Source organism: Crinia signifera, chromosome 3 (genome assembly GCF_055691185.1).
Source record: "Crinia signifera chromosome 3, ASM5569118v1, whole genome shotgun sequence".
Taxonomy (NCBI): domain Eukaryota; kingdom Metazoa; phylum Chordata; class Amphibia; order Anura; family Myobatrachidae; genus Crinia; species Crinia signifera.
Window position 1 is genome coordinate 174,172,978 of NC_139219.1, and position 144,179 is coordinate 174,317,156.

Here is a 144,179-nt window from a genome sequence, read left to right on the forward strand (position 1 = left end):
TAGTCTTTATGGTTCACCACGTGAAAATGACAGTATAGTAAATCGTACAGTACATGTATGCTTACATGCAACCAATATATGTCATGCACATCAAGGTTTCTTTAAGGGTAAATAAGGGAAACCACATATCCCCAAACTCCCTATGTTATCTCACTGCCGATTCAAATGCTTACTTTTATGCTAACATTCATAAGCTTATGACTCCTCATATCAAGGTATCTTTTACAGCGGACCGACTCTCAGGGGTTAATATCTGAAAATTTATTTATTTTTATTCCTAAAAAAACACGACCCAAATGGTCCACATAAAAAAAACTGTTTATGTATATACACCTCATATCAGTAAATACAGACGACGATCACTGGGAGAAAAATATAAAAACCCAAGAATGCTCACCAGCGAATACAGTTAAATGTTAGTATAGAATCTGGGTACATAGAAATGACACTGCACCAATGCATTTTGACCAGAGAGTCTTTTTCAAGGTGGTGCCATCTCCTTCCCAGGTTGAGTATTAATACCTTCATAATGCTCCTCCCTCCCTAGATTGCATAAGGGGTATAGCTGGTCATGCAGCATAATAATACCATCCATATGTCATTAATACTTTAAGAGGTTCTTATATATTTCATAAGCAAAAATAGATTATATAACCAGTAGCACTATCTCCTATTTCATACACCAAGATATCAGGCAATTAGGATGGAAATAAAGGTACATGACCTAATATATGAACATCCAATGAGTCACATATCCATACATGTGGATTTGATGTAGAGTAAGGCGCAATGCGCTGCAAGGTATAATGTCACTCCGTATAGCTCTGCTGAAACAAAATGAAATCGGACTCACTGTTAAGCAAGATATTACATTTATATTTTTAAAATCAGGAATATTTACATAACAATAACACACTAATTAAACAAATGTGGTTGCTGTTCTTCCTGTGGTTACTGTTGTGCAAAAAAAATATACTATACTATATTTTTCTGTTTTTTTATATTTTATTGCATGTACTCTGTGGAGTGGAAAGTTTGGAAAAAGATCTCTTTCTGAACAAAGGATACACACACAAACAGGACGTAAGAGTGTGTCATTGATTGATCCTAACTGTGGGGCTCTGTACCTTTTATATTTATATTTTATGTGTAAACTCTCCTTTGTGGAGTACATTTAATTAATTATTTTTAAAAAATTTAATTAGTTTGGTTAAAACCCCCATTTTCTATTTTTTAATTTACCACATTTTTTAATGCACTAAAGCCTGCAACACGGGGAACCACTGCGAAGGGTATCACCAGAAAAGGCGGCGATACCATAAATAAGCTTATGGGCTTCTCTCCATAGTGCTGTTCTAGGGATCAGCATTCCACATGTCCGGCACTGTCTCAGACCCGGAAGACCAGAGCCACATATTAGTGCATATGCATTATTAAAAATGCAGTAGCCAGCCATGTGGAGTGGCAGATGTTAGTGCATCCCCCCTAAGTATGTGTATAGATCCTATGTCAAGTGACTTTAGGGTAATGCATATTTTTTTGGTCAATTACACAGCAATGACCAAGGCACAGCATGATAATGTGGTCAAACACCTGAATTTGATTCATGGGATATTTGTTGGGTAAATACATGTGACTCAACATGTGATAAATATGTATTTTTTTTCTTTCTTTTTTTTATTGATTTCAGCATATAAAAAACAAAACATACATAAAACAATATACAATAACAAACATCAACAATGACAAAACCCATCCATCCCTTAATTCATAATTAGATTACTGACCCACTTAGCGCCCCCTTCTTTACCATTGCTATATTCCCGGACTAGACAGCTACTGATCACATTTCGGAAAGCACCCAACCTATATTTCCCACCCACTGGACAAAATTCCCTCTCTAAATCCTCTCTATCACCGACCAAGTTCAAATACCGGAATACTTGGTCCAATCTTACATACTTTGCTCGCTTTTACGTTATACACATTAAGGACCTGTCTGGCAGACACTCATGACATATCAACCCCAATTTACAAACGTGAAGGAAGAGAAAAAAAAAAGTGCAAACTTACAAACTTTATCTAATTTTTTCTACGTGTTTATAATATTTATTTCCTTTAGTTTAGTGCAGTCTGTGTTTCTTGTGTCTAAACATCTATTCCAAATCTTCTTAAATTTCTCAAGTGTATTTCTACAAGTATGCACGAATTTTTCGTGTTTAACCGTGAACTCTACTAGTGTTAACCATTCTACAAACTTAGGTCCGGTGTTGGCCAGCCAGGTCCTCGCGATTACAACTTTAGCAAGTGAGCACATATTATTTATAAATAGTTTATCTTCTGCAGGAATGTTCCTGCCATTAACAATATTTAATAAACAACCCCCATTAGTGAGGAGTTCCCTTTTAATACCCCAGATCACTAGGGTCTTAATGATTTTCCCCCAGAACTCCTGTACAATAGGGCATTCCCAAATTAGATGGAAAAAAGATCCAACCATGAAGTGACATTTCGGGCACCGATCCGATGCTCTACCTCCAAACTTAAGCAACTTTGGCATCGTCATATATGCACGATGTAAAATGTACAGTTGTACTTGTTGTACTTTGACGGAATTAGTAGCTTTAGGTATGGCCGAGAGAGCTTTGCTCCAATCCTCTAGTCCAATTTGTCCCACATCTCCCTCCCATTTCTCCCTTAAATTACCCAGATCATCACCATCTCCCTGTAATAATAGACTATAAAGCTTGGATGTTATCTTATATGTGTTATCCAGATTGAGAAGTACTCTAAAAGGGGTAACTGCAAACCCGGGATGACAATTCTTAAAATGAGCACCAAGCGCTTCCCTCAACTGTAAATACCTAAAGAAGTAACCTTTGGGTATCGCAAACTCCTCCTGTAATTGTTTGAACGATTTTAGAGCATTCTGTACATAAAGTTGCCCTAGAGTGAAGATCCCATAAGGCTCCCATACCTCCGACACTTGGAGCTGTGTAATTTCCTTGATCCGCAAGGGATCATTTAGAGGATATTCATAATCTATGTCGTAAAACTTTATTAACCTAGTTGCCTCTCTCCACACCCTAACCGCTTGTACTACAATTGGTGTATCAGATTTTAAGATATGTCCCGCCAACAGTTTTTGCAGAGGCCGCCCCCCCTTTTGATTATGAGACACAGCTTCTTTAATTGCTTCATTCTTACATATAGGCCCTACCCAATCCCTTAATGAGACCAACTGACTGGCCATATAGTAGAACTTGAAATTGGGCAGGGCAAGGCCCCCATTGTCTTTTTTCCGCATTAAGGTTTTTAGTCTAATTTTTGCGCGGCCCTTATTCCAGACAAAGGAGACCAGTATACTATTAATCTTTCTAAAGAAGGTATCAGGTACATATTTAGGCGAGTGTCGCAATAAATAGAGAAATTTTGGGAGGGCAATCATTTTTATCAAGTTAACTCTTCCAATGGTGGTCAAGGGTAATTTGCCCCAACTTTTGACTTTGTTAACTAGGTATTCCACAAGTGGATCCAAATTTAACTTCTTAAAGTCGCCTGCATCGCGTGATATCGTAACCCCTAGATATTTGAAGGAGTTGACCCATTTCAGCGGGGTGTTAATTAGGGGGGAGTTCGAATCCTTACTTCTAACAGCAAATATACTAGACTTAGCCCAGTTGACCCTGAATCCGGAGTGATCACCAAATTCTTTAATAGAGTTCATTACTAATGGCGCTGCTTTGCTTCCATCAGCAAGGAACACCAGAAGATCGTCTGCGTAAAGGGCCACAATATCCTCTTTCATTCCCGACACAAAGCCTTGTATGTCCGGATGTTTCCGCAAGATACACGCCAGAGGCTCGATCGCCAACGCAAACAATGCTGGGGATAAGGACACCCCTGGCGTGTTCCTCTGGATAGGGGAAAAGACGACGACATATCACCGTTCACGCTGATTCTAGCACATGGATAAATATGTATTTTTAACAGTTATTCTAAAGGTACTAGGAAACTTAATTTGGTCAAGTATGTGCCAATGCCACTGATGGAGCACATTTAAAGAAAGCAGACCCAAGGTTCCAATTTGTTGAATGTGGGGGCCATATTGAAAGATTGTATTTTACTTCACATGTGATGTTGCTATAGGAAACCAATCAGATCCTGTCTACTATCTTCTAGGGGGTGCAAAATAAATAAGAAGTAGATTCTGATTGCTTGCCCATAGCAACATCACATGTGAAGTAGAATACACATCTTAGTAAATTTCCCCCTTTATGTTTTTTTTTTAGTAAGGGTTTTTAGTTGCTAATTTGCAGAAGGTTCGTGTGATTAACCTAAGGAATTTGCATATTTTCCCTTTGAAGCACCTAGTTGTTTAGATTGATACTAGGGATTGCTCTTTTGACCTAAATCAAGATTTAGGTTAAAGGAGCTCTCTGCTATTGCCTTCTGTATAGCATTTTCTGTAGCAGCTGGGAAATAGATACAGTCTATAATGAGCCTGCTTAATTGTACACGAAGGGTGAGGGATTTTTTTCTGTAGGAAATGTGAGAGAGCTACTTCCAGTGTTACCATGTTCAGGTGTTCATTACATTATTAAATTAAGAGGGATCTGATTACTTCACCTTTGCTTAGTAGTTCCCAGTTGCAGCTTTTTCTCAATAACATTTGGCACTAAGGGATTTTACTTTTGTGCCTGGTCTACTTTTGTCCACTCATAATACATTGAGTGGATAAAGGAATATTTAAACAGGTAACCAATGAAAAACGCAGAAAAGAACCATGGAAGGGAGGAAACATCTGAGCAGGCATCCAAAATCCTATATACTAGGGGATACTGGAGTTAATGTTTACAGTGGGGACATCCCAGAGTTCCTGGTATATGGACACTAGGTCTACAACAACTAGGTCAACAAGCACTAGGTCGACACCACTAGGTCAACATGCACGAAGGTCGACATGACTGAAGGTAGGCATAGGTTAGGTCAACACGGTCATTAGGTCGACATGGGGAAGATCGTCAGTCAAAAGAGGTCAACATAGGGTTTTTCGCTCATTTTTTTGAGCCGACATGTGCCGACAGGCAGTATTTCATGCCCTACCCTACTAAATCACTCTCCTGGCCTTGAACATGGTCAAAGTGCTCTCTATCAATTCTAAAGATCTTAATTCCGCCTCAAAGACAAAGTTAGCACTTAATCACTTCCACAGACTTAATGCCCATATTGTTGTGGTCCAGGAGACTCGTTTTCAGCAAGATGCCCCACCTCGGTTTTACAATACAAGATTCCCCCACTTTTATACAGTCAATGTTCCCTCTAAAAAAGCCGGTGTTGGTATCCTTATCTCTCAACACTGTCCCTTTATTCTATTGGCACAGTGATCAGACCAAATGGGAAATATTTAATACCAATGGACCGTTTGAATAACATAGAAGTTACTCTTGTGTCATGTTAAGTCTCTAACAGCAATTAACATTTTGTAAAAAATTTTGTAAGGTTCTGGAATCAAAGGGTGCTATTTTGGTACTCGGTGACTTTAGCATGGTTCTGGACCCTTGCATAGATAGATCTAGGCCCAACACTATGACCTCAAATAAACCACATGATCCCGCTAAAGACTTCTGTGGTTTCCTGGCAGAATATGAGCTTTTTGATGTCTGGCACACTATTCACCCCACAGTTAGGGACTATTCAATTTATTACCACATGCATCAGTCATATTCCAGAATTTATTTGATTCTAGCAGATAGATGGACATTGGCATCTATCTTTAAAGCCAATATACTGCCTATGTCCTGGTTGGATCACTCCCCCTTGCTATTGTATGGGATGTTGGGGAACGGAAACTCCCCCCAGGTTCCTGGAGATTGGGCACACATATCCATAATCAGCCAGAGGCTTTAAACACCATACAGCAATCTCTAGCATCCTATTTGTCCACCAATACCCCGAGGAGACGTCACTTTTTACTCACTGGTTTTCACTCAAGGCTGTAGTGCATGGCTCAGCAATTAAGGCAGCAGCCAGACTTAAAAGAGATTTAAAAAAGTGCATTGAGCTAGCCGAGCTTAAGGCTGCCAGACTTGAGAGTGCGCACAAAGCGGATCCTAAGAACAAACCTTTATTTAAGCTTTTGCTTAGGGCTAGAGAAGAGGTCAACCTTTTCTCTTTGAGTGAGGTACAACATAACCTGTCCTGCCTTAATCAAAAGGCAATTGGTAATAGGGCCGGTTGCCTCTTAGCCCAGAAGTTGAGTGGCCACAGGACAAAATATATAATCCATGCCATTTATAGTTCTAGAGGTGCTAAGGTTTCTGATCCAGCAGACATAGCCAATGCTTTTTTGAGTATTACTCAAACCTGTACAACCTTAAAAATGATCCCTATACTCCCCAACCATCACCTATTGATATTAATGAGTTTTTGAAGGGTATCTCTTTACCCACTTTACAGTCAGAAATGCTGGCTTCCCTCTGCTCACCATGGACGTCCGTTGAAGTGGAGGCAGCGATAGATTCACTGCCCTTAAACAAAGCACCTGGTCCAGACGGCTACCCTGTCTAATTTTTATAAGAAGTTTAAGTCCGATCTGTCTTCAATGAAGCATCCGAGACCAGCTGTTTCCCGAAAGAAATGTTAGAGGCCCGAATAGTCACCATTTCCAAACCAGGCAAAATGTCTACTTCTGTTCAAAATTGCCGCCCCATTGCGCTGCTTAACAGTGATGTTAAGATATATTCTAAAATGCTTGCTTCACATTTGAACTCCTTATTACCCTCCTTGGTCATACCTGATCAAGTGGGGTTCATGCCTGGTCAGTATGCCCCAGAAAATACCTGAAGGGTTCTAGGTGTTATGGAATTCTGTGCTTCCCTATGAAACCCATTGCTGGTAATGTCTCTGGATGTCGAGAAGGCATTTGACAGACTTCATCAGGGTTACCTGCAGGTGGTTCTTAACCCCTTTGTCATAAGTGGTAGGATTTTTGCTTCTATTGCGGCCATCTATTCTGCCCCATCTGCCAAGTTTCTAATGGCACTCGTCAGGGGTGCCCTCTATCTTCTTGATTTTTCCCTAGCTCTTGAACCTCTGGCTTAAAAAATCAGGAGCACAGATACAATACATGGCCCAACAATTGGTGATATTCCCCATAAGATTAGTATGTTTACTGATGATATTCTTCCATGTTTATCAAAACCTGAGATTTCCCTCACATCCCTTCACACGATACTTGATATGTACTCCAGAGTTTCTTATTATAAACTTAACACTTCTAAAACAGAGGCACTCCTCCTAAATATTCCTGAAAATGTAGTGAAATCCTTGAAACAAACTTAGAAATATGCATGGCAGGCCTTAGATATTTAGGCATTAATTTAGCGAGGGACAATCTCTTATTGGACTGTAACTATGACCCCCTGTTGAAGGCCTTTGAACAACTGACTAAAGATTAGCTACTACACGAGGTATCATGGCTTGGTCGCATAGCTGTGGCTAAAATGGTATTATTGCCGAAGCTGATGTACCTCTTCCATACGATCCCGAGATTATTGCTAAAACCTATATATAATAGCATTATTTGGATTTCCTCCATCTACATATGGAAACACTCTAAACCTAGAATAGCTTAAAGCGCTCTCACTCTCCCAAAACAGTTTGGGGGGTAGCCTTCCCAGATATTGAAAAATACCACACTGCTAGTATCTTCACTCTGCAGATTAGTTTGAGCGGACTTATCCCAAACCCTGGGTTGTGCTAGAACAGGCCCTCATTCACCCCCTCCACCTACGAGACTTGTTGTTGCCCCCAGATGATGTTCCTCCCCTGCAGAAAGTAGGCAAAGGTGTCCACGCTACAGTCTCCACATGGCATAAACTAGGTTCCTCTTCCATAACTGTTTAAATGAGATACCTTATCAGAGGGTCCTTATATATCTAAATCCTCTGGGTCGTAAAGTCTTTCTCCATCGATTTGTTCAGGAATATACGTATATACAGTAAATAAGAACAAATAACAAGTGGTCGGGGCGTGGCTTTGGCGGCCGTGTGAGCAGACTTTCCTTCCTAGTGCTCCCTGCTCCAATTATCCTGTTCAGCTATCCTGTGATTATTCACCTGCACCTGGCCGCATGTAGAGTGAAGGGGAACCATCCAGGCACACCCCTGAACACTTAAGATTTGATTGCGCGCACCCGATTCAGAGTTTTCCAGCTTATTTCTACACAACCCCTGGGCGGAGGTCATCTGCCAGCGCCATATTGCTGCTGCTTCCAACTCACGTGGACGCCGAACACCGGAGCTCCCAGTGCTCAAACCCCCACTCTGCCTTGCCAGCCTTTCGCTGCCCGTGGCCTCCGCATACTCCAGATTTTTATTCCTTACATCTCGGCGCACTCTGGCACCGGAGACAGCACAGCCAAGACATACTCCGCTGGGGTACGGAAGAACCCGCGGCCATCTTGGCCTGTAAGGTACTGTTCTGACTAGTGCCATTATCTGCCTCCAGCCTGCACGGGCTTACAGCTCATCCGGGCTGCGCAGTGCTGGAGAAGGGGAGAGACTGCAATTATACTGTAACTGGTGGTGTGCTAGCCATCACTGGTTCTTTCTGGGATCCTTAATGATAGTTGGTCAGCTCTCCTCCACATTCTGAACCATGGATACCAACACAACTTCCATAACTATGGAAGCCTCTATTAATCAAATCCTGCAGGCCATACATGCCTCTACTGGAAGGCTCATTGCTTTGTTTGCTGATTTGCAGGGGTATGTCCGCCCCGCTTCCTCTGCTCCGGACAAATATGCTCTTGGAGAGAAGTCTTTGCCTACACACAGTGATCCTGTGAACTCTACGGTGCTTATGCATGGTAAAATCCTGGATGAGCTCTTCACGATGGATCTACCTCCCTTTGAGTATACGAGGAACCCTGTATCTATATGCCTGGAAGCGTCTACAATTCGGCAAAAACCTCCTAGCTTTATCCTTTCTGCAGCTGTAAAACCCCTTACTTCATCCTCTTATTCTTCTGGCTATACTTCTAATTGTCTCCGAGAAAATGGGCATATAGTGGGATGCCCTCATTTTGGACTTACTGCATACTGGGGAAACCTGACTCCTGAGACTTTGTACTTTCAATATGTGGAATACTGGCCGGACTAATGCACTATATTTCATTATACCACTTCATTGAGAATGCCATACTCACGATTTTTCTTTTTTACTTTGTATCGAGTCATTCCCCCCTTTTTTTTTTTTTCTCCTAAATCATATCCTGCTTCTACACTCTTATGCTGACTATAATTCCTGAGCTAACCCTGCTCTACAATAGGATCGACAGCTGGTTTACATAATGCCGTGCAATCATATCTCCTTCTCTAAATGTGTTGTATTTGCTACATGTGTTATCCTGCTGTTTACAAATGTATTATACAATGACCCAGGTGACTCCTGGGTATGCTTACACAGGCCACTGCCCTGTCTGTCCATATGCTACTTATCCGTTTCGATTATAGATAGGGGGGGGAGGGGGGTGAATTAGGTTTTTAGGCCAGTTCAGCTTATATAAGCTGTAGGCCACTAATTTATTCCCTCTTAGAATAGTTGACATAGGTAGTTGAGGGGGGACGTTGTTAGGGATCCAGGTATACCTAGGTTGGGGTTAGGTCATACAGGGTGGGGGAGTTTTTTGGGGAGGTTTGTTTTGGGTCCTTGTGGGGAGTTTTGTTTTGTGTAGTATAGACAATATATCATAGATAGTAGGTTTTTCTAGTCTGAGCAGTGGTGTCCCTGATAAATGTTTGTTTAATACGGAGGGTGCGTAATGATTGTGGGAGAGATAAGATGTCAGTTGTATACCTCTTCTCAAATTGCTGATCGCAGAAGCCCGGATGGCGCCTCCGGGTGTTAGCGCATTTCTCCTTGTTCTGGAAGGGTGATACCTGATATTTATCCGTATAAATGTTTACTTACCTATACATGAGTATATCAAGGATTTCGCTCAATGCATTTGCTGTCAGATTTGACATATGTGATATATGCACCATATGCAACCCTGCTCTTGTAAGGATTGTTTGTTCTCATTGTAAAACCAATAAAAATTACTTAATTAAAAAAAAAAAAATAACAAGTGGTCAGTTAAGTTAAAAATGGAAAGCCACTATATCAAAAGAAAAGGGGGATGGACACTCACATTTATCTTACATAGACAAGATGTGTATAAAGCCCATCAAGGTATATTTTCTATCCCTCTATGTGCTTAGACTGCACCACTATGAAATAAGATGTGCTTACACAAAGCTTGTGACTCTGTGTATGCAAACATATAACAATATCTTTTTGGCCGTGTACCAGTGGACATAAAATCCTTCACCGCTAGGAATTTGTTAGGACATACAGATGATGCTCAGAATTCGGCTTACATCAAAGTGGATGGGATCAAACACATCAAGGTATCTTTCAAATCACATGGACAGACTGCAGCCAAGCATTTCTGTCTCACTGGATTCATCACTGAGTTCTGCAATGATAACCATCTTGGTGCACTGGAAAACAGCAAAGTACAGAGAGCATAAGGTACCAGACCCTGGACCATGGAGCCCCGGACCCTGGACCCCCCGGACCCAGGAGCACAGAACCCCGGACCCAGGGACCTACCGACGGGATCAAGATAGGTAAGTATCAGTATGTGTGGGCTTTGGATGTAATAAAGCTTTATTACTCATGTGTGTCTGTGTGTTTATTTGACTATTTTTCATACTGTGGAACTACAAATCCCAGCGGGCCCTTTAATGCCCCACATGCTGGGACTTGTGGTTCTCCAAGTCCCAGCTTGAGAGGGAGGCTTGCTGGGACTCATGGTTCCACAGTATTAAACAATAGTTTATTCTTTTTGTTTACACTGAATCAGCCCGGTGGCCACCACTCCAGGGCCACCGGGGACAGCACCAGGCTTCAGCCTGGTCAGGTAAGTCCTGGAAGGGGTGGACCCCTTTATTGGGGGGGGTCCCCACTCCTCCAGGGCCCCTGGCCAGGCTGACTGGTCAGTAGGGATGAATGCTTTGGCCGGGGGGACTTGTATAAAAAGTCTCCCCCCGGCTGTGGCATTACCCTGCTGGCTTGTTTGGCCTGGGGCTGGTTCTTAAAATTTTGGGAACCAGCCCCGGACCTGGAGCCTAGGGCTGGTTTTAAAAAACCGGGGAACCCCTATTTGGTTGGTTTCCTGACTTTTTATTACCAGCCCCTACTCTTTCAGCCTGGTGCTGGTTGTGGCTGTGGGATAGACCCCACCCCGTTTTTGTTATTTATTTATTTATTTTTCTGTTTTTTACACACTGAAGCCTGCACGGATCTGACTGATCTGTACAGGCTTCTGCCAAATACGACAGGTAAATAAAGTGTATTTTCCTGCCGTATTTGGCACGCCACTCGCGGGTGTTTTACACTAATTAGCGCTGGTATTTTCAATTTGGCCGCTTAGTAAATCAGGAACCACCATTCTTTTGAAGGGTGATTTCTGTCGTATTGTATTGATGGTGTAATCATTCGTATTTGTAAATACAAATACGAATGATTACACCATCGATACAATACGACAGAAATACGAATGTCCCATCAATACGAATACAAAAATTTGTCAAAAAAAATGCCAAAAATACGTATACGCCCAAAAAAATCGTATTTTCTTATGAAAATACTATTTCTTTTCACTAATTTTTCTTAGTAAATTTACTTTCTATTATAACGCTTTTTGATTATTTATCATATTAAGGGTGACATTTAATAGAATGAGAGTTTTTCGAACTTTTTAAAATCGTACCATATCGCTTTTTTTCAGTTTTCATGTGTAAATCGCATATTTAATGGAATGCGCGTAAGCGGGTAAAAAGTGCGATTTGGTGTGATTTGGTGCGAGATTATGAAACAGAAAAGTGCGATTTAATGCGCCGGCCATGTGTGAGTTTTGGACCAACCGGAATGAGATTTACAACACTGCCTCCGCATGCCAAAGAACCCCCTAACCTATTGGCCCACCTGGCGCCATTTTAATCTTTGATAGGGAGTAAGGAGCATGGAGATGAGCTATTACAGTGAGAGGACAGAGCGGAGTTGGAAGAGGCAGCAGGGGACCAGTCACAGCCAGCACTACCAGAGGAGCCAGGGGGAGAGGCAGCAGAGGTATGCTGAGAGGCAGCAGTGGCAGCAGTGGCAGAGGGAGAGGCAGCAGTGTGGCAGGCAGCATGGCCACAGCAAGGCCAGCACAGGCTCTGGAGGAGCAGTCCCAGATGGAGGAGGTGGAGGACCCTCTGGCATCCCCATCACAGTGTCTCACCCAGGATGTGTTCATCACCCACACAGATGAGGAGGCCCCCGTCTCAGAGGGGTGAAGTGAGGGAAGATGGAGGGGAGGAGGAGGAGGAGGAGGAGGAGGAGGAGGAGAGGGAGACTGGCCTTGAGGAGGAGGCGGACATGGCCATGGAGGAGCTGGAGGAGGAGGGAGATACTGGCCGTACCCAAAGTGGCCGCAAGGTCAGATTCGCCTATGAAGAGAATGTCGCATTAGTGAGGGCCATGCTATCCGTATATGACCGGCTGTTGGGGAAACACCATCATAAGAGCACTGCACAGCGTAAGAGGGCCATGTGGCTGGCCATTACTCAGGCCGTCAATGCAGTGAGCAACCACAAGCACACTTTCGAAAATGTCAAGAAGCGCTTCAATGACAGAGGCACCTGAAGGCCAAAATGGGCGCTGAGATTAAAGAAGCTTCCCGCACTTGGGGAGGACCTGCAAAACAAGTAACATTGGTACTCTTTACCTAGAACGGCGCCCGTCGCGGGCATCGCGGGTACATTTATGTGTGGCCGCGACGCGACCGACGCGATGCCCGCGATTTCCCATTGAAACCCATGTTAAACATGGAAATCGTGTCGGTCGCGTCGCGGCCGGCCATAAATGTACCCGCGATGCCCGCGACGCGATGCTCCCGATTTCCCATAGGAATCAATGTTAAAAGGCGCGATGGACCCGATTTTACTGTTAAATGGCTCAATGGACCCGATTTGGCCATAGAAATCAATGTTAAATGGGCCACAGAGCCCATTAACCCTTAAATGTCCCCCCCATTTTTTAACGCCACCCCACGATCCACGCAAACCCGAAGCGTGGCGAGCGCAGCGAGCCCGCGAGGGGCGGCGGTACGCGTCCTCCGACCTTTTCATGCCCTACTATCCACTAGGGCGTGGAGTGAGAATATAATAGTGTGGCGAGCGCAGCGAGCCACCGAGCCCGAAGCGTGGCGAGCGGACGCGGATACCTTCACAGGTAGACGCGTCCCCTCGCGGGCTTCGCAGGTGTCGGCGTCGCCACGGACACCTGTGAAGCCCGCGAGGGGACGCGTATAACTGTGAAGGTATCCGCGTCCCCTCGCGGGGCTCGCTGCGCTCGCCACGCTTCGGGCTCGGTGGCTCGCTGCGCTCGCCACACTATTATATTCTCACTCCACGCCCTAGTGGATAGTAGGGCATGAAAAGGTCGGAGGACGCGTACCGCCGCCCCTCGCGGGCTCGCTGCGCTCGCCACGCTTCGGGTTCGCGTGGATCGTGGGGTGCCGTTAAAAATTGGGGGGGACATTTAAGGGTTAATTGTGCTTATTTGGGCTCTATGGCCCATTTAACATTGATTCCTAGGGCCAAATCGGGTCCATTGAGGCATTTAACAGTCAAATCGCGGTCAATCTGCCTTTTTAACATTGTTCCCTATGGGAAAATCGCGGTCATCGCGGGCATCGCGGCCATCCCGATTTACCCGCGATGCCCGCGATGACCGCGATTTTTACCCCCGACGACCGCGATTTCAATCGCTGGCGCCGTTCTAGGTAAAGAGTACCGTAACATTTACCAGTTATGAGAAGAAACTGAGGAGAATCATACCTCCCAAGGTGCTTCCTGGCCTCCATGTGGCGGATACTGATAGGCCACCAATGCCACCCTGCTCTGGTAAGTTGAACAAATGTACAACTGACCCATACATTGCAATGTTTTTTACATCTAATGCTGTCTTATAATGTTAGCATAACAATAGTGCTGGTGTGGAACTACATATCCCAGCAAGTTCATTATAGATACATGTAATGCTCATACATACAATCTGTTCATTATGCTGGGCCATGTAGTTCCACACCTGCTGCTTTTACACAAATGTATACCAGTTTCTGTAGCTGCTTAACATGGATGTGAGCCCACACTTTTAGGTCTCCTGGTGGTATACAATAATCGCCTATATACCAAACATATCATGCCAGTCCACAGTCCAATGTAAGATTTTTAATGGCACTCAATAAGTGTAAATCATTTTCATAAAGGCTGCCCATGCATGGTCCATAAAGTCTGTCCATCTTTTCCTTTGCAGATCATCCATCCCGAAGTGCTCACGCACCACAGCGCCCCAGAAAAGATCCCACAGAAGCAAAGGCTGCAGGTAAGGGGAAGCAAAAAAGCACCATTACACATACAGTACACAAAGGGGCTGGCTGGCAACTTTTAGCCCGGGGGGCAAGTCCAGAGCACTGGCCCATAAGTAACAGCGCATCATTAAAATGGAGGTTTTTCATTAAAAAATATATGTATTAATAATAAAAAGATAATAACGACACCACAGGCTGCTCCCTCTGTATAATAATAATTCAGTGACACCACAGGCCGCTCTCCCTGTATAATAATATAATGCCATGACACCACAGGCTGCTCCCCCTGTATAATAATAATAATAATAATAATAATAATGCCATGACACCACATGGTGCTCCCCCTGTATAATAATTTATGTGTCATGACATAACTTTTATTATATTATACAGGGGGAGCAGCCTGTGGTGTCATGGCATTATTATTATACAGGGGAGCAGCCTGTGGTGTTGTGGCATTACTTTTATATTATACAGGTGGAGCAGCCTGTGGTGTCATGGCATTATTATTATACAGGGGGAGCAGTCTGTGGTGTCATGGCATTGTTATTATACAGGGGGAGCAGCTTGTGGTGTCATGGTGCCATGACACCACAGGCTGCTCCCCCTGTATAATATAATAAAAGTAATGTCATGACACATAAATTATTGTACAGGGGGAGCAGCCTGTGGTGTCATGGCATTACTTTTATATTATACAGGAGGAGCAGCTTGTGGTGTCATGGCATTATTATTTTACAGGGGGAGCAGCCTGTGGTGTCATGGCATTACTTTTATATTATACAGGAGGAGCAGCCTGTGGTGTCATGACATTATTATTATTATACAGGGGGAGCAGCCTGTGGTGTCATGACATTACTTTTATATTATACAGGGGGAGCAGCTTGTGGTGTCATGGCATTATTATTATACAGGGGGAGCAGCCTGTGGTGTCATGGCATTACTTTTATATTATACAGGGGGAGCAGCTTGTGGTGTCATGGTGCCTACTTTCTCTACAGACGCGTGGGTGGGCGGCGTCATCGTCATGACGTCCACACCCAGCGTCTATCACTGCGGGGATCAGAGGGAACAGACGGCCGGGCCCTCCTCTATGTAGCTGTGGAGGCCGGCAGCCATGTTCCTGTAGACGCAGACAGTGCAGGACTACAGGAACATGGCCGCCGACAGTGCAGGGCTAGGTAAGACGGCTGAGGCTGCGGACACGGCCCGCAGCACTCCTGTCAGAGCGGCCTGGGGGTCACTTGGCACCCTGCCCCCCGGCCCAGCCCGCCCCTGAGTACACACACCCATTTCACATACACAATTGCCAACATTACATTCATATCCGGGTGCCACATGGCTACGGAAATGAATGTAATGACAACCAGCCATCACTCTTATTACCAATGCTACCATGACATGAAGTCAGAGGGTACATGTGTACGTACATAATACCCATTGGCATGTGACATAACCCTCAGTATAGCTTAGTCACATCTAACTACACATAAACTGCACTATTATGCTATAATACTTACCATTTTTTATGTATCCACAGGACAATCACAACTAGGGCAACACCCCACAACATCATCACAAGTGGTTGAGGAAGATATGGAAATCATTCTACAGCCGGTGGACTCCTGGGCACCGGAGGAAGAAAGCATGCCGACATCAGAAACTCAGAATGCTGCAAGTGTGGTGACCCCAAACCAACCCACACCAACCACATCGAACCACACACCAATTACACCCGCAGAAATTGCAAACTCATTGCATACTTTTAAAACTAGACAGCTTGAGTTTATGGAGTTGCAAAGTCACCACATAGGTAACATCCAAGGGTACATTCGTAACTTGTTCCAATAAGTTATAAGATTTGGCAGCAGTGTCCGTGTTGCTGTGGGCACACAAGTGCGGATGGCTAGTACCCTAGACACCTGTTTGTCCGAAATGTAATGGCATACGGGAGCATAATACTCATATTGCCACCCTTACTGAAACCATTATTGGGCAAAATCAAGCTCTAACTGCGCAAGCAAATGCATTAATTGGTATGCAGGCGCAAATTACCCATATGGACCTCCATTTTGCAGGTGCACCTACCTCTACTGTTAGTAGTGTGTCTAGCACACCAGTGAGTGGCTCACCCACTTCTCCCCTACGTCGGAGTGTTAGGACCAGGGGCGGCCTGGGCTCAGGTGCCAAGGGAGGGTGTGCGCGTGCTCAGCCATCTCAAAAATAAAGCATTTTAAAATGCATTTATTATCACATTTTTGGGATAGTTTATACATGTATATTTTTGATAATTTTTCTTCTTTACCTTTGAACATATTTGTAAACATTGTTCATGTTTGGCCACAAAAAAGTGGCTTTTGTTGAAATTTTTCAAGTAAAAATGACATGCACCCAACTGAAGTTTCTGTGGTCAATTTAAAATAAATATTTTTTGCCTATGCCAGAAAAGGTTTCATGCTATAGAAATGTTCAAAATGTGTAGCTACAGTATATTAGAAAATGTCACCACTCCCTTACCTTGTAAGTGTAGTAGGTATACAACTCAGGGGCAAACGCAGGATTTTCAGAAGGGGGTTTCCAGAGGGGTGGAGCAAAGCACGGAGATGGACACTTAGGTGACCCAGTATATGCCGGTTCAGTTAAAGTATTATAGATAGACCAAATTTTAATAAGTAATAATATATATATATATATATATATATATATATATACACACACACATATATATACATACAGGGGCATCAACAGCAGTGTAGACCCTTGGGAATAGAAATGTATTCGGGCCCCTACCTATCCTCCAGTGGTAGGGGTGGGGGAAGCTTTTATGTCCCGCGGGTGGTAGGGGATATTATATCACCCGCTCAGCATGTAGGGCCTGGATCAGTAATTTCCACTAATTACCCCTTTACTGCACAGATGGTGGGAGATGGGGTGGGAGAAGGGGGCATTGGGCTGAATGAAGGGGCCCTGATACATAACTTCCAGGGTGGTAGATGATGTTTAATATGCAGAGGAGGGGTGTAAAGTGGAGTGGGCTTATTATTCATAATTTTCTGGTGGGAGGACAGCTTGTTTGACTGCAGATATCTCCAGTTCCCGGAAATGGAATGAAAAACTAGAGAATGCCACCTACCAAATAGTATTGGGGACTAGGGGATCAGAATTCAGGAGGCAGAGGAATCTGCCAACGAGTATATAAAACTACATACCAGGTGTGTGGAGCTGGAGCAGTAACCAGCTGCTGGAAGGCTAAGTCAGAAAGAACCTGAAATATCTGACTGGGAAGAGCAATTAACAGGCTTGGATGGGGACCACTGCTTTGAAGTCAGATATCTCCGGTTTCCAAGGGCCGATTTTTAAAATTCTTGTATCCATGGAAAGAGGGGACACTCAGCTTTCAGTCCAGGGCCCTAAGACACCTGGGGGGTTTCTGGGTACTCAGAAACCCCCCCTGCATGCGCTACTGCAACTATGGAGCTGAAGTCAAGGGCCTCCAGTTTATGTGGAAGTACACATTCCAGCATGATCTGGCACACCTTTCATACAATGGATTGCTTAAACTGTGCCACGGCATGCTGGGATGTGTAGTTGATCAGCAGCTGCAGATCCATGAGTGTGATGTCACTGTTATTTCCAAATGCAATAATGTACTTACCAGCATGCTGTCACCAAGGGAAGCGTCAGGATGAATGATTGTCATCAACAGGCCTCAAACTACTCCCCTATATATTTATGATAAAGTATGGTATTTGGGTCAGTTTATGCGTGCACACTTACAGGCAAGGTACAGGGTAGGTAAAAAGACACATTTACTTACCTAAAAAGTAGCGCCTGATGATCTCCCTGTGCATCAGATCCCCACTCTGTATACCCCGTACTACTGTTGCCAAGGTAGTTTGAGCTTCGTGCATGACTGCTGCATCGGCATCCTCAACATAGGAAGGTTGGGCCAGGGCAATGTTGTGTAACATGCAGCAAGCCTGGGCGATAATCACTACTTTTGCTGGGTGGTAAAGCAGTATTCCTGATGACCTGTCCAAACACCTGAAATTTCTTTTCAGCACCCCAAAGGTGCATTTCACAACATTGCAGGTGGCAACATGTGAATCGTTATAGCGGTGCTGTGCAGGGCCTTTTGGGGATCGCAGAGGTGTCATGAGCCACGGAAGACACCCATATCCTGAGTCACCTTCACAGAAAAGATGCAGTCAGTGCAGTATATGGTAAGGTATGTGCATTGGCCTAACATAAGTAAGTGGGACAACAGCTATCAGCATATTTGACACACAATTAATGGGCATTGTAATGTTAATGAGGATTTAATGGAGGTGTGGGTAAATTTCACAGACTATAGGGACACTCCACAGGAGAAGATATTTTAAATAATTAAAAATGTCCTTACCAAGTAGCCAGCCCTCAGGCATTTGTTGTTCGTAGAATTGGTCTTAGAGTGCTGAGTGCCTCAGAATATAGGCGTCATGGCAGTTCCCCCCGGGTAGCCTGCAACTACACTTAGGATTTTGAGGCTGGCATCACATATCACCTTGAGGGAGTGGCGACTATTGACATACACGTGTCTCCTCACGTGCGGTGCCCGAAGCCCAATGTGTGTGCAATCTATAGCTCCCAGCACGCTAGGAAATGCTGAGAGCCTATAGAAAGCCACCTTAAGGTCCTGCCACTCTGACTCAGAACATGGGAATCTGATGTATGTGCGCCACAACTTCTTTAAAGCAAGTAACACTTGATTGAAATGCTTTGAGAAAGTGGCTTGTGAAACCCCCAAGGACCATGAGGTCACAGACTGAGTGGAGCCTGTGGCCAAGTAGTAGAGGGCACACATTAATTTCTGCAGCCCAGACACTGCATAGTTGGACCCCCGTAAGGGTCCAAATCATCTTTCACTTGCTCATATAAGTCCAACAGGTTACTGCGGTTCAGCCGAAACATCCCCACAACCTGTTGATCTGAGAGGGAGTCCAGGTACAGCCTAGCACGATACATACGTGAAGCAGCAAGTAGTCGGGGTACCTGGATTGGGCGCTCAGCTTCCTCCCTCCTCCTGCGAAGCTCCTCCAACTGGCCATTATCACATAGAGCCAACTCCAAACTACGCTGCAAAATCTCCATCTCTCAAACCCTCACAGGTGTCCTTAATGATGTTGGGGTATATGTGGGGGAGTTTCTGATTAAAAATGAGTACACCTGTGATCAAATTAACCATTAATGCACTTGACCAAAGTTAGTTGTGGGCCAAATCGCCAATCAGAACCTGGTCTGAAAAAAGTGCGATTTATATCGACCAAATTTCCGTTTGCGCATGCCACTAAATAAGCGATTTGTATACTTTTCTGATTGAAACCATCTGGATGTGAATTAAGTGCGATTTTTTTGCGCACTTTTAGAAAGTGCGATTTATTGCCAAAAAATGCGAAAAACAGGCCGTTGCGCACCCTATTAAATGTGCGATTTGGCCAAAAAATGCGATAAAATGAGAAATCGACGTTTTTATGCGAAAATATCGCAAAAAAACACAAATCGACTTTAAATGTCACCCGTAATTTCTATGTTATGTCTGGCTCCCCCTTACCCTATCCCCATTTTATTTGTATTTCACCCCCCCCCCAATATTTTTTTCTGTGTATCTTAAAACTTTAATAAAAATTATTATTAAAAAACAAACAAAGACATGCCCCGAAATAGATAAGGCTTCCACAGCTTTTTTGATTCTGCATCAGCTTCACTGATGCAACCAGATGAGCCAACACTGCTAAAGCAGAGGACATTGAATACAGCTACATACCTCCTTAGATACACATCAGACCATTTAAAATGTTCAACCATAGAAGCATGGTCTTCCTCTAGATTAACTGCTTACTTATTGACCCAGCAGCTACTTCTGCCTCCATGTTAAATAACTTTTGGTGCCTTCTAATTTTGTATTTAAGGCCTCCTTTAATGACAGTATTTTTGGAAAGATGTGATACCAATGAATCCATGGTTCAAGGAATCTTACAGAATTGTCTTCTATAAAGTGATGAAAGAAAGTTGACATAAGGTGAATATATATCCGGGTGCACCCAGGCAGAGGTCAATATTGAAACTAATTCCTCTGACATCAGAAAAGATGGACTGATATGGCAGACATAGCAGTGCCCCATGAATTATACAGTACACTTGGCTCACCCCTGGAATTATACATGACACATGAAAGCACAAATACCACTGGACTTTAACGGCAGTATCACTGGACTTTAACAGTAGTACCAATGGACTTTAATGGCAGTACCACTGGACTGGACTTATGCAGCTAGATCACTGGACTAGAATTATACAGCCTTATCACTGCACTGGACTTTGACTGCTGTATGGCAGTACTCTGGACATTTAAAGGCAGTATTTCTGGAGTGGATTTATATACAGCAGGATTACTGTACTAGACTGATATTAAGGCAACAGTATCACTGGATTGGACTTTAACTGCAGTATCACTGGACTTTAATGGCAGTATCACTGGACTTTAATGGCAGTACAACGGGACTTTAATGGCAGTACCACTGTACTGGACTTATATATAGCACTATCACTGGACTGGAACTGCAGCAGTATCACTTCACTGGACTCAGGGGCGGATCGAGATTGAAATCCGGCCCGGGAAGGGGGGACGCTGCAGCCCGGGAGTGAGGGGGGGGGGTTGTTAGTGCTGCAGCCCTGGGGGAAATACATGAACGTGGGGTACAGAAGGTTAGAGGGCTGTTTTCTCTAGAAATCCATAACCATGGTTATAAAATGTTCCCATAACTCTGTTTTATACTTTATTTAGACCTGTTAACTTGATTTTTTTCCCTTGATTTTCTCTAGTGAGATTGTTGGAAATATCACAACAAGACCAGGATCAAGAACAGCAGAGTAAGAAGCCTGCATGCTGCAAAAATATTACATTGATAGGGAAACAAACATTCAATTAGTGCATTTGATGTAATACAGCACTAGCATGTTCTACCTGTCATTCTCCGGCTGGCTGCGGGGGTTGCTATAGCGCTTGGGGGGGTTGCTGTCGCTGCAGCCAGGGTGGGGGGTGCTGGCACTACAGCCCGGGGGCAGCGGGAGTTGCTGAAGAGCCTGGGGGGGGGTGTGTGTTAGTGCGGACATTTCTCACCACGCGCTTCCGTCCACATCCAGCAGCCGCAGCTGCTCACACAGTGCAGCTTCGCCCAAAACAAATATGGCCGCCGCATATGTATGCATATATGCGGTGGCCATATTTGTTTTGGGCAAATGTTTGTGACCAGGCTGGGCTGCGGCCACTTGGAAACAAGGTAAGCGGCCCAGCCAGAGTGAAATCTGGTCCGGCCCACCGGGAAAAGGCCCGGTTTCCCGATGGGCCAATCCGCCTCTGACTGGACTGGACAGCACAGCATATTTCCTCTCCTAAACTGAAGTGAGGAAATAGCGCCGCCCTCCCACATACAGTAGGAGCCCATCTCATCTATCTTCCTTAGGCCATGGCTCAGCATGGCTAGCCATGGCTATCCTTTTGTTCTCAGATGCAATAGAATACATAGAACAATAGAGTAGGGGATTAGCAGAATAATCCAATTACTCACTTAATCCTATTATAGGGATAGATGACAGTGGTTCAATCTGTATATATAGGGTCCAAATCTCGCTAGATCCAATGGTGGGATCTCGTGAGGTCCCGAAACTCGGGCTCCGAGCCTGTGTGTGAAATTCCAGACAGGCTCTGAAAGGGTTCGGATTGGGTGGTGTTCGGGGGTGTCCGGATTCCCCCAATCCAAATTCACTCATCCCTACATTCAAGAATCTTCCCACTGGCAATCATATTGTAATAAGCATTAAAAATGACTCAGCATATTTAAGGCTGTCAAAACCTGGCCAGGACAGAGAGTGGCCACATTTCTGTATAGCTCCAGCTCCTTCCTCCTTAAACCAAGTCGCAGCATTCTCCCTCTTCCTCTCACCTGTCATCAGAGTCTTGCCTCTTCCCTTGGGATAGTCGGGTGTGTGCTCCTGCAGCCTGCCTGCTCTCCTCCAGCTGAGACCTCAAACTGCCACCCACGCCGACCGGAAGTGCCCGGAGCACACCAAGCTGCACGAGCCACCCTCTGCTCTCTCCCAGTACCCGCGGTAAATACTCAGTGCCTAAGTCACCAAGCTGACTGCCGATCCCAGTGGGGACCCCGGTCGGTGCGCCAGAGAAGCCCGGCAGCAGTTACAAAAGGAGCAGAGAGACTCCCACGGCCATCTTGCCACAGCGCTGCATGGCTCTCCCTGTTGGCTGCAGGGCTACCCCTCTGACCAAAGCTGAGGCCCTCTTCACGGGCTGGTGGGTCTCTGAGGGGCCTTTCAATCCACCCCCACCCCTCCTGTGTGAATGCTGCTGCACCAAGCAGGCTTCAGTGGGATCCTGGAGTGCAGGGACTACAAGGGTACTCCTACAGGTCCACAACAGCCCCTGCAACCACTTGGGTCTCTTCTACCTGCTGTTATTATTGGAGCACTGGGAATGAGGAACTTCCTAACCTCTGGTCCCCCATAACCTTCTAGCCACTGCTAGCTCTGTGTGCCTATAAGCAAATTTGTTTGTGTTTTGTTTCTTTTTCTCTCTCTGCTCTGAAAGGATATTATTATCCTCAATACAGATGCAGGCAGAACCTATCTGCCTATTCAACCCTTCCTGTTAGAAATGCATATTTCAAAATGTTCTGCATGTTACTCTATCAAAAAAAATTGATATTTGTGCCAACTCTTATTAACCTAACCTCCCTTCCCTCGAGCTGGCCTTAGTTTATAATGATTTAATCATTATTTTATTATTGTCTCATTGTGGTTTACCCTAGTTACCCTCGACCCCCCTCCCCCTGCTCTGCTGTATATTTGTAGACCATGGGCCTCCTTCGGTTCCCCATGTCTATTGATGCAGAGGATTACTGTTCCTTTAACAGTGGTTACTTTTTATTTTTTACAATATGTGTTCCCCCTCCCTTTCCTTATGTGTCTCCCTGCTTTTTCCTCTCCCCTACTTTCTTACCATTTCGTGTGGTATCGTGGGAAGCTGCTCACACAACAAGATAAAATGATGTTTGAAGACCATGAAAATTTTAAGATAATATATGCAAATGGTTAAAAATTGATTTCTCTTAATTTGTGAGGTCTTAATGTCCCTGAGAAAAGAACCAGACTCCTTTATACAATGCACACTAAAAGGTCAGACGTAATGTGTATTCAAGAGACCCACTTTAAAAAGGGGGATTCCCCAAAACTACATTCTGGTCATTTCCCAATGGAAACCAATAACTGATGTGTCGGAGGTTTCTATAGGTGATGGGAGGGGTCTACTGGTGAAGGTCACCATAGCCAGCCAAGTTTGTATATTTGTCAATCTCTATCTTCCCAATTAGGGTCAACTGTGTTTCATGAGGAAGGCTCTCGAATTGATAGAACACAATTTGTAGGGTGTGCTGGTGGTGTGTGGAGATTTCAATTGGGCCTTGGAGCCATCTGTAGACACTTCTGACGCCACACCTAGATCCTCCGTAAAAGATATCAAATGCTTGAAATCCATACTATACAACTTTCAGCTGATAGACACCTGGCGTTTATTACATCCCAAGGACAGAGATTTTACATTCTATTCACACCTTCATAACTCTTATACCCAGAAAAAGAAGAGCACCGCCTCTTTGCTACAATGAAGTACACACAACCAAACGGTTTAAATATTTATATTATAAAATAATTCATTTGCACATTAATACAATTATACACACAATAAATTACTGATTGCTATGCTCACTCCTGGGGAAATAAAACAATGGAGAAATGGCTCAGTAGTTGAACAAGGGGTGCATACACTTTACCAATTGGCTGGATGGTGGGTCACTGTCCATGAAATGGGGAAAGTGGAACAAAGTGTCACAGATCCTCTCTGATATTACAGTCTTCAGATATTGAGCAGCTGGAGGTGTCTGTGAATTGACCCGGATATTGAATCACAAACTGTCCAAGGGTCCTCTCTGGTGATGTGGTGCCCCTGAAACCACTGGAGGAAACACAATGGGATGGCAGGTAAAGTTGTAATGTCCTTCATTTTGATTGGTGCCCAGTTGCACCTAAGGGTTCAGGTATGTCCGGATAGCAGATGTATGATCAGGGGTCACCTGTGGAGTGGATGGTGGAATTTCCACAGTGAGGGAAGTGACCAAATATGTCCCAGTGGTAAGGTGGTATGGTGGCAGGCCAAAAAGTGGATCCAGGAGTGAGGAACCACTGACACATTTCACTACTGGCTGTAGCTTTATCAAAGGTCAAAAAGTGGATCCAGGAGTGAGAAAACAACTGACGCATTTCACTACTGGCTGTAGCTTTATACCCGTATAGATTATCTATGCTTAGATCACAAATCTTTAGACCTTCTTGTAGATGCCTCAATAGGGCAAATAGTAGGATCCGATCATGCCCCTATTACTTTAGTTCTGTCACCACGCCACCCTCTTCCACGCCAATGGGGCTGGAGCTTCAATGAACAATTCCTGAGAGATGTCTGCCGGGCCAAAATAGAAAAAACCATTGCAGACTACACTACTTTTAATTTGACTGACGAAGTGTGTAGTTCGAGGTAAATGTATTCAAATGGGAAAAAAATGGAATGTCGAGAGGCCTTAATCACTAAGATTAAAAAGCTGGAACTAATACATAACTCATCATTAACCCCTGGCATCCTAGTAGAACTCACGGAAAACAAGTACAAAGTCAGTAAAGCGCTCCCCAAACACACCATGTGAAGAATACAATTAAAAATACTGTCCCTTTTAGGAGATTTTCAGCTCTCAAAATGATGTATAGGTACTGTAAAGAAAGCCTTGGCTTTATGCAGCCCATCCAGCAAGCATATTGCCAAGGGGAGATACGCCACAATTTAGTGCAGATGGTTTTGGCAATTGGAGTATTTTATAGATTTTAAAAGCACTCACAAGCCAGCTGTATATATAGTAGCATTCAGAGATATCCCACTGGCAAATCAGCAATTTCCTCAATGCAGGATGTCATCACATGTAAAAATCAAGAGAGAGTGACGGTGCAGATCAGTTAGACAAAACACCTTTTAATTTCACAATTACACTCACATATAGAAGACAAGATAAAAAGCATATATGGTATCCCATAGGCAAACACTGGAATTGGGTGTCACCGATCCGTCCCTGGAGGAAAAGATGTTAATTTCACTGACCCTCCAGAAAGGTCAGACTCCGGAAACAGGGGGAACGTCCAGTCAGTCAGGCTTAGGGTCCACAAGTCCTGGTAAGTGCCCAACGCGTTTCGGATAAACCTTTCTCAATGGCGTATCCCAGGATGTCTCCAGGCCTCTATTTATGTGCCTGTTGATTTCTGTCCATAAGCGGCACCTGCCACTGTTTGATTGTGCACCTTACGTTTCCAAAATGGTGGTGCGTTCCAAATACCCGGAAGTTCCGGGTTTTTGCGTTCCACCGCTTTGAATGTGCTTTATTGTAACGCACAAAACAATCTAGGTAGGAAATACAAAGGTAAGTATCCATTCTCCATAAATACATACATCATAAGGTGCTGGGTGCAGGTTATGGTTCTTTTTGGCAATATGCTTGCTGGATGGGCTGCATAAAGCCAAGGCTTTCTTTACAGTACCTATACGTCGTTTTGAGAGCTGATAATCTCCTAAAAGGGACCATATTTTTTATTGTATTCTTCACATGGTGTGTTTGGGCAGCGCTTTACTGACTTTGTACTTGTTTTCCTTGAGTTCTACTAGGATGCCAGGGGTTAATGATGAGTTATGTATTAGTTCCAGCTTTTTAATCTTAGTGATTAAGGCCTCTCGACATTCCATTTTTTCCCATTTGAATACATTTACCTCGAACTACACACTTCGTCAGTCAAATTAAAAGTAGTGTAGTCTGCAATGGTTTTTTCTATTTTGGCCCGGCAGTCATCTCTCAGGAATTGTATTTTTGAAGTGGTTGGATGTCACTTTATGTACTGAGTCTTAAGCTGCACTCCAATCACCTGTGCGCACTCAATACTATTCTCTTGAATTCTACCATTATCCTAGTAGAACTGCAGGAAGCACGATCATCAAAGGTCTTTGATTTGTTGTTCCTCATATTTTCCTCTACTGGCACTGCGTGCATTGTTTTGTAGTTGTTATTTGGTCATGTTATGAAGCTTTGATTAAATAAAAAGTTTAGCAAAAAAAAGATTGAAATTGTATTGAAGAAGACAAAAAACTAAAACTAATATGGAGAAGTAGGTTTGATATAGATCAAATGCCTCAACTGACAGAAAATTGAATCAGTTATTCAGATAAAAAAAAACCACTTCAAAACAAATAACCTACAAAATTTATTGGACAAACAAAAGTTATCACCAAAGCAATTTAAACCAGACTTTGACATTGTTCTGACTGCTTAGGGCAAGGGTAAAACCATATGTAAACATAGAACAAGATTCTTAGAAATAAATACAACAAATATATCATAAATAGAAACAACCTTGTATAAGTAAAGTATTCATAAAGTCAACTGGGTGCAATCAACATTTGTAACTAAAATAATGCAAACATTAAAAAATACATTTTAGAGGGGAAAAAAACTAAATTATATATTTGTAATCTGCCAATTAAGATGTGATATAGTATGATAGAAAATAGTGAGTTGATAACTGTAAGGGATTGACATATACAATTCCAATTAGAACTATCGCAGTACCAATCATTCCATTGTATTCCCTTAAAGTCCAGTGATACAGCCATTAAGGTCCAGTGATACTGCAGTTAAAGTTAAGTCGAGTGATACTGCTGCATAAATTCAGTCCAGTGGAACTGTCATGAAAGTTCAGTGGTACTGCAATTAAAGTCCAGTGGTACTGCCATTAAAGTCCAGTGGTACTGCCATTAAAGTCCAGTGGTACTGCCATTAAAGTCCAGTAGTACTGCAGTTAAAGTCCAGTCCAGTGATACTGCTGCACAAATCCATTCCAGTGGTACTTCCATTAAAGTCCATTGGTACTGCTATTAAAATCCAGTGATACTGCCTTTAGAATCCATTGGTACTGCCGTTAGAGTCCAGTGGTTCTGAAATTAAAGTTCTGTGGTACTGCTATTAAAGTCCAGTGATACAGCCAATATAGTCCATTGGTACTGCCGTTAAAGTCCAGTGATACTGCCATTAAAGTCAATTGATACTATTGTTAAAGTCCAGTGGTACTGCCATTAAAGTCCAGCGATACTGTCGTAAAAGTCTGTTGGTATTGCTGTTAAAGTCCTGTGATACTGCCATTAAAATCCATTGATACTGCCATTAAAGTCCAGTGTTAGTGCCATTAATGTCCAGTGATACTGCTGTTAAAGTCTAGTCCAGTGATACTGCTAGATAAGTCCAGTCCAGTGGTACTGCCATTAAAGTCCAGTGGTACTGCCATTAAAGTCCATTGGTACTGCAGTTAAAGTCCATTGGTACTGCCATTAAAGTCCAGTGGTACTGCTCCAGTCCAGTGGTACTGCCATTAAAGTCCAGTCCAGTGATACTGCTGTATAATCCCAGTCCAGTGGTACTGCCATCCACTGGTACTGCTGTTAAAGTCCAGTCTAGTGATACTGCTGTTTAATTCCAGTCCAGAGATACTGCTGTATAATTCCAGTCTAGTGATAATGCTGCATATGTCCAGTCCAGTGATATTGTCATTAACGTCCATTGGTTCCGATGTTAAAGTCCAGTGATACTGCCATTAAGGTCCAGTCCAGTGTTGCTGCTCTGCATAAATGCAACATGAATTATCAATTCTATAATGAAGACCAGCAATTGCCTCCAGAGACTACAGAGGGATCTGTGATTGTGGAGTCTAGCAGAGACAAATACATAATCTGTGAGGATGTACACACTGAAGGGGGTGAGGAATAGGAGGATAAGGAATAGGATACTGATGGTCTGTGGCGAGCAGTATTTATTGGTTTGTGGGCTGGGCGGTAATTGATGATAATTGAAGCATGATTTCTTGATTGACATCGGTGAGGAAGCTTTGTGCCAAAGCAGTGGATGGATATATTCTTAGAGCTGTTCATGTTGTGCGCATGATTAGTTAATTAGGAAAGTGATATGTGTGAACTTGATGTTTATGAATAATCATCAGTTATAATACATGATGTTTTTGTATTAATGATCCAATTAAGGTGTGTTTTATATTATGTGTGTGGCCAGTGCACCACTATAATAATCAGTTGTTGCAACATGGTAGTTGGGAATAAGTAGAATAAGTAGATAGATTAGATAAATTAATCTATGGGGAAAAAAATTAAATAAAAATAAATAAATAAATACATAACAAATTATATAATAAAAAAAATCATTAATATAAAAACATCATGTGTTAGAACTGATGATTATTCATAACCATCAAGTTCACACATATCACTTTCCTAATTAACTAATCAAGCACACAACATGAACAGCTCTAAGAATATATCCATCCACTGCTTTGGCACAAAGATTCCCCACTGATGTCAATCAAGCAATCATGCTTCAATTATCATCAATTACCGCCACTCACCTTTTTACCTCACCCTATTGTGGTTATTAACTATATAACATTGTAGAAGTCCATTCACGACCCCTTTGCCCACTACAGACTGCTGCGGTCACCCACGCAGTGACATAGGTTCCTATAAGGGACCTACTGTAGGTCAGACTTATACCTCAACAATAGGCCTCGTGGAGTGATACCCCGCTGGCCTATTCCTGATTAATCAGGACCATACATTCTCCCACTGCTACATTACTTTACTTTATTGTGACAAATAATAAATTCCCTTGTACCTTTACACCATCTCTCTATCTTCATTTATTCATTCATTAACTTGTCTCTAGACTGCTAGTCTCACACACACCACAAGTGCCTCACAGGTGAGTGCAGTATATTCCATCTTTTTTCTATACTGTACTACATAGGGTGGTCAGGACCCACCCGATATACTGCAGCTCCCTACACATTCCAATTAAACCTCCATATAGTCATATCAGTAGGACGCACACATACTGTAACTTGAGCGCTTCCTACCTACCATCTATAACTATAAGTGGAACAAAGAGCAAATATATAACACAAATCTCACCTGTGTGCAATGTAGTAACAGTCAACTGGGAGTTAACCAGCTGCATTCCATCTACCGCTTGCATAGACATATTGTGCCGGCATCCTGAAAGTGTCAACGGGCGGCGGAACCAATGTGTCTGCATAATATTGCAGGGGGAAGCTGCAAACATTCCCAAGTCCTGGAAGTGTACTTAGTAGCCATGGCAATGCAGTACTAGCATTATTTAAAGACAGAAATAGACAATCAATCATAGTAACCGGTGTATAATCAATACACAGGCATATCGCCTACCTAGTACCATCTAATAGGAGCATATAATGATTTATAAAGAGCTAATAATACTTAAACTAGTCTATTCGGGACAAATACAGCATCAGCACCATTGTCATGACTACTAACCACCACAACATAAATACAAAAAAAGAAAAAATAGCGCATATACAGTAACTACACATGAACACAAACAGTCATACATAAATTGAACAAATACAAATGTCTAGTATATTGTTGACAATTAAACTCAGCTGGTACAAGTCATCTGACTCATCATCTCTTGTCTCTAACAGGTAAAACACTGAACATCTCCTCTGTACTGCAGAGCATTACAACTATTGTGTGGGATTGATTTGTATATCTAGGTAAAACACTGAACATCTCCTCTGTACTGCAGTGCATTACAACTATTGTGTGGGATTGATTTGTATATCTAGGTAAAACACTGAACATCTCCTCTGTACTGCAGAGCATTACAACTATTGTGTGGGATTGATTTGTATATCTAGGTAAAACACTGAACATCTCCTCTGTACTGCAGAGCATTACAACTATTGTGTGGGATTGATTTGTATATCTAGGTAAAACACTGAACATCTCCTCTGTACTGCAGAGCATTACAACTATTGTGTGGGATTGATTTGTATATCTAGGTAAAACACTGAACATCTCCTCTGTACTGCAGAGCATTACAACTATTGTGTGGGATTGATTTGTATATCTAGGTAAAACACTGAACATCTCCTCTGTACTGCAGAGCATTACAACTATTGTGTGGGATTGATTTGTATATCTAGGTAAAACACTGAACATCTCCTCTGTACTGCAGAGCATTACAACTATTGTGTGGGATTGATTTGTATATCTAGGTAAAACACTGAACATCTCCTCTGTACTGCAGAGCATTACAACTATTGTGTGGGATTGATTTGTATATCTAGGTAACACACTGAACATCTCCTCTGTGTACTTTACAACAGTACCTAGCCTGTGTGTAGGGGGGAATTTATTTTTATTCTAGATGACATATAGTATCCTGGAATGCTAGTTTTGTTTTTCTAAGCCACTTTTATTGCTATGTGTTGTAGGGGGTGGGGACTGAGCGAGTGGATTCCAATTATTGGGAATTGGGAACTCATGCATTGTTAGAGTACTTAAGTAGTCATTGCATACGGCTGTGGCTGGATAGGCTGTGGGCCGATTTTATCTGTGGGCCTAGATTGAAGTGGGAAAACTGATTCATAACTACAGCGTTATACCAGCGTTAAACCAAAGTGAAACTGAAGGACAAAACAACAACGGAGAAAACCAAAGTCTGCTTTGAGTGTGTTAAATTCATTCACACAACATACTACTCCTGGCTGCTTAATCTGGCAATTCAACCATAACATCAGCATTTTACATCTGCAAACAACTTTTACTATCACTGTTAAAGCTTGTACTTGCACTGTCAGTTTTGAAAATGACCAGCTGTACCTCTAATGACCTCACCTCTCCTGCTCTTACATTGATAGTAGGTGTCCTCTTTCTCTATATATCCTCTCTGGGTGAGCTTATGTGCTCACTCGACTTCCACTATCACATCTATGCTGATAACACTGAAATCTACCTCTCCTTTCCTGATCTCTCTCCCTCTATCCTCACTCATATCTCCAACTGTCTCTCTGCTGTCTACTCTTGGATGACTCAGCGCTTCTTTAGACTTAAAATATCAAAGACTAAGCTGTCATCTTCCCACCCTCCTGCATAAAACCTGACCATCTCTCATCCTAACCTACTGTTTATGCCCACTTCTTCCCCTTCTGTGTCACCCCTGTCTGTCTAACCCTCCCCTTTTAGAATGTAAGCTCTCACGGGCAGGGCCCTCTCTCCTTATGTGCCTTTCTTAGAATATATAAACCACTGCCACCCTGATGATTGCTTCAGTGTCCTGTCCCCTGATGCAACTATCCATATTAACCATGTACTTGTCCTAAACTGTCTTGTAATGTAATTTGTTATGTGTTTTTGATTATAACTATGCTCTGTAAAGCGCTGCGGAATCTGTGTGCACTATATAAGAAACTGTTAATAAATAAATAAATAAATAAGTGGCGTATCCACCAAGGGACGACTAGGGGCGGTCGCCATGGGGCTCCCATACATCAGGGGCCCCCACACTCCAGGTGGTTGGTGGGTGGATGACAGGCAGTGTGGTCCGGGCAGCGTGTCCCTGTGGTCCAGGCAGCGCAGGGTGGCCAGGGGGTCCCTGCAGTGCCTGGACACTCAGCTGCCTACTCTCTTGTCACACTGTCTCCGGGGGGACCTACCCCGCTATCCCAGCCTGATCACCCCGTGTGCCAGGTGCCATGAAGCGGCAGCAGCTCCGACTGGGCATCAAGAATAACTACTCGGGTGAGTGTTGTGGGGTGGGGGGTGAGAGGAGAGGAGGGTGGGTGAGAAGAGGGGGCCCACACAAATGTTGTTGTCCAGGGCCCCCACACAGAGTTCGTCTAAGTCAGGCATGGCCAATCTATGGCCCTCCAGCTATTGTGAAAGTACACATCCCAGCATGCCTTGCCATAGTTTTAGCACTCTACAACAGCAAAACTGTGGCAAGGCATGATGGGACTTGTAGTTTCACAACAGCTAGAGGACAATAGTTTGTTATGCTTGGTCTAAGTAATGTTCAAGGGTGTAATTACAGTATAGTGGCTGCTGCTGTTCCTGCACATGACAAGATAGATGATAGCTATGTTAAGGTGTTTAAAATGTATTTGTTCCACTGCACACATTAATAAAATAGTTGTCTCAATTGCATGGAGATAAAAAAAACAGTACCCAGGCCTTATTAAACCAATAGTTTAAAGCTAATATAAACCATTAGTTAACTTTTTATATACACAATATAATGTACACCAGACACACCAGATTACACTTTTCACTTGCACTGTGTAGTCCCATTGTGGTGGCTGCTAAAATGAAAAGTGGCGGGTGGTGCTGACAAAATGTTGAGGGTTAGCTGAGTGGGGGAAGGTTTCCTTTCTAAAGTGCCCTGAGCCATTCCAAAATGTAATCTGACCCTGCTGGTGACTAGGGAATAGATCTCTTTTAGGGGTATATTTACTAAGATGTGTAATCTACTTCACATGTGATGTTGCTATGGGCAACCAATCAGAATCTAATTCTTATTTATTTAGCACCCTCTATAAGATAGGATCTGATTGGTTGCCCATAGAAACATCACATGTGAAGTAGAATACACATCTTAGTAAATTTCTCCCTAAAGGTGCCCATACACATTATGATAATTGTGTGCAATGCGACATGTTATCCGGCGGATTGCATCGCATGCGTTTTGCATGCGATTTGCGTGCAGTACAAAAAGTATGCGCATCCTATCGCATCGCATTGCAGCTTCTCATCTCAAAGTGTATGGGGGCTTTAAGTCAGTGACAGGGCCATGAACATTTTACTGTGTATGGGTTGCTGCTCTGTTGTCATGCTGATGAAATAAAGACATAGTGGAGTGTGTGCTGACCTCAAGTTATTTTTATTTTGCCTAGGGACCCATTGCTCATGGGCTAACAGGGCATTATGTATATTATTCACCCACTATGTGATCAGCTGGTCAAATATTGATTCATATCATCTTCAGATGGGGCTGGCTTCATCTTTGCAGGGCTGGCGTTTCTAACGCCATCCCCACCATCACGCCAGCCCCATCAGGTGGCAAGCGCATGAGATGCTCGCGTGCCCCCTGGTCAATGGAGCCTTCCTCCAGTCCCCGCCGCCTCCCACGCAGTCACCGACCGTCGCCCACGCCGCCCCGAGCACCCCCCTAACCCTGCCCATCTCCCTGAAGCGGAGACTGGCAGGGACATGCAGTGTCCCTGCCGAGAGACTGGGACGCACGTGCGTGTGAGACGCACACCTGGCCCAGTTCAGTGAAGCCAGTTCAGGCCGGCGCTCGCCAGCGGGGAGGGTTTCAAAGCTTTTGCTTCAAGCAGGCTTAGCTAGTATTTAGTATATATACCCTGATACGCTCTGGTTCACAATGTAATACAGATTTATTAAAATAGCAAATCTATTAACACTTATTCTAAAAATTACATGAATTGAATGTCAACAATTCTCTTTGACATCAATATATAATGCAAGAATGTAAAATATCAGGGCCTTATTCTAGTTTAATCGCTACCCTGCGAGTGCTCGCAGGGGAGCAAGTTGTAGTGACTTTGCATGCTAGTTATGTATGTGCATGTGCAGCCGCTGTGTGCGAGCGCCCGGGTGCTTGCACACAACAGTGTGCCGGGGCAGCTGCCCGCCCGCTTCCTGGACAGGGCGCCCGCAGATCAGACACACCAAAGAGGTATCTCATATCTGTGAGCGCTGGAGAAATCATTCAATGGTCAGTGACCATCAAATGATTGCTCCCCTGCACCCAAGGCTGTGAAAGGATGTTTATGCAAAACATCCATTCGCATGCCTGCGGGGGATCAACCAGAATAATCTTCTTAGTCCTTTCAGGGAAACCATATTCAAATACAAAATCTATGTGGTTTTCAAGTGAAGTAGCTTCTTGGCTCAGGCTACTCTTCTAACTCAAAACAGCTCATGGTCAATCATTTTATAAGTGCAGAGCAACTGTTTTTTCTGAATTATTTCTTTTTAACCCCTTCCCGACATATGACGTACATTTACGTCATATGTCGGTTGGGGGTGAATCAAGCCAGCTCACGGAGTGAGCTGGCTTGATAGAGAGCAGGTAATGGCTGTATATTACAGCCATGTCCCTGCTCTCACGGCCACGAGCGGCGAGTTCGCCGATCGCGGCCGTTTAACCCTTTAAGCACCGCGGGCAAAGCGCCCGCAGTGCTTAAATAGCTGATCGGAGGGGGGGGCGCCCCCCTCCGGCGCCGATCGGGGCCCCCCGCAGCGCGATCGGAGGGTGCCGATCGGTTGCCATGGTAGCCAGGGGTCTAATGTAGACCCCTGTGCTGTCCGTGTATTCATACCTATTACATCCTGCCTCAGGCAGGATGTAATAGGAAGTGCAAAAAATCACTACGTTCAGCCATAGAGCTCTATGGCTGAACCTAGTACAGGCGATCGCGCCCCCTAGTGGTCAAGTACACTAGGGGGCCTTGTAGTAAAAGTAAAAAAAAAAAAAAATAAAGTTTAAAAATAAAAAAAAAATAATAAAATATTAAAAGTTCAAATCACCCCCCTTTCCCCATTTCCCAAATAAAAATAAATAAATAATAAAAAAAATAAACATATTTGGTATCGCCGCGTTCCTAAAAGTCCGATCTATTAAAATATAACATTAGTTATCCCGCACGGTTAAAGGCGTAAACGGAAAATAATCCCCAACGCCAAAACTACGCTTTTTGGTCGCATCGCCTACCCAAAAAAAAATAGCTAAAAGAGATCAGAAAGTCGCCCATATCCCATAATGGTATTAATTAAAAAGTACACTTCAGCCCGCAAAAAATGAGCCCTCACCCAGGTCCGTAGGTGGAAAAATAAAAAAGTTATAAGCCGCAGAACATGGCGACGCGACGCAAATTCGAAAAACCGTAACATTTTCTATTTTTTTTTTTAGTGGTAAAATGTAACGAAAACTATATAAGTTTGTTATTACCGGAATCGTAATGACCCATAGAATAAAGATAACCCATCATTTTAAACGAACTATGAACTCCAAAAAAACCGTAACCAGCGCAAAATTGTGGAATTGCGTTTTTTTTTTTTTTTTACCCCACATTGAATTATTTCCTGATTCCCCAGAATATTATACGGTATAGTAAATGGTACCATTAGAAAGTACAACTTGTCCCGCAAAAAAAAGCCCTCATGTGTCTATATAGCCGGAAAATTAAAAAAGTTACGCTTATTTGAACACAAGGAGGAAAAAAAAAAAAAAAATTACCTTAAAAGGCAATGTCGGGAAGGGGTTAAAGCTGATTGTATGGCTGAACCATGTATTTATTAAATGTGGTTGGTCCACCTAATATAAGTGGTGCTCTATACAAATATTTCCAGAATCCATTTAAAGGCAGGACCAATACAAAGTTATTCACAATATGTAAATTTAAGCAACTAAAGCAGCCATTTATGATAAGAATAATATACTTCTGATTACACATGAATCAATGTTTATGGCAGAATCAGCCTTCAATTACCACATTTGTGACGCCTCTGTGCCGAAATCCATTCTATGCTGGTGGTAAAATGGATGTTTTTTTTTTTTTTACTTTAGAATGTACAGTATAAGTAGAGCTGGTCTGACAAAACCAATTAATTCTAGCATGGCGAGAGGGTTTGGGATTGGAAATGAGAAAGGCAAAAGTTTTCTAGACATACATTCAACATTTCCCAACCAAATTCAGAAGGTTTAGTAAAACTGGTATAATAAACTTTACAATTCAGCATGTTGAGTATTTAAATCACGTATTTAAATCACTTAGCAACACTAATGATCAGGTTATCACTTAGACATGGAACTACCGTAGTTAATTAATTTAGGCAACATACAATGTAAGTTTCCATTTACTAAAATTATAAACTGGCAAAATCATATTACGATGTTGCAGATAAATGATCTACTTATCTAACAATTATTTTACCTTTATTATATTTTTTTCTTTTGACTTGATTTGCAAACCTTTGAAATGCAATTACTTTGAGTAGAGGATAGTTTATTGTCAGTTCTTCTCAAGATCATCTAATTTGTATTTTTTTTTTTAGTATTTGTTAATATTGATATATGTTATGCTCTTTTGCAGTTTTTTTTATAATGAACATATCACAAATAAAACGTTTGGAAGTATCATTGGGCTGGCTGAATATGTCACACACCCAATATTAAATATAGTGGGCGAAATGTAATAGGGTGCGATTTTTTAGACATGTGCGATTTTTGGTCAAAAACGGCCGAAATCGCACATTTTCCGAAAATCGCACATTTAATAGGTTGAAAATCGCAGTAAAAATCGCACTTTACCGCGAAATCGCACTTTTGAAAGTGGCGATATTTAGTCACATTTCAAATCACATCCAGATGTTTTCCCATTATAAAGTATACAACTCGCAAATGTAATAGGGTGCGATTTTTGGTAAATGTTACCAAAAATCGCAAAAAAAATAGACCAGGTTCTGACAGGCGAATTTGACAGAACCATGCACAGATCATTGAGATCTGTGCATGGTCCTGTTAATAAAAATGTGTAAAAGTGTTTTTATAAAAAAAACAACGGCGTGGGGTCCCCCATCCTAAGCATAACCAGCCCCGGGCTCATTGAGCCGGACCTGGTTCCAAAAATACGGGGGACAAAAAGCATAGGGGTCCCCCGTATTTCTGAAACCAGCCCCGGACTCTTGGACCGGTCCTGGTTCCAAAAATACGGGGGACAAAAAATCTGGGGGTCCCCCGTATTTTGAAACCAGCACCCGGCTCCAACAGCCCGCGGTGTCATGCCACAGCCGGGGGACACTTTTTATACAAGGTCCCCCGGCCAAAACATGAGCACCGTGGCTGGTCAGCCTTGGACGGGGTACCTGGAGGAGTGGGGACCCCCCCAATAAAGGGGTCCCCTCCCAGGCTTCACCCATCCAGGGCTGAAGCCCGGGGCTGTCACCGGCGTCCGTGGCCAGTGGACGCCGGCCTGATAGGGTTAAATCGATCATACGTTACATTGCTTTATACCGGAGAACTACAAGTGCCAGCAGACCTCCCCCGCATGCTGGGACTTGGAGAACCACAAGTCCCAGCATGCGGGGCATTAATGGGCCCGCTGGGACTTGTAGTCCACCTGTAAAAAGAATGTTTATAAAAAACACACACAGAGAAGTAAAAGTTTATTACACACACACCTCACTTTTACACCAGCGTTACTTACCATTCCTGGATCCAGCGCTGGTCTGGCTGCTTCACAGCCGGCTCCCCCCGCACTGACAGGCAGCGGGGAGAACCGGCTTTCTCCGTTGCCTCTAACAGCTTCTGTAGCGCTGTTCCAGCGCTACAGAGGTTGAGAGCGCGATTGGCCGATACGTCTCCATGGAGACGCATAGCTCAGTCCTGATTGGCTGAGCTATGCGTCTCCATGGAGACGCAAAGCTCAGCCAATCGCGCTCTCAGCCTCTGTAGCACTGGGACAGCGCTACAGAAGCTGTTAAAGGCAACGGAGAAAGCCGGTTCTCCCCGCTGCTTGTCAGTGCGGGGGGAGCCGGCTGTGATGCTGACTTAGCCCCGCCTACCAGCCAATGATGGTCCAGCATGGGGGTTTTCCCGGCCCATCATTGGCTGGTAGGCGGGGCTAAGTCCCGGTCTGGGGGCGGAGCCCCAGATGTAAACAGAACACCGGACCGTGGGAAGAATGCTGCTGGGCACCCGGAGAAGCGCTGAAGATGTCCAGTGAGTATGAATTCTCTCCACAGGCACCCCAGTGTATTCTACTGGACAAGGGGACCGATCCTTCGTGGCAACATAGGTGAGTATTGGATGTATGGTCTCCGAATGTAATAAAGTTTTACTGTCAGTGTGTTTGTGTACTTTTTTAACTATTTGTACTACTGTGGGACTACAAGTCCCAGCGGGCCCTTTATTTCCCCACATGCTGGGACTTGTGGTTCTCCAAGTCCCTGCATGTGGTGCAGGCTTGCTGGGACTCATAGTTCCACAGCAATATACAATAGGATTTCAGCTATTTTTTACACCAATCATCAGCTCGATGCCCACAGCCCAGGGGCATCGAGGACAGCCCCGGGCTTCAGCATGGGCTGGTAAGTTCTGGAGGGGGGGGGACCCCTTCTTTGGGGGGTCCCCACTCCCCCAGGACCCCTGCCCATGCTGACCGGTCAGAGGGCTGAATGCTTTGGCCGGGGGGACTTGTATAAAAAGTCTCCCCCTGGCTGTGGCATTACCCTGCTGGCGGGTTGGGCCCGGTGCTGGTTCTTGAAATACGGGGGACCCCAGTCATTTTGTCCCCCGTATTTTGGGAACCAGGACCGGCCCTTGAGCCTGGTGCTGGTTTTATAAAATGCACGAAACCCCGACTTGTTTGTTCCTGTGATTTTATGAAACCAGGACCGGCTCTTTCAGCCCGGGGCTGGTTATGCTCTGGAGGGGGGACCCCACGCCGTTTTTTTTTTTATTTATTTATTTTACCCAAAATCGCATATATGAAAATGCGCACATTTTCATGACTGAAAATGCGCACATTTTCATGACTAAAAATCGCCCGAAATCGCGGCAAATCGCATTTTTTGCCGCAAATTCGCATCTAATTACATATGCGAATTCGCAGCAAAAAATGCGATTTTTAAAGGTGCGATTTCTGGCGAGTTTGGAACTCGTCCAAAAATCGCAACCTATTACATTTCGCCCATTATTTTAAAAAGTTGAACTTATTGACCTGCTATTTATTTATTCTTGACTGATGACAAAAACTCAATACAGTGTTATTTATTTCTGATACTAGATTATGGTTATTATTATTTTTTATTATTCATTTTTTGATATGCCAACATATTACATCGCATTGAAGAGATCATAATACAAATACAGTAAATATCATACAATAACAAGAAATAGAAGATGGCCCAGTTTAAATCAGTATACTGTACATTTTATAAGTATCTGTGACAATTGGCACAGTAATTAGCACGATTGTTTAACAACTGTAACAATTTATGAGAAGTTGTGCTACAGTAAACAGAATTATTTTTACAAGCAAACAGTAATGCTTCTGATGGCAACTGTCATGGCTGTGAAGCTGTTTAAGTTTAACATTGAAAAACTGAGAAACAGGGGAAATATCAGCACTCACCTGTTCAGTTCTGCCATTATTGACAGCATTAAAATATTTGTTTTGTTGAAAATGGCCACGGATTTTCAAATTCATGGCCGTTTTCCAACAAACCATGGCCATTTCCGAACAATTTGCGGACAGTCGATACACTGAATACCGACTGTCGATATGCTGTTGGATGAGATGAAAACCAGCCAGTATTTCAACTGTCAGGATGTTGCGACAGTCGGAATCCCATATTGAATCCCATATTGAATACCCCATGGCCTAGTCTATGTCTCTACCTTTTACTGTTTCTCATTATTCCAACAGTCTGCCTATAAAACAATTTATGTTAGTATTAAAAAATAAATCCTCCATTGAAGCTGCTAAATTCCAATTATTGTAAAGGTGCTACTTTGCAACCATTATCCAAAGATGCTTGACTAAGATCTAAAAAAGATATGAACCCAAGAGATATGCACCCAGTGGATCATATTTAGATGATCTTCATGTCTACATTTGATAGTTCCTCATATTGTGCACAGACAATTATTAAAAGACATACTGTATGTCATATATGTCCTATAGACCCTATGCTATATGGCATTCGTAAAGTGCCCCTATTATTTGAATATCTCCATGGACCAATCTTGCTGCAACTGCTACATAAAAGCCAAAAATTGACTGTAAATTTTGGCTACCATTCTATAAACTTAGTTGTTCTTGGTTTATGGATTACACCACGTACAGGTTGGACCAACAGTCACATATCCTCATACTGTAAAAAAAAATTCCATAGGTTATGTTGTATTGTACCATGTTGTCACAAGTCGGGGATGGGTAATAAATTCCTTGCCCATATTTGGGATTGGAAAAGAACCAGAACAAAGGTGCTATGTCTCAAATGACAGACCCCGACAAGGGTGTATGAACTTAGATGCACTCAACACATACTGTAGGTCATCACTGTATCAGGTTCCCATGTACAGGTGCTGACATGCTCAGGAGTGTAGCTAGCAGTACATAGTCGGGTATACAAGGCATATTCAACAAGTCAGGTCAGAACCAAAAGTATCTCAAAGTACCAGGGAGAAGGCAGAATCAATTAACAAGGAAAACCAATGAACCAGGAATCTCTAAATTCAGCACCAAAAGATCCGAGACTGGTCACCACCAATAGGCACTTCCCACCCACTGCCAATTGCTCACTGGGACCCCAGTGCTGCCAGCCGCTATGTGATGTTAGTCTCAAACTAGGGGAGGGGACCAAATAACCCAAAAATGGTTTGCCAGGGAACTTATGATGAAACATCAAGAGGGGGGTGCATAAATATCCTTTGCCTTGACCCAATGGCGTTCTTCTGGAACATATCCTTTTCATTCCACTAAGACTTGGACTGTGCCTTGCAAAATTATGGAGTTTACAATCTGTTTAACCTCATATTCCTTTTATCAATCCACTGGAATAGCCAAAGGAGGGTTGGAAATACATATTGGATACATGAAACATGTGGGTCCATAGATGATCAGATAATGTGTGGATAATGGGTACAGGGATGGGGGTTTACCAAAATTGGAGTTCTTTTTCAAATAGTAAATTTCCCCCCACAGAATCTGAGGGAGAATGCTATGAAACTTTGAGTTAAGCAAAAGTAGGGCATTGCCATCTCTCTGTACTGTTACCCACCAAGAATGACAATGACCCACAACAGAGGTGTGGAGGCTAATGTGTCGTTAGTATTTTCCTAGGACACCTGTAAGTATCAACATGTAGGCATCACTTTGCCCTTTGAAAAACTACTTACCGAAATGGCCCGTCAGGGCACTGCTCACATGAGTTCCCTTGTACAGGAGCTGGTATGCTCATAAGTGTTAGTGTAGCTAGAAGTATATAATCAGGCATGAGTGTAGGGCATGAGTACATGAGTGTATGCTGCTGTCTTCAGCCTGTGGCCAGTCACTGCTAAGTATGAAATTTATTTATCTGGCTATATTGATGTTGGACATGACGCTTCATTAAAGACATTTTTGCATCAGATATCAAGGGTGTACTGGTCCTGTCGATCCGGGTGACTAAGAGTCTCTCTGGCTGACGTGTTGTATCAAATTATCTGACCTTGAACCCCGATTATAGAAACAGAGGAAGTGTGCGTTTCCCATATATATATATATATATATATATATATATATATATATATATATATATATATATATATAGGCAGGTAAACGGACCAGCACTCTCCTTAAGTTCCTTAAATGTGGCTGCGTGCCTTTGCCAGGATACATACACAGCAGGGTTTCTCCTCCTCAAAGAAAAGTTGAAACGACACGTCACTGCAGCAGATGAACAAATCTTTATTGGAGCCTCAACGGCTCGTTTCGGGGCATCAGCCCCTTTCTCAAGAGGCAAACAGAATAGTTTACAAGCAGCAAGATGCTGCAGTGACGTGTCGTTTCAACTTTTCTTTGAGGAGGAGAAACCCTGCTGTGTATATATATATATATATATATATATCTCATGCGATGTCTCTGCACCCGCTTTCTGGTATCAGCTGCCGCGGTGCTGGTATGAGGTTTAAATGTAGTGGTTCAAAAGATACCGCACCCGCCGGACTTCTTGGCTGCAATAACATCACACAACAACTGCCCCTGTTGTTGTGTGATGTTATTGCAGCCAAGAAGTCCGGCGGGTGCGGTATCTTTTGAACCACTATATATATATATATATATATATATATATATATATACATACACACACTGTAGTAGTGCTGTTGGGGCACATTTTGTGGGCTCTAATCATTGGTTTCACACTACATTTGTTACTACTATATATATAGTTGCACAAGAGCCAGGTAATTAAATTAATGTCTGCCCATTCCTAACACTGTAAACCTCTTTATACCCCTTAAAAATATTTCCAACATGGACTGTACAATGCCTAGCATTATTGACTCACAGACCATGGGTAATAAATCAATAAATATCTTGCCAAAAATAGTAAAGAAAGCAATCTAAATGTAAAAGGCATGGGTCATTAATACTGTATGTGTTACAATATTACTTTAAATAACCAGCCAGAAAATTTAAGCACTGGAAAACATACAGAAAGACTGTTGGTTTCTTCTAATTATAAGAAATATGTACCTGAGATGCCCTATAATCCAAAAATTACAAGGCCAAACTTTTGACTTAAATAAATTAAGTTGAAATGTAAAGCAATTTAAGTAATGTTACAGTTATTGCATTAATAAATAGCCTTATAATGTTACCTTACCATTCCTGAAAATGTATAATTTAAATAAAATTATAGCTTAGACGTGAGTAGGTATTATATTAGTATTACCAGATACATGTGCTACTGTATTTGTGCTGCATGTTGAGATTTTTTGCTGGTACACCATATAATTTGTATATGATTGGACTAGTTTTACAGCTAATAGATATAGGTAGATATACACTTGCTATAACTCTTATTTATTTGGCATTGTAGTTGGTTGTAGATCTCTGTAAATAGAAGTACTTTACTGGCATGATAAAATTGTGACTCAATGGTCACTGACTCAACATATGATTTATATGTATGTCCATATTTTGTTTTCTTAATTTGTTTTACATTTTTTTATCTTTTCGTACAAAAAGGAGACTATCAAGAGGTTAATATTGTACTGTAAAAATAATGTAATATTAACTACAGATATAGTTATTTTAGTTATATTATTCACATATTTTTCCCTTTATCTATCGTACTATGTGTCTGATTTAGACCTGACTGCTGCTGTGTGAATTTGTACAGTGGCCAATTATACACTACGCATATGTCTGGGTCGCAATGTGCATTTGGGATGCCTGCCAGCAATGAAATCCTCCTACTTTCTTCGGTACTTGTGTAGTTTCATGGTGGCAGGGAAATCGCATGCGATCCCATTTGTTCATACCCCCACTATCCTTGTGGAGTTGATTTTATAAAGTGTGGCGAGCCCAAAGCGTAGCATGGGGATGAAAATGAGCCAGAAGCGTGGCGAGCGCAGCAAGCCTAGCATGGGGATGCGGAATACACATCAAGTAATCTGCATCCCCTCGCGGTGTTCGCTGCCCAAGCCACGCTTTGGGCTCGTTTTGATCATCCCCTCGCGTAGCGAGCCCCTCGAGCGGATACTGAAAATGACCCCAAAGCTGGGTGAGCGGACATGGAATACATGTTAAATAATCTGCATCCCCTCGCGGGGCTCACTGCATTTGCCACACTTCGGGCTTGTTTTCATTATCCCCACGTGGGGCTCGCTACGGTCGCCACGCTTCTGGTTCACCACACTTTATAAAATCAACTCCACGCCGACGTGGATAGTGGAGGTATGAACAAGTCGGGAGGACGCATACCGTTTCGTGGTGGCGTGGATAGTGGGGGTGTGCTAAATGTGCTAAATTGCATCGCATGTGATGCAATCCAATCAAATGCGATGCAATGCGATCCGCGGGCAGGGGAAACTTAAAACTACAAAAGTATCCTGCGATTTCCCTGCTGCCGTGAAACTACACAAGTACCATTTTTTCCTTCACTAGCCATTCGCAAAGTGTTTGACAGGAAACTGGCGCCTGGGGTGTTAACCAAATGTTTAGTGGGAGTGTCAATAAAAATGCAGACGTACCAGACAAAACACTAGACATGCAAGATGAAATGCTAGGCATGCCTATGGGAATAGGTTGCTTTCATTGCAGCCACTGAGTAAATCCAATCTTGAGACCAGTGGTGACCAGTGGAAAAATCATTCGATGGTGAGCATCTAAGGAATGGTTTTGGACATTTATGCTTAGCTGAGAATTCTTCACTAATTATACACATCTATTCACACAGCATTAACATTAATTCACAAGGTGGGTTTTTAATATTGCTGGTGGGCATCTACCTCATCGCTGGCAGCTGGCAATTCACTCAGCAGCGATTAGGTCTGAATCGAACCCCATGTTATGCTGAATTTTTTTTTTACCAGATATAACTAAAAAAACAGGTTGATTTTGCCATGTAATTGGTTACCTTTACTTTTGGCTTGAGATATTCAAAGTTAATCACAGCGGCTATTCGGGTGCTGTCTCTCAACTGAGGTTAGCAAATATTCTCAGGGCCAGATTAATCAGGGAGTCCAGGGCATTAAAGACAGAGGGTCCTTCATCTCTTGTCTGCACCACCCTCCAGCTGTACCCACTGTTACAGTTTCAGGTGTGAACCCACAGCCGTGACCGCTGTTTAGAATGGCCATGGCAAATCCTACTCTGACTCTGTTAATTTGCCCCAAGGAATGTCCAATAGCTGCATATTCTAGGCTTCTCATAAAATTGCCACATTTGAAGAGGCAAATTAAGTCTGCCCCATCTTCAGTGCAACCAGGTTTTATGGTGGACAAGGTACAGGTGATTCTTCAGGGCAGACCAGAAGGAGAAACTGGATGACACTAGCTAATAGCTCCTGAACCAATACCGGGGAAAGAGAAGTGGGCAAGGCTATATAAAATAACACCACACAATGCACAGCAAACCATACTAAGACAGAACAAGGACAAACCACAAGAAAGAAGCCCGATGGGGTAAATAGACACAGAAGTAGGGCCTGTGCCACCTTCTTGGTGCCCCAGGGGAAACCAGAAAGGTACCACAGCAATAGGACACAGAAATGGGCAAGGAAAGAAAATTAACCCAAAGGCTCCAGGTGGAGCACTTACGGTACCTGAACTGGACCGGGAAGGACACACGTGAACCCAGGAGATGGGACACTGGGCAGACCCAAAAGGAACCAGAACCACAGGAACCTGGACAAGGACCACAGGAAACAGGAGCACAGGACCAGGAGCAAGCAAGGCAGGTGACTTACCCAAAATGGATGCTAACAAAATTAGGATAGATAAAGGTAAGCCGCAGGAGTCCTCTGGAACAAATAACTGGTAATCCAGGATTATGATTATGAGGATAATGTAGTAAACTGACAGGTGACCTACAGGAAACAGGAAACTATCACCGGTGGAGCAGTGCTTGGGAGAATGCCTTAAAAAGGGCTCAGGTGGTCAATTACCTGGGAAAGATCCAGCCCAGCTCACCAGTCCTAATGCTGCCACCTGAGACTAAGATAACAAGGTCATTAAACCCCAGCCTTGGGCACAGACTCACCACCAGAAACCACCAAAGAGTCCATTACCAGAAACAGACTGGAAAGACCACAGAACTGACATAAAACTAATGAGCCACAACAATGGCTCATGACACCCACAGTGTGTTTCTCCTTATACTCCTACATGAGGCAGCAGCACAAGTCCTGCAGCAGGGGAAGACTCCAGAGCATCCTCTTGGGCAGAGTGGGGGCCAGGGTCAGTGCAAGGTTTCTAGTCAGACCTGCTTTTTCTAACAATCTAGATTCACACACTTAACTTTAAAATATTATTATGTTTATTTACCATAAAAATACATATATGCATGCTTTAAATGTTTTTCTCACATGCACATGTAATACAAAAATAAAATGTAATATAGACACACATACAGTACATATACACTACATATTTACTGTATACTACATGCTCCTATACACTGCACTACATATCATATACAGTATGCTGCACTACATACCCCTATATGGGGCTATTTTAGCACCATGCACATAAATCTTGTTTTTGCAAATTTGGGGGGGGGGGGGGTCGTAGGTGCTGTGATCCAAAAATGTGCTGACAGGCCCCTGACAACCTACCACCAGAAGTTGTCATTTGGCTAAATTTCACTCAATTACAATTACACCTCATCATGAATTAGGATGCATTAGTTGGCATTTTGTATACTCTTTTGGCCATTTGGCAGCTGATACCTGATTAGTTCCTATAGGCTACACCAAATCTCAGTGTATTATTTTATTTTCAATACCATGGCTTACTGTATGTAAAATAAAATTGACCATAGCATATAGTGATAATGGCAATCATCTCATAGGCAATAATTATTACTGTTATCAAACTTAATTGAATCCACCAGCATTCATGATGTGGTATTAAAAAATGTGGAGTTTTCAAATGTAGATAGGTCTATCAAGGTTATCAATAAATAATAAATAAAAATAAAAAATTTCTGGAAACATTTTTGTGCTCCTGTGTTTGTCAAGTCTTGCATATTTCCTTTCAAAGTATAATATGCATAAATGTTTTTGCTTAACTGTAAGTACATGTGGAGCCGTCTCTGTGTCCAGTGAATTAAAATACACTTGAGAGCTAACGTAAGCATAGTAATGAGAAGAGGAAGCAAATTACTCCTAATGTTGTTCATTGGCCAGGATTTAAAGTTAAGCCCCAATAAGAGCTGTCAGTTGAAATGAGAGGATAATATTAAACATCTTAGCATGCTGCCGACAGCGTTGTAGAAGTTGGAGCCAAGGCGGGCAGTGTAGCGGTGGGGAGAGGCTGTTCACTCCTCCATCCTGGAAGTGGAAGTCCCTTAAGTATTATTTAATAAGTCCCGATGTCTTGCTGTAATAAAGATCATTTTGTTCTTATTTTCATCTTTAATACAGTATGTTTGCTGTGTCAATCTAGACATTAAACTTTCCATGTTAAGCAGTCATTCAGCCCTTGCATCATTATTTAATCAGATTTACTGCTGTAAGAAATAGCAATACAGCTCAGTTATACAGTAGGTGCTAGATAAAGCATAGTGTTCATTTGTTACCAGCTTCTTGCAACTGCATCTTGTTCCTAAGAGTTGTAAGCTCTCAGTCAAGTGCTACCTCACTTGTCCCTTGTCTGTTCTGCCACCCAGAAGAGGCTAAGCAGAAGAGGCTAAGCTGTAGCAAAAGGTATGACAGTATGGACAGATGGCAGTCATCCACATCAGTCCTTGCAGTGGCACGGTGCATTCTTGAAGCTGGCATTGAACAGAGACAGTGGTCAGCAGTTATCAGAAAGTGCTGCCCAAGATGCAGTGATGGATCCAGGGGGGAGCACTCGTGCCCGTGCTCCCTGTCGTTTCTGACATTTTGTTTCATGGAGATCAGCAGCACTGCTGATGTTTCTTTAAGATTTAGTAGAGGCCAGCTGTCATGATTGAACACCATTTTGATGCCAGAATTGACATAACTGTGACTGACATTGTATTATAACCTGTATTTGCCTTGTGTGTTGGTATGTAAAAATCCTTTGAAGTCGAGCAAAGGAATCTTCATGAGAGTAATTACCCTAGAATCTAGGATGGGACAATTATCAGAAATAGGGATCAGGCTTGGCTTGTGTATCTCCCAACAGGTTGTATACTGACCACAGGAAGTCTTTCTTAACAGACCAGAAAAGACATGCTGGCTAGGGAAGGTGAAAAAAATTCTCCTCAGCTAGCTATTACTGTGTCTTAGTATGATTGATAAATCTGATTGCCCAGCTTCAAAAGGAATGGGAAACATAATTAACCAGCCCCTCCTTATATGACTAAGAGACCCCATTTTACAGGTCAGTTTACACAATTAACTCTGGAAAAGAGTTAAAGAACCCCCAAGGTGGGGGCGGCGAGAAAGTAGTTTGAGTTTTTAAATACATCACTCACAGACTGCAAATTGTTCATTATCAAAGAAGTGAGTCAGGAGAAGCATCCTGGTTCTGTAATGTCCCAGTAATATCTAAAAAGGCTTCAGTTCATCCCATAATTCCACTCTGCACGTGTTAGGATTGGTTGTTTTTATCTACCTTGAAATTGTATTTAAATGTGTGACTTTGACTTGTTATCATTATAAATTGTAACTTTCTTTTCTGGAACATGAGCTTTGAAGTGTTTGACTTAAATTAAATAATTTTTAGTTTAGTTCGGTGTCTGTGTATTCAACCCAGCTCTCTCAAGAGGTGTTACCAAAATATTAATAATTTGTGTGCAGGCAAAAGCCATAAATTTGTGTGGATCATACCCTAAATGTTGTACTTTGGCTGGTGGAAGTGGAAGCGCACTCAGGTATCCAATAGCGGTGTCATGTGGCAGTGACTCACATATTGCTGTATATGGGGATTTGGCACGCCTAGGATTATGACACAGGCAGTCACGAGGACCCTTGGGCAGATTTACGGGGGGGCAACCAGGCACTTGCCCCCCCCCCCCCCCCTGTCGTTAAGAACATATTTTCTTTACTACTACTGTGTTTGTCTCCATCTGCCTGGCAGGGCCGTAACTGGGGGGGTGTTAAGGCAGGGGGTCACATGAGCTTAGGTCGCCGCCAGGCCCGGCTGTCGTGTGTACAACTTCCTTCCATGGATAGCATGCAGGTGACGTCATGAAGCCAAAGCCACCCGGTTGTGATTCTGATGCAGCAGGAAGAGCCAGTGGGTGCTTTGCGCACTGGGATTAAGGCAGTCAGGCAGGCAGCTGCAGCACAGGAAGGAGGAGAGAGATACGGGAGCTTCAGCAGCATGGGGTGCAATGTGTCAAGGTCACTGAGGTCAGTATTATGGATGACTGCCATCTCTTGCCAACTTCATGACCATCTGATTTAGGTGAGAGCTGCAGGCTTTATTTAGAGAACTGCCTGTGCCTGCAATCATGGGACATGTCCTGTCTGCCTGAAACCATAAGGTGAACTAAGGAGTGTGGCCAGATTGCCCAGTTAATCAAATTCATTAGTAATTATGCAGTCTGCGTTTTCATTTGATATATTTTTAAAGTCAGAGCAGGGCTGGCAGTAAATAGTTACCTTATATACCAGTCCCTGCAGTGCGCACAGGCAGCCAGCGTGGTGTCTCTCACACATTCAGAGTTTGTGAACTTATATGTGTCTAAAAACATGTATTGGGCATTTCAGGGTGTCCTATAACGTGTAGTGTGCATTATGGAGTATGCCATAAGGTGTTGTGGGCATTACGGAGTATGCCAAAAGGTGTAGTAGGCATTATAAAGTGTGCCATTAGGTGTAGTGGGCATTACAGAGTGTGCCATAACGTGGAGTGGGCATTATGGAGCGTGCCATAACATGTAGTGGGCATTATGGCATGTGGCATAATGTGTAGTGGGCATTATGGCATGTGGCATTATGTGTCCATGCCCCTATTGTCCTAATGCCCACTATTTCCCACTTTTGCTGCACGCCTTCGCCGTGCACTAATACTGCCAATAGGAAATAGTTTCTACTTGTGCCACTGGGTACAGCATTCCTTTTTGGCTGTACACCCTGTTCTAGAATCCTACTAATACAATGGCACCCACTATTAATTGTGGTGCCCCCCTGTAATTTTTTTCCTGGATATGCCCCTGCTAGGATCCACTGCAGCTCTACAGACAGCAGCAGGCAGGACCTTTTCTTCATCCCTAGAAGCTGTTGAGTAGGTATTCCCCCTCCTCCCTGAAGGAACTCTGGACTCCATGGCTCTTTTCAATGCAAGGTGGGGAAGCCCTTCCACAAGCCCACTGGGTGCGCACTATGTACAGTGTGGAAACAAGCATTGGTGCACTGGCTTCACCTGTCTGCAGCTTCCTATAATGTTCCTCCTGCCCTAGGCACTGTATGCATCCACCAAGGCATATAAGGTGTGTGTATAATAGGTGTGTTAGGTATTATGTAGTATGTAAGGAACGTCAGTGTGTGGGTGTGGGGGGGTGATACTGTAGATATTTATTATATAAGAATTGTGTTCCATATCATGATAAGTATTTATGTATAAAAAGTGGGGACTTATAGGTTTAAAGTATATAAGGGATGGATGGGTTTATAGGCATTTATGTAAATAAAGGGTGTTGGGGTAGATGGGAGTGATAGGTATATGATATCTAAAAACTGGTTGGCGGAGTTTTAGACATTTATGTTTAGAGAAGGGGTGATGGGCATAAAGCATACAAGGAGTGTAGCAAAGCAACATCCCTTTTCCATGAGCGCACATGTTGCATGCAAATGTACCTCTCTCCACTAGCCAATATTCTTCTGCTTTAATGGTGCCCTATATCATTTTCCTCTGGATCCACCTCTGCCAAGAGATATAGCAAGGTTACCAGCACAGCATGTCCCCAGTAGAAAAATGTCCATCTCATCTCTGTAATCCCTCCGCTCATTGTGATCCATAAATGAAGCATGTTTAAATTAGGTTCTGCCACAGGGCTGCAGGTAATCATAAGCAATGTCTTCTGAAGGCTGCTGCCCCGTCATTTTCTCATGGCCAGAGCCTTATTCCAATGCAGCTGATGGCTGGTTGATTGTCTGTCCTTCATGTGCTGCAGTGGCTTGGACTGGAGTGCTGGCAGTCCCCAAGTAATGGTAAATGTAGTTCAATTTTGTAAATAGTTTGTTATGAACTAGTTTATACTTTATAGATCTATTTATGCATTTCTAGAACTACTTGATTTGATGAGTTATATATTTAAAATGACCAGATATATTTAATATAGTTGATCATATTTAATATTTTAAAATAGCAGTCATTTATATAATAAAGTAGTGAAATTAAATTTTATAAAAAGGATACTGCACTATTAGGCGCCCCTTTGTCATCTTTTGTGTTGTAGATTCTTGTGTGACCCTGTAGGAATCAGAGCTGAACAAAGGGAGCTGCGGTCCAAGAAACGGACAAGTGCTTTTTATGACTGAGACTTTCTTTTTGCCCACTAAATTGTGGCATGTTGGACTAGCAGGCGTCAGCACACCTGTTCATTCTTTGTATCTATTGTCCATATATATATATATATATATATATATATATATATATATATATATATATATATATATATATATAGATACAAAAGTACCAACACACTCGCCATTCCTAGGAATGGGGTGCAAACAGCACCCACATCCCAGGGTGGGGTGCGGTGGCCTGTGACCACACACTCTAGTAAATACAAACACAGGGAGCCCAGCACTCACTACAACAAACTGACTCACCTTAACATTCAAATAATCAATAAATAAATAATGGGGTTTTAGTTCATGAATTGATCAATGCATTTAAGCTTGCAGCCCATCGCCAAGGGACCCCATTTCACTGCAAGTCCTACACTAACAACTGTTTTTCTTGAGAACCTGGCACCTGCTTACACATCATAGCTAAAATGAACATGTGTTCTCTTTCTGGGTTATTGCTCAACTGCCAAGTAACTGATGGCTTTTATAAGGTGAGACAATCCCAAACACAGCACCTGAATTAGTATTAAAGGGGCAGCTGTCACAGGTTTCAGGTAAATGAGCTTATCTAGGGTGCATGAGAAAGCTATGATCACAGTAACAGAGGTTAATTAAAAATCAACCCTAATATATAGATACAAAAGTACCAACACACTCGCCATTCCTAGGAATGGGGTGCAAACAGCACCCACATCCCAGGGTGGGGTGCGGTGGCCTGTGACCACACACTCTAGTAAATACAAACACAGGGAGCCCAGCACTCACTACAACAAACTGACTCACCTTAACATTCAAATAATCAATAAATAAATAATGGGGTTTTAGTTCATGAATTGATCAATGCATTTAAGCTTGCAGCCCATCGCCAAGGGACCCCATTTCACTGCAAGTCCTACACTAACAACTGTTTTTCTTGAGAACCTGGAACCTGCTTACACATCATAGCTAAAATGAACATGTGTTCTCTTTCTGGGTTATTGCTCAACTGCCAAGTAACTGATGGCTTTTATAAGGTGAGACAATCCCAAACACAGCACCTGAATTAGTATTAAAGGGGCAGCTGTCACAGGTTTCAGGTAAATGAGCTTATCTAGGGTGCATGAGAAAGCTATGATCACAGTAACAGAGGTTAATTAAAAATCAACCCTAATATATAGATACAAAAGTACCAACACACTCGCCATTCCTAGGAATGGGGTGCAAACAGCACCCACATCCCAGGGTGGGGTGCGGTGGCCTGTGACCACACACTCTAGTAAATACAAACACAGGGAGCCCAGCACTCACTACAACAAACTGACTCACCTTAACATTCAAATAATCAATAAATAAATAATGGGGTTTTAGTTCATGAATTGATCAATGCATTTAAGCTTGCAGCCCATCGCCAAGGGACCCCATTTCACTGCAAGTCCTACACTAACAACTGTTTTTCTTGAGAACCTGGCACCTGCTTACACATCATAGCTAAAATGAACATGTGTTCTCTTTCTGGGTTATTGCTCAACTGCCAAGTAACTGATGGCTTTTATAAGGTGAGACAATCCCAAACACAGCACCTGAATTAGTATTAAAGGGGCAGCTGTCACAGGTTTCAGGTAAATGAGCTTATCTAGGGTGCATGAGAAAGCTATGATCACAGTAACAGAGGTTAATTAAAAATCAACCCTAATATATAGATACAAAAGTACCAACACACTCGCCATTCCTAGGAATGGGGTGCAAACAGCACCCACATCCCAGGGTGGGGTGCGGTGGCCTGTGACCACACACTCTAGTAAATACAAACACAGGGAGCCCAGCACTCACTACAACAAACTGACTCACCTTAACATTCAAATAATCAATAAATAAATAATGGGGTTTTAGTTCATGAATTGATCAATGCATTTAAGCTTGCAGCCCATCGCCAAGGGACCCCATTTCACTGCAAGTCCTACACTAACAACTGTTTTTCTTGAGAACCTGGCACCTGCTTACACATCATAGCTAAAATGAACATGTGTTCTCTTTCTGGGTTATTGCTCAACTGCCAAGTAACTGATGGCTTTTATAAGGTGAGACAATCCCAAACACAGCACCTGAATTAGTATTAAAGGGGCAGCTGTCACAGGTTTCAGGTAAATGAGCTTATCTAGGGTGCATGAGAAAGCTATGATCACAGTAACAGAGGTTAATTAAAAATCAACCCTAATATATAGATACAAAAGTACCAACACACTCGCCATTCCTAGGAATGGGGTGCAAACAGCACCCACATCCCAGGGTGGGGTGCGGTGGCCTGTGACCACACACTCTAGTAAATACAAACACAGGGAGCCCAGCACTCACTACAACAAACTGACTCACCTTAACATTCAAATAATCAATAAATAAATAATGGGGTTTTAGTTCATGAATTGATCAATGCATTTAAGCTTGCAGCCCATCGCCAAGGGACCCCATTTCACTGCAAGTCCTACACTAACAACTGTTTTTCTTGAGAACCTGGCACCTGCTTACACATCATAGCTAAAATGAACATGTGTTCTCTTTCTGGGTTATTGCTCAACTGCCAAGTAACTGATGGCTTTTATAAGGTGAGACAATCCCAAACACAGCACCTGAATTAGTATTAAAGGGGCAGCTGTCACAGGTTTCAGGTAAATGAGCTTATCTAGGGTGCATGAGAAAGCTATGATCACAGTAACAGAGGTTAATTAAAAATCAACCCTAATATATAGATACAAAAGTACCAACACACTCGCCATTCCTAGGAATGGGGTGCAAACAGCACCCACATCCCAGGGTGGGGTGCGGTGGCCTGTGACCACACACTCTAGTAAATACAAACACAGGGAGCCCAGCACTCACTACAACAAACTGACTCACCTTAACATTCAAATAATCAATAAATAAATAATGGGGTTTTAGTTCATGAATTGATCAATGCATTTAAGCTTGCAGCCCATCGCCAAGGGACCCCATTTCACTGCAAGTCCTACACTAACAACTATTTTTCTTGAGAACCTGGCACCTGCTTACACATCATAGCTAAAATGAACATGTGTTCTCTTTCTGGGTTATTGCTCAACTGCCAAGTAACTGATGGCTTTTATAAGGTGAGACAATCCCAAACACAGCACCTGAATTAGTATTAAAGGGGCAGCTGTCACAGGTTTCAGGTAAATGAGCTTATCTAGGGTGCATGAGAAAGCTATGATCACAGTAACAGAGGTTAATTAAAAATCAACCCTAATATATAGATACAAAAGTACCAACACACTCGCCATTCCTAGGAATGGGGTGCAAACAGCACCCACATCCCAGGGTGGGGTGCGGTGGCCTGTGACCACACACTCTAGTAAATACAAACACAGGGAGCCCAGCACTCACTACAACAAACTGACTCACCTTAACATTCAAATAATCAATAAATAAATAATGGGGTTTTAGTTCATGAATTGATCAATGCATTTAAGCTTGCAGCCCATCGCCAAGGGACCCCATTTCACTGCAAGTCCTACACTAACAACTGTTTTTCTTGAGAACCTGGCACCTGCTTACACATCATAGCTAAAATGAACATGTGTTCTCTTTCTGGGTTATTGCTCAACTGCCAAGTAACTGATGGCTTTTATAAGGTGAGACAATCCCAAACACAGCACCTGAATTAGTATTAAAGGGGCAGCTGTCACAGGTTTCAGGTAAATGAGCTTATCTAGGGTGCATGAGAAAGCTATGATCACAGTAACAGAGGTTAATTAAAAATCAACCCTAATATATAGATACAAAAGTACCAACACACTCGCCATTCCTAGGAATGGGGTGCAAACAGCACCCACATCCCAGGGTGGGGTGCGGTGGCCTGTGACCACACACTCTAGTAAATACAAACACAGGGAGCCCAGCACTCACTACAACAAACTGACTCACCTTAACATTCAAATAATCAATAAATAAATAATGGGGTTTTAGTTCATGAATTGATCAATGCATTTAAGCTTGCAGCCCATCGCCAAGGGACCCCATATATATATATAGATATAGACCAGTCCAATAGGCGGCACCCACGGATTTTAAAAAATCCGTGGGTGCCGCCTATTGGACTGGAATGTATTTATTTACTTTGGCTGGGCACCACGGTGTTTGCTGTTACCCAGTTGGGACAAGGAATGGTGCCGGCCTATTGGACTCTATATAAATATATATATATATATATATATATATATATATATATGTATAATTTGGCTTCTTCGCTTTAGTCATCATCAATGAACTTTTTGGAATTTTTACTTGCTTTCTCTGGCTGTACACAGAATTTTGCTGATCATAGATATTTTTCATATTGACAAGAGTCATGAGAATCATAACAAGTAATACAGAAAACCTTTCAAATTGTTTAAAGCACATTAAACAAAGTCAATTAACATTTTGAAACGAGAACTAGGCTTTCCTTACACTGTGTCACTCTATCTCTAGGTTCATCATTTGAAATGAGACTAAAATGAACATAAAACTTTTTTTTTTAAACTTCACTTTGTTATGGACTATCTGTTCTTGAAAATTGCTTTTTCAGTACATTTCAAGGAATACAAAATTGTGAGACCATCTCTATAACCTGATTTCAAAACCCTCATTATGTTTCCTGATTACATTTTTCCTTGCTTTAACAGGCCTTAGAGAAATGTGATGTCCACTTGACATGATTTATAGTAGTGTACTTTACTTTAAAGTGGATAATACTGAATTTGACAAGTAAAAAGGGAATAGGTTGGTTGTTTTTTTTAGTAAGTATTTGTGGATTTCAATATTTAATGTATATAAGAAATATTGTCTAGAATAGACTAGTTAATGTGTTTAAATTAAATAATTTCACAACTCAAAAAACAAAGTAAAAAAAATATGAATCACTAAAGGCATCAAGCTTTACTGTTTAAAACAAATCTAATTAAATATACATAATATCATTGTTAATGCTGCTAAAATGTTTACTGATTTTTACAAGTAATTCCTCGCATCCATTACCTAAGTTTAATTGTGTTTTGGGAAATCATTGTTCTGTTCTTCTAGATTTCCTAATGATTTTGGGGGGTAAATTTACAAAGATGGGAGTTCTATTGAAGATAGATTGTTGCTATGGGCAATATCCTAGTTTAAATAGAACTTCTATTTTATTGGATTTACCCCTTAATAAATAAATCAGGATCAAGATAACTATATCTTCATACAGCAAAAGGCTATGATAATTAGTTTATATATTCCTCATGTGTCAGTAGATACAATCACAATAGAAAGTTAAAAAAAATGTGGTTATTGGTTAATTTAATGGACCACTACCACTGCATTCCTCGTGGGCCCTTAATGTCACAAAAAAACTGATCATTTATCTAACACAATATTAGTAAGAGCAACATCTACACTCTATGAATCCTCACTTTAGTAAATAAACTTTTAGAGGATGTCGGCCTCATGGTTGAAAAAATTGTACTTTTCCCAATTATCCATAGCTCAATGTCTTTATTATCTTCAGCTTCTATCTACACATCCAGTCCCTTGCGCTTTCTTGTTGCCATCATGCTCAAAATAATTCTAAAAGTAAACATATGTCTTACATAGGATGTTACCAAAATCCTCATCTATTTTCTCATTATCACATCTTGACAACTGCAACTTTCTGTAGCTCCTATGCAAAGAAAAGATGTATTGACCTCTCTCATTTAATACTTCAGATCTGTTGTATCACTCATAAATTAATAAACTCATGCTTGCCCTCTAATTCTGTGTACATACAGTAAGATTTAGCATTAGATTTTGACTATATATTCAAAATCGTATCGGGATCACATATACCGTACATCGCATGGTGATCGAACAGGTTTTTAAGCTTTTGATCCTGATGCGCGCTCTCGTTCAGCACATACAGTATTGAATAGTGAAATAGACGTGGCAGCAATGACTATATAGGGCAAATTGAATGTAGATTGGATAAATTGTATGTAAATAGTACAGAGTTTGCAAAGATTGCATAGCAATCAAATCTTACGTCGAATAGCAAGGGAATCTCACTGTATGTACACACCATTAGACCTGCCTATCTGCTATCATTGTATCCTTTCCTAATTATGGCTCTGACCTCTGCTTTGGACACTTACTGCCTTTAGATAGCTGCATGCTCAGATCTTTGACAAGCAGTATATGAAACCAGAACTCCGGCATTAGAAAATCAACAAATATGTGCTTCTACATAGCATTTCATGTGCACCCAGGGAGTGGCCACCTCCTGCGATTAGGCAACACCCCAGAAAAAAACACTCTACAGTCAAGGGGGGGGGGGGGTGTTATTGTCGTCCCCCCCCCCTCAGCAGCAGTAGAAGCACACACCTCTACGGCATGTGCTGTGCTGACAGCTCAGCATTATCTCTCACGCTGTCAGTGACAGCTCATGCTGAGCCTGCTGTGTGCACAGCACATGCTGTAGAGATGTGTGCTGCTGCTGCTTGGGAGGGACAGAGGGAAGCAGGGGGCGGACCAAGGCCCCCACCAGGCCCCTCCAGCAAGCCCGAACACGGGTTATGAGTACCCACTCCCCCCCCCCCCTTTCGGAGGCCCTGCGTGCACCAGCAGTGCAACTATTAACATCCTGACTAATCATGTTTGCTGGCACATGTAAAATGCCTGTTTCTGGGTTTCCAGGGTCCCCACAATGCTTGTCAATATTATGATTGTGACCAAGTGCACTGCGTACCATTGATAATAGCAATGGACACATTTAATAATGTAAAATTAGGCATAAATGGAAGACATGAGTTACAATAAACTATGTAGGATCATATAGATAAAAAAACATTATAGAAGTATACATACAGTATAGACAATGAACAGTGTAGAAGAAATAAATATAAGATAAAAAAAATAATAGATATTTATTAAATTAACAAATATAGTGAATTGTAGGGGCATATTAGATAGGTTAGTGTTGAGGGAATGTCATTAAAAGAAGTATTAATTTAAATCAAAAGTATCCCAGCACACAGCAGTGTGGGCTGGGCAAGAGTGAGAGAAAGAGTTGCCAGCTAGAAGAGGAGGGGGCTAGCTGATCTATTATGGCTTACTGGCCTGGCACAACCAGTTATTGATGTCGCTGGAGGCAGGGCTTAAGTCTGGCAGCAATCAAAGGCATGACTTAAGTCCAGGGGTGGGGCTTAAGTCCAGCACTGGTAGAGAACAGTCAGTAAAAGCTTATGCTGACATTTTATCAGGGGAGGGGCTTTCCACAAGAAATGCTCGCTCTGCCTGTCCGGCTGTGATTAGTAAGGAGCTCTTCCGATAGAAAGTCCCTGCAAGTGACAGATTTTACTGGGGGAGCTGGAGTCCTGCAGCAATTAAGTAAAATCTGCCACTGTTTATTACAGTATCTATTAATTAACAATAAAGTTTAAAAGTAAACTGCAGTTCTTCATTACAAACAGAAAAAAATAGTAATCTGAACTTTTATGTGAATGACCTCTAATCAGCTAAACAATGAAATATGACTCACACAAGGGTTTTAATAGGTTGAATAATTTTTCATGTACTGAACTGCTGAAGATAAAATATGAAGAATGAACATGTATGAGAAGGAAAAGAAATATAATTGAAAAGATTAGGATAATTCTAAGAGAGCAAGTTCTTTCATATAAACTCGTTGAATTACCAAAGAAAATATGATTGGGCTATTTGCATATAAATGAAAAAAAGATCACAGAAAAAAATGTATTGCATTGAAAAATGTTTAAAAGGAAATAATGTAAAATTGTTCATTTTACAGGTTAGAGTAGAAGGTAAGAAGCCCTTTGCAATGATCAATTCTGCAAACCTTGAATTAAAATGCGTATTCTTTCCTAACCTGTAAATATTTTTAATACATTTTGAAATAAATAATTGTATGGGAAAAAATAGGATCATATGCATAGCTAAACATGCAGGAAATCAAGATGTTCAACCTTAACTTTGCCAACCCAACATATAGATGACATACCGGTGAAATTTAATAGGATGAGAGATTCAGAAAAGTGAGAGATTTGTTAAGAAATCTCCAGTTTTTAATGCGGCAATCATTAACAATTCAAAATCAACCTGGTTTTGCAGTGTAAATGATTGCCGCTTGAAAAAAACTGGAGATTTCTTACCAAATCTCTCACTTTCTGAATCTCTCATCCTATTAAATTTCACCCACCATATTTCATAAAGGAACCGATGGCATAGGGCCTGACTGAGAGGCAAAATACTCACCAGGGTCTGTCAAGATCCGATCCATCATCTTCCTGTGTGCCAGGATTTTGTACCCAACCCTATCCCACCCTAACTAGCAAAGCAACAATTATTGTTCAAAAAACTATTAGAGTGATATCAATACAATACAGTAAGCATCCTTGTGACTGTCATACAAACATGCCAGTGAAATACAACAAATAGTTGGGTATTAATTATATGCATAATTATACTATAAACTGGATGAAAAATAATATGCAATAAAGACCCTTAAAGAAAAAATGCTTTAGCCAATTTTTTAAGTCTTTTCGCTATCCAGAGTTGTAATAGTTGTATGTTGACACATGACAGGTGGGTAAGAGTAGTAGGGACACTGACATACTGTACTGTATGTGGGAGGTGGTTGTGTGATGGTGGTAGTAGGGACTGGGTTAGGGTAGCTGTATTGACACCTGGCAGCTAGGGACGGTGGTGGGCGTGAGGGTGGTGATAGTAATGGAAGGTTGTGGGTAAATATAGTAGTGGAGACACAAAATTTATTTGGATTTAGCACAGGCTAATGGGACACACACAGGATGATAGGTGCACCCAATTAAATCCAAACTCCCCATATACAGTACACCTCATAATTATTTTATGCTGTCTTGCTACCCAGCAGCTTATCTGCATTCTTCCTGTTTGTGAGGTCTCACACATGCTGGGAGAAAGGGTAGTCTGCAAACTGCTTGCCACTAATCTAGTGTATTAAACAGTATTTGAATACACTTGAAAAGTAACCCATAGTTTGCAGACTAGGGAACATGGAAATACTGTGTGTAACCTCTCCTGGCCAACTGCAGTGTATAAAAGAGCTAAAGCCATCATCTATCCCTCAACATCAGGAACTCATGAGAGTTGTAAGTTTTACCACCATGCTTACCGATCTCACCTACTTTGAAATCGGTATACTGCCTACCATTTACTGATGTATGCTCTTTAACTCACTATGCATCCTGTCTTTGTGGTCCAACTGGTAAGCTTGGCTGTCTGCTGCCTTCTCTGCTGCCATTGCAGACTTACTCTAGTGTAATATCCCTCTGTTGATGACAAGCAGTTGGGCACATTCTGTGTATACACTACAAAGATGTGTAACTTAGGTAATGGAGGTCTGGAGTAGCATGCACATTTAGACCGCTGCCTAATTTGTCTCCAGAAGATGCACTTCCCCTGCTACTGTGGGAGGTGTGCTGGTGTTAAGCTTGATGGATGGATGGTGTAATGGATAGCATTACTGCCTCACAGCGCTGAGGTCATGGGTTTGATTCCCACCATGGCTCTAACTGTGCGGAGTTTGTATATTCTCCCCATGCTTGCGTGGGTTTTCTCCGGGTACTCCGGTTTCCTCCCACAATCCAAAAATATACTGGTAGATTAATTGGTTTCCATAAAAAAAATAACCCTAGAATGTCTGTGTGTGTGTACATGTGGTATGGAATATAGATTGTAAGCTCCACTGGGGCAGGGACTGATATGAATGTTCAAATTTACTCTGTAAAGCGCTGTGGAATATGTGTGCTCTATATAAGAAACATAATAAATAAATAAATAAATATAGAGAGGAGACTGGTCCTGTGGAGAGACCAGCCACCAGAGTTTATTGTATTTGATGGAAGCCTTTGAAGGTGACTGGAACATCAAACTGATGACTCATACCCTAGGCTTCCGATACTAGGGTGCAGTAAAAATATGTATATGTATATTTAACAATCAACACTAAAATGAAAAAGGATGCCCTGTTGCTCACTTCAACCTGGAACCTGCTAATGTTTGATCACGGCACTTTGCCTGACAGCCGAGTAGCTGGCAGAGGAATCTTCAGAATTTACATACAAAACGTACTGGTGGCCATAGGGCTTCAAAATTGACAGCTGGTACCCTGCCTCCCAGCCCTGCCTGGGTTTTTGTGTATCCACATCCAGCAGCAGCAGACCTAGCATTCAAGGAATCTTCTGAGGAATCTGGACAATGTAGGAGTCACATATCATTACCAAATCGGTTGCAGGACTACCTCTGATCACCAGTGAGGATATTGATGCTGAAAAAGTTGGCAGCAGAGATTGCAGGTGCCGGGATCTGCTTGTTATTATCTCTAAGTTTCCCAAAAATGCCCATGAGGCAAATTATGTAACAGGGAGGAAGTTTCTAGATCATTAAGAAGGTCAAGAAATGCTTCTGCAGGTGTCTGACTTACAGTACACAAACAATATCCTCATTATAAACATGCACATTAGCACCCACGTACACTACACAAATACGCCCTCATCCTGTTACACTTCCACTTTGGCATCCTCAATATCTACGTCCCCAGCTATTTTTCTGCTGCTCATTCCTAAATTTACATACAGATGTAGCCACGCTCATTGAGCGGCCAGATTGCTGAACTGATGAGAATGGCTACATTTGTACATTGCAGAAATGTTGGAAGGAAGGTGAAAGGTTGGGCTCATACATAGCACTCATGGACACACAGATTCTTTGAGTAAGAAGGTCATGCATTATCATTAGTAGCAGAAAAAGATGCCTTACTAGCAGTTGCTAAACCATCACTCATAAGTTAAGGCCAAGGCCTTAGCCAGTTGCCATTGCATGTGGTAAACGGCATGCTGGTAATTGTATACTTTTCTGTAATACTTTCCCTTTGTTATAGGTTTTTTTCTTTACCACTGTAAAATGTTTTTATTTTTTTTTATTTTAGATGCACTGACTTAAAGTTTGTGCAAAAAGGCATAAATGTCTTAATAGATGATTGATGAATTAGTATCATCATGACTGGTGGCAGCACCTGCTGTTACGAGGTGGGTACATGCGTGTGGTGGTGGGCAGAGCCCTCAGCCTGGACCGCTGTTTACAATGGCCATGGCGCACCCTACACTGGCTCTGTTGATCTCCTCGGGAAGATGACCATAGTCTGCAGTTATCTAGACTTCACCTTTAAACTCTGCATTCGAAGAAGCGAGGTAGGCCCGCTCCAACCCCGATGCAACCAGATCTTAAGAGGTGACAAAACGATGGCATTCGTCAGAGGTAGTGCCAAAAGGAGATCTAGCTAACAGGTGCTATCTGGGATGATAACACCATGCATGATGGCACCAGGCCAAGGACGGGGAGTGTGACCCAGTCACAGACACCAGACACAGATGGACCGAGGTGCCACCAACTCAAAACATGCCAAAGTAAATACTGAGTACACCATAACCTACAGTACCCCAAAACAGGCGCAAACCCACAACTGTAGGCCTCTCCGCACCTGGGAGAGCCGAACCAAAGCAAATAATAAGAACCAAGGACAAAGGGCAACTTGCCCACAGTAATAAAGAAACTAACAGAACCAAGATCCACTGGAGCACTTACGTGACCTGAACGGACACAGCAACCACACTGTGACACCCAGCAGCACAAGATGGAGTAGTGCGGGCAGGTAACGTCTGGCAGAACTGGACAAGACAGGAACGCTGACCAAGAAAGGACCAAGACCAGGACAGGACCAAGATGAGACCAGACCAGGACAAGACCAAGATCAGACCAGACCAAGACTGGACCGCAGCATAGCCAGGACACACTGCCAGAAAGCAATATCACTGGCAGGGCTGAGCTGGGCCAGATCCCTTAAAAGGGAACCTCTTGCCAATCAGCCCCAACCATGAGACCAGCCCCCTGCAATTACTTATTTAGTTCAGGTGGCTGAGCGCACACCACCCGGCGTTCCCCGGTTGCTAGACAACCACCGGGCAATGTGGCCTGCACAGCCCCTGTACTGGCATCCCCCGGCCAGGCGGAAGTGATGCATCCCGGCCAGGCAGAAGTGATGCACCGCCGAGTGTAAGTGTCCAGGCAGCCCTCCTCAGGGCACCGGCACTCTGCCGCGGCGGCGCTACAACAACAGCGCTGCTGACACCTGCATTGTTAGTATTCAGTTATTGCTACTGCTCTTCGCTCTACTGATCATTATCCATATTGATGAACTAAATACACAAGTTGTGGATTAGAAAAGAGCAATTATTTTTTTAACTGTAAGAAAATTTCCAATTACAGTGTTGAATCGCACCGCTTATACTCATTATGTCAATAAAGGCTATTATATATAATATGTCAACACAGGTGCCATATTTTTATGTCAGCAAAGGTGCAGTGGCACACATCACACACAGCTTGTGTATAAAGATCACTTATTTATTTTAAAAAAAAATTACAAAACATGTCAACAGTGGTGCAATACGGTATGACCTGCAGAGTCACAGTGCAAATTCCTGCACTAAAAATAATAAACACTGGTCTTGTTAACTACCTGTATTAATTGGTCAATGTTAAGACTAAGCAACAGAGGAGTGGATGTATACAGTGTACATTGATAGGTCAGATCAGCCACGGGAGTAAATGGACATACTGGACACACAGATACAGTAGGTCAGCTTAGCCATTGGAGTGGATGCACACAGTAGAAACAGATTTGTCAGTTGAGCTACTGAAGTGAAATCAGACAGTGGACACAGTATGTATGCTCAACCACCGGAATGAGTGCTCACAGTGGACACAGATAGGGCAATTCGGCTACTGGAGTTTTGAACACAGTGGACACACAGATATGTAAGCTCATAAGCATTGAGAAAGAACAGACTGTCAATACCATTTCTGCGGTCTGCTATGAAATGGTATTGAATTACTTCTGCAGGCACTTGTATAGAAACCTGGATAACTTTGGGAAGGAGCCCACTCATCTTTAATTTTTTTTAAATAACTATTTACTGTTTTTTTTTTTTAAATAACCATTATATTAAAAGCTAGAAAATAGAAAAAGGGTTGAGAAAAAAAGAGGAAAAAAAGAAATGTTTTAGATAGTTTTAACTTTTAATTATAGAGGTGTAACAGGATAAACTGAATCTAGATGAATTTTGTTTATCCAAACTAAACCATTACCTGGTCTGGAGATACAATCTGAACTGAGTCCATTTCAATTCTGAGCAGAATTCAGATTTTAAAACTAAATTTTTGTTTTTAGATTTAAAAAATTCCACATTTTCAGATATTTTCTTAAATATTTTTTTATCAATGATTATCAATTTTTAAATGGGACATGCAAACAGAAACACAAAAATGATACTGAGAACAGCATAAAGTTCTGTAGGCCTGATTTATGTTTAATCGGTCCCTGGTATATTTGCTCCAGGGACCAATTGTGTGGCTCTGCACATGCGTGTATTTTGGCATGTGCAGGGCCTCTGTACAAATACCTTACGCGACTATCACAGTCACTGAGGTATTCTTTCAGTTAGGGGAGGGAGGGGGCAAGCAGGGGGCATCTGGTTAGTAATGACCAGCGTTTATTGGTGTCCACATGAAAATGGGCAGATGCCTGCCAAGGGTGGGCATCTGACATCACAGGACATCAGTGCCCACCCCCCTTCGGCAGACATTAAAGGAAGTAAAAGTCAGTTCAGACTGACTAATATTTCTGAAGGGGAGAGAGATAATTCCAATGTATTTGCGTATATCCCTTGCATGTTACTGAGGGGAATTGATGGTGGATTTGATGGTGGGGGGCAGGTATTTGGCCAGGCGGTGGGCAGCATTAATCCACTCAGTAATGCTTACCGAGCAGTGTTGAATCATCCTCTATACGTACTTATCTATTCTAATCAGTAAAGTAGCTGGCTCCTGAATAGTAGCAGAACTAGACTCATTCTTCCTAGGTGGAGCTGCTAAAAAAGGATTTGTCATAACATCAGTTTTACCTTAGGTGGATTAGCTTCCACCTTATAGTGTGTCTCTGACTGAGTTAAAAATAGCCAGGCATTTATCATGCAGACTACAGTATGTAAATAATTCGGGGGTAGATTTATTAAGCTCGGTGAAGTGCATTTTATTGCAATAATTGATTACAATATGCTGCATAAAAGAAGAGAAAGAAAAATGAGCCAGTATACTATACCATACTATGGGCCTTATTTTGGTTCACTCTTTCGGACAAAATCCTTCTTAGATGGACAAAACCATGTGCACTGCAGGTGGGGCAGATGTTACTTGTGCAGAGAGAATTAGATTTGGGTGGGGTTTTACATCAAAGTGAGATCTATATTGCAGTGTAAAAATAAAGCAGCCAGTATTTACCCTGCACAGAAACAAAATTACTCACCCAAATCTAATTCTCTCTGCACATTTTACATCTGCCCCCCTGCAGTGCACATGGTTTTGTCCATCTAAGAAGGATTTTGTCAGAAAGAGTGAACCAAAATAAGGCCCTATATTGGCTTGCTTTGAGCACTGACTGTTTATATTATATGTATATTTTTTTATTCTAAACTGTAGCTGATAGCTGACATTTAAGAATAATTTTGAAGCAGTGTAGATGATGTATGACTGATGACACTTAGGGTCAATTTTTGCAGATGGACAAACCATGCTGCACTGCAGGTGGGGCAGATGTAACATGTGCAGAGAGAGTTATATTTGGGGAGTAATTTGCTTCTGTGCAGAGTAAATACTGGCTGCTTTATTCTTACCCTGCAATTTAGATTTCAGTTTGAACACACTCCACCCAAATCTAACTCTCTCTGCACATGTTAGATGCACATGCTGCTGCACTGCCCCACCTGCAGTGCAGCATGGTTTTGTCCATCTGCAAAAATTGTGTCTGAATCAGGCCCCAAATCATGCTGTGAGATGGATTTCAGGCCAATGCTAAACGATATAGAACAGTTAGAAAATATAACTGTTCTAATCAGCTTTTTCTGTCGCTTTATATATTCACTGAAAGTTAGGTCAGAATGTTCATGTTTATTGTAAATTATACAGGTTCTGTTCTCATGAAAGTAAGACTCTAAAAGAAAGAAGGTGTGGGTGGGGAAATAAACAGTAATTTTATTAGATTTTTTTATCCAAGGATAATATCGGTACAAAATAGCTTAAGTGAAAGTGAAGCTTTTGTTCCATTTAAGAAATAAGTAGATATAATAACTTTGAAGCAACTTTTTCCATACCTGTTGTTAAGTGCTCTCCTAAATAAACCTGCTAAATGGCTAAAAAATAGTAAGACTTTAATTTTGTATATACAGTATTTGAAGCTCTGTCATCACATTACATCAAAAATGGAAAGATAATATGTTAGTTATTTCAGTAAATAGAAAGCTATACAGTATAAGAATTTCTTAATTATATTGCTCCACCTACTAGTATTCACCCTTGCAGTTCAACACCTTAATTTAAACCACCAAGTGCCATCAGATATCTGCAAAAATGCTTACATTCAGCTTACTGGAGGAAATCACACTCTAAGGCAGACTTCATTTTAAACTTATGCTCTCATCCTTCAGCAATGCTCTTTCCCTCGCTAAATAGTCATTCTTAAAGAACTTAATCTCCTTCCAGTCTAAATCCCCTTGGTGCTTCTTTGTCACTATCAACTCTCCTCTGCCCAGCTCCATTTGCTGTTCCCTCCTTGCTGCTCTTGGCTTTGCCACTTGCTGCACTTCCAAAATTTACTCCATATGTATGAACCTCTGATCCTGCCACAGCATCAGCAACCAGCTGCCTCCTCTACTCTATCATCCCTCCAACTCCTCTTACCAACTCTGACATCTTTCTCGCATGTATCTGCTGAAAAAGTCATGGCCCTCATCTGTTCCTACCCTCATCCTCCTCACCTCATTACCCCATCCCCTCCCGTCTTCTCCACTACCTCTTTTTTCTACCTGTTCCTATCTTTCCCACATCCCCAATCTCATCCTTACAGCAGTCACTGTCCCATCTGCCTTCAAGCATGCACTTATCTCCTATTCTTAAAAAGCCTACTCTTGATCCTAACCCTTTCCAACTACTGATATATCTCACTCCTCCCTTTTGCCTCCAAACTCTTTGAGCATATTGTCTACAACTGCCTTTCTGCCTTCCTGTCCTTCCATTCACTACTTGACCCATTCCAGCCTAGTTTCCATCCTCTCCACTCCACTGAATCTGCTCTCACTAGTCTGCAATAACCTCCTTGCTGCTAAACACAAGGGCATTTACTCTGCTTATTTTCATTAACATCTGTGCTGCTTTTGACACTGTCAACCACCCTTTCCTTCTGCAAATTCTTCACTCCCTTGTTCTGCATGATACTGCCCTCTCCTGGCTGTCTTCTTACTATTTGACCATTCCTTCTCTGTCGCCTCTGACTCCTATGACTCCTTCTCCTGACCTCTCACCCACACTCCTTACCCACACTGTCTTTCTGCTATTTTTTCTTGGATATGCTAGTGCTTTCTTAAGCTCTATGGGCTAAATTTACTAAATTTAGTGTTCTGTTAAAGATGTTCCCCATAGCAACCAATCAGATTTTACTTATTATTATTTAGCACCTTCTAGAAGATAATATATAGAATCTTATTGGTTGCTATGGGAAATACCCCAGCTTCAATAGAACTCTCATCAAAGTGAATTTATCCCAACATGTCTAAAACTGAGCTGATCATCGTCCCACCATCCCACACTATCTCACCTTGTACTATTTCATTATCTATTGATGGTATTAATAATTTCTCAAGTCTCTCCCCTTTAGTATGTAAGCTCTCATGAGCAGGGCTTCCATCATGTGCCCTTCCATCTTTTACTTATACTGTCTCCATACTTCTTTCAACAGCATTTAATCCCTCAGTTTTATGCTACCCTAGCACTGTACTTATTTCAGTGTTGTCTGCTGATGCAGATACAGTACAAGTTTTTCAAGGTGTTCATGGTGCTGGTAGGTTTATATACCCTTAACCAAATACTGGTGGGAGAATACTATGCACTAAATAAACTACTTAAAAACATTACCAAGGAAAACTCCATCATGAGCAGGATACAGGTATACACATTTGTTTATTTTATATAAAAAAAACAATATAAACTTAGTTTTATAAAGAATTATTCTTGATTATTCTTGATTCTATTTCCGGATATGTAAAGTGACGTGTTTCCAGTATTTTTAACACACCCCACTTCCGATATCCATGGCACTGAAGTGCAAGCTTTGCACAGTGCTTCGGGCGGAAGTGCTCCGGAGGCCATTTTCCTACTATTAGTCAGAAGCTGTTACTGTAATACATGTTTTTTTATGAAATTTTACATTAAATGACCTATTATGAGTTAAGGATTCTAGCACTATACATTATTATTATCATTGTAATTAATTTATAATACAATTACCCAGCACAGTCACACCACTTTTCTATTTTGTATCTTTTGTTGGGGAGTGACACCCCCACCCTTTGTACTGCAGCTTAGCAACCCAGTCTCACATTCTGCACCCAAAACTGAGAACTTGTTAACAGTTCTTCCTTGCTATTTAATTGTTCATGTCTATATTATGATTATTATTATTATTATTATTATTATTATTATTATTATTATTATTATCATTTATTTATATCATGCACATATATTCTGCAGCGCTTTACAGAGAATATTTGAACATTCACATCAGTCCCTGCCCCAATGGAGCTTACATTTATATTCTCTAACACATGCACACATTTATTCTAGGGTTCATTTTGTTAGGAGCCAATTAACCTACCAGTATATTTTTGGACTGTGGTTTGGAAACAGGAGTACCCGGAGTAAACCAAAGCTTGCTGTGAAGCAGTAATGCTAACCATTACACCATCCGTGCTTTACTAGTATTTTACTAATACAATTTTAAGTAATGGATTATTCTTAAATTTTCTTTTTTTGTGCCAGTAAATACTATTTTGCATAATTGAGGCTTAATGATACAACTAATTCACAAAATACCATGCATTTACTATAGATAAATAAATAGATTTCAATTGCTTTATTATTATTATTTTAAATAGTTTGGGATTGTCGAATAGATTTTAAATTGAATAAAGAATAAATGAAAATAATTTATTCTTGTCTCTCATAGCAAAGCCTAGGAGTACATTTCTTAATTAAACAATGCCTCTTACTATCAAGGGTGTTAACGAGATGAAAGGATGATGTAAATTTAGTAACCACATGTTAAACAATAACACGTATTTAAGGATCAAATTCGTATTTTGCATATTCTTTGTCAGTTTATTTTCTACAGTATACAGGGATTTATAAACAATTACATGGGCTTGTTTTTGTGTTTTTTGCAGCCAACCATTTAAAAATCTGTGAACTAGAATAATGACTGCCTGTATTTCACAGGTTACAAATTAAATGATTATAAATTATTTTTAAAAAATAATAAATTACTAAAAAAACAAAAACCGTTGCCCTTGGATTTTAGCATTGCATATTAAACCCCACTCAAAAGAGACTACAGTTGTGTACAGTTGTATTTGCCTATTATCACTATAGGGCTTATACTAAGTTGATTTAAAGTCAGTATTTCAGACAAAACTTGTGGGGCTTACACACGGGGCAATTTTTAGGACATTTTCTAATGTGATCTCACTAGAAAATAGGTACCACAAACAAAGAAGCACATGAAGTAATATATGCTGAAAAATGGTCAGACAAATAACACTGGTTAACAAAGACTTTGTCTCATGAAAAAAAAATACTTGAATGTGATATACTTTTTCATAAAGATTTAAAATATGCTTTGTTCCTGCAAAAGCTATTTAGATCATTTGGAACCAAAATAGTAGCAAACATCCATTTTCATAGCCTGTTTAATCATTAAAAGAAAAATATCTGTAATCAATTATAGTCTATTAAATGTATAATTATGAATTATCATAGAGAAGTATTATTAAGAGCTAAGATCAGTGACTCACTAGAATCCTGCATGAACATGACTCAACCCTTTGAGGGGTTATCATTATCTATTTGTGGCACTACTATCTCCTTTAGTTCCCATGTGTGCTTCCTTGAAGTCATCCTTGACTATTCCCTCTCCTTCAAACCACATATTCAGCACCTATCACAAACCTGCCATTTTCATCTCAAAAATATCTCCTAGATCAAACCCTTTCTTGCTCAGGATGCAACTAAGACCCTCATCACTTACTGGTATTCTCACAACTAGATTACTGTAATCTTATCCTATGTGACATCCGAGACAAATACCTCTCTCTTTTCTCAATGCTGCAGTTCAGCTTATCTTTCTCACCAAACACAGTACATCTACCTCCCCACTCTTGGAAGCCCTACACTGGCTTTCCTCCTTTTCTGAATTCAATTCAAGTTTCTCACTGTCACTTAAAAAGCCCTCACCCACTCGTCTCCCATTTACATCACCCTTTGACTCCTTCCCATTATCTTCGCTCTGCTAATCCACACTGCATCTCCTGCCAACTGGTTACTTCTTCCTATTCCTGCCTGAGAGATTTTTAATGTGCTGCTTCATATCTGAAATTCTCTACCTCTCCCTATTAGACTCTCCACCTCTCTACAAAACTTCAAATGGGCTGTCATTACCTACTTCTTCACCAAACTCAGCCAGCTCTCATCCTAACTCACTGGTACATGCTCAATTCTACCACTTATGTCACTCCTGTCTGAAGAATGTACAGTAAGCTCTCACAAGCAGGGCATTCATCTCTCATTTGCCCTTCCTTCTTTTACCTAAACCATTTCCATAATTCTTTCAATGGCATCTAATCCCAAGGTTTTACACCCCTTAATACTTATTTTAGTATTGTCTGCTGATGCAGAAATAAGTATATACTGTGTACTCATCCTATACTATCTTGAACTATCATTATTTTCTTGTTTTGTTTAATTGTTCATGAACTCTGCAACTGGGTGCTGTAAATGTCTTGTGGTGCTAAATAATAATAATAATAATAATAATAATAATAATAATAATAATAATAGGAACTGATATTAAACAGGGATTCCAGAAAGCAATGTTTGCTTTGCTGCAATATTTCCACAGGCCCCTTAGATTGAACCCAGGCACAGTTACAGGAAGGAGGTCCAAAATAGAAAATAATGAGATTTCCAGAGTATCCACAGGTATACGGATCTGGCACTGTACACATGTTATTAGGGCACCTGAACAGAAGAGGTACTGTGGTAGATATATGCAAACATCCTGGTAGGCTGAAGTGAACATCTGAAGAAATGATTTGAGATCCTGTTTGAATTTTTTTACTAATACACAAAAGAGAGAAAAGTCATATTTGTAAGCTTTTTGCATAGAGATCTCCAAACTTTAGCCAAAACTTGGACTCTGTGATGAGAAACAATCACTTTCAACCAAGTAAGCAATATATTACCCTATTATAAATTTAGCCGCCATTGTAGGACTGTAGGAAATCCTGCGAGGAGCACAAAGTGTATACATTTATAAAACTGGTCTCTTTATACCCTGATGATGTAAAGTGTCCTTCATTTATTTCCGTGTTTATTTATTCCCATAAATTCCACAGCCATATTATTCCCATGTATAGTAGGAATAGAACAGAGTTAAAACATTTTGGACAGAAGCAGACATTTATTTAGCTGTGTACATTAAGGGCCCAATTCAGACCTACTCACTGTGCTGGCAGTCGGTGCCCCACTGAGCACAACCCCCCTTCCCCCCCCCCCCCGCACAGCCCATGCCCCTGTGCATGGGTGCAGCAAACACGTATGCAGCCACGCACACGGGGGGAATATCATTGACCATCAAATGATTTTTCCCCTGCTTGCAGCACTGAGTGAGCCAGGAATCACTTGGCACTGCAAAGGCCGTAGGGTGAAGGGGGCCTCTGATGAGGTCAGAAACCTTCCCTCCCATTGACAGGGGAAAACCTGTATTTTCTGGGGGATGCACAGAAAACACTGGTGGCATGCCCGACTTGCCCGCAGAGTGTCAATCATCCTGTGATCTGCGAGCGAAGGCTATGCACACTATTCACACTTTTGTACCATGCCCATGTACGGTCATGCGATAATCACTATGGCTGCAAATTTGCAGCCCGGCGAGTGGGTCTGCATGACCCCCTAAGTGCAAGTAGCAACATATTGTTTTACATCCCTAAGAAAGGCATGTCCACCAATGATTATGTTAAAGAAGTTTTAAGTTTTCTGCTTTCCAGTGTGTCCATAGATCAGAGATGCCTGTGCTAAGTAGATACATTTATTACGAAGACCAGGAGCAACAAAGGTTTTCCCTGGATAAATGCTAAAAATAGTAATAGTTAGGGCTAGGATCCAAGATGGGGAGGAACTTCGGAGACTCCAAGTTTTCAGGTGGCAGACCTTAGATAAGGCATCTGTTTTATGTTTTAAAAACCAGAATGAAAGTCATAATTAAGTTGAAACAAAATAAAGAAGAGACCATCAAAATATTAAAACTGCATGGCTCCTACTTATTCAGAGGAAACATCTACTTCTAGGAACAATGGAAGGGAAACATCAGGTGGTCGGAGAACTATTTGCTTTTGGTTTGATTTTAAGTTGGGTCTTTTTTGGCATAAAGCTGTTTTTTTGTAGAATTTGTTTTATTGAGCACATATAAGTTTATTTGTAAATTAAAAAATACTAATTAGTACCTGTAATAGTAAATGAGGTATAATGAAACATAAACCTTGCACATTTCCATGGCACTCCATTGTAATATGCTGACTTGTAAATGATACAATAAACTCATACATTTTGATACACATACATAGTAATGTTTCAATATTGGCATATGTGGAATACAATGAAATGCAAAAAGTAAAAGAGAAAGGAGAGATGTTTGGCTCTCATTCGTTGGGGGTTCACCGACCAGGATATGGGTTTTCATACCACTGGGTCAAATACATGTTATTATAAATCTGGGATTTATCAAAAAAGGACAAAGCCATTCTCTCCTTATGAAACATGGTCTCAGTTCAACCCATCTGGAAGGAAAATAAAGGTGAGTATTTCCTTGTATAATTTAGTTATAGTTAATGGGACTGGGTGTATCCATTCCTTTTTTTTTTCCCTTCTTTTTTTTTTCCTTCTTTTTTTGCCACTGCACTTACTGCAAGTAATAGTTTTCTACATCCTGGTGCAAGCCTATGTCCCCTTAGAAAGATGCCCGCAATGGAGTGAAGGGCACAAAATTAACCAAGTGGGTCTCACCATTCCCTTTAACCTGCCTCCAAAAGCCCTGAACCACTTGACACTTTTACAGCCAGTGATACAAATCTGCCTCTTCTAGGTCATGTATGCTGATCAGATAAGCCCATCCTAAACAGTCTGTGGTGGAGATGAGTAAGTCCTTTGATATATATTTAAGAAGAGCTCATTATATGTGCTAGCAGTTAATAGTGTTGCTTAACCCTTTCAGGTCCAACGTCTAGGCAGGCTCAACAGCCCTAGCGCTAGTAGCAGATCCAATGGTGAGCCACTTTAAAATAAGAACTTTAACATCATTCAATATTCAATGTAGACCATTTCTGAATTGCAAAAAAAATGGACTGCAAAGGGTTAAAGCTTTTGTTGGAATTCACAGAGTAGACTACCCCTGTCTACAATAATTAGTAAACCATAGTGAATTCTGTATAATTTACAGTATCTTTGGATGGTATTTTTGACTGCCCATGATATTGCTTATTCATGTTTAGAATGAAGAAATATGATCCCATTGTTTAAGTTGAACTAACCTGGCTTGGAAACTACTTATTATTTTCTTATTTTGTAGACTCCATCAGCTGTGTCTTACTCTAACTCTTGTAGTTCAATTATCTATTTCAAATGATTGTGTTATGTGGTAGAAACATTGACAGCTGAAGTCTTGCTGTTTTTTTATTACTATACTGTAGATGAGCACCTTTAGAGATGGTAAGGGTGTGAACATGCTTACATACCACATAGCCACAAAGTAGCTGCATATGTAAGAGTCATGCCTGTCGCAGCTGCTTTCTTATTGGTGCAAAACACATAATGAAGATAATTAGCAAGGACATAAATCAAATATGCACCTGTCCAATCAAAGTAAAATCAGCACTAATGTTGCAAGTAATATCCTTTCCAGATTGGTGGCACCACATCATTGAAAGCATTAGCTGGGGGGGAGGGGGGGCTGCTATAGTACTAACTATCCCTAGTGTGGCTCACATGCCAATTTAATATGGCATATGGCAGTTTTCACACCACTTGGCAATTGGTTAATAAATGCATACCTCCCAACATGACACTCTCCAGGAGGGACACAATGCTCTACTCCTGGACTTCCCTCTTTTTTTTTTATTTTTAAATTCAGTATTTCTTTATTATTATATTTTCATCACGACAAACATTATCATTTCATTCAAGACCATACAAAAAAAAAAACTTTTTGATACATATCACAGGAGCTGTATTGTCGATTATTACACACCATGAAGGTACTCATTTTTCAGCACTCCTACCACCCTAACAACATTCCCACCCATGCATCCGCTCCCCCCCCCCCATCCCCCCACCCCAAATCACTGTTGCCTATAATCTCCCAACTATTAGTTATAATTACTTCCTTTCTGTATCATATATTACCTACTCCCTGTGCCAATCCTTTATCTATTCATTGTAGTATTTGCTTTGTATCCATTGTGACCATATATCCTCAAAATTATTAGTATTTCCTCGTCTCCTAAGGTGCATGTGTCTCTCGTGCTCCACCGTGTCATTCACTAATTTTAGCCATTGTCTCACCTCCGGCTTTTCCTGTGCCAACCATTTCCTAGCAATTATCACTTTTGCCATAGCCAACAATTTTTCAAGCAGCTGATTATTAATGTCCCCCCTTCCAGTGTCACCATTGATACCTAGTAGACATACTTTAGCCCCATACCTTCTTACTGGGCCTCCCAATTTATTCAATATCTGGCCTATCTGTCCCCAGAAAACATTGACTATCTCACACTCCCATATCAAATGTAAAAAGGTGCCCGAATATTTTTTACACTTAGGGCATATATCACTCCTGCGAGGATCGTACTTCCGCATTTTAACCGGTGTGACATATGCTCTGTGTAAAATATAGAGCTGAATCTGCTGGTGTCTAATAGCTTCTGTTGCCCTCGTAGGAGAGGCCAATGCCCTCTTCCACTCTTGATTATTCAAGCCCCCCACATCCCGCTCCCAATCCTGTCTGAGCTTCTCTATTTGGGGATTTATCACTTCATTTACCAGGATTTTATATATTTCAGACACCTTCATCCTCTTTTCTCTATCCATCATTTTCTTAATGGGGGAGTCTACCACCATCAGTCTTTCACTTCCATATTTATTATTTAAATTGCTCCTCAATTGCAAGTAACGAAAAAAGAATCCTTTCGGTAGTTTATATTCTATTTCCAGTTGATTATAGCTTTTTAGCAGTCCTGCTTGGTATACCTGTCCAATATTGTTTATTCCCACCTTACCCCACGGAACCCTAATCTCTTCTTCACTAATTTCATCCTTTCCCTTCTTATTTGTTCCATTGTTCTTTTTATTCCATATTGGGGTTTCAGGGTCAATCCCCTCATATCCCATTATCTTGTTTGCTTTATCCCATGTACTTCTTGCTTGATTAATCAGTGGGTTTCTTGTTTTCTTTTGATTTCCTATTATTATTGCCTGCCTAGGTGACATGTTTCCACAGTTTTCTGCTACTATTTTTTTAACCAACTGACTCTCCTTCCCTCTAATCCAATCCTGGGTATGGACAAGCTGTGCGGATATATAATAAATCTGGAAATTTGGTAATCCCAATCCCCCCATTAATTTTGGCCTGTTTAACGTTTCTTTTTTTATTCTAGCCCTTTTCCCTGCCCATATTAGGGAGGATGAAATACTATCAATTTTTCTAAACGTTTTCGTTGGTATCGGAACAGGTGAATTTTGGAACACATACAGAAACTTTGGCAATATCATCATTTTTATTAAGTTAATTCTCCCGGTTACCGTTAAGGGTAACCTACTCCAGGATTTTACCTTGTCCTGATAAAATTTAATTAGTGGATCTATGTTTAATTCCAGAAACTGCTCTGCTTTATTAGATATTATTATTCCCAAGTATTTAGTGTCATCCACCCAGCTCAAGACTCCTTCCCTTCTCTCCTTCGCTTGCCCAATTAGTGGCATAATATTAGACTTTCCCCAGTTTATTCTCAAGCCTGAAAACTTTCCAAATGTATCCACTATTTTTAAAACAACTGGTATATCTTTTCTATAATTGTTCAAGTAAATCAGCATATCGTCCGCGTACATTGAGACAATCTCCTTCCTGTCCTCATTCCCTTCAAGTTCCTGGGTGGCTCTCAATAGACAGGCCAGCGGTTCGATTGCCAGATTGAACAGGGCAGGGGACAGTGGGCACCCCTGCCTCGTTCCCCTGGCCAACTCGAAGGTCTCTGTCGTATACCCATTTACTTGGACCCGCGCCCTAGGGTTCCTATATAGTAATTTTATCCACCTGATAAATTTTGGGCCAAAACCATACTTCCACAAGGTTGCCCATAAATATGGCCACTCTATGCAATCGTAGGCCTTTGCAGCATCCAATAACATAACTGCCATTTTTTCCCCCTCCCCCTGTTGTTTTTGGGCCTGTAGGTTTGTATATAATCTCCTTATATTTTCTTTCGTGCTCATACCCTTTCGGAACCCCGTTTGATCCGGGTGGATGACACTATTCAGTACAGTTTCCAATCTTTGTGAAAGTATTTTTGCCAGTAATTTTGCGTCTACATTAATTAAAGAAATTGGTCTATATGCATCAGGTTTACACGGGTCCTTACCTTCTTTTTTAATTACCACTATTGACGCTTCATCCATTGATTCGGGCAACCTACCCTCCTTTAGACTATTATTGAACAGATCCGTTAGTCGTGGGGCTAACTTCTCACTATATTTTTTAAAAACTTCTACAGGTATCCCATCGCATCCAGATGCTTTATTGCCTGGGAGTTTCCTGATAGCCTGCATAGTCTCCTCTACCGTTATGGGTAGTTCTAATATTGCGGCCTGTTCTTCATTTATTTGCGGGGTTGGTATCCCCATTAGATATTGTTTAATTTCTGCCTCCCCCTGTCTTAATGAGGATGAATACAGTTCTTTGTAAAATTTAACAAACACTTGAGCTATTTCTGGGTTGGACTCCACCATCACCCCTGGTTCAGCCTCTAGCTTAATTATGTGGTTTTGAGGTGTTGAGTTTTTTATTAATTGGGCCATATAACTCCCGGGCCGATCATCATTTATATACTTCCCGTGGGCTAGGAACCTTTGCTGTCTTACTGCATCTATTTCCAACTCTTTTTTCCATTCCCTATTTACTATCAGCCATTCTTCCTTGGTTTTTTCCGTTTTATCCATACAATACAACCTCTCTAAGGCATTATTTTTCTTCTCTAGTTCCTGTTTCTTTTCCCTGGTTACCCTTTTTATTTGTGCTATTTGTTTAATTAATGACCCTCTCATTACCGCTTTCCCTGTATCCCATACAACGGAGTCAGGTGCAGACTTAGCATTATTATAGAAAAACTCCTCCCATTCCTGTTCCAACTCTACACCCGTTCCTATTTGTTCTAACCAAATTGGGTGGCATTTCCACATATGCTGTCCCCTATCTATTTGTAGGCTAACCTGTACCAAAATGGGGGAGTGGTCAGATATACCATGAGGGAGGTATTCTATTTTTTCTATTTTGGGGAGCAATCCGTCATTGACAAAAATCATATCAATTCTTGACAATGCCTCTAATGATCTGGAGTAACATGAGAACATCTGGCTATCCGGGTATTTTTCCCTCCAGGCATCTCTCCACCCAATGTCCATCATAAATCTGTTAAACCCCTTATTCCCAACTTTGCTTCCACCCCCTCCCCTGTTCCATCGGTCCATGCCCAGATCCATTACGTTGTTGAAGTCACCGAGACACATGATTTCTGACCCTGTTGCACTGGCCGTAAATTCAACAGCCTTTTCCAAGATATCATACTGAAAGGGTGGCGGGACATATACAGCCAAAATACAAATATCCATACTATATATCTGACATTCCAAAAAAATATATCTACCATATTTATCTATCGCCTTTCTTTTACAATTGAAAGGCACATTTTTGTGAATCAAAACTGACACCCCCCTGGATGTGTTCGTAAAACATGAATGAAATAGTGATCCGACCCACGGTTTTTTTAACACACCCCCTCTATCTTCTGTTAAATGTGTCTCACTTAAACATATAATTTGTGCACCGTGCTTCTTAACTTGATTCATTACTGTGGTCCGCTTTATCTTATCATTAAGACCGCGGGTGTTCCAATATAAAAACTTCACCATTTATGTATACTCTTTTTCCTTTCTTAAATAGGCCAGTGATTCCCGCCCCCCTCCCCCCCCACCCCCCCACCCCCCTCCCTGTATACCTTCCCATAAGGATACCTTATACCCCTACCACCCCTCATCATACCATGCACTCAATCCCCAATCCCCACCCTTACCTCACACTTACTCCCAATATCCACTAGGGATATTTCCTTCTATTCAAGGGGCGAAAGAATGGAATCTTCTTCCTTATAATCACCAATACAGTGAGCTCTCTGACATAACACTTTATGCGTCATATCTACTGTGTATGCACGACTTTTTTTTTTTTTTTTTTTTCCTAAAAAACATATATTACTCCCCCAATTTCCTGCCCTCCACCGCCCCCCCCCCCCCCCAACATCCCCCTTGAAATTCCTCCTTCTTATTACCAAGCCTCCAGCCATTGAAACAAGCCAATACTAAATCAAGCGATTATACAGAAATAACGTTCTATGGACATTTTGATTCTGGCCCACCCATATACCATCTGCCGAGACCTGGCCTCCCTTTATACCATGGGACCCCAAATCAATCTAGCCCATCCCTCATTAAGTCAGCCTTCTACTATTTTTTTTTTGCTTTATAATTCTCCAGCCATGTAGAGGCTTCCTCCGCTGAGGAAAAGAATTTTGTCTCTTCATCGATTATGATTCTGAGTTTCGCCGGGAACATCACAGAATACTGAATCCCTGCGTCTCGTAACCTCTTCTTAATGTTCACGTATTTCAAACGTTCCTTTTGTACGTCCCTTGAATAGTCTGGAAAAATCATAATTTTAGCGCCATTAATTTCCAACTGGCTTTTTGACCTAGCCTGGCGGATAATCACATCCCGGTCTCTGAAGTTCATTACTTTTGCAATCAGCATCCTTGGTGGGGCCCCCGGTGGCAACGGTCTTCCTGGTACCCTGTGGGCTCTTTCGATACAGAATTGTGGGGACAGTGCCTCTCTCCCAAAACTTGTTGACAGCCATTTTTCCAACCACTCTTCCGGGGCACCCCCCTCTGTTCTCTCGGGAACCCCCACCAGCCTGATATTGTTCCGCCTCAGCCGGCCCTCCATTTCAGAGACCTGGGACTGTATTCCTGCCATCACACCTTTTATCTGATTTATTTGGGTTTTTACTGTGTTTTGCGAGTCCTCTAATTGTGAGACCCTTGATTCAGCCTCATCCATTCTTGCGTTTACACTTTGGACCTCTTGCCTCAATAACGAGATATCAGCTTGGGTTTTTTCTATTTTTTCCCCCAGTCTTTTCTCGCACCCATTTATAGCTTCCAGCAGCTGCTGGAAAGAGGCTTCAGCCGGTGATTCACACATGCTAGACCCCGATACCTCAGTTTTACGGGGGGATACTGACTGTCGGGCCTCCCCTGTAGTTAACCGTGTCTGGGGAGTACCTCTAGCAAACTTCTCAAGTTTTGCTGCTGCAGTTGCCTGCCCAGTTTTCCCCATGGTTAGTCACAGACTTCGGCTACACAGTCACTAACAGCGAATAAGCAAAAATTATATTCCCCCGTACTCACGATACCGGCTCAGGGATCTCCCTCCTGGCTTCTCAGTGTAGTTATGATGGAACCATCCGTATCATGCGGTATCAGCAATCTCAATAGATCATACACCAGCTACCCTTTTTGCCAGATATCCTCGGTTACCATGTAACGTGCAGGATTTTATTATTTTTTTTTGGCAGGCTTTTTTTTTTTTTTTGGCAGGCAGACTGCACGTTTTCCAGGTCAATCCCCACACTGTTCGACCTGCTGTATCACCCGATGCCGACTGGGGCACCTCTCTGCTGATTCTTCTCCAAGCCAAATAATATCGCCGACACTTATCCGCTATCCGCAGGCTACCATCAGGGGTTGTCCGGTATCTGTGGCACAAGAACTGTGTCTCGGGGTTCCAGGCCGCCACTTCACTCCCCGCTGCTTCACTGTTTATCGCCGCTCTTTGCTTCACTGCTCCTCACGGCGGGCATTCTCCAGGCGTGGGACACGAGTTGTGCTGGGAGAGAGGCTTCTGGGCTGCCACCTTACATCGCCAGTCATGCGGAGTTTCGCAGCATCGTTCCTTGCTAGCCGTCGGGGGGGATTCTCCTACCGGAGGACGCGGGACACGCTGGGAGGGAGTCGGGCAGACTCAGGCTTTCCCTCTCTCAGCCGCGTGCATCACCTCGGCGTCTCCTTCCTCCTACGTCAGAGAGCTCCGGACTTCCGTCCTACGTCTGACGCGCCGTGATCACCGCCCCATTCCCCTGGACTTCCCTCTTAATGTATGATTGCCATCACCTGTGTTAGAACACCTCTCCTCACCTAATCTGTTCAACACAGGTGATGGCAATCATACATTAAGAGGGAATTCCAGGAACAGAGCATTGTGTCCCTCCTGGAGAGGGTCAGGTTGGGAGGTATATAAATGTTTAAAATGTTACAATACTTGTAAAACTAACAGCACAAACATACCAATATCTGTCCCATCATTTTTGCACTTGAAGAACCAAAAGTGCAACTGGGAACTGTAGATGGAAACATAAAAAGGAACTGAATGGAAAGAAACCTTGAAACAAATGTATTAAGATTAAACATAAACCTGTGTTCTCAAATGTATTGCTCATGTAATTTCTGGGGTCAAGAAAAAAGGTCTATTTGATTCATAAAAGCATCTAGAAATGATAAAAACACTTAAAATTATGACTTGCACCTTATAGAACCCTAGTATGAATAAGAAAATGTGTTTTTTTTTAACAGACTGAGGTCCGACCATGGGAGATCCCAAATTGAATACAATAAATAGACATTGTAATCAAATTGTGTAGAAATACTTATAATCTGTGTAAATTACAAAACATATTTACGCAGCTCTGCATGTTACACATTGGTAATAAAAATTGAACATCTGAACATTTTATTATTGATGCTTCATGGTTGTTTTTTTTTTCACTTTGTCAGGAATTATTTCATTACAATTTATATGTTAATGAAACATATACTGTATTTGTTGTTTTTATTATTATTATTTATGTTATGCAGAGCTTTAAAAATGAGAACATATACCAAAGACAATCAAATTTGAGTGTTAATAATGAGGTAATAGCATATCTGCAAGTTTAAATCAATGATATATCCGCTATAGTATTGAAAGTACTAAGGCAGTTATTAAATGAACAACAAACCATCATAAATGTTTCTTTCTGTTTCAAATCTGTACAATATTGCATAATATAGTGACACTATTCTTTCGGTCAGGGGCAGTGACGTGCGGGGGTGGCTGGGAACAGAGAGGCACTGTCACAGCCACCACCGCACCCTCATCCCTGGTCCGACCGATGGTGACATTCAACACCCCCCCCGCTAGCGGCAATGGGGCAATGGATGCCCCCCATGCCGCAACAACATCTGAACATCTGAACCTCCGCACAATTCCCCCCCCCCAACATCTGAACCTCTGCACCACAGCCTCCACAAGCGGCACACAGACTCAGCACCATTTTGCACAACACTGCTTACCTAAGCAGTACGGACAGCAGTGACTGGCACCCAGAGCACCGGGCGGGAGGCAGAAGAGAGACCCCAGAGAGGAGAGGGTAAGAGACCACATGGAGCACGAGCCGGTGCCCAGATAACAGCGGGAGCTGTCGACCTGGCTCCATGCATCCCCCTTCCCCCCCAGCGACGGCAATACAAGTCGGGGGACGAGCTGTGCAGTGGTGCACTGTGCGGCTCGTATGACTATATAAGCGGCACCTTTAACAGAGACTCAGTGTTAATAAGGGACGTGCTTTCTGCCTATATGAAAGCATGCCCCTGTCAGTGAGGAGTCGCCACTGTCCCCAATCACATCTGCCTCAGTGACAGGGGCGTGCTTTCATATAGGCAGAAAGCACGTCCCCGTCAATGAGGCACTGCTATAGGTGCCGTGTATACACCTTTTTTAAATGGGCTTTTGCAGCCGGGTGCTCTGTCCCTCCCACTGCCCGCCCCCTGCATCTAATACTATACTATAGGCAGCGGGAGGCACCGCACTTGGTGCCTCCTAAACTAATAAAAATGGAGTAAAAATTATTATAATAATACAAAACATATCTTATGACACATAATATGTGTCATAAGTATTTTCTTTGTATTATTTTATTACATTAATCATTAATCAGTGCCTCCCCTGTGCCTCCCCTGACTGCACGTCTCTGGTCAGAGGTGTTCTGTAGCCTAAGGATCCATTCTGAAAAGTTATGTTTATTTAAACCTTAGTAACTAATAATTAATTCTGAACAAAATACTGTACTTGAATTAAGTCCTGTAACGTAAATCCTACATTATCAAATACATTCTATTCTTTATTATTTCACAGCTAATTGAACATAATGCATAAATTAAATACAACAATTTAGTTTGGATTAAATGTACTATGGCACCTGAACAAATGTGTTAAAGCTTTGAAAATAAATCTCACAAAGAATAGAGGAACACATGATTACATAATACGTGATTAATAATATATATTTTATGTTAAGTTTGATTGAACAAATCTACACAGAAGTGGCAACAAAAGCTTCTTTTCTGACTTCTGCCACTTTTAAAATGTAAAACACAGCACGACTAATGTGCTTAAACTGGTAGAAACAATTTAAAAAGCATTATAATTTTAATGGGTTTTAAAAGACTTTTTGAAAATCTCATTTATATGTGGGTGTGATATGAAGTGTTACAGTTTTTTTCTTGCCTTCCATTTTAAGAAATAAATGTGCTTACTTTACTTTTATACTTTAGGTGAAAAGTAGTTTATATTATTCTGCATTAATATTACACAGAACAGTCAGACTACTTCTTATTTATTAGTCTTTACTTTGATGTTAACCATTATTGACAGATAGCAACAAGTGCTACTTTACAGCTATAAAAGATTGTTCTGTGTAAAACTCTATGTCAAAATAGAAAAATACAATAATACAGTACATCACAGTTGAATAGCAAAAATTGTGGTCAAATTGATCCATTACAAGGCTAAAAAGGTTATTTGGAGAGATGCAAAGAATTTGTGATACAATATTTGAGTTTCACATTTGCTTTGCCATTCTACTAAAATTAATAATGTGCTGCTTTGGAATTTCATATTTTGTGGAATTTATAGTTTATTAGCAAAGCAAAAATGAATGTCAATTAATATTTCTGTATGGTTGGGGCAAAAACATTTATGACCAAAATCCATCAGAGAAAGATATAAAATATTGCAGGCAAATATAGTACAATGATTTTTTTTGTTGAAAATGCAAAATTTTACTATTACTATTATTAATTCCCGATATTTTTTTTTAAATGATCAATTGAGCTATTTAAGAGCACTATAGTACTGTAGAGTGAGTATGTAATGAGTATTGAATTTTATGCTAAAAACTTGTTAGAAATGTTCTTCATATATAATTCAAGATATCAATAATCAGTAAAAAAAAAAAAAGAAACAAGTACATTAGTATGGGTGAACAGGAAAGCTATAATAATAATACTAATAATAATAATAATAATAATAATAATAATAATAATAATAATAATAATAGAAATACTACTACTACTACTAATAATAATAATAATAATTATTATTATTACTATCATTTGTACTAATTATTTTTGCCTTCTCCAAACATCTTTAAATATCGATTTCCTCTATACAACAAATTTGGAGGTTTTGATCACCTTGTGAATTGACTTATGACCTACCTGTGTGCAGTTGCTGTATTACACCAAGATTGTTTTAGTCTAAGCACTCTATACAACACAATGGGACAAATTCACTAGAATATTAAATGGCGAGTCTACAGCCCAAAGACTTCATAATAAATGAAGTTACTGAATAGCTTTGTTTTCAAGAGATGAATACATTTTACACTGCCCAATATCTCCATTTAAATGTCATTCAACAATAGGGACTGTAGATAGCTACTCTGCATTGTCTAAAGTCAACTACAAATTCCTAAAGCTGTCCATACACTTATATAAGTTCTCGAGGGAGAAGTCACATAAGATTTCCCTTAAACTGCCCCAGGTTCACAAGTGCTATATTGCAGCAAGTGCTACTGGAGGCTGTCCAATCCAACAGGTGCTTATACATCTGCTGTATATGGGATACATATCTATTTGCAATTTTTCATCCGATTTATTTTCCAGATGCGTTGGAATCATTTTAGCAATGTATGGCTAGCTTATGTCGTGTTAGTGTTAAGGATAAAATGATTCATCTCTTCCCAATATACAAGAAGTGCAAATGAATTCCTACAGATGAGCTGGGGACTTGTGATAGAATCATCAGCCGCCAGCCCCACACCATCTTCTGGAAGGGGGTGCGTGCGCACGAAGCACACGTACACCCCATTTAAACAGAGCTCTCTGCCTTCTCTTCGCCGGTCCCAGACGCTCCTTGCTGCCTCCCCACACCCCTTTAACCCAGCCCGTCTCCCTGAAGTGGAGACAGGCGGAATTTCTGCTCCCCACCGTCGAGTGACTGGGATGCACGTGCATATGAGATGCTTGCGTGTTCCAGTCAAATGGAGCGGCTCTCTGCCGGCAATCACCAGCAGGGATATAAAATACCCCCGTTAACATGTGATTTAGTGGAAAGAACACAACAAGAGTTATCAAAGAAATATATAATGAGCCTTAACCCCTTCAGTGGTAATCCCAAGAATATTCCAGGCTATACTTCAGTGCCCAAACTGCAAGCCTGGAATGTTCTTGAGATTGCCGCTGCTTAGTGCTGGGCAGCGCAACTGAGCTGATGGCTGAACTCAGCTTCAGCGCTGCCTGGCTCCGGCTGCTCAGCTGTGTGTCCCCTTACGCTCATCCCCCTTGCTGTGTGACAGTGTGCAATGTGCTGCAATGTCACACCAGGTTGCCAGGCGCAGGACAGATTGCCGGGGGGCTGCATAGTGCTCAGTGTTGCTGCCCAGCTCCGGGACACAGCGTGGTGTTTTTTGGGGGGGGTAGTGCTCCCCCTACAAATCTCACATAGTGGGGAGCACTACCTAAAAAATTCCACCTCCTTGCTATCACTGAGACCTGGCTCTCCACCTCTGATTTTTTCTCTCTAGCTGCTCTCTCCCACGGTGGCCTATCTTTCTCTCACACCCCCAGGCCTGACGGTCACCAATGTTGCGGTGTGGGCTTTCTCTCAGCCTACTGCACATTCAGTGTCATTCACCGTGAACCCTCTCTCCTCTTCTCCTCCTTTGAGTCTCACTCCATCCGTCTGTACTACCCCTACCACCTCCGTGTCGCTGCAATCTACCATCCTCCTGGCCCTATCTCCCAATTTCTTGACTTCACCGCCTGGCTTCCACACTTCCTCTCCTCTGACCTACCTTCTGTCATTCTTGGTGACTTTAATATCCCCTTGGATAACCCCGCTGAGCCTGGCACCTCAAAACTCCTCTCTCTCTCTTTTCCTCTTTCTGACCATCACCTCATCTCCTTCTCCCTCACTGCTTCTCCCTCTACCACCCCCCTTCCAAGTGCATTGTCTCATGGCATAACGTCAACACACTTGATATTGCTGCCTTCTTGGACATGCTGTGTCCTCTTCTCGCCCCAATCGCCGCCATGTACGGCCCGATCCTCGCCGCCTCCCTCTATAATGACACCCTATCTTCGGCATTGGACTCTGCCTGCCCTCCCTCCTCTATCCCCCTTCGATGCTCCAACCCCCAACCGTGGCACTCACCTATCACCCGATTCCTTAAAAAGTTATCTCGCACTGATGAGTGCTTCTGGAAGAAATCACGCTCCCTTGCGGATTATCTCAATTTCAAATTAATTCTTTCCTCCTTCAGCTCTGCCCTTGCTCTGGCCAAGGAATCCCTCATCCTTTCCCAATCATCCAACCCCCACAGGCTTTTCGCCACCTTCAACTCCTTGTCCTCCATCGTAGCTGCTGATTTTGTTACCTATTTCTCAGCCAATATCTCCTCTCTCAGGACTGCCATCACTGCTGCCATGACCTCACCATCTCCCTCCTCCCCTCCAACATCTCCACTTCCCTCCTACCCACCACTGTCCTCATTTTACCCCACCATTGCCGCTGAAGTCCATTCTATCCTTCAATCCGCTTCTACCTCCACCTGCCCGCTCGATCTTATACCCTCCATTATTATCCTTCATCTCAGTCCGTCGGTCTGCTCTCACCTGGCTCACCTCTTTAATCTTTCCCTATCCTCTGGGATCTTCCCCTCCTCCTTCAGACACGCTCTTGTCTACCCAGTTCGCACCTACAAGGCTCTCTCCTCCTCCACCACTCCTTACCGCTCTTCACTGATCTCTATCCGCACTCCCTCCCATAATCTTCGCTCCACCACCGCTTGCCGCCTGACCTCTCACCTAATCACCTCCTCCGACTCCCATGTCCAAGACTTCTTTCCCGCTGCCCCCCCTGCACTGGAACAACCTCCCGCCACACATCAGGCTTTCTGATTCCCTTTCCTCCTTCAAGCGCTCCCTCAAAACCTACTTCTTCCGACTAGCCTATCCCTCCTCCTCCTCCTAACCTCTTTTGCTCCTCCTATCCTGCCTACCCTACCCCTCCATCCGTTCCCATCCATTCCTACTTATGCTATTGTTTTTTGTTCGTCCACCCACCTCCTTTTAGTCTGTTAACTCTTATGAGTAGGGTCCTCCATCCTCACGTACTCACCCTACCTTTTTTCCTCACCAGCACTCCTGCCCTGTTCTTCCCTTCCTCTACTTCATCTTCAGTCTCCTTGACAATTTCAACACCTACTTCAGAACTGATGCTGATTTTAGTTCTACCAGCTATACCCCTATTTATGCTGTATTTTATCAACACACCCTGTACGTTACCTTGTAATTCGTTTTTTGTGTGCTATGTATGGCGCTGCAGACACTTTGTAGCGCCTTATAAATAAACAAACTACTACTAAGCAGCTGGCACAAGCCTTGCAGTTTTCTTTATTCATCTACAACTGGTGACCGATACAGTGAGCCAATGTGCTGAGCTACAAAAGGCTTTGGAGTCTGCAGCCACACAGGTTTTACCCACTATTTATTAAAGAATCTCTACGCTGCTTTTCAGTTGGCAATAGGGTTGCTAATTTAAGTTTCTACTACCCAGAGACATTCTATAGTATTACCATCAGGACCCTGATAATTACCATATTTTGGTGATAGACATTCCTACCAAGTGGCACTGTGGATGTCAGTCCACTAAAGATATTTTTGCTACATAGTCGGCTGAATTATGAATTCTGATAAATTTACATCTTGCCCACGTCAAACAGAGAACAAGTGTGACCTCATATATATGGTCGGTTCAAACAAGTCTCTCATTAATCATTATGGTAGCTTGAATTCTACTATGAGTCAGATTGAACTGTATTAAAAAGGGCTGGCATCCTTCCCATCGATTTTTAGCCCTAATATATTTTTATTGTATTTAAAGTCTTTAACCATTATTATATCAAAGTTACATGTAAACTGTTACTAAATAAATTGGTACTTGTTTCCTAGCACGGCGCCGGTCGGGTTGATCGCATGCCTTAAGTTTAAGGTACTTAAGGCATGCGATCAACCCGATGGACCCGATTTTATGTCAATCACCAGTGTATTTGCCGGTGAAAGACAAAATCGCGTTGATCGGGTCCATTGCGGGCCATTATAATGGGCCGCGACGCGACCGACGCGATCAATGCGATTTTCCCATACAGAATAATGTTAAATTAGAAAATCGTGTTGATCGGGTCCATCGCGGACCATTATAATGGGCCACGACGTGACCGACGCGATCAACCCGATTTTCCCATAGAGAATAATGTTAAATTATTTTTAACGGTAAAATCGGGTTGATCAACCCGATTTTACATAGGGAACAATGGGAAATGGGCCAATATGGCCAATTTCTCATTGTATAGGGTTAGAAAGTATGGTTAATGTCCCCCCATTGTCAACACCACCCCACTATTGACGCCAACCCGAAGCGTGGCAAGCGCAGCAAGCCCGCGAGGGGCGGCGGTATGCATCCTCCGACCTTTTCATACCCCCACTATCCACGTCGGTGTGGAGTTGATTTTATATAGTGTGGCGAGCGCAACAAGCCACCGAGCCTGAAGCGTGGCGAGCGCAGCGGGCCCCGAGAGGGGACGCGTATACCTGTGAAGTTATGCGCGCCCCCTTGCGGGGCTCGCTGCGCTCTCCACGCTTCGGGCTCGGTGGCTCGCTATGCTCGCCACACTATATAAAATCAACTCCACGCCGACGTGGATAGTGGGGGTATGAAAAGGTCGGAGGACGCGTACTGCTGCCCCTCGCGGACTCGCTGCACTCGCCACGCTTCGGGTTGGCGTCAATAGTGGGGTGGCGTTAACAATGGGGGCCATTTCAACCATATGGGGGGGTTTGCTATTAAAATGGGGGGTTTTGGGGCATTATACATTGAAATCAATGTAAAATCAGGTCTCAGGGACCATTTTACATTGATTCCAATGTAAAAATCGGGTCGATCGCGTCAGTCGCATCGCATGTGATTTGGTTGGCATGCGATGCGATCGACGCGATCGACCCGATCAATACAATCAAAATCGGTGGCGCCGTGCTAGGAAACAAGTACCATTAAATTGTATCTTTTGTTTAAATGTAGTGTCATATGTGCGCTCTCTAAACAAGTTGTTTAAATTGTCTTTTTATAATTAACAGAGTGCAATAGGATAGTAATTGTTCAAACTAGATACTGATGAATTTTGTGGTACTGCCAGAATCATTGAGGTTTTAAAACACTCTGGAGCATGAACTAAGCTAATGAGATATTGAGGATGCTAGTAAAGACTGTGCAGCTAACTGATCTGAAACACAATCCCAGGACACTAGCTGGACACTGAGCTTTCCTACCATTAGTTTTAAGCACACTAAACCTGACTTATCCAGAAACCAACAACAAACCAGTAACCTACAGTATCTGAAGACAAAAATAATTAAATACTTTCTTATGTTTAATCTAGCTATTTTGTATACTTCATAGTCCTTTGTTTTTTTTTAAATACAGTAATACATCTTAAAATTAACAGTGAACTAAAAGTTTTCTCATTTGGGTATATCCATACAGTATAAAGTGTTACACTTTCAATACAATAGTTAATAAACAATAGTATAATGGATGCCAATTTGTCAACATTAATACAAGAATCCACTGTAACCATCTACAAAATTTTCCGAATAAGTGGATTTAATGTTATTTTATCACCCCCCCCCCACACACACACACACACAGACTAAGCACAAATGTGAGCAATGACTGTCTTAAAGCACTAGTGTACACACTTCGCATTGGGTCCTGCACATTCTGATGAATGTTAGACTTCAAATTAGCCTTACTAAAGTCCCTTACAGTAATGAATTTGACATTTGCATGGCCAGTCTTCTGTATAGACATTGTATTAAATAAAATGTTCAGTATTGTGATTTCTTAACTGCAAGGATAAAATGACATTACAAAATTACATTGCAACAATTTGGCTTAGGATTAAAATACTTTTGTGAGGTTTTACAGGATTTTCAACAGGTATAACATTGAAAATATGAAAATTTAGACAGTCAACTGTAGTTTGTTCCATTTATATTTTTTCAAAAGATGACATTAAAACTCCACAGATTAGATGTAAAGGAGTAGAAGTAGATATTTCCTGGAGTATTCTACTGTCAGAAAATCAGTTGTGCAATGAAAAAAGTAATTGAAAGGTTTTGGAGATTTAGCTGGAATTTGAAAAGTAATTATCAACTAAGGGGTATTCAATCCTGGGTTACGACTGTCGGAATGTCCTGACAGTCGGAACCCTGCCTGTTTTCTGTCTGTTCGCCAGTATATCGGCAGAAATAATTCATTACTCCATCTGTCGAGTGTCAAACAGGGTGCGTGTCATTGAAAATGACCATGGGTTGTCGAGATCCAGCCATGAACTCGAAAATCCATACCCGTTTTCTGCTAAATTAACCTGACTGATTTTAAAGTTGGGTCCATTTTGTCAAGCTGCCTCTTCAATGCTGCAATGATAGCATTGAATAGGTATCTGCCACTATTTTCCCTGTCTTAATGTCTTGCGTCTAACCAATATTACAAAGGAAGCTAAACATGACATTCACCAACCAGACTGCACACCGCTGGTATTACACGGCTCACCTAGTCCTCTTTATATGTCTTCTGCTTCCACCAGCAGCATTGTCTATCACTCCCACCACACAGACACACTGCAGCAGCAGTCCCCACATGGACACCTCCCGATGCATGGGCTAGAGATAGCGGTGTTCACTTCAAATACAAGCCTGCACCTCGCCCGCCCACTCAAGGACACATTAGTAGCAATTTGACATATAGGAGCACAAGCAGTGCCTACACATGAGCCTTCCCACTTACGAACACACGAGCGGCCCTTTGGGAGACTGGAACTCAGCAGCAGAAAATCAAGCCCTGATTTAACAGACTTAATACAGCCCGCATATCTCTTAATATGGGAGTTATTTTGGCAAGTGAAAGAGGGAATACATGAATCCCTTCAGCATCTCTTTGAGTGTTCTTTCCACCTCAGCATTTAAGATTTCCAATAGGCAGCAGGAGCACATGGAGCACAGGTGAGCTCAATATTCCATATGTGTTTCTTCTGCACATTATGGAATTAATTCCTCTTTCTTCAACTATCGCTAAGTGACGGTCTGGATTCTTCACTGTGTGTGCCCACTTGTACTGTATGTACTTTACACTAATAATTATCTACAGTATGTATCGCATTGTTCCATGATATATATATATATATATATATATATATATATATATATATATATATATAGTACATGTATGAGAATATATACTGTTATGGGGTGGATGTGTCCAAGTGGTGTGGTGTTATTGGGTGGATGTGTCCTAGTGGTGTGGTGTTATTGGGTAGATGTGTCCTAGTGGTGTGGTGTTATTGGGTGGATGTGTCTTAGTGGTGTGGTGTTATTGGGTGCATGTGTCCTTGTGGTGGGTTGTTATTGGGTAAAAAAAAAATTCCATCGGTTGCCATCCTTTGATGATATAAAACTATTCTACCTTCAACTATCGATGCTCAAAACATTGAGAAATAGGTCCTGACCATCGATGTTCGATGGCCATCCCTAGCTGGGCTGCTATCTCACACCTGTTGAGTCTGAGTAACTGGGACAGTTACACCCAAACACTAGGACAGCCCAGGATTGCAGGATGATTGAGCGCATGTGGTTTATACCAACACGCTGAGGTACTAATATTTGCAATATGGACACTATTGCACCTATGTTTATATGTCACACTGACTGTGACATGTGTCATATGATACTCCAGGCTTTTTTCCAACCCATTATTTAAATTAAGAGATTTTAAATCTCTCATGCTGAATCACCTGTTATGAATCTCTGGCACAAATCTCCGTGTGTTGGGCCCTTAAGGGTTTAATTAGCAGCACAAGCCAGTTTGTCCTTCACTCCTGAGGAAGTTTTTTCAGACTAAACATGTTGAGGAATTTCTGAATCCTACATCACATTCCTCTCAGAAAAAACCTTTATCAATACATTTTTTACTTATGCTAGCATGCAGTGTTGCTTTGTTAAACCCCTTTTTTTACCCCTCCTCTATTTTAAATATTTTTGAAAATATTTTTGATGTGGAAATTTTTTTGTTCTGATTGTTCTGTGTCATAGTACATAGAGGGAGGGGCCATAAACTGCACACCCTGGACATATGAGGTGCTACCTGCTGAGACCTGTAGTGCAGCAAGCAGGATGAGGAGTTTGCAGGTGCACACTAAATATTGTTCTGTGTCATTGATTATTTATAAAAAAAAATTTTTTTATGTTACTCCTCTCATCAATGTAACTATATTATTAGTCTTGCTGTGTTATTCTATGGCACTATAGGTTGTCGTTATAGTTCAAACTACTGTTTATATATATATATATATATATATATATATATATATATATATATATATATAAAGAAAGGAAAGGTTCAGAGGGTGCTAGATTTAAATTATAAACAAATGTGTTCAAATAGTATATATATATATATATATATATATATATATATATATATATATATATATATATATATACAAATCAATGTGTGTATGTTTGTATGTTCCCTATGGACTCCAAAATGGCCTGACCGATTTTGATGACATTTTCAGGCAATCTTCAGATTAGCCCAGTAGGTGACCATGTGAAGTTTGGTAGCGATCAGATCAACAGAATAATTTGGGGGGATTTTTTGGCAATTAATTGATCGCGCCACAAATGAGATTTCGTTCCCGCCGAACTTCTGTCAAATGCAACTGAATATTCAAGCCATTGTCGACAATGTATTCCTAAATCTAACAACCAACTACAAAAATCCAGATTGGCTGTGCAAACGTGCAATTTTCGCACTGAAAAATTATGATGTCAACAAGCTCAATGAGCAAATGAAATTGAAACTCAAATACAAATCGATCGACACAGTAATGGACGAAGAACAAGCCATCAATTATCCAATTGAATTTTTTAATTCATTGGAACCACCCGGAATGCCACGGCACGTATCAACATTGAAGGGTGGATCACCGGTAATGCTTAATCACAATTTAAACACACCAAAGTTGTCCAACGGAACCAGATTGACCATAAGCACTGTACCTACAGATATCTGCTAAAACTTCGTCACATGAACGCCCCCATCCATCCACCAGAAGGCATCTGGCTATAGATAGATTAGTGCTTCCCGTGTAATATAAAAATAAAATAAAATGTTAGCCATAAAATAAAAAATAATAACATTGTGCATACAGATTTTCAACACAATTCAATGACTCATAGAATAGAATAGAATAGAATCAACTTTATTGGCCATGTGTGCTTGCGCACACTAGGAATTTTTTGCGGATTTACAGTGCATCATCAAGCAGGGATGGGGGGGGGGGGGAGAGACATTGCATACATTACATTGAGGACTTTACACATTACATGTAGAGGAACACATGCCCGCCGAGCTGCGCAGCGCCTAGGCAGCCATCAGCGGCGCCACTGGTCGTTGTAGCAGTCGGTAGGTGACAATATGAGCAGGGACAGTACAATTTATCACACAGGGAACACATACCCGCCAAGCAGCACATCGCCTAGGCAGCCATCAGCGGCGCCACTGGTCGATGCAGCAGTCGGTAGGTGACAATATAAGCACGGACAGAACAGTTTGTCACACAGGGAACACATGGAAAAACCTACCCGCCGAGCAGCACAGCGCCTAGGCAGCCATCCGCGGCGCCACTGGTCGCTGCACCAGCCAGGCAGGTAACACAAGGGGGTTACATAGCTGAGATGCACAGTTCCTTGGCAGCCATTTGCGGCGCCATCTTCCTGTAGGAGAAGCCAGCGTGGGGGATGGAGTGGTGTGGGGGAGTTGGGGGGGGGGGGCAGAGAGAGTCACAGGGCCTGGGGAGAGACAGTGAGGCCTGGGGCTGGAGTTGAGCCCTCCCTGGGCTGAGTTTCGTGCCGCTGCCACCGATGGTCTGATCCCACCTCCTCCTTCATTGTAGCATAGGGGGGTGCCGCAGCATTGGGTGGGTGACGCCGCCCGATGCCGATGGTGCCGATGGGGGGGGGAGCGAGCTGTGCGCCTGCGGCCGGGTCCTGTGCCGCATTCTGGGCGCTGGGGGCTGAGCTGACACGTGCAGCCGTTTCAGAGCCGGGCCGGGTCCCCCTCCTTCTCACCGCTTCCGTCCACAGTGCGGGGGCCGTGGCGGTGTCCTTATGGCCTACTGTGCGCCGGGGGCTGGGCTGATGATGGAGCCGATGGGGGGCGGGGGGGGAGCGAGCTGTGCTCCTGCGGCCGGGTCTTGTGCCGCGTTCCGGGCGCCGGGGGACTGAGCTGACACGTGCAGCCGTCCAGAGCCGGGCCGGGTCTCCCTCCTCCTCGCCGCTTCCGTCTCCTCAAGTGAGGGGGCCGTGGCGGTGATCTCGTGGCCGGCTGTGCGCCGACTGTGCGCCGGGGGCTGACTCACGTCCCTTCCGTTCATCTGCGTCTCTGCGGTGCGGGTGCTGTGGCGGTGCCCTCTCCCGGTCGGGGGGGCTTCTTCTCTGCCCTCTCCCCATCGTCCTCCCGCCGTCCACGGGGCGCTCTTTCTCCGGGGGCCGAGGATGGAAGCTCCGGTGGACAGGAGCTCGCATGCATGCGACCATCCCCGGCCCCCACCGGAAGTATCAATTGAATCCTTTAGAATGTTGACAATACAATCATCATATCAACATAGCCCAATGCATTTCGTCATAATCATGAATTCAGGGGCCAAAATACAGCGGTTTGTTTGGATGACCACACTGTAAATCATGCATAATTATGAATAATATTGCAATTCTAACAGACATAATAAAATAAATAAACAGAGCATACTGTAACATAGGGATGAACAGGTGTGAAAGATGAGGGACAAATATACAATTTGTACATTTACAGAGGAGGGATCTATCATAGCCAGCCCAAGAAGCATCTCAAAGGTTTGAGTAAGAAAATTCAGTAAGCCTATTGGAGACATTAAATATCTTTAATTACATACCAATCAGTTGTCGGGGATGCAGTTCCTCACAACCAGTATATTTATTGGTACTCTTTACCTAGCACGGCGCCCACGATTTTGATCGTGGGCATCGTAGGTAAAAAAATCGCGGGCATCGCGGCCATTGAATGCACTAAAAATCGGGTGCGACGCGACCGACGCGATGCCCGCGATTTCCCATAGGGCACAATGTTAAATTTCTCAATTGACCCGATTTTACTGTTCAATGCCTCAATTGACACGATTTTTCCCTAGGAAACAATGTTAAATGGCCCACAGAGGCCAAATAGCCACCCTGAAGTGTGAAATGGCCCCCACAATTGGTAACGCCACCCCACGATCAACGTCAACCCGAAGCGTGGCGAGCGGCGGCGGTACGCGTCCTACGACCTTTTCATACCCCCACTATCCACGTCGGCGTGGAGTTGAGAATAGAATAGTGTGGCGAGCGTAGAGAGCCACCGAGCCCGAAGCGTGGCGAGCGGACGCGGATACCTTCACAGGTAAACGCGTCCCTTCGCGGGCTTCACAGGTATCCGCGTCCCCTCGCGGGGCGCGCTGCGCTCGCCACACTATTCTATTCTCAACTCCACGCCATGTTATTCTGAAGCCCTCTGTGTGACAGGTTTTTTCACACAGAGTCTGATGACTTCAGCCTTGTACGCTGTATGGTGGTTTTAAATAAATGTTGTGTGCAATATCTAGACCATTTGCATTGACTTAGATTCAGATCACCCCTGAGGAAGTCCTAATGGACGAGACGTGTAGGGTCTCATCTGTGACATTTTCCGTGTAAACACTTGTCGGTGTTGGATCTTGCTTTGGATCTAATACTCCATTGTTGCAAAAATTGTCATCTAAAATGAAAATCTATGTACTAATAATCTGAATAAAACCATTTTTTTTCAATTCTGTGTAATTCTTGAGGTGAAAAGAACATAGGTCGCACATCTATCCCCCCCCCCTCTCTCTCTTTAATTTCTATTCTTGGTGCTTTTAGTAACTGTAAGGCACAATAGAAGTGCTGCCCTGCCATCAGCGCAGAAAAAAGGCCACATCTCCCATATATATATATATATAAAAGCACTTACCGCTTCAGGGAAAGGAATTGGAGCCAGAACTCAGCAGTTGGTGAAAGAAAAATTGTGGACAAAGACATAGTTGCAATGGTGACAGCTGTTATCCTGACAGCTGTTTCAACTGCTCCTTGGCAGTTTTCATCATATATATATATATCGTAGTAGAAATGGGCACTCACCAAGGTCAAGGTTTCAACTTTTCAACTTTAATGCATATATAGCATTATTCCACATTCCATCCCAACGTAACGTCACGCTATATATGCATTAAAGTTGAAAAGTATTAGAGATGAGCGCGTCCGGATTCTGGGAATCCGAACACCCCCCTATCCGAACGAATTCACAAGCCTGTTTGGGTTTTCCTGGCCAGATTTGGAGCACGCCTTTCCGGCGCCCGCTAGTTCCCGCTGTCGGATCTCGTGAGATCCAGACAACGTCACTACAACATCACTATATGTATATAAGTACATCCGGCGGGGGCCATGTTCACTCCAGTCTAGGAGATTGAACAGTGTGCACATCTGGCTGTCTTCCCTGGCACCCGCCCACATGTGCTCACTCTCCCACCCCACTGTGCAACCTGTGTGGTGTATTAGTTTTAATTACTACACTGCTGATAGTGACAACCTGCATGGTGTAGTAGTTTTAATTACTACACTGCTGATAGTAACAAGTTCAACCTGCATGGTGTAGTAGTTCTACACTGCTGATAGTGACAACATGCATGGTGTAGTAGTTTTGACTACTACACTGCTGATAGTGACAACCTGCTGAGTCTGACTATGTTAGTGTAATGTAGTGTGGTGGTACAGTGACAGAGTCTGTGCTGTATATTATATATTTATCCCTGAAGTCTGTGCCTGTGCCTCATATAGATTGATTTGCCTGTCCTACAGTGTTCAGTCCCACTCCCTACTACCAAATTCCTGTGTCTGCTGCTGTGTGACTAAGCTGGAACATGGTACTACAAGTCTCACCTCACCTGTGCAGGACACACGTCAGTGCAAAATAAACTGCAAAATATCATTTTTATTTTTAGAATAAAGGGGTTAATAAATAATACTGTCTAATTAATAATCCTTTCAAATGTTTCTGTGTCTGCTGCTGTGTAAGCCGGGAGAGGGTACTACAAGTCTCACCTCACCTGTGCAGCCCAAACATCGGTGCAAATTGCAAAACATAATTTTTATTTTACAATAATAAAGGGGTTACTGACTTCTAAATAATTATTTTCAATTTTTCTGTGTCTGCTGCTGTATGACTGACTGTTAGCTTGGAGAGGGTACTACAAGTCTCACCTCACCTGTGTGCACACCGGTGCTGCAAAATAATCGGTGCTGCAAAATAACTAATCTAATTGTTTTGGACAATAAGGGTTACTGACTTAAATAAATTCCTTAAAATCCTTTTCAATTTTTCTGTGTCTGTTGCTGTGTGACTGTTAGCTGGGAAAGGCTACTACAAGTTTCAGCTCACGCGTGTGCACACCGGTGCTGCAAAATAATCGGTGCTGCAAAATAGTCAATCTAATTTTTTTGGACAATAACGGTTACTGACAAATAAATTCCTTAAAATCCTTTTAAATTTTTCTGTTTCTGGTGCTGGTTAACTGATATCTGGGACAGGCCAGGGTAGTACAAGTCTCAACTCACCTGTGTGCACACCGCACGTCGGTGCTGCGAAATAACAAATCATTATTTTTTTTTTACAATAAGGGTTACTGATGTAAATAATAATCCTTTAAAAATGTTCTGTGTCTCTGCTACTGTGTGGCTGTACTCCAGAAAGATAATGGAGAACCAAAATATGGAGTCTCCAATAGTACAAGAACCACTTCCTCCCACTAGTCAAGACATAGAACATGATGATGAAATGTTATCAAAGGTCCGCCTTTGTGCAAGGAGGAACAGGAGGAGCACTGCCAGAGCCCTGCAAAATGACCTCCAACAGGCCACAAATGTGCATGTGTCTACTCAAGCAGTCAGAAACAGACTCCATGAGGGTGGTTTGAGGGCCCCAATGTCCACAGGTGGGGGTTGTGCTTACAGCCCAACACCATGCAGGATATTTGGCATTTGTCAAAGACCACCAAGATTGGCTTATTCACCACTGGCGCCCTGAGCTCTTCACAAATGAAAGCAGGTTCAACTAAGCACATGTGACAGACATGACACAGTCTGGAAATGCCAAGGAGAACATTCTGCTGCCTGCAACATCCTTCAGCATGACCTGTTTGGCAGTGGGTCAGTAATGGTGTGGGGTGGCATTTCTTTAGGGGGCTGCACAGCCCTCCATGTGCTCACCAGAGGTAGCCTGACTGCCATTAGGTACCAAGATGAGATTCTCAGACCCCTTGTGAGACCATATGCTGGTGCGGTTGGCCCTGGGTTCCTCCTAATGCAAGACAATGCTAGACCTCATGTGGCTGGAGTGTGTCAGCAGTTCCTGCAAGATGAAGGCATTGATGCTATGGACTGGCCCGCCCATTCCCCAGACCTGAATCCAATTGAGCACATCTGGAACATCATGTCTCGCTCCATTCACCACGCCATGTTGCACCACAGACTGTCCAGGAGTTGGGGGATGCTTTAGTCCAGGTCTAGGAGGAGATCCCTCAGGAGACCATCTGCCACCTCATCAGGAGCATGCCCAGGCATTGTAGGGAGGTCATACAGGCATGTGGAGGCCACACACACTAGCCTCATTTTGACTTGTTTTAAAGATGCATGGGAGAAGCTGAGACTAGCAGATACTGCTGCTTCCCCTGTCTTTGACACTCCATCCCAGGCCACGCCCCCGCCTGCCCAACCACCCTCCCATTCAATAGCTCGTCTGCCCTCCCTCCCATTCGACAGCACACCCTCCATTCAAGTAAGGGGATTTTCTTTTGACTGACAGTGACTGTCTGCCGCTGCCGACTTGCCTGTGCTGAGCCAGTGCATGGGCAGCGGCAGGCTGCACACTGCTGCAGCAGGAACTGTATGCATTGTCAGACTCAATGGTTCATTGTCAGTCGGTGTGCCAGGCGGGTGCTGGCACCCGGCGCCCATGCAGCTCCTGTTCCCCCAAGTGGCAGCGCGGGCTGCCTTACACCCACTACGTCACCGATCAAGGGACATTACAGAAACAGCAAGGTATACTGTATACTGGATGTCATTTTAACATTTGCATATAATTTTCTTCTTACTTCTTTCTACTTACTTACTGATTGTATCTCAAGTTGTTCCAGCTCTCAAAGGATACCAATTTCAAATATAGATAAATTAATTGTATACAGTATGCACCTAATTTACTCCAGGGGATGCAAACTAAATGTGGCATAACAGTATTGTGCTTTGATGAAAATGTATTATGTACTAAAAAATATTTTTGTCATCCACTTTTGAAAACATTAAATGACAAGTGCTATCCTGCCATCGACTGATTGCAAATATGAAATAAATAATGCAAATAGATTAAAATAGCCACAGTGAGTGGGATCAGATGCCCATGAGAAGCAGATGGCAAACATCATCAATATCAGCTCAAGGATCAAATGTTTTTGTTAACATACTGTATCCTCCTCCCTCCACCCACTCCATCTTTATTGTTATTTTTCTACACAGAGATTAAAAAATGAAATCAATACTGCTATGTCAGCTATCTGTTTAATCAGTGTTCAGGATATAACCCAATATTCAGCTACACTGGTGATCAGATCATCAGTAGTTGGATTTCCAAGCATCACAATATATTATTTTCTAATAGTATTGTAATACAGGTTGAGTATCCCTTATCCAAAATGCTCGGGACCAAGAGAATTTTGGATAACGGATTATTCCGTATTTTGGAATATTTTAATATTTCAATGATGTATTTTGAAGTATTTTGCATTTATTCTGTATAAACACATAATATACACACAAATATATTTTATTACCACATAAAATACACACAACTATATTTTAATTGTTCAAAAAACAAGGTTTCAAAACGTGAAACAAAATGTGTGTACTATCTCAGCACTGAATTTGAATGCCAAGCAATCATTGTCTTGCACATATATAGTGCCAGTTACATATCATGTCCCCAGTGATGCTGTTACAAATGTCCCCAGTGAGTTTTTAGCAAAAAAAAAATTTTTTTCACTTTCTGGAATGTCCGTATTTCGGAATAATTCGGATAACGGATATTCGGATACGGGATACTCGACCTGTACATATATTTACTACTGTATTATTTTTAGAATTATTTTATTTAAATTAGTAACTGACTTTCCTATCTGTAAAATATAAGTACTGCATTAATAGCTTTATAATAAGAACATCGCTATAATGAAAAGAGATTTTTTTAGGAATGAAAATCCTATTAATAACAGAAAGAAAAAACAATAATAGATGGTGTAAAATGCAACATGACATAGTGGGTGTGAATTGCAAGTCTGATTGCTGTGAGCTACACTTACCTGTATTTCCATTTTTAAAATAGTTTTAAGGGCCTTTAAAAAATTGGATACTCTGAGAGTGTCCAGAAGGATTAGAATTAAATTTATTGGGGTAAATTTACTAAAGATTGATGTTAATCGATTTTAAAACATTTTAAATAAGCCAACAAATGGTGGCCTGAGCGAAAAAAAAATTTATGCAAATGAAATACAATTAATTTTAAAGTGAGGTTGGTGGTTTGTAGTAGGATGAAAGAAGAATCAGTTCATTTGTAGCCATTTCGAGTAGCCAAGCAAAACTGATCACTTTAGCCATGTCATATCGACACATCCAGAGAATGAACTCTAGGGAACTTCTATTTCTAAACAAACAAACAAACAATGTGCAATTCTAAATTAAGAATTTGTCAGAAGCAAAGAACTTAGTATTTAAAATGGTACCTCATTTATCGATTTTTGTTCAAGAAAAAGAGATTGTCATCAAAACTCACCTTCTAGAAATAATATATATAATTGGTGTGTTTCCTAAGCACAATTACTAAAAGATGAAATATTGACATTTATTACAATGAAGAAGAGATGGTGGCTGTACATGTTTACCAAAGATCAATATTGATCAATTTAAAATCATCAAAATGTATAATTTAGTGAATTTACGATCTAGAGAACCAAGAAGGAATATATATGCAATATAGAAATTCTTTTTAGAAGAGATTTGCATTAGAGGGGAGTGGTATTGTGCCACACTGTAGCACTGTTTTGTAGTCTAGAATTATCACTTTGAACGGTATCCTATAGTGTGTGTAATAGGCAATCAGTTGTGAGTAAAGGTTATTGAGGCAAATTCATAACAGGTTGGAATAAAGCTAATATTTTCAAGTGGTAGAATATAGAGGATAGTAGGCCTGATTCAGAGGTGGATGCAACGCTGATGTTTGTGGATTTGAGTGACTTGGGTGATTTTCTGGTACTTATGTATTATCTGGGCTGCCGATTTTTTGATTGTATGCCTCGCGGGGCTCGCTACGCTCGCCACACTTCGGGCTCGGTGGCTCGCTACGCTCGCCACAGGTTTAAATCCAACTCCATGCCCACTTGGATAGTAGGGGTATGAAAAGGACCCCTTTTCCCATTGAATTCCATGTTAAAATGGACTCAGTCCATTTTAACATTGAATCCTATGGAAAAATCGGGTCCATCGCATCGCATCGCATCGCATGCGATGGACCCTATTTCAAAATCGGCAGCCCAGTTAGTACATAAGTACCGATTTTCTTTGCATTGTGCAAGCATTTGAGTCACACTGTATTCAATTGGATTACCGACAGCAGTAGTGAGAATTTGTATTCAGAGTGATTGACAGTGTGGAGGTAATGGTGGTGATGTCACCATTTAATGGGCATGTATCTGCTTGCAACTGTGTCTGTGTATACAGTTAGAAAGTCTCCAGCAGCTTACTTCCCATGTACATTCTAAGCAATTTAGAGCAATACAGTTGAAGAGCTGGAAATGAACACTTATATGGTACAATGTTAGGGTTGTATGTTTTAGAAGAATAATGAAATAAAATCTCAAAACAAGAGTTGCAGAGAACCTCTACAACAGTGTTTTTCAACCACCGTGCCGTGGCACACTAGTGTGCCTTGAGCTGTTCTCAAGTGTGCCCCCAGATTTAGAGATGCCCAAACCAGTTTACAGCCACCACCAGTTCAACTGTCATTTACTGGTCTCTTCTTTTCGTGTAAAGGGCCAATGTATTGTATTTTGTTACCAGTGTGTTTGTTTGTTTTTTATATGGGGGCCAATAGGTTTGTTTTTTTCCTGTGGGGGCCAATGCGTTTTGCCCTGTGGGGATCTCATGGTGTGCCTTGGCAATTTAAAAATCATATTTAGTGTGCCGCAAGGTAAAAAGGTTGAAAATCACTGCTCTACAACATAGAATGGACTAAAAACCCATAGCCTATAATTTTGGACAACACATTAAGGATACTAAGGGGCTCACATTTTTTAGAATCCAAAAGATTTAACCACATTGGTGGAACTGATCTAGTCACTTTATTAAAAAGAAAAGGAAACAGAATGGATATACAAATTGAAAAGGCTTAAACTACATGGCCTACATATAGCCTAATTATAGATATTGAATTAAACATTTTTCTTTGAATCAAGTATTCATTGCACTTATTTTTTATTATTTTTCATTTATATTTATGTTTAGTTTTATTTTTAGAAAATTGCATTTTTATTCTGATTTTAATATTATTATTTTATTGTTGTTATTTCTATTTTTATTTTATTTGAAATGTTAATGTTTATACTATTCACTTCATTTTCCTTTTTATTTCTCCCAACCATGACAGATGTATTTCTTCGCTTTTGTTTTTAACCAAATCCTCTGTCAGGAACATGATTTTGCCACCAAATCGTGGAACTCCAGTAGTATCCTTCAGTTCCATGTTTTCTCAATAACGTTTTTACCTATTTAAGAACATTTAGAGAGAACACCCAGAGAATCCTTGAATCCAGAGGGATTCAAAACGTGTTGGTTTTTACAGAGCAAAGACACAGTACACTCAGGACTAAAGTGGAACCATGACTGTAAACATTGATTGGTGCCTAATGTCACCCGAAGCAACCATGAGGGAATCCAGTTTAAGTCTTTACTGTATACCAAGAACATCACAAGTGAAATATCAATGAAGCTGAAATTTCCACTTCGGTTAGGGAAAGTCAGAGTCAGTTCTCACTTCACCCAGACCAGACATATAAAGCCATATGTAATAGGGTGGGATAATCAGAAAGTGAGAGATTTTTAGAGCGTTTTATCATTTTTTGAAAGCAGCAATCGATTACATGGCAAAATTCAACCTGATTTGTCAGTGTAAATGGTTGCTGCTTTAAAAAAAATGGGAAAACTCAGTCAAAATCTCTCACCTTCTGATTCTCAAACCTTATTACATTTGGCCCATATAGTGCATCTTGAAAGTATACACAGTGCTTCACTTTTTACACATTTTGTTACTGTATGTTACACCCTTATTCCAAAATGGAATAAATTATTTTTTCCTCTTAAAATTATACACACAATACCCCATAATGACAACATGAAATTATTTTGGAGATTTTTGCACATTTATTAAAAGTAAAAAATAATGAAAACACATGTACATAAGTATTTACAGTCTTTGTTATGAAGCTCAAAATTAAGCTGAGATGCATCCTGTTTCCACCTATCATCCTTGAGGTGTTCCTACAGCTTAATTGGAGTCCGCCTGTGGTAAATTCAGTTGATTGGACATGATTTGGAAAGGAACACACCTGTTTATTTAAGGTCCCACACTTGACAGTGTATGTCAGAGCACAAGCTGAGCATAAAGTCAAAGGAGTTGTCTGTAGACCCCAAAGACAGGATTGTCTCTGAGGTACATAAATATATATGGTGCTTTGAAGGTCCCAATGAGAACAGTGGCTTCCATCATCCATAAATGGAAGAAGTTTGGAACCACCAGAACTCTTTCTATTGCTGGCTGGCCTTCTAAACTCAGCAATCAGGTGAGAAGGGCCTAGGTCAGAGAGACAACTAAGAACCTGATTGTCAGAGCTACAGCATTCCTCTTTGGAGAGAGGAGAAAGTCCAGAAGGACAACCATCTCTGCAGCAATCCACCAGTCAGGCCTGTATAGTAGTGTGGTCAGATGGAAGCAGCTCCTTAGTAAAGAGCACATGGCAGCTCACATGGAGTTTCCCATAATACACCTGAAGGACTCTCAGACCATGAGAAACAAAATTATCTGTTCTGATGAAACAAAGATTAAACTCTTTGAATGTCAGGTGTCATGTTTGGAGGAAACTAGGCACCACTTATCACCAGGCCAATACCATCCCTTCAGTGAATCATGGTGGTGGTAGCATCATGCTGTGGGAATGCTTAGCTGCAAGAACTGGGAAACTAGTCAAGAATGCAGCAATGTACAGATAAATCCTGGATAAAAACCTTCCCCAGAGCACTTTTGACCTCATACTGGGGTGACAGTTCATCTTTCTGCAGGACAAGGACCCTATGCACACAGCCAAAATATCAAATTAATGGCTTCAGGAGAACTTGGTCTGTCAATTTCCTTGATTGGCCCAACCAGTCACAAACTTGAATCTGATTGAACATCTCTGGAAAGATCTCAAAATGGCTGTGCACTGACACTTCCCATCCAACCTAATGGAGCTTGAGAGGTGCTGCAAAGAGGAATGGTCAAAACTGTCCAAAGATAGGTGGGTTAGGGTAGTGGCATCATATTTAAAAAGACTCAGGGCTGTAATTGCCGCCAAAGGTGCATTAGCAAAGTATTGAGCAAAGGCTGTCAATACTTATGTACATGTTATTTATTAGGTTTTTATTTTAAAGAAACACGTAAAATCTCCAAAAATCTTTTTGCACATTGTCACTATGGGGAATTGTATGTAGAATTTTGAGGAGAACAATGAACATAACAAAATTTTGAAAAAAGTGAAGCACTGTGAATACTTTTTAGATGCACTGTAAACAGGCTTATTATACTGTATGTCTCAAGTAAAAACTGCCTGTAAGTAAAATGGCTCATATGACTCAAACCTGAAGGGTTTTTGTAATGTATGCAAATATGGAATTTATCCTATATATTTATTTAAGGATTTTTTTAATGCTTCACTGAATGGCTGTCACAGCATGGCCAGACCTGGTGCTTTACTTTTTTAAAACTGCGTATTTTTTTATTGAAATTTTAATTTTAATGGTTACTAAGCTTCATAAAAAGGCATGTTAGCCACAACAATACATAAAAGAAGGATACATATAAACAAAAATAAGGACAATATAATATTATATATAGTTGTACATGGAAGAATATAATAAATGAGTGTACAGTCAAGCAATAGTGATATTTTAAGCTAGCAAAGCGCTCCTTCCACAGGATAAATTTGAGGCTTATACCTGAAGGCGCCATTCAGGTAAGTTTTCAAAGAATGAGAGCGTATGTGCCAGACCACACATATAACACTGTAAAAGCACTCAATCATATTATTACAAAGGGTAAATAAAATACATTAACGCATCGCAGCAGCAACAAAATATAAAATCTGGATCCTGGAGAACCCCAAATTAAACCCAATTATTGCTTACAAAATAAAATCCCCAGAAAAAAAACTAAAGCAAACCTTCCCATAACCCCCCCCCCGCCCTGTATGACCTGACCCCAACTGTGGTATACCTGGATCCCTAATAACTTACCCTTATCCAACTAACTATGCTAACTAACCTAATTATATTTCCCTCCCTCCCCTCCCCATCCTATTTAAAGGATAGTAAATGGATAATTATCAGGGGCATAAAAACAGAATATTCTTAGCTAGTTCAAGGCCAGCCTTCCCGCATGTAGATGGCACATAGTAATAAGACTATTCATCAGGATATATTGATTGGTTGAGAGATAAACAGCTTAAAGCGTATGTGGAAAAGTTAAAGAGGGACAAGCCCTCAGAAGCACAGAGTTAGACCATACTGGCACTGTTTCCCCACATCTGGACTGTTAAGTACCATATCACAAATGAAGTATTTTGACAGAGTCACTTGCAGCAGAAAACAACATGAGAAAAAAACAACAAACAATAAAAATAAAAGATAGTAACATAAGGCATATGTAATGTTAAGACATGCTCATAATCAACAGGATAAATAATAGGGGTAAAGGTGAACAGAATCTTCACTTCAAGTTACAACGAGTCACTAATCTGGCCAGTTCTGAGTTCCCTGATGGGATAAAACCATCATCCTGTATGGATTATTTTTCTCATGAGGACTATTCAAAGAATATCTGGGGCGTAGAAAGGTCAAAGACCAGGAGCATCACGCAGCCATTGGTGATATTTCACCAGCAATATTCACAGGGATAATGCACCAATTGGTCTCATATTTACATAGGTCAAAATAAGAGTACATGTCCAGTATTGTGTTCATGGCTGCTGCAGGATAAACCAAATTGGTAGTAGATTCAGAAATATCACCTGTAGCTCCAGAGTCACCTCTGTGTAAGGCATGAAGAGTGGATGTGACACCTCTCTGCAGAGGCGTAACTCTGGGAGGCAATGAAGTCATCTGACAGCGGGTTCCTTCTCCCAAGGGGGCACCTCTCCTCCCCTGCAAATTTAATTCAGTTCATTAAAAGCCTTAAATATCACTTCTGTGGCTGACTTCCCCTCCTAGTAGGACCATACTGTAGATATCACACTCTCTTTATTTTAAACATAACATACATACATAATTACACACATGCATACATATATTTATATAAGGTGCTGTGTGTGTGTGTGTGTGTGTGTGTGGGGGGGGGCATCAATATTTATCTAGCCTCCGGGCAACTGGGGCGAACTTATGTCACTGCCTCTCTGGATATCATCCAAGTGACGAGATATTCAAGCAGTGGAAGCATATATAGCACGTAGGATTTGTGTAACACAGGATTCCATGTTTATCCAGAAAGCAAGTGACTCAAGGGATTCATGATTGTGCTGTTAGAGTATACTCGCCGCTGTAGGGGTTGCTTGATAGCAATATGTAATTCCAAAGGAGAGCTAACAAATAACTCTAAGCTCCACTGGCATCGACGGCATTCACCAGAAATACCACTCTTAAGAATACCCTTGCCACTTCTCTAATAACACAAATAAGGATAATAAGAGTAATAAACACCTGAACAAGAACAAAGGCTGTTTTAAGTGTTTGAGACCTAAGTGTATTACTTGTAAATTTATGAAAACTAGTAGCATTTTTGCATCCTCAGCTATAGACACATCGTATAATAATTATAACTATATAGATTGCTCCTCGACCTATGTTATCTATTTGGTCATCTGTACATGTGGAGCACAATATGTTGGTCATACCACTTGTTCTTTGAATACAAGATTCCTGGAACATAGGAGGAATGTGCTGAAAGGAGTTTTAACACATAGTTTGTCTCGGCACATTAAACTAATACATCATGGTAATGTAGAGAACCTAAAGGTCCAGGGTATAGAGAGAATCTATATCACCCCCAGAGGAGGTGGTAGATTCAATCCACTAAACCTTTCTAGAGCTCATGATGAGTTGATACACATCTGTACCTACCAATTAGTTTTTGAATCTGACTTGCCTGATTGGATAACATGTCTGTTAAATATTGGAGACCCCTTGCTTTCAAATAATTTCCTTCTGAAGAAACTAACACATATATACAGCGGAGAAACCTGTCAAGGTTACAAATGGGGCTCAGACCACCCTGTTTGATATTTGCTCGGACTGGGTGCCACCCTTAAAACAACGTCCGATCAGCCTTACATCGCTGACAAGCCTTCCACCTGCCTACTCCTGGAAGCCACGTACAGAGAACCTGCATTTCCATCACAGGTTAGTGTGGCTCACTCCCTGCTGAATCATCACTGGCGGCTTGCCGGCTGCAGCCGACCACCATGCAGGTTGTAGTTAGAGCCACACTCAGAGCATCCTCCTTTGGCTACCGCAGGGTTTAGAGACTTGTATGATAAGAGGTATTGCTGCAGTTCATTTATAAGGGTTGGAACTTATCCATTTAATGACCATGGATAGATCAATTACTGGATAAACAGTGGATCATTACATCTGTGTCCATAGATTATGAGATAAAAAAGAACTGTTTCCACATAAATTACTCCACTCTGCTAATTCTATTTTATACAGAGCTGTCTTCCGTCTATCTACCCTAGAGACATTTGTCATTTAAGGATGAATCTCCCACTCCACTCCTGAGCCAACCAAAAGCTGTACAATGGAATCTGGACAGAGGACTGTAACTTTCGTGTAAGGTGCAGCAATGTCCAAACGCCATTGTTAGGATATCTGGTGAACACCACCAGCATATTAGACTCTAGTCAATTCTATGTACATTCAAGCATCCACTACCCACCATTGTTTGGTTATTATTGACAGAATCTTAGCTTTTAATAAAGTAATTTATTGGGGATTGAAGTTCTTTTTGTACAGGTAGAAGTAGATGCCCACATTATATTTTACTATTCTTGATGTACAGTACAATGTTGAATGTTTAATGTTGAGCAGCAGGGGGGGGGGGGTGCTACTTATTATATAATTTACCAGCATCATTCAGTGTGTGTGCACAATTTAGTTTGCCCTGCCTTACCACCAATATCATTAATGATATCGGCAGTAGAGCCCGTCATCTAGTGTGTGCGGGATTTTAGATAAAAATGGAAACAGAAACAGTCAAACCAAGAACTACAAATACAATAATGTTTTCAGAAGTATAGTATTGGAAACAATTGACACACTGCTAATTAGGGAAAATTTAAATAAACAGTTATATTCTTTGAGTTACAGCTATTACTATTGCGCTTGTTTTTGTGCTAAAAACCACTAATTAAATGTCTTCGCAATTTCCACTTTTCAATGCTAAAGCCAATTTGATTTGGTGATTTGTTTCATATTTACATAATGCCATTGCAAAGGTTTTCTTTATACTGTTAAAGAACTATATGATAGAATTTTCTTTGCACTAAGCAGATATATACGGTTAATATTTTTTAGCTGAGTTTCAGAAATTTTTAACAAAGTCCATGGATGGGAGTTGGGCAGTTTTCAATGTTAATAATCTATAGTGCACAATACAAATATACAGTTACAGAAGACTGCACTCCTTATGGAATTGGAGGAAGTTATCATCCACATAGTGAGTTAAAGAATTTATATACTACAGGGTAAACTGAAGAAATGATGTTCACAAAATGAAATGAAGAAATTGTAATCCCAAGAGTTGCATATCTTAATCCACACAGTAAAATATATAGCAATCCACAGCAGACATTATTAAAACACAGCAGTTATCTCAGTCTTCAAATACTGTGCGTTCTGAGATTCAAAATTCCCACTGTACTCCACTCCTGAATATCACAGAATCATTCAGCCTGTCAGTTTTATATATTGGAGTTTGGAAAAAAAAACAGACTACTGTATTTCTGACAAATCTGTTCCCAACTTATTCATTAAATGTACTGAAATAATGTAAATATGGGTTATATAACCATATAACAAGATATACCTTATGCAGTTACTAAAGTGAATAAACAAAAAATAATGTGAAGACCTATGCCTGGTGCAAAGCTTTATTAAGGTACCCATAGACGGTCCGTTCCCGGACCGTCCGTTTTGTACTATGCGATGCGCGCTCCCGCGCATCACATAGTACGGTACAAAAAGTATGTGCTGCACATACTTTTTGTACTAGCTAAACATCGTATCGGATCGCATTGCATGCACTAGGCATGCACTAGGCATGCGATCCGATACGATGCATGCTAATTAAGACCCAAACGGATCCGTTTAACGGACCATGTATGGGCACCATTAGTCTTACATGCAACTTTTCATAGAAAAAAATCCTTCAACATGTTTTCTATGAACTCCGCCTACGCAAAAATGCCATGTTACCATCCTGCTGTGACCCACAATTGGTATTTGTGTATTGTGTATGTTCAGCTATAGAGCATGTGCAGTGCAAAGATATTCAAGCTACAGTCAGGGACGCTATAAGAGATGAGAATGCCTGTGTGCAGCCTCCTCCATTCAGGCCCCCTCCTCTCTACCGCCTGTAACACTGCATCATGCAATAGAGTGTGAGCACTAGAGGGCTCAGTCTCTATTTTGCAGATGCAGACCTCTGAGCACTTCATCGCTGGACTCTGGAGGAGTAAGTATTGAAAAATGGTTACAATGTGCATGGTGTGGGGCCCCCTGAGACTCTTTGTAATATTATCAGGAGAATGACTCTAGAGTAGATTATTAACACTGTTTGCTACCATATGCATACTGCTGGCTTGCTTTATGGCAGTGCTTGTTTCTGAAAGGAATAGAAAATAGTACTGACCCACAAGGGGCAGAACTGGGGGGCAACTGCTTTTAAAAGGGATAGTGAGTCCCGTGAGAAACAACAAAAAATGAAAACTGGAGCAGCGCACGCATTTTGAAAGATCAATACAAATAAGATGAAATACAGATTGGATGATCTTTGACAGATTTTTAATAAAGCATATAAAAATTATAAAAACAATGTGAGTGTATATGCGTGAGTTAAAAAGAATATTGGGCACACCAATAAGATTTAATTGTTGCCAGAGAGTCCGTTCCTATGATACCCCAAATAGAACCGTACAACATATGCTGGAATAGTTACCACCCTTAGCAGGGTATTACTGTTCTCCACCAGAACTCCATGTGTTCGGTCCAAGGTGGCACAAATTACCAACAATCCACTGGATGGGGTGGAACTCTGGTCCACAGATGTAATTGTAGGTGGACTTGGTCAGGAATTGATGTTCTGCTGGTGGGTGTTTAAGGTATGGGTGTTTAATGTAATAAATCCTCTTAATTTCAAAAATATGTTAGGTTCCGGGGTCTCTACCCTTGAACATCCATGTTGTTACCAATTCTGCTACCAACTCATCCCAAAGTGTTTTTGCCGCTTTAAGTTCCAATATATTTGACAGTATTATATGCTAGGAGAACCAAAAAAACAAATATTAATATATGTTGTTGGTTTATACTAATTTGGGAATGCCTGTACAGATGGAACCATTCTCTTTAGACAGGGACCTAGCGCGACTATCGCCAAGTGCCTGGTCTGCCTTCCACCAGGAATGGGGCACACGCACACGAGACGCATGCGTGTCCCTTTCGCGACCATTCAGCGTTCCAGTGGTGTGATTCCATTTGGAGTTCCAGTGGCATGATTACCTGGGCAGCAGAGCTCTGCCAGCTCTGCTGCACACCTGCACATAAATCCTGCACCGACTTCCTAAGCCTGCACCGAGGTACAGCCGTCAGCATTGCAATAAGACATACAAGCGAGTAAGATCCCTGCCATCTTCCAGCTCTACCAGAACCTGCAATATAGTGATTTGGTGGGCTGACTGAGATCGACTCCATCTGTGTGTATTGCTATTTGAGTTCTAGGTAGTTTTTTTTTAAGCTACAGTATGTATGTTTTGCAAGTTGTCAAAAATAATTAAGTTAAGTGAGACTCAGTGGTTTCTATTTGTGGACTTGATTCAGCTTGGTTAGCAAAGCAAAAAAACACACAACTGGGAAAAACCATGTTGCACTCCAGGTGGGTTTGATGTAACATGTGCAGAGATATTTATATTTGGGTGAGTTATTTTTTTGTGCAGGTTAAATACTGCTTTCTGCACTGTACACTGAAATCTAAATTTCAACACACTCCTCCCAACAGCCATTAACCGACGCTCCAAATACAGACAAGGTCAAAATACCGACATTTAACTTGTTCATACTTTACCATTCCAGTGCACATGGAGGGGTAATATAATAGTGTGCTGAGCGCAGTGAGGCACCATGCCCAAATCATGGAAAGCATAGCGAGCCATGCGAGGGGACGTGGTACTTCGTTTGACTGTCCAAGTTGTGTACTTTTTGTTTTGCTTTGCAAACCAAGCAATGTAATGTTGTTAAGGTTGTGAAGGTTGTTATTCAGATCCATGAGGTACTGTAGGTACCAAAACAAGTTCACAGCTCAAAATACTATGGAGGTAAAAATATTAGGAAGGCTAGTCCTGATCTGACAAAACCCATTGCCAAGTTTGCATATACAGTATTGGGTTTTTCTATTTAGGATTAGGAAGCTGCATACTGTATTTTGACTTGCAAGTGGGCTGCTTCAGTAGAGATGTAAATAATGTAGGGAAGATCAGACAGGCTTTACAGATATTCATAAGGGGAAAAAATTGTTAAAACTATTAGCGTAAAAATACATTTAGAAAACAATAAATATAGAAAAATAAGTAAAAAAAAAAACAGTTTGGCAAAACTGAATGTTGGTTATAACAGAGACCGGTGCTGGATGATTAACCGACAGTCGGGATTCTGATGTTGGAGAATGGACCGTCCGGATCCTGACTGTTGGAGAGTTATAACATACAGTACCCCACATGGTGATGCAGTCAATTTACTTACAATCAAAATCCCGAAAGCCATTGACCGACGCTCAAAATACAGACAAGGTCAAAATACCGACATTTAACTTGTTCATACTTTACCATTCCAGTGGACATGGAGGGCTAATATAATAGTGTGCCGAGAGCAGTGAGGCACCATGCCCAAATCATGGAAAGCATAGCGAGCCATGCGAGGGGACGTGGTACTTCGTTTGACTGTCCATGTCGCCCCGACATGTGCCAACAGGCGGAATTTCATGCCCTACCATCCACTAGGAGGGAGAATAAAATAGTGTGCCTAGCATAGCGAGGCACCGCTATGGGACGCGGTACACTCATACAGGTTTTTTGTCGACCTATGTCAACATACAGACCAATAAAATATGAATAATTTGTTTATACTTTTTGACCTGTGTATATATATATATACACTCCAAATGATGGGCGCCACTCCGGGACTTGGTGAAACAAAAGTGAAGCTTATTCCTTCCTCACGGTCTACGCCGTTTTGGGTATTAACCCTTCGTCAGGACCAGAAGATATAACAACAAGTGACACAACGTTGTTGCACTTGTTGTTATATCTTCTGGTCCTGACGAAGGGTTAATACCCGAAACGGCGTAGACCGTGACGAAGGAATAAACTTCACTTTTGTTTCACCAAGTCCCGGAGTGACGCCCATCATTTGGATAGCATATTGGTGGAGGTAGTGCCACAGGGGAAGGCACCCAGGCAAAACCGTGTAAATTGAAGCGTGGAGTGCCGGACACACAAATGGGATATATATATATAGTTAGTGTAGGACTTGCAGTGAAATGGGGTCCCTTGGCGATGGGCTGCAAGCTTAAATGCATTGATCAATTCATGAACTAAAACCCCATTATTTATTTAATTGATTATTTGAATGTTAAGGTGAGTTAGTTTGTTGTAGTGAGTGCTGGGCCCCATGTGTTTGTATTTACTAGAGTGTGTGGTCACAGGCCACCGCACCCCACCCTGGGATGTGGGTGCTGTTTGCACCCCATTATTAGGAATGGCGAGTGTGTTGGTACTTCTGTATCTATATATTTGGGTTGATTTTTAATTAACCTCTGTTACTGTGATCATAGCTTTCTCATGCACCCTTGATAAGCTCATTTACCTGAAACCTGTGACAGCTGCCCCTTTAATACTAATTCAGGTGCTGTGTTTGGGATTGTCTCACCTTATAAAAGCCATAAGTTACTTGGCAGTTGAGCATTAACCCAGGAAAAAAACACATGTTCATTTTAGCTATGATGTGTAAGCAGGTGCCAGGTTCCCAAGAAAACCAATTGTTAGTGTAGGACTTGCAGTGAAATGGGGTCCCTTGGCGATGGGCTGCAAGCTTAAATGCATTGATCAATTCATGAACTAAAACCCCATTATTTATTTAATTGATTATTTGAATGTTAAGGTGAGTTAGTTTGTTGTAGTGAGTGCTGGGCCCCCTGTGTTTGTGTATATATATATATATGTGTATATATATATATATATATATATATATATATATATATATATATATATAGCACATCCAAATCCCCTAAGGGAATAACTGGCACTCAGGAGACGTTTGAATAGACAAAACAGGCAGATGTATTGAGAACGTTTCGGGGGACAAACCCCGTCTTCAGCTCAACCTACAGCTGAAGGTTGAGCTGAAGACAGGGTTTGTCCCCCGAAACGTTCTCAATACATCTGCCTGTTTTGTCTATTCAAACGTCTCCTGAGTGCCAGTTATTCCCTTAGGGGATTTGGATGTGCTATTGTTGCTGCTGTTGGCACCTGGGGCAAGCTGTTTATTATTGAGGAGAGTGTCGGCAGATTTGGACTGTTATATATATATATATATATATATATATATATATATATGTGTGTGTGTGTGTCTGTATTTTGACCTTGTCAGTATGTTGACCTTGTCAGTATTATGACCTTGTCGGTATTTTGGCCGTGTCTCTATTTTAAATGTCGGTATTTTGACCTTGTCGGTATTTTGACAGTTGGTCAATGGTTGTCGGTATTATGACCGGCAGCATTTTGACCTTCGGTATTTCATACTCAATCCCCCACAGGCTATAAGATGAATGTTCCCTTTTAAGTCAAAAAAGCTGCTAGATGTGGTATACTGTATGTCTAATACTGTATTTTTATAAATAAAATGAAATACTATAATCCAAAGTTTTTTAATATTCATATTTCAAAATAGGCCTCTGTTTCTATTTATAATCAGATTAATGTGCCAGCTAATATTTTAAAACGTAAAGGATAGCTCAATATAGGCCATATAGTAATATAGTATCTTCATAAAAATCCATTTATTATTTTTCTGTTTACATTGCATATGTGTAGAAAGTTATGAACTTTTTATTGAATGCAATATTAATGACATATTTTCAGAGAAAGAAATGAACAATTCTAGATTTCATCACTAAAACTGGTTTTGTACAAAGAAGCAACCAATGTCATAAAACTCAATTAGAATTTCCTCCACACATCTTTCAGAGACCTACTCTAACAGGGTAGAAAGGGAGTGTGGAAAAAAATGCTCAAAATGTAATGAACCATATTGATTTGAGAAATTGTAATTTTTCTCCTTGAGGTCAAACCACAATTGAGGTTATGGTGCATATTTTTTTCGACCTCCAACAAAAGATTATAGGAAATTGCATTATATTTTTGTGTTATTTTATTTATCATTGACATTTTTATTTTAACTCATTAGTAATTGTATATCACTGAGTATTTTTGTGCATTATTTTTCTACCTATAGATCTACAACATTTTTTACATAAAACTCTACTTAATAATGATTAGTCTTTGTGTACTATATGGATTTATTGTGCTACATAAATTGGTTATTATCATCAATGCTACAGGGTATGTAGTTAAGTTGGCGAAAAAATTGACAGAAATTCAATTAACAGAATCCCCACTGACAAATGCCGATAGTCAATAAACTGAGATACAGTATACAAAACCCCAATGATCATAACACCAACAACATCAAAATAGATGGTCTAGATGGTCTGGGTGCCACTCTTGTTCCATATGGACATATTCCCGCAAGAATCCGACAGCGCGATGATGATGTTTTGCCTCGTTTTCGGTCCAGAATTCAGGCAGGATTCTGCTCGTATCGAGCCTCGGATCGCGATGTTCGGGTGGGTTCGGATCTTAAAGATCTGGATCCGCTCATCTCTAGTACAGAAACAGCAATAGCGATCTAACATTTAAAGTTAACTTTTTTCATAGCACAAATAGCTTAGCCACAAAACACATAGCACATATCGCTTACTACAAGTCTCAATGTGTTTATGGGTAATCAAGACACTGGGAATTTGAAGGGAAATCGCCTCCCCTAAATTGCTGGCTGTGGTATGATGCTCGGACAGTTGTGATTTTGATGGCCACTATACCGACTTCAGAATCTTGAGCGCCGGTACTCCAAAAGGGAGGGTGAGCACTAAGATGCCCCTTGCAGGCTGGGTTATGGACCCCCATGAGGGAGAGTAGTCCCTGTTAGTCGGGCATTTAACAGTCAGCATTCCAATGTTGGTATACTGTCTGAATCCCAACTGTCGGAGCATCATCCAGCACACAAATCGCTTAGCACAAAAGGCTAGCACACATCTCAACATGTGTTTGCACCTCAATTTATATCCAGAATATCAGTCTTGTTTTTCTTCTTATGAGATGATATGGATCATTTTGTAACATTTTTTATGAGTCTGCAAACCATCCCTTGTCACTTAAGTGTCATATGCTGTAAAACAATTATACGAATGGGTTCCCAGTGATTCTGTTAACTTATGAACACAATTCTGCATTATAGGAAAAATGTCATTATATGTTAATGAAAGCTGCAGCTCATTGCAGCATTACATGACAAGTAAATATGTCTCTTGTGTATTGTCAAAGCTTATACTGAGTTCAGACACATAAAGGTCAAATATGTAAAAAATAATTATGTGTTGAGAAGATTGATCTCTTAACATCTAGACCACATAATGTTACCATTCTTAAAATGTATCCTGAGAATATTTGTCATTTGTGCAAGGGGACAAGAAAGGACAGCAATAGTCAGGACTGGATTTACATAAAAGATACCTCTAGGCATAGTCATTTTGACACTTTTGGTCCATTCCATCAGGGCAAGGTAATATAGATACCAGGGACGTGCAGAAAATACTTATGACACATATTATGTGTCATAAGTATATGTTTTATATTATAATCACTTTTACCCCATTTTTTTTATAATTGGTTACGGAGGCACGAAGAGCGGTGCCTCCGGGTGTCAATGTTAGCGTTTCTGAAATAGGGGGTGGATAGGGGGCGGGGCCAAGTAGCAGGCTGTGAATGCCCATTTGAAAATGCAGCACAGGGGGCACTTATAGCGGTGCCTCAGTGACAGTCAGGGACATGCTTGCTGCTTCTGGCTATATGAAAGCACGCCCCTGTCACTGAGGCAGATGTGATTGGGCACAGTGGCGCTGCCTCAGTGACAGGGGCGTGCTTTCATATAGCCAGAAGCAGCAAGCATGTCCCTGAACCAAGTCACTGGAAGCTTCTATAGGTGCCATAAACCGGCCCCAGCCCCGGCGCTAATCCAGACACCAGCGGGGGAATGACTTGGTGGATCCCCCTCTACCTCAGCGCTGGCCCAAGCTCCAGCGCTGAACGTAATACCAGCAGGGGGAATAAACTGTTAGTCACATTAGGCGCCAGCCCGAGCGTCTAATGTGACAGCAGCTCCCCCAGCACTGACCCCAGCTCCGGACGCTCCAGTATGTGACACCAGCAGCCCAGCGATCGGCTCCCCCAGCGCTGGCCGCATCTCCAGCGGCTCCCTCCAGGTGACACCAGCAGCTCCCCCTCTCCCCCAGCACTGACCCCAGCTCCGGACGCTCCAGTATGTGACACCAGCGGCACAGCGATCGGCTCCCCCAGCGCTGGCCGCATCTCCAGCGGCTCCCTCCAGGTGACACCAGCGGCTCCCCCTCTCCCCCAGCACTGACCCTAGCTCCGGACGCTCCAGTACGTGACACCAGCGGCCCAGCGATCGGCTCCCCCAGCGCTGGCCACATCTCCAGCAGCTCCCTCCAGGTGACACCAGCGGATCACCCTCTCCCCCGGTGCTGGCCCCAGCTTCAGTGGCTCCAGGTGAGACCAGTGGGGAGGTGACTTGATGGCTGTCACCTAGCCCAGCCCAGGCTCCATTTCAGTGGAAGAGATCAGCGGGACTTGACAGCTCCCCCACGCCTGATGCCAGCACTGCTCAGCACAGCGCAGCCAGATCTGAGGAACTGCAATCCTTCAGGTCAGTGCTGCAATCCCCCAACCCCCAGCCCAGTTCCCCTCTATCTAAGCAGCCATCCCCCTTCCCTAGCCCAATGCCCTCCTATCTAACCAGCCATACCATTCCCTAGCCCAGTGTCCTCCCCTATCTAACCAGCTATCCCCCTTCCCTAGCCCAGTGTCCTCCTATCTAACCAGCCATACCATTCCCTAGCCCAGTGTCCTCCCCTATCTAACCAGCCATCCCCCTTCCCTAGCCCAGTGTCCACACTATCAAATCAGCCATCCCCGTCCACAGCCCAGTGCCCCCTATCTAAGCAGCCATTCCCCTTTCCTAGCCCAGTGTCAACAATATCAAATCAGCGATCCCCAGCCCAGTGCCTTACCTATCTAACCAGCCATCCCCAACCCAGTGCCAACCCTATCTATCCAGCCATCCATCCATCCCTGTCCCCAGCCTAGTGCCCCAACATCTATCCAACCATCCCTGTCCCCAGCACAGTGCCCCCCTATCTATCCAGCCATCCCTGTCCCCAGCACAGTGCCCCCATATCTAACCAGCCATCCCCTATACCAGTGCCCACCTATCTAACCAGCTATCCCTATCCCCAGCCCAGTACCCCCCTATCTAATCAGCCATCCCCTAGCCCAGTGCCCCCTATCTAACCAGCCATCCCTGTCCCCAGTCCAGAGCCATCCATCTCAACATCCCTCACAAAAACATTAGCAGGGGTGGTGGAACAGTGGGCAGACCCCATGGCAGCTTGGTAGAGCCAGCACCGACAGGGTCTGCAGGGAGAGCTGGGTCCGGGTAGGAGCTGCTCTGCTGGTCTCTGCAGCTTATGTAGGCAGCAGCTCTTGCACTTGCCTGTCAGTGCAGAAGCATTGTGGACCCAGGGCTCCCCACAGAGCTCGTCGGTGCTGGCTCCACCAAGCTAGTGCCTAAACAACCACTAACCTCACCGCACGTCACTAATAGATACATATTGTTGATATTTGTACAATTGCATTTATTAATAGGTATACAAAATGACTAATAGCATATCTATATTTTGTTTAAATCATCAATCATGATCACATTTCAATAAACACCACATTTCAGTTTTGTAAAAATGCTTACATTTGTTTTTACAGTTCACATAAATAGAAATAGGACACAATAATAAATTGGGTACAGTACATCGGAAAACAAACTGCTGAAAACAAGCAAAACAGGTCATACAGTATGTGTCTTTCTCCATGGCATAATTATCAATTAACTAGTTACCAGCCCATGAAAATGACAGAACATCATAACAGTACTTTCAGCTCAGAATGTCAGAATGGAGTAACAGTTCGATTGCCCTGTCGGACGCCATCTATCAGCCGACGGCGTCTACAACTCTTGAATTCCAACATAACATATGGTTTTACAAATTGCAGGATAGAAACAAATAGCTTTAGCATTAAAGTAATAAATGAAGAAAAACAACATTGTATTTCTAAAATAAATATTAGTGCTGGGAATGATAATGCATAATTATCGCAATAACATTGATCATTTTTTAACGCTATTAATGAGCGGGGGTGCAGTGGCCAGGGGAGCTGCACCACGGAGTTGCAGAGTCTCTGACAGCAGACCCTGCGACCCAGAAATTACCACCGCAACAGAGAAGACACGCTAGAAGTACCCTTGCACCTCTAGCATCTGTCACACTGAAGTGATGCTAGAAGTGCAGGAGGACCTCTAGTGGCTTTCTTCTTTAAAGGGGGCACCCATCTTTGGAGGAGCACAGAATCTCTAATGCTGTCAGAGACTCTGCACCTCTGTGGCACTGATCCCCCTCTGCAATAAAAAGATTTAATTCCCCTGGGCAACAAGCATTTAACCTACCGGGCAATGAGAATTTATCTCCCCCTGGGCAACAAGCATGTAACCCCCTTTGGCAATGAACATGTAATCCCCCTTGGCAACAAGCATGTAATTCCCCCCAAGCAATTAGCATGGAACCCCTGGCAACGAGCATGGAACCCCCTATGAGAACAAACATGTAATCCCGCTTGGCAACAAGCATGTAATCCCCCTGGCAAAGAGCATGGAACCCACTATGGCAATGAGAATGTAATCCCTCTTGGCAACAAGCATGTAATCCCCCCTTGGCGACAAACATGTAATCCCCCCTTGGCAACAAGCATGTTATCCCCCCTAGCAATGGTGTGTACACACGGTGAGATTCCCTTGCTATTCAACTTGCTATGCAATCTTTGCTAACTCATGTGCTATTTATATACAATTCATGCTACAGTTGGAGCCAATCGCCAGCCTCCGGAAGGGGGTGCGTATACGAGACTTGCGTATGTCCCCTTATTACCGAGTTCTCTGCCGGTCTCCACCTCTTCACCGCTGGTCCCCGCCGCCCGATCCCACCTCCCTTCTCCCCCCTAACCCTGCCCATTTCCCTGCAGTCGATACAGGCAGGGTTCACGTGCCCCGCTGCCAGGAAACTGGGACGCACGTCCCAGTGAGATGGAGCACCATCTTGCCGGCGGAGGCAATCTGGAGAGTCCCGGCGCAATCTGAGAGGCGCTCTAATCTGTATCTGCATTAGATTTTCACTATATACTGTAATCATTGCTGCCATTCCTATCTGGGTTTCGATTTGTGCTGTCCCGGGAGCGCGCATCGGAATCGCTAGGTAAAAAACCTGTGCGATCTGCATGCGATTCCGATGCGAATTTGACTATATAGTCAAAATCTCATGCTGGATTGTACCATGTGTACACGCCATAAGCATTACTAACGTGCCTTACAATGCGATTCATCGCAAAAAAACTTGCGATTAATTGCAATTAAAAATTTCAATCATTATCATCAGCACTAGAAAATATATATATATATATATATATATATATATATATATATATAATGCTGTACAGTACTGTATGTTTGAGACAAAAGAGATGTTACAGGGATAATAAAGAGCAGAGTATATAAAACAGTTATTTTTTTAGTTAATTTGCTATTTTATCTACATACTGTAAGACAATGTAGTGTGACAAACTGGACTGTTGACAGAGTGGATTCAGAGAAAATATGTACGCTGCCATGTTTTATTTTTGTCACAACAGCAGCTGCCTCGTATTGTCACTTTGCCTCAAGTGTGCTACAGGCTTTTTGCAAAAATTACACAAGGGGATATTTACTTTTCCCTAGGAAACAGTCCATTGTACACAATTTATAAAAGGTAGACAATGGGAAATATTGTAAGCACTACATGTCCACAGTTTAAATACAACATTTATAAATAAATACCATAAATAATGTAATTTAAGTTTACATTTTCATTAGAGCAAGTGGTGCTTATCATTGCAAATATATTCATTTTAAAAAGCTGAATGGTAAGATTTTAGCTGCAAATATCTTATCTATTTTTCAAAAGGTACCGATATTCATACTTTACAAAACCAGTTCTTGGGGGCTGCAAACTTATGCTTCCTCATGCTAAAGGTTGAGTCAGATCCTCTATCCTCTAAATGCTGTTCATCACCTCTTCATAGGGCTAGATTACTATTCAACTGACAGCTCTGAAATCAGTGTGTAGTCTTTTCCTTCATCGTTCAGTGATAAGCGGCAGTATGACTGGTTGCCATAGAAACACTGCATTTTCTTACTAACCCACAGTGCATTGACTGTTGTAACATAAATTCAGAAGTAGAAAAAGATAACAATTTTAATTCAGCTATATTTATTTACAGTATATGTGCGATATATAAAAATAACTTTTGTCCAGGAATCTTAGTTAAGGGTGGTTTAGTAATCAAGGAGAGTAATTTATAAACCACCAAAAAGTACAGCAATGTGTATGTTCAAAATGTTCTTACTTGCTTTCATTTAATGTCTGGATTTCTGTACCTGTGTTGCATATATTTACCTGCCGGAAAACAGCACCGCACTGGTTGCTCCCCTCGGCACTTTCTCTAAAACCACGCCTGCTAAACAGAGTCCTACCCACTTTCAAAATCCCCAAACTTCAACTGCTGAATAAGGGAAGATAAGACCTAAAGGGAAGAGGAGGCAGGCGCTAGCATGATCACAAGCACTGGTGTAGACTTTTTTTTCTTATTATGTATAAACATTTACTAAGTAGGACAGTTTACAGGGGCAGTATCTGAATGTCCTATCCATTGACATTCTATTCTAGATGGAATATGGTACAGTACAGTGGATATTTTGAAGTTACTGGTACTTTTCAGGCTGACAGTACTATCACAAGCATCCAAGTCCCACCCCAAAACATGTTCCTCCCCTAGGCACATGCCTCATGTGCCTAATAGGAAGTACGGTTCTGACAATTAATGAATTAGACATTACAAGACAAACAACACATAACACATATAAACTGGCATTTGATTTGTTGTTTAGAAATGGCTCAGAGTAAGTGTGGCATCAGAACTACAGTATATACATTAATTTTTGAGGAAATGATTCATATATTTGAAAATCAGAGGCAGACACAAACAGAGCTCATCTGAGAAAGCCTCTGTATTTGCACATAGGCGGAGAAACATGTATTGTGAGCCCTGCAGCCCGGACCCCGCTGTCTTATAGCAACACCGCTGAGTATACAGACATCTGGCTGTTCTCCGTCTACTATTGTGGATACAGATACACCCACGCCAAATATCCGGAGCGCATCTCTGTTAAAAAAAGGGAGGACTGTGACCTGACACCATCTAAACTGGAAAAAGCCCCAGGAAAACTATTGCATGAATATAGCCACTGGATACATAATTCCATGCAGGACTGGTAAATATATGAATCATTGCCTCAAAAATCAATCTATATAGTACTGATGCCTCACTAACTCTGAGCCATTTCTAAGCTTCATAAAAACAAATCAAACGCCAGTATATGTATTATGTGTTGTTTGTCTTGTAATGTCTAATTAATTCATGTAACTATGAAGTGCCCTTCAAAGAATATGGGGGAGATTCTCTAAAAACCCCTTCGCCGCCCATCGCATACATAATTATTGCATATGTTCTAACATATGCGATAATTATGGCAAAGGACAGCTCTTGCGTTAAGAGCTGTCCTTTGCGGTGAGAGTCGCTGGGTCCCATGGGGTCCCGGCGGCTCCCCCTCCCTCCCTTACCCGGCGGGAGAGATCTCTGTGAGAGATATGCAAAAAATCAGCTAAAAATGCCAGCATCATTCACATTTATTATATGAATTTAAATATTAAATGTTATGTAAAGCAAATATTATATTTCCTATATAAGGTAAAAATTACATGTATTTATGATGACTAAAAATGTTTGCTTGGCAATGTTCACACAAATTTTGACAAATTCACTTGGCACTCAAAGGTTTAATTGCTTACAGCAGTTCATAGTAGATGATGTCAGTTGAAAGATGTACAGGAATGTACAGTAATAGCACTGACAGATGATAGCCACAGGAAAGAGGCAACTCTGGAGACTGATTCTCAGCGGTACATTAACTATGATGGGAGTTCTATTGAAGATGGGATGTTGCCCCTAGCAACCAATCAGATTATATGTCTTATAGTCAAGAAGGTGCTAAATGAATAAGAAGCAGACTCTGTTGGTTGCTATGGGCAACACCCCATCTTCAGGAGAACTCCCATCTTAATAAACTTACCCCTTAATGAACTGGATGACAAGGAAGACTTGGAAATCACAGTGAGCTGGAACACAATGCTGAATAGGACATTGCAGTCAGCTGGAACACACTGAAGGCTTGGAAATCACAATGAAGACATTATCTGAGCACACAGGGACCTAAATCCTAGTATACAGTCCAGAAGAAAGAAGAAAGATAATACTTTGTAATTGTGAGATAATACTCACAATTACTGCCAGTATTGACTGGTTTATATAGGTAGCTTTGGCTGCTGTTTAGCCCCGTTGAACATGTCACCAGAACTACAGAACTTTTGAACTGACTAGCTGGGAGTCTACATCCAAGATGGCTGCACCCATAGGTGCCGATTTATTTTTTTGCTGGTGGGTGCTCAAGCCAAAAATATAGAGGAGTGGCTTCATGGGGAAGGGGTGTGGCCACAAAATAATACCAATTTATTTTACGGAGCACAGTTGTCACCAATATTCAAATTACGGCAACAGAGTTCCACATACATAAATGCCCCCACAGTGCAGGTACATAAATGCCCCCACAGTGCAGGTACATAAATGCCCCCACAGTGCAGGTACATAAATGCCCCCACAGTGCAGGTACATAAATGCCCCCACAGTGCAGGTACATAAATGTCCCCACAGTGCAGGTACTCTGCGGACAGAATACACTCTCCCCAGCATACTGTTTCCCAGGTAGCGGGTCCGGCAATGTGGGTGCTGCAGCCGCAAATTAGCAAGTTAATATGGCGGCCAAGCAGCGAGACTCGGGCCCGTGGGTGCTCATCAATTTCCGTGGGTGCTCGGGCCCTTGAGCACCCACAGAATCGGCACCTATCGCTGCACATATGAAGCTGAGTTGTGCAAAATGCCTTTTGAGGATGTCAAAACAGCATCCACTGGGCTGAAAGCTGGTACTGTAAGTGTTTGTGTTTTGGTAGCTACCTCAGACACTGCTTGTCACAGTATAGTATTCTGGCATATGACTGTTATTATTTCCATAATGCAAATTCACACTTCATAATTAAGGATACCTCACCAGTTAAAAGTTGTGTTTTGCAATTCTCTGCCAAGACATTAGTGTCATACAGCGCACAGCACAATTAAAAATGCTGGGAAAAAAATACACACAATATTTTCCATAGCTTGAAGTACACGTTCTATAAAATCAGGTAAATAATTTTGTTCTAATGATGTATATTAAAATATTTCTTATCAAATGTCAATTAATAAATTATTGAGTTGTTTGTAACCTGATTGAGAATTCTCAAAGGGCAATCTCCTGTATAAGATGACATAAACAACATGTTGCAGAACTGATTGGCATCTGTCAGCTGCATCTCTAGGGAGAATGTTAGCATAATTTGTCACCAGAATAGATCACTTCATGCTGTTTGCTCTGCTTTTAAAGATGAAAGTATTGAATCAACCAACAACTTGCTTTTTCTTATATGCAGTTGATTAGTTCCCTTAGTTTCAGAGTAAAGCTTTTATACAGTAGTTGAGTCTAAATGAGACCTTGTCGACTCTGAGAAAATGAAGGCTGATGAACGCAGTCAATATCATTTGATAAGACATCAAGAATTCATTAATCCCAAACCAATGCTATGAACAGAGATGATTCACTAGAATATTTGAAGGAGTCTTTATTTTTAAACTTGCAACTATAGATGTTCCTTTACCGTAAGATGAATTGGTACTTGTGTATTATCACGGCGCCCACTAAGCAAATAGCTTAGTGGGCTATTCTGCATAGGAAAATCGCATTGTATACCGTCTATAGTGGTGTGCGATGCGTGCAATGCGATATCCATGCTAACTTCACAGGAGTGCTTATACAATGAAATATTGCATTGGATCACATGGCACCAAATGACATGAGATGCGATGCGATATTTCATTGTATAAGCACCCATGGCATGAGATGTGATGGGTGCTTAGTATGACATGTGATGCAAACACCTCTGCCATTGTTTTGCGTCACCCCCAGTATCGACGTCAGCCCGAAGCGCGGCGAGTGCAGCGAGCACCGCGAGGGGCAGCAAAATGCATCCTCTGACCTTTTTATACCCCCACTATCCACATCGGCATGGAGTTGATTTTATATAGTGTATATACTTAACATGTGATCAGCATCCTCTCGCGGGGCTCACTGCGGTGGCCACGCTTCGCGCTCACCACACTATGGGCCTTATTTTGGTTCATTCTTTCTGACAAAATCCTTCTTAGATGGGCAAAACCATGTGCACTGCAGGTGGGGCAAATGTAACTTGTGCAGAGAGAATTAGATTTGGGTGGGGTTTTACTTCAAAGTGAGATCTATATTGCAGTGTAAAAATAAAGCAGTCAGTATTTTCCCTGCACAGAAACAAAATTACTCACCCAAATCTTATTCTCTCTGCACATGTTACATCTGCCCCCCCTGCAGTGCACATGGTTTTGTCCATCTAAGAAGGATTTTGTCAGAAAGAATGAACCAAAATAAGGCCCTATATAAAATCAGCTCCACGCCGACGTGAATAGTGGGGGTATAAAAAGGTCGGAGGACGCGTTCCGCCGCCTCTCAGCACGCTTCGGGATCTCGTGGATAGTGATGCAGTTTTTGGGACACATTCACAGAGTTACGCATAAAACACTACAGAAACAGCATTAACTTCTGAAATCACATCACATGCCTTTCTTGGTGAACATGTGATGCGGTGGGATGTGATTTCACTACCGTGCCGTATGTATGTTAATTGGGCACCGTGATAATACTCAAGTACCGATGAATTTATTAACAAATAATGTAAAAAATAGTGGATAGGACCACATTTTGGAATGCTTTGAATTGTCTGCAGCAGTAATAAATCATAAACTGGGTGTATGTTTAGTTACAATGTCATATGCATGTCAAAATATTGCTAATACTGTATCTATTTTTATTTCCCTACCATATGAGGTAGTACGTATACAGAGGTTTTCTTATTTTGTTAGGCATACTAAAATATTTACTGCTAATATACTAAAGAACATGGCAGACCATCCGTTTTACTTGTTTGTGTAAGAAGCTTGCAATCATTACTTTTTCTACAAATGTACAGATCATTGCCATGTGCTGATTTTCCTATATATCATTTAATGAACATCATGGAGGCCTGTGGCCAATAGAGGCTTGTGTCCATCTATTGCGTCCATCTAGTCTAAGGAACATTTGTTCAAAGGATAGCATACATTTAAATAAGAACTTCAATGTTATACTGATGTAATTAGATATTCAAGCTATATCTTCAACTGATTCATTTATGACTCCTCCTCTCTCCCTCTCATCAACAGGTAATTGGATTTTATCTCTCCTCCAACTCTATCTCTCACTCAAGCAACTGCCTTTACAAATCACTGTTAAGCTGGCCATACATCAGAAAGATATTGTACCCAATCATACAATCTCAATTGATTGTAAGATGGATTGTATGCAGATTGTGTGTCCAAAAACCACCAAGGACTGCAGGGGTATTGAAGGGAAATTGTACACAATCATGAGCGCAATCGATCTTAAGATCGATCTTTCTGATGTATGGCCAGCATTATGTAACTGGACATACTAGTGTTACTACTCATTTGTGCATGCCTAAATGTAACTATTTTAGAATACCCCTGCAGATTATATCTACTGATTGCACTGAAATATTAATTGGCTACTTGGGTGATAAGGAATGAAAGCATTGCAATAAACATGAGGTATCTTTTATAATTTATTATTGTTTATTCTTGTTTATTTATATGGCACCACAAAAGTTCTGCGGTGCTTAACAATATATGAATGAATACAAATAATGAATTATAGAACAAGAATTTTGAACAATTACATGGTAAATAAGGATAGTTGCATCAGGAGACAGGACACTGATGTAATTATCAGGGTGGCAGATAGATAGATATATATATATATATATATTCTAAGAAAAGCGCATGGGGGAGAGGGCCCTGCTCATGAGAGCTTACATTCTAAAGTGGAGGGTTAGACAGACAGGCCTGTGGCAGATAGAGGCTTGTGTCCATCTATTACAGGGCTGGGTAACACCGGCCCTCCAGATGTTAGTGAACTACACATCCCAGGATGCTTTGCATTAGTTTTGCTATGTGGCCATGCTGAAACTGATGCAAGACATGCTGGGATGTGTAGTTCATCAACATCTGGAGGGCCGGTGTTGCCCTGCCCTGATCTATTACATCCATCCAGGGCTGGTGCAAGGTATTTGTGCGCCCCAGGCAAAAGGGGGGATGTTTGTGGGCACTGCTCACTTGCCGGGGGGGTTGGGGGGTATGTGGCCAAGTCGCCGCTCACCTGCTCCAGACAGCGCGTGGCCCAATGGGGGCGGGCACTGCTCACCTGCCCCAGGAGGAGGGGGGGGTGCAGCCACCACTGACCTGCACCGGCGCCAGCTCCACTGGTGGCTGGGAACCGCTGCTTGCTTATACTGATGGCGGGGAATCTAGGGAAAAGTAGCAGTGGCTCAAGGGACCTGCTGCCACAAAGAAATAAAATTAATTTAAATGTTGGGCTGAAATGGGGCGCCCTCCAGGAGCTGGCGCCCTAGGCAGCTGCCTAAAGCTGCCTAGTGGTAGCGCCGGCCCTGCATCCATCTATTCTAAAGAACATCTATTCAAAGGATAGCATACATTTAAATAAGAACTTCAATGTTATACTGGTGTTAAACTAAAGAGGAAAACAGAAGGCAAACAATCTATCCATACAACGGGTCATTGAAGAAAGCCTTTGATGACATCAGTGTTGTTTCAAATGCTTTAATATTCTACTTTCCTTGTAGACCACCTTGATTGGTACGGGTTGTGTACACCCTATGATATACTTTGGAATTGTAGATTCAATATTTTAACAATACTTCACTATTCTGTTGTATCTGTTTCTCTCTTTTGGGTCTAACTATCCCAAAAATTGGGGAACATCCAACTGCTAGAGACACACCAAGTTCTGTTTTTGTTATTATATGTGGCAGTATGAGATGTCACATTTTATTTTGGAAGTATCTCAGAGCTGCTTAGCGCACCATTCCATTTCTTCACTTTTTAAGTAGTTTTGGGTCACTAATGAAATCTTCAACAACAAAGGACAATTTACCTTCCTTTCTTAATATACATCTCCTTATTGTGTAACCTGGACCATCAGCACTAGATCTGATATATCAGAAACTTTCCAAGTTTCCAGAAAGTGTAGTGTTCATATTTATTTCTGCTCATTATGCAAACATTTAATTGCACACAATACCAGTAAGTAATTTTGCTTTAGAAAACATTAAGGAAAGGTAAAGTACTAAAATTACTTTTGCCTTCTAATATTAACTTTAGCATTTTAACTGAGAGCATGCTTGAAAAACTACTTTTTTTTATATCATGCCATGGAATTCTTTTCAAAATGTACTCATCCTACTACCCCTAGTGCCAGATCAAGGTCTAAAGCTGCGTACCCACGGTAAGATATAGTGCACAATCTAGCACACTATCTAGCCAGTTTCGAATAGCATGCTAGATAGTGCACTATATCTTACCGTGTGTATGCACTATCCGACGTACGATGCGCGCTCCCGCAGGTCGTATGGGAGGGAGCTGATCGCGTGAACATGCAACCCAATTCTGTCTAGAAAGCATAAGATAGTATAGTGTAGTATAGCTGTGACGTCAGATCGTTTGCTATATCTTATGCACATCGTACCTTATTTTAAGCACAAATCTTATGCTTTTTAACCACCAGGACTTTTCTGGGGAATTGTATATGATATCTTACGGAACATAAATCGTACCGTGGGTACGCACCTTAAATGGGCCTGGAGCTGAAAATTATCAAGGGCCTATTGTGCGCAAGAATAGGGGCTGTGGCCAGCACCTAATAATGTGGGAGGCGTGACCAGTGTTCTGTTTGGGTGGTCTGCTCATGGGTGTATCTTTATTTGTGTAAATACTTTCAACTAATTATATATGCCTGGAAAAGGCAGGGAGACATATTGCCGGGTGCCCTCCAAAGGTGCACCCGCAGGATTCCGATGTCCTAAGATACTTGTGGGGTGAGATGGCACTCCAGTCATAAAAAAAATACTGAATACCGAAACTTGGTAGACAACATTTCAGCGCCTTTTATGTGGTCACCTAAAGGTGCTCACACACTAGAAAGATCTGCGATCATAAGATGTGCGCATAAATTAACCTTCAAATCTTTTGCCTGTCCTGGACAAAATATTTCAGGCAAGCGCACATCTTTACCAAAGATTTTCTTAAGATCCAGTGTGCTTTCCTATGGATCTTTTGTTAAATCTTCTGATCTCTTATGCAGCACGTAAGATCAGAAGATTTAGCAAAAGATCCACGGGAGCGCGCATTGGACCGAAATCGGACGATTTTCGATTATCGACAAACATCGGATGATATATCGGCCGATTTATCGGAAATCGCCCAATCGGCCAAAAAATCGTTCTAGTGTGTGGGCACCTTAAGTTTACCATACCATATACCCCTTATACAAATCATGCAACACAATAGTAACCCCCTTATACTGTACTTGCCAATTACACTTTATGCCACATGGAATGAGCCAAAATTCACACCGACTGAGCCAAAATTCACACTATGGCACACGGATTCAGTCAAAATTCACGTTATGCCACACAGATTAAGGCAAAACTCACATTTTGACACATACAGTATATTGAGCCAAAATACACACTATAACAAACAGATTGAGCAATAATGCACAAAATGCTTCATAAACAGGGGCATTGCGCGCCAAAGGCACCATAATGCCCATTACATGTTAAGCCGCACACCATAATGTCCATTACCTATTATGCCAAACACCAAAATGCCTATTAAAAATTATTCTACATAAGTGCTGCTTACCTACAGATGTAGCCCCTGTTATCTTAGGCAGGGGCTCGCCAGAGTTTCCCCTCTGGTGAGCGCCGACGGACAGGGGCTACACTGAACTGGGACCTGCGTGCGTCTCACGCGCACGCACGTCCCAATCCTCTGCCGGCGGGGCAGCGGCATCCTGCCCGTCTCTGCTTCAGGGAGATAGGCGGGGTTAGGAAGGGGGGGGGTAGGCCCGGTGAGGGGGACCGGTGGGGGAGGCGACGGGCACCCGGGGGAAGCTCCGTTGCCCCCGGACGTGCAAGTGTCTTATGCGCGCACCCCCTTCATGGCGGGAGCCAGCGGCTGGCAGGGCTGGCGAAAGTATCGCCAGCCCCTGCAAAGTTTAAGCCGGTTCCATCTGTACATGCTCATTGGCAGGGGTTCCATGCTCATTGGTGCTCTCATTCATCCATACATAACCTGACGCTCTCATTCATCCATAATTCTAGAGGATGCTGCTATAAATATGAACAATCAAACAGGTGTGTTAATTCATTCTTTATGTTTGCCAAGGGCAATATTTCTTGTGCACATATAGTCTTTGTATATGAACATTAAGGGCCCCTTACACTTGTGAGATTTTGTGAGATTTGACCCAATTCAGGTGGATTGAGTCAAATTATCTGACAAAATCTGATGTGCCTGTCTGACAAAATCTTATGTGCCTGATGTGTAGGACACAATCCACAATCCTGTGCCATTGGGTATAACCAAGAGATTGTAAGAGATTGATCCTCCTGCACATAGGATAAATCTCGAGTCAATCAGGTCCAATTTTTTGAACAATAAGTTGAACAAGAGTAAGGGGGCCTTAAATCATGTGAGCTGTTGAAGGGGAGGCAGTCTGGCGGTAGAGTTGAAGTGGCTGCTGCCTGTGTCCCGTCTGTAGTATTATAGTGAGCGGAGATCCGCGTCACTTCTTCCAGCGGGTCAGGGCTTTGGGCTAGATGTTGTTGCCATGGAAATCCGACGCCAGGTTACAGACACCGGCCAGGCGCTGGAAGAGCGGCATCCTGCCCGTCTTCACTTCAGGGAGATAGGCAGGGTTATGGGGGGAGGTAGGGGTGGCGAGGGGGACCGGTGGGGGAGGCGGCGGGGACCCAGGGAAAGCTCTGTTGCTGGCGGGGCAGGTAAAAGTATCGCCAGCCCCTGCAAAGTTTAAGCCGGCTCCATCTGTACATGCTCGTTGCCAGGGGTTCCATGCTCATTGCCATGTGGGATTACATTCTCATTGCCAAGGAGGAATACATGCTCGCGGTAACTGGGGGACAGCCGCCACCGGGCAGAAATGACAGCCATTGACAGCCAGGCAGAGAGCAGGGGGCTGTATTCAGAGCACTGCACGTCCCGGCTATTTGAAATAATACCCCTTTCACACCAGAAAATGCAGGGACTGGCCCCTTTTACATCAGCCTAGTCCCTGCATATTCTGGTGTGCGGGGGAGAAAAAATGACACCCCCTTTAAACAACCGGCTATATCTTCGGAACCAACTGACCCATTTACATGTATCATATGAAGAACTTTTAAGTGGGCTTTGAATGATTTTGGTCCTTTGAAACTGGGCCATTTGGTTCCAGAGAAATCTGTCCTCAAACAACTTAAACAGCCATGAAATTACATTTCATAATGAAAAAATTGGTTTACCCGCAATATCTCTAGAACCAAGTAACCCATATGGATTAGCCTGGTATCAGATTGAAGGCCCAGCGATTTGGATTCGACTGAGATGAACCTCGAGCTTCTGTGATGCTGGAGGGGGAAATGGCAGCTGTTGGAACCAGGTAGAGGTGTCCCATGTTATGAGGAAGTTCCAGATTTGCCTGGCAGTATCTCTGGTTCCCAGGGGGGCTAGCGATGCGGGGCTGGGCTCGTTGGAAAGACCTGGCCCTCAGCTACAAAATGGACCTATGTGTACAGTGGGCATGAAGCTGTAGCTCCATCAGGCCCATTGTTAATCCGGCCCTGACTACCCCTACAACTATCCCCTCTGTGCACATTTCTGCTTCCATTATCCACTCCCCTCTTTTTAACTTCATGAATATCACATGTATCCCATCACCCTCCAAGTCACTAAAATGTGCCTTACTGGATACACCCTCTGTTTGCAACAAACAAACATCAGTCCATGACCTGTTCATCTCTCAACTTCAATCTGCTGGCTATTACACAGACTTGGCTCACACAATCAGAAACAGACTCCCCTGCATCACATGGTGGTTTGCACTTCACACACATCTCCAGGCCTGGTAACAGTAAAGGAGGTGGGGTAGGTATATTACTGTCCCAGTTGTGCACATACACAGTCCTACCACTGGTTCCATCGCTCACATTCACATCATTTGAAGTTTACTCTATCAAGGGTTTCACTCCTATCTCTCTGTGTATTGCAACTATCTATTGCCCACCTGGGCTTCCCAAACAACAACTTCTGCCTGGCTCCAACACTTCTTATTTTCTGACATCTCCACCTTCATCCTGGGTGATTTCATTATTGCTATTGATAACCCACTTTCTCCTCATGCCTCTAAACTCCTGTCTCTAACCACCTCTATTGGCCTCACCCAATGGTCTGACTCCTCTATTCACAAGGAGGGCACTGCCTTGATCATGTATTCACCAGGCTATGCTCTGTTCAGTGGTGTAGCTGGGTGCCATGGTGCCTGGAGCAAGGGCATATTTCGTGCCCCCCCCCCCCCCCCGGTAATGAATTGGGGGCGTGGGTAACATGTGTAGCATGTTACATTTGAAATATATAACTTTAACGGAATGTGCTGCGCTATATAAGACACTGTAACGGAATCTGCTGCGCTTTATAAGACACTGTAACGTAATCTGCTGTGCTATATAAGACACTGTAACGGAATCTGCTGCGCTATATAAGACACTGTAACGGAATCTGCTGCGCTTTATAAGACTCTGTAATGGAATCTACTGCACTATATAAGACACTGTAACGGAAAATGCTGAGCTATATAAGACGCTGTATCGGAAACTGCTGCGCTGTATAAGACGCTGTAACGGAATCTGGTGCACTATATAAGACACTGTAACGGAACCTGCTGCGCTATATAAGAACCTGTAACGGAAACTGCTGCGCTGTATAAGACGCTGTAACATAATCTGGTGCACTATATAAGACACATATAAGAGAGATTCAAACCCCCCCCCCACCACCAATCCCCTAAACCACATGATTATTCCCATAATTATTCATCTTCATTAAAAAATTAAAATCCACCTTGAGGAGAGATTTATACAGCACAGCAGTGCAACCTCCGGCAATGTGCAACATACACAATGGACCCAATTTAGATCTGATTGCTGGGCTGACAGTTTTTGGAGCCCAGTGATCAGGTAAATGCCACCCCACGCTGACCATTTCTCGCCCATGTATACAGCTGTCAATTCTCAGCCATGTGCATGAGGGGGCAACCATTTGCAATCACTCGTCATCAAACGGTTTTCCCCTCTGTTCGCAGCACCGAGTAGTAGCGCACGCAGGGGGGGTTTCTGAGTACCCAGAAACCCCCCTGAGAGTCTAAGGGGACTAGGCTGAAAGCTGAGGGTCCCCTCTTTCCATGGGTATAAGAATTTTAAAAATCGGTCTTTGGGAACCGGAGATATCTGACTTCAAAGCAGTGGTCCCCATCCAACATTGTTAATTGCTTTTCCCAGTCAGATATTTCAGGTTCTGTCTGACATAGAGATTTTCTGAGGGTATATTCCAAAAGCTGGGACTCTCCCCCTTTGATGGACACTAGTAGCTTGTCTCTCCTGTGCATAGAACCAGGGAAATCAACCATCCAGCAGCTGGTTACTGCTCCAGCTCCACACACCTGGTATGTAGTTTTATGTCCTCGTTGGCAGATTGATCTGCCTGCTGAACTCTGATACACTACTCCCAATACCATTTGGTAGGTGGGATTCTCTAGTTTTTAATTCCATTAAAACCTAAGAAATCTATTTTCAGGAACTGGAGATATCTGCAGTCAAGCAAGCTGTCCTCCCACCAGAAAATTATGAATAATAAGCCCACTCCACTATATATATTTATTATTAATATACATTTGGTCTATAATACTGTAACTGACCCGGCTTTGTTCCGCCCCTCTGGAAACCCCCTTCTGAAAATCCTGCGTTTGCCCCTGCCGAGTAAGCCAGGACTTACTTGGCACTGCGGTGCATCTGTTGTAAACTAATACATTGATTAAGCAAGTTGTACATCACTTCTTTAGAAGCATGTATGGAATCAGTAGCTGGGGAAATGCTGGCCCTTTTAGTGCAACATTGGAGGATTCTATTATTCTATTATACCTTGTGAAAAGTAAACTTTCAATTAAATAATAAATATGTTTCCCATTGTGGTGGAGGGGGGCTCATATTATTTAGCATTAGGACTACCTTAATAGAGGTGCTCTGATGTATCAGATACTGTAGCTTATCATATATTTGCAGACATGTGTTACTGAGCATTTTTCATTATATTCTATATATATCTATGTATAGTGCTGATTTAGTACATTGTGCTGGGGAAGATATTGACTTTTTGTTTAGATCGGTTGTTTCTAAACTTGGCCCCCAAGGACCCACAACACTGCATGTTTTCTTCACTTCTCCTCACAGTGGGCCTTATTCTAGTTCACTCTTTCTGACAAAATCCTTCTTAGATGGACAAAACCATGTGCACTGCAGGGGGGCAGATGTAAAATGTGCAGAGAGAATTAGAATTGGGTGAGTTATTTTGTTTCTGTGCAGGGTAAATACTGGCTGATTTATTTTTACACTGCAGTATACAGTAGATCTCACTTTGAAGTAAAACCCCACCCAAATCTAATTCTCTCTGCACACGTAACATCTGCCCCACCTGCAGTGCACATGGTTTTGTCCATCTAAGAAGGATTTTGTCAGAAAGAGTGAACAAGAATAAGGCCCAGTAGCACAAGTAAAATAATTAGCTCCAGCTGTGGATCTTTTAAGATGTTCCATGAGTAATAAGTACGCCTGTGCACATGTCCTTAAAGACCCATATTCTCAGCCACTTGTCTAGATTAACTCCTCCCTCATACACATCTGTTGTTAGCAAATAAATTGGTCAATTAGCATTTTGTTTATCAAAGTATTATAAAACATCCATATTTGATAAACTGGAAAGCTGTAAGTTGAAGCGGTTCATCGTAAATTCTTTTTTGTGTGAAGACTAGCCTGTCGTGCTCTCTGCTTCTATGGTTAGTAATCACTTCTTCATTTCATAACATATGCTTAAGTTTCTGTTTCCTAGGCAACAAGTTTTTCATCTCTAGCAATCCATATTGAATAAGATATTCATTTAATACACATCCTTCATTAAGCTTGAGAATAGAAAGTCTAAAGGTTTCCAGTATTCTTTTTGTTTCTAATGGTGCATGGTTTAAATTATTTTTAGCATGTGCAACTGTGTTCTACAACCAGGGAGATAAATTCAACATCATTTTGAAAACAATTAAATAAATATGCAAGAACATGAAACAGAATGTGAGAGTCATGCTGTATAGTTTAACAGTGCTAAACAGATGTAGAGATTGAAATATAGAACTAGAGCGCTCAAGCATCCCATTTTTTGCCAGGTCCGACACAGTTTTTGATATTGCAAAATCTTAACATTTGTTGGGTACACACTTTATTTACAAACATACTCTATCTTAGTTATGATGCATATATCATATAAACATGTCCATGTTAATCAATGATATCACTGCAATTTTCACAAAATGGCATTCACAATTGCAGGCATGGGGGGGGGGGGGGTATCCAGTGTCATGATTGTCAGTCCGTCCTGACAGCCTTGACCCTGGACCATTTTAGTTTTCCTTGACTGCATACCAGCAGACAATATTCAATGTCCCATCTGCCGATCGGTGAAAAGGGGGCATGGCCGTGAGATATGGCCTTGGATCATCGAGATCTCGACAGAATGGGCCCAATAGCTTTTAAAGTCAGGCCCATTTTAACGAGATGTCTGTTGAATGCTGTCGGGAAAGACCTGCCGCTATTTCTCCCGTCGGGAATAGTGGCGGGTATTGAATATCCCCCTAGAAGTGGGTGAATGGGTATTTTAAATGGCAGGATAAGATAGATTACTTCATATGAGTAGCATTTGTAATACATTTTTTCAACAGATTTGATCAGGCTGTCACTTCATCCCCGGTAAACTGTCATCACCAACAGTGATGTCCTCAATCACCCAAGCCAGGTCATAGCTCTACTATCCCTATCGCCTCCACACTGTCCTTTACAACAAATCAGGTGAGGAGAGAACTAAGTAGGTGTAATGTAAGGAAGGCTGAGGGTCCAGATGGTATCAGTTCATGAGCACTTAAGTCCTGTGCTGGGCAGCTGTGTGGGATAGTGGCAACCCTCTTTAATCTAAGTCTGGAGCAAAGGAGGGTACCAAAGCTGTGGAAAACCTCATGAGTGGTACCTGTGCCAAAGTCATCACGTCCCAAAGACTTCAATGACTATAGGCCGGTTGCGCTGACATCTCAGCTGAGGAAGTCCCTGGAGAGGTTGGTCCTAGGCTATCTTCGACCCCTGGTGAGAACTTCTATGGACCCATTGCAGTTTGCTTATCAGCCGGGAATTGGTGTGGATGACGCTGTCATATATTTAATGCAGAGATCCCTACCTCATCTGGAGAGGGCTGGGGCCACCGTGAGAATAATGTTCTTTGACTTCTACAGTGCTTTTAACACCATCCAGCCCATTCTTCTGGGGGAAAAACTGGTCAACTCTGTGGTGGATCATCATCTAATCACCTGGATCCTGGATTACCTTACTAACCGCCCACAGTATGTGAGGACCAGCGAGTGCCATTCTGATACTATTATTTGTAGTACAGGGGCACCTCAGGGAACGGTTTTGGCACCATTTCTCTTTACCCTCTATACTGCAGATTTCACATATAATTCATCAACCTGTCATCTACAAAAGTTCTCTGATGACTCTGCTATTGTGGGCCTTATTGTAGATGACGAAGATAGGGAGTACAGAGAACTTGTGCAGAACTTTGCTACTTGGTGTCAGGGGAACCATCTTCAACTAAATACGAGGAAGACTAGGGAGTTGGTAGTTGATTTCAGGAAATGTCAGCATACCCCCCCAACTCCTGTGAGTATTCAGGGAATGGATATTGAGATCGTAAGAACTTACAAGTATCTGGGTTTTCATCTGAACAATAAATTGGACTGGACTGATAATTCTGCTGCTTTGTATAGAAAAGGGCAGAGTAGACTTTATCTGTTGAGGAGACTGAGGTCCTATGGAGTGCAGGGAGCGCTTCTGAAGACCTTCTTTGACTGTGTAGTGGCATCAGCCATATCCTACGGAGTGGTCTGCTGGGGCAGCAGTGTTTCAACAGCCGACAATAAAAGACTTAACAGGCTGGTAAGGAAGGCCAGTTCTGTCCTAGGAATGCCTTTGGATTCTGTAGAGATTGTGGGTGAGAGGAGAATGATCAGCAAGATAACATCATTATTGGATAATGCTTCACACCCTCTCAAAAATATTTTGACGGATCTGTGTAGCACTTTCAGTGATAGGTTGCTTCACCCTCGATGCTCAACGGAGAGGTACCGCAGGTCTTTTCTACCTGCTGCAATCAGAATGTACAACTGTCATGGTCTGTAGAGACCTACATGTTCTTAGATTCTAGATTTATATTGTTTGGACTTCTTATCTTATTTGCTATTTTCACCCTTATCTGTACTTGAACCTTGCTGTAACAATTGTAAATTTCTCCATTGTGAGACGAATAAAGGAATTCTATCTATCTATCTATCTATCTAAATTGATTAGCTTCCTCTCCTGGATTTTGGAAGTGTGATTTAAAAAATAGATTATGACTGAATTGATAACAGTACATTTGTGTCCTCAACTTCCAGTAACAGGTCCATGAACTTTGCAAAGTGTTGAGTGCTTTGGGGTATGAGATCTTATCCATATTTATGATACCATTTGCATAAATACCAATGTCCCATCATTTGTAGTGCAGTAGTGTTATATTTTAAATCCATATGGTATGGATACACCCCCTTATAGAAGACAGAGAAAGAGTGTCTTTTCTGGGTGCACCTGGAGAAATAGTATTTAGTAAAACATTACTTTTATTGAATTCATTTAAAATAGTTGCGAATATATAAAAAGGACTAAGGAAGCTTTTTTGCGAAAGCGTACGCTTGACTAACCACACACCTAGTGTGTCTAAAACCCCACTTTCCCCTCCCCACTTACAAATTGTATTTATATTTGTTGTTGGCTGCATTGGGGTTTCTGTTGGACACGGTCCCCAACAAGTACACTGACACGGTCTCTGGCACCAGAGCCGTGTGTGTCCCTGTCTCTTCTAAACCCGCATGAGCGAGGGAGTGCACACAGGCACACCTCAGACTCAGCTCTGCGGTTAGAACGCAGGTCATGGAACTACTGGCTCCAGCAAGCCAGCAGCAGCGCTGAAACGGTACTACATCCGTGTTCAAGCGCTTGCTGGTAGCTACATAAGAGAGCCTCAGTATTCCATTGATACACTGTACTTAACAAGTAACAATCCTGATTAATCCATGTTACATGACTTTGGTAATATAATCAAGTCTTTCGTGCCACACTAAACCTATTATAATAGTAACGGGGATAGCGGGCAGTGGGGTCCCACTAGGTGAGGATTCTTATCCTTTTTAAATCACTATTTGTTGTCTCATGTGTTGTCCAGTCCTTTTTATATATTCGCAACTATTTTAAATGAATTCAATAAAAGTAATGTTTTACTAAATACTATTTCTCCAGGTTCACCAAGAAAAGACACTCTTTCTCTGTCTTCTTTAAAATGTCCTCTCCGTGTCTTTGGTAGCACACCCTCGCATTTACAAATATCTAATTATTAAATCATGCAAGGAGGGTCCACCCGTATGCTATAACAAATCTACCTCTGTGTGACTGACAAACCCTTCCCTAAACTTACACCCCCTTATATGTTTTATATTAAAACATATTGTATGCAACTTTTTATTGAATTATAATTTTATTCTGTTTTATACTTCTATTTTAGTATTTACTCCAATTTTGGAGCAGATCACAGATGATGAAAAGAAACATTTATTATCTTTTCACAACTTTGTTTAATGTAGGCATACATGTAAGAATTCTTACTGCGTTCCATGTTGATCACATTCTGACGATATAACCGAAGTGGAATTGTCTGGAAGGGGAACCTTCTATTTCACGATTGTGTGTGTTTTGTTTTTTTTGCCTTTATTTATTGAAACAAACTGTCAAATGGGACCAAGTAAGAATTTGTAACACTGCAGTCAAGAATATTAACAGTTGAAACAATCCTTAGAGCAAATTAAGTCACCATATCTAATTATAATTGTGCCATACAGTATGTCCCGGCAGATGCTTTTATATATTTTTACAAAATATGCATCTTATCAATCATTTTTTATTATTATTATTATTATTATTATTATTATTATTATTATTATTATTATTATTATTATTATTATTTATTGTTATCATTTATATATGGTGCCACAAGGGTTACATACAGTAGTTACATAGTTACATAGTAGGTGAGGCTGAATAATCTAGTTCAACCTATGTTTATAGTAGCTTATCCCTTGTTGTGTAGTATGGTCTGATATTTTAACCCCTTCCTGACAGAGCCAGTTTTTGCGTTCCTGACAGAGCCCTTTTTTTCAAATCTGACATGTCTCACTTAAGTGGGGATAACTTTTTTTTGCTTTTACTTATCCCAGTGATTTTGAGATTGTTTTTTCGTGACACATTGTACTTCAAATTAGTGGTAAATTTGGGTCGATACAGTCTGTGTTTTTTTGTGAAAAATACCAAAATGTCGTAAAAAAATGGAAAATTTAGCAATTTGCAAAATGTTAAATTTTCTGCTTGTGAGACAAATAATCATACCACTCAAAATAGTTAATAACTAACATAGACCATATGTCTACTTTATGTTTCCATCATTATTTCAACTTCCTTTTAATTTTTTTGGACACTAGGAGGCTTACAATATGAATAGCAAATTCTCAAATTTTCAAGAAAATTTCAAACACTGATTTTTTTAGGGACCAGTTCAGTTCTGATGTGACTTTGAGGGACTTGTATGTGAGACACCCCCATAAATGATACCATTTCAAAAACTGCACCCCTCACAGTATTCAAAACAGCATTTTGGAAGTTTGTTAACCCTTTAGGTGTTTCACAGGAATTAAAACAAAGTGTAGGTGAAATTTCAAAATTTCATTTTTTTTGCAGATTTGCAATTTTAATACATTTTTCTAAGGAACACAGTACATTTTACTAGAGAAATGTGACTAAAAATTGATTCCCCCAATTCTTTTGTTTTCATAAATATCCTATATGTGGCCCTAGTGTGCACGTTGACCAAACCACAGGCTTCATAATAGAAGGAGCACCTACTTGATTTTGGAGCCTCCTTTTTATGAAATTATTTTTTAGGCACCATGTAGGTTTCTAGGCACCATAAGATGCTAAAATTTAGGAACCCCCCCACAAGTGACCCCATTTTGCAAACTACACCCCTCAGGGAATTCATCTAGGGGTATAGTGTACATTTCAAACCCCCAGGGGTTTCACCAATTGTGGTACAACTGGGCAGTGAAAATGAAAAATTACATTTTTTTACACAAAAATGCAGTTCTGGCTCAAAATTTTTCATTTTCACAAGGAATGAAGGAGACAAAGCACCCCAAAATCTGTGCCCCAATTTCTCCCGAGTACGGCAATGCCTCACATGTGACCAAAAAATACCATTTGGGTGCATGGCAGGACTCAGAAGGGAAGGAGTGATTTTTGGATTTTGCAGCTCAGATTCTGGTGGAATTTTGGTGGGTGCTATGTCGCATTAGCAAGACCCCCCAAGCACCAATACAGTGGAATCCCCCCACAAGTGACCCCATTTTGTAAACTACACCCCTCAGGGAATTCATCTAGGGGTATAGTGTACATTTCAAACCCCCAGGGGTTTCACCAATTTTGATACAACTGGGCTGTGCAAATGCAAAATTACATTTTTTACACAAAAATGCAGTTCTGGCTCAAAATTTTTAATTTTCAGAAGGTATGAAGGAGACAAAGCACCCCAAAATCTGTGCCCCAATTTCTTCCGAGTACGGCAATGCCTCACATGTGACCAAAAAATACCATTTGGGTGCATTACAGGACTCAGAAGGGAAGGAGTGATTTTTGGATTTTGCAGCTCAGATTCTGGTGGAATTTTGGTGGGTGCTATGTCGCATTAGCAAGACCCCCCAAGCACCAATACAGTGGAATCCCCCCACAAGTGACCCCATTTTGTAAACTACACCCCTCAGGGAATTCATCTAGGGGTATAGTGTACATTTCAAACCCCCAGGGGTTTCACCAATTTTGATACAACTGGGCTGTGCAAATGCAAAATTACATTTTTTACACAAAAATGCAGTTCTGGCTCAAAATTTTTAATTTTCAGAAGGTATGAAGGAGACAAAGCACCCCAAAATCTGTGCCCCAATTTCTCCCGAGTACGGCAATGCCTCACATGTGACCAAAAAATACCATTTGGGTGCATGGCAGGACTCAGAAGGGAAGGAGTGATTTTTGGATTTTGCAGCTCAGATTCTGGTGGAATTTTGGTGGGTGCTATGTCGCATTAGCAAGACCCCCCAAGCACCAATACAGTGGAACCCCCCCACAAGTGACCCCATTTTGCAAACTACACCCCTCAGGGAATTCATCTAGGGGTATAGTGTACATTTCAAACCCCCAGGGGTTTCACCAATTTTGATACAACTGGGCTGTGCAAATGCAAAATTACATTTTTTACACAAAAATGCAGTTCTGGCTCAAAATTTTTCATTTTCACAAGGAATGAAGGAGACAAAGCACCCCAAAATCTGTGCCCCAATTTCTTCCGAGTACGGCAATGCCTCACATGTGACCAAAAAATACCATTTGGGTGCATGGCAGGACTCAGAAGGGAAGGAGTGATTTTTGGATTTTGCAGCTCAGATTCTGGTGGAATTTTGGTGGGTGCTATGTCGCATTAGCAAGACCCCCCAAGCACCAATACAGTGGAACCCCCCCACAAGTGACCCCATTTTGCAAACTACACCCCTCAGGGAATTCATCTAGGGGTATAGTGTACATTTCAAACCCCCAGGGGTTTCACCAATTTTGATACAACTGGGCAGTGAAAATGAAAAATTACATTTTTTTACACAAAAATGCAGTTCTGGCTCAAAATTTTTAATTTTCAGAAGGTATGAAGGAGACAAAGCACCCCAATATCTGTGCCCCAATTTCTCCCAAGTACGGCAATGCCTCACATGTGACCAAAAAATACCATTTGGGTGCATGGCAGGACTCAGAAGGGAAGGAGTGATTTTTGGATTTTGCAGCTCAGATTCTGGTGGAATTTTGGTGGGTGCTATGTCGCATTAGCAAGACCCCCCAAGCACCAATACAGTGGAATCCCCCCACAAGTGACCCCATTTTGCAAACTACACCCCTCAGGGAATTCATCTAGGGGTATAGTGTACATTTCAAACCCCCAGGGGTTTCACCAATTTTGATACAACTGGGCAGTGAAAATGAAAAATTACATTTTTTTACACAAAAATGCAGTTCTGGCTCAAAATTTTTAATTTTCAGAAGGTATGAAGGAGACAAAGCACCCCAAAATCTGTGCCCCAATTTCTCCCGAGTACGGCAATGCCTCACATGTGACCAAAAAATACCATTTGGGTGCATGGCAGGACTCAGAAGGGAAGGAGTGATTTTTGGATTTTGCAGCTCAGATTCTGGTGGAATTTTGGTGGGTGCTATGTCGCATTAGCAAGACCCCCAAAGCACCAATACAGTGGAACCCCCCACAAGTGACCCCATTTTACAAAGTACACCCCTCAGGGAATTCATCTAGGGGTATACTGTACATTTCAAACCCCCAGGGGTTTCACCAATTTTGATACAAGTGGGCAGTGAAAATGAAAAATTACATTTTTTTACACAAAAATGCAGTTCTGGCTCAAAATTTTTCATTTTCAGAAGGTATGAAGGAGAAAAAGCACCCCAAAATCTGTGCCCCAATTTCTCCCGAGTACGGCAATGCCTCACATGTGACCAAAAAATACCAGTTGGGTGCATGGCAGGACTCAGAAGGGAAGGAGTGATTTTTGGATTTTGCGGCTCAGATTCTGGTGGAATGAATGGTGGGTGCTATGTGGCATTAGCAAGACCCCCGAAGCACGGTGAAATTATGAACCTAATAATCCATAGATGTGTGGTATATTTTAAAACACTCCTTTATACATAGGCCGGGTTTGTCGGGGCAAGTGTCACACTGGAAAATAGTTTGCTTTCTTATTCCCTTTTTATAGCAAACTTTGCACCTTTTTTGTGTCCTGCCCTTTTTTCCAGTGGAGGGGATTTCATCAGGAAAATGCTGCCCTGGTACAA